General features: G+C 38.3%; 1 protein-coding gene across 1 annotated transcript; it reads left to right on the top strand.

Annotated features, from left to right (window-relative positions):
* The first annotated feature begins 71,079 nt into the window (after positions 1–71,079).
* Positions 71,080–132,379, top strand: FAM241A (family with sequence similarity 241 member A). The gene is made up of 2 exons (XM_003410400.3): positions 71,080–71,265; positions 110,736–132,379. Exons 1-2 carry the CDS (start codon positions 71,095–71,097, stop codon positions 110,979–110,981), a joined length of 417 nt encoding a protein of 138 aa, XP_003410448.1. The 5' UTR covers positions 71,080–71,094; the 3' UTR covers positions 110,982–132,379.
* The last annotated feature ends 11,800 nt before the right edge of the window (positions 132,380–144,179 follow it).

Below are 144,179 nucleotides of genomic sequence, written 5' to 3'. Positions count from 1 at the left end.
AAAACCAATAATATCAGATACCAGCACAATACAAGGTCACAGAACAGAACATCCTGATATCAACTCAAATAGGGAAATCACAAAAACAAATTAAGATTAATTTTAAAAAGAAAAAAACGCTCAAAACAGGGAATCATTGAAGTCAATATGTAAAAGATCACAATAATCAAAAACAAGGACTAAATACAGGTGGCATAGAACTGCCATATGGAGAGGGATACAAGGCGATATAGGACAATACAAGTTAGGTTTTTACTTAGAAAAATAGGGGTAAATATTAAGGTAACCACAAAGAGGTATAACAACTCCCTAACTCAAAATAAAAACCAAGAAAAACGTAACGACTCAGCAAACGTAAAGTCAAATACTATGAAAATGAGGAACACACAATTTACAAAGAAAAATATCTAAGCACAAAAAAGTAAGTGGAAAAATGAAATTGTCAACAACACACATAAAAAGGCATCAAAATGACAGCACTAAACACATACTTATCTATAATTACGCTGAATGTAAATGGACTAAACACACCAATAAAGAGACAGAGAGTCTCAGACTGGATAAAGAAACACGATCCGTCTATATGCGGCCTACAAGAGACACACCTTAGACTTAGAGACACAAACTAAAACTCAAAGGATGGAAAAAAATATATCAAGCAAACAATAAGCAAAAAAAGAGCAGGAGTAGCAATATTAATTTCTGACAAAATAGACTTTAAAGTTAAATCCGCCACAAAGGATAAAGAAGGACACTACACAATGACTAAAGGGACAATTGACCAGGAAGATATAACCATATTAAATATTTATGCACCCAATGACAGGGCTGCAAGATACATAAAACAAATTTTAACAGAACTAAAAAGTGAGATAGACACCTCCACAATTATAGTAGGAGACTTCAACACACCACTTTCGGAGAAGGACAGGACATCCAGTAAGAAGCTCAATAGAGACACGGAAGACTTAATTGCTACAATCAACCAACTTGACCTCATAGACTTATATAGAACACTCCACCCAACTGCTGCAAAGTATACTTTTTTTTCTAGTGCACATGGAACATTCTCTAGAATAGACCACATATTAGGTCATAAAACAAACCTTTGCAGAATCCAAAACATCAAAATATTACAAAGCATCTTCTCAGACCATAAGGCCGTAAAAGTGGAAATCAATAACAGAAAAATTAGGGAAAAGAAATCAAATACTTGGAAACTGAACAATACCCTGCTGAAAAAAGACTGGGTTATAGAAGACATTAACAAGGGAATAAAGAAATTCATAGAATGCAAGGAGAATGAAAACACTTCCTATCAAAACCTCTGGTACACAGCAAAAGCAGTGCTCAGAGGCCAATTTATATCGATAAATGCACACATACAAAAAGAAGAAAGAGCCAAAATCAGAGAACTGTCCCTACAACTTGAACAAATAGAAAGTGAGCAACAAAAGAATCCATCAGGCACCAGAAGAAAACAAATAATAAAAATTAGAGCTGAACTAAATGAATTAGAGAACAGAAAAACAATTGAAAGAATTACCAAAGCCAAAAGCTGGTTCTTCGAAAAAATTAACAAAATTGATAAACCATTGGCCAGACTGACTAAAGAAATACAGGATAGGAAACTAATAACCCAAATAAGAAACAAGATGGGCCACATCACAACAGACCCACCTGAAATTAAAAGAATCATATCAGATTATTACGAAAAATTGTACTCTAACAAATTTGCAAACCTAGAAGAAATGGATGAATTCCTAGAAAAATGCTACCTACCTAAACTAACACAATCAGAAGTAGAACAATTAAATAGACCCATGACAAGAAAAGAGATTGAAAAGGTAATCAAAAAACTCCCAACAAAAAAAAGCCCTGGCCCGGATGGCTTTACTTCAGAGTTCCACCAAACTTTCAGAGAAGAGTTAACACCACTACTACTAAAGGTATTTCAAAGCATAGAAAATGATGGAATACTACCTAACTCATTCTATGAAGCCACCATATCCCTGATACCAAAACCAGGTAAAGACATCACAAAAAAAGAAAATTACAGACCTATATCCCTCATGAACATAGATTTTTTTTTTTATCCCTCATGAACATAGATGCAAAAATCCTCAACAAAATTCTAGCCAATAGAATTCAACAACATATCAAAAAAATAATCCACCACGACCAAGTGGGATTTATACCAGGTATGCAAGGCTGATTTAATATTAGAAAAACCATTAATGTAATCCACCATATAAATAAAACAAAAGACAAAAACCACATGATCTTATCAATTGATGCAGAAAAGGCATTTGACAAAGTCCAACACCCATTTGTGATAAAAACTCTCAGCAAAATAGGAATTGAAGGAAAATTCCTCAACATAATAAAGGGCTATAAAAATTTTTTTTTTTTTTTTTTTTATACAGAGCCAACAGCCAACATCACTCTAAATGGAGAGAGCCTGAAAGCATTTCCCTTGAGAACGGGAACCAGACAAGGATGCCCTTTATCACTGCTCTTATTCAACATTGTGCTAGAGGTCCTAGCCAGAGCAATTAGGCTACACAAAGAAATAAAGGGCATCCGGATTGGCAAGGAGGAAGTAAAAGTATCTCTATTTGCAGATGACATGATCTTATACACAGAAACAGAGCAAAAGTCCAAAGTTAGGTGTTAGCTATATTATTTGTTATTCCATGAACGTGCTTATTAAGGATGGCTGAGGCCCTGTATGGAAACCCTGGTGGCACAGTGGTTAAGTGCTACAGCCGCTAATCAAAGGGTCAGCAGTTCGAATCCTCCAGGCACTCCTTGGAAACTCTATGGGGCAGTTCTACTCTGTCTATAGGGTCGCTATGAGTTGGAATCGACTCGACGGCACTGGGTTTGGTTTTGGTTTTGAGGCCCTGTATAATCCATAGAAAGAGCTGGAGCAGAGAAACTTCTCCCAATGACTCCGCCAAAAGCAACTTGGGAGTTAAATTTTTTGTTTTTAATTACAGAGCTTCAGTGTCAGTGAACAAGAAACAAAGGTCAACAGCCGTTTCCTCTAGAAACTTGCTAGTGATTCGGTATCCGGGAATTGACTCAACTTGTTGGTGGAAATAAACAAATTTTCTTCCCACCACTCTATACACCTGCTGTTATTCTAGCCCCCCTTTCTACCTAATCTCACTTCCCAAAAATGTATTCAATGACTGCCTCCCGTAAGTCCATGTGGCATTTTTCAGAAGGCAGGGATAAATATCATTCTATGAATGCTGAACATTTCTATTTCTTCTATAGGATTTCATTATGATTACAAAGGCAGTCTGTGTACTAGAATAATAAGTAACCTTTGATTGTAAAACTTGGCCTTTTTTCCCTTTCACAGACCACTCCTTGTTCCATGGCACATTACCAATTACTGTACTATTATTTACAAAGCATTCTTAGTCAATATTCATTTGATTCAAAATCGTTATGAAGAATGGACTAAAAGTTCCCGTAATTTCAGCTCTAAGTGTATCCTGCTGTATATAACTTGCTTCAAACAAAGCAGAAAATTTGCACACTTACAATCATATTGCTCTTATTGAATACAAAAAGACTGGGTAATTTCATGTGTTTCTTTAAGAAACACATATATATAATCAAGGAGCATGAGGAATGAATGAAGCCTGTTCTGCAATTAGTATCCAGCTCATATTCATTGGGCTACTTGGAGAATTTTTTAAAAATTCCTTGCCTCAAGCCTATGCCTCTATTCCTTAATTTATGCTGCATACTATCTATATAGAAGTTGCCTAGATAGTCACACTCTACACTATTCATCCCCTCTCTCAGTACCAGTACCTTAGCCATTCACAGCCACACCAAAAAAAAAAAAAAAAAACCCTTCAGAAATGCTGTGAAAGTTTTAGCAAACCCAGCAAACACTAATGTACTCATTGATCCAAAGAAATATTCATTGAATATTTGAATATGTTTCAAGCATTGTGTTAGGTGTGGCTTATATGTTGTTGTCGTTAGGTCTGACTCATAGCGGCCCTATGTACAACAGAACGAAATGCTGCCTGGTCCTGTGCCATTCTCTCAATCACTGCTATGTTTGAGCCCATTGTTGCAGTCACTGTGTCAATCCATCTCATTGAGAGTCTTCCTCTTTTTCTGCTGTGAGAAGTCTAAAGATGCAAGGCTGTGATCAGATTGGTCTGATCATGAACAGCAAAAAGAGAGAGAGGCTGTGATGGACGAGATCTACATTTCCACTGACACCAAGCACATGTGTGATTCTATTAGGACCCAGATGTAGATCCTGGGCCAGGGAGGCAGCCGGGGCTCAAAGGAGTCAAAGGCCTAAAATGGAGGTAGAGACTGCTGGAAGCTCTACAAGTAGATGTAGAGTTGATTCCAATGTGTGTTAGAGTAAGAACTACCCTCCGTAGGGTTTCCAATGGCTGACTTTTCAGAAGTAGATCACCAGGGCTCCTTTCTTCCAAGGCACCTCTGGGAAGACTTGAACCTCTGATCTTTCAGTTAACAGTTACCATTTGCACCACCCAGGGACTCCAGAGTAGCCAGATGTGGAAACATTGCTTGTTTAAAGGAAACTGTAGTCATAGGTCCCCTAGCAGGAGGATCCCCCAGGAACAAAAGTAACCCACGAAAAAAAGAGCCAACGATTTTATATCTGTCACCTTTGACATGCCACCTGTGAAGATAGATATAGGGACTATGTCCCCACCCCTTGAATTTGCGTGGGCACGTGACTCACTTTAACTAATAGAATTCGACCAAAGTTGCATTGTGTGTCTTCAGAGGCTGGTTCAGAAAAGGCAAAGCAACTTCCATTTTGTTGCTAGACACAACAGTATCAGCCAAATAAAACCTTTCTTACCTATTATCTTTCCTCTCTGGAGGGGCAGAAAATCATACCTCAGAGTGAAAAAGGAAGTAGAATTAGGAAATCATGAAGAACCAGAACATGTTCTCTTTCACCATTCCTGGTCAGGCCCAAGCTGTGGAACAAGGGAACCCCAAACTAATCATGTATTCTGAGTTTTGATATTATACTTCACAGGATTTTTTATGTGCTAAAATCAGGTCTTTTTGTAACTGAAGGAACCAGAAAGCTATTAGACCTGACAAATGTTTCATCCAGGGCAGAAAAGAGTAAATCCAAAAGCAGATTTGAAAAGAAAGAATAAAAATTAGTCTGTATACTACAGAGTCCAACTTACTTGATAAAACGGCTACATAAATTGCAACGTGTTTTGAGGTGGAGTTATAGAGTCAATGGAGAATTGGAATTACATAGAAAGTGAAGGCCATCCATTGATGATATCAAGGTTAGCAGAAGTCCTTAGCTAGATCAGAGTTAGGAGTTTATGTGAAATTACACAAGTTTGCTAGTGCGATCATTTGGAATAGTCACAAGAAACTGATGAAAGAAAAGCTGGGTTACACTTGCTCCTTTCTATTTTATACTTTTCCTGTTAAATTTTTTATTTATTTTAATTCTTAGAAGCCCTGTGGATGCTGAGCAGTGTGGGATTAGCTTAAAAATCAAAAATTAGTTTACGCCGCAGGAAGACACACATGGCCAGTATATGAAGAGGCATTAGTAAGCCAAAATAAGCCCCAAATGAGCCTCTCTTCTGCATGCAGTCTGTTTTCTATTTCCTCCCAAATGGTAAACAAGCAGAAGATTGTTTTGCTCTTCTAACGTCTTTTACAATATGTCCGTTAATTTAAATTCCCTTTAAATGACCTTTTTTTTTTTTTTAATGTTCACCAATTCTTTAAGAGAAGAGATTATGTCCCTTCCTTTAGAATCTGGGTAGACAGGTGACTCAGTTTTAATCAACAGAATTCAGCAAAAGTGACATTGTGTGACTTCCAAGGCCAGGCCAGAAAAGGTGATACAGCTCCTACTTTGCTTGTTGAGACACTCATTTTTGGAGTCCTGACTGCCACACAAAGGGGATTACCCTGAAGTCACCATACTTTAACAAAAGCCAGGCCACAAGGAGAGACTACCTGCAGGTGTTTCAGTATACCGTTCTGCTAACATCCCAGCTGACAGACAGCATCCACCACCAGACATGAGAGTGAAGACAATGATGCCAGCTTCCAGCTCCAGATGATTCCTGCTCCAGCACTCCCACTAGCCCCGGCTATCGAGTCTTCCCAGCTGAGGCTGCAAACATTATGAGCAGAGACCAGCCAGTCACAGTATGCTTTGTCCAAATTCCTGATCCACAGAATCTGTGAACACATTAAACACTTATTTTATGCCACTACTTTTGGGGTAATTTGTTACATTGCAATACTAAGTACAATAGATATTTTGCAAAATATTGGCTGGCCTGGATGATTCCTAGAATTCACAAGCTCCCTCAGTCTCTTTATCCAATAGGTCCACTTTTTCCTTATGCATCCAAGCTAGGACCAACAAACAGGGAAGACTCCCAGGTTCCAGGAGCAAATGGAAGTTAGAGGGAGGCAGATTTCACAGGGTCACATGCTCTGTTGTTGGAACTGGATGTTTGAGTATCATCTACAGTAGCCCTAACAAGGGGTCACTGACGTAATTGTCTTACTACCTCCTAAAGCAACCCATTCCATCCTTAACCAACACTGTTAACTCTTTTAGTAAGCTCAAATCCATCTCTTTGTTTAACTTCTACCTATTTATCTTCTTTGGCATCATACAGAACGAATTTAATCCTCCTTATGTATAATGGTCCTTTACATATTCTCAGACAGGTCTATTGTCTCCCCTGAGTATACAAAAGTAACAAAAGAAACACCCTCAGGCTCTTTCAGCTATTTCTTATATGATTTCATTTCATGTCCATTCACCACCATGATTATTCTCCTCCGATTCTGAGTTCATTTGTAACAAAATAAGGAAGAAATTTCCTATAATAACAATTGTCCAGCTATACCATAGACTACCTTACAAGACACTGAGTGTTCTGTCACTGAAAAAAAGCTCAGAAGACACACTCTAGGATATTGTAGAGATTACTAAATCAAAGATTGTATTAGACTGGTTATCATCAATGATGCGTTTCAATTATGTTTTTATTTTATAACATTTTAGACACCTGAGACTCTGTTTATATTTTCTCATGAACTAAATAATAAAACACAGAAAGAGGTACAAATATTATGAATTAAGTTGTGTTCCTCAAAATACATGTTAGAATTCTAACCCCTGGTGATCGTGTTCGGAAGTAGGGTGGGTTCTAAATCTAATCACTTTTGAGTTATCTATTAAAAAAAAAAAAAGCAGATTAGAAACTGTCTTAGTCATCTAGTGCTGCTATAACAGAAATACCACAAGTGGATGGCTTTAACAAAGAGAAATTTATTCTCTCACAGTCTACTAGGTTGCAAGTCCAAATTGAGGGCATCAGGTCCAGGGGGGCAGCTTTCTCTCTGTGTTGGCTCTGGAAGAAGATTTCTTGTCATCAACCTTTCCCTGGTCTGGGAGCATCTCAGCACAGGAACCTCAGGGCCAAAGGGTGTGCTCTGCTCCCAGGACTACTCTCTTGGTGGTATGAAGTTTCCCTGTCTCTCTGCTCACTTCTCTCTTTTCTATCTCAAGAGATTGCCTCAAGACACAATCCAATCTTGTAGATTAAGTCCTGCCTCACAAACACAACTGCCACACATAGAGGCAGGATTTACAACATATGGGAAAATCACACAATACCAGGAATCATGGCCCAGCCAAACTGATACACATATTTTTGGGGGGGACATAATTCAGTCCATGACAGAGACAGAGTTATGTATACATGGGGAAAGACAGAAGACATGTGCGGGTACCAAGGAACCAAGGAATGCCTGGGGTTACCAACAGGGAAGGAATTGGCATGGCTGAAACCCTGATTTGGACTTTTAGCCTCCAGAGCATTAAGAAAATTAATTTCTATTCTTTAAAGCCGCCCACTTGTATTTCTATTACAGCAGCACTAGAAACTAAACACGCAGTAAAAGCTTTGATGATAGTATATTTTAGTAAGGCTTTTACAGAAGAGGTAAACTGAAGAAAAAGAAGTGAGAGCATCTTGAACAAAAAAAAAACAAGACAGTTGTTTGTTATATCATTTCTCTTTACCTTTCCCTTGGACAACCCAGGTCTTTCCTAAATCCTTTTACCACAGATGTTCATAACAACATTTTTACAAAAACAAGTTTTGTGGAATTAGATCTAATTATTTGAATCTTTATATCTATGTTGAAATAAGAGACCTCAGAGGAAGATTTCTTTTCTATGGCTAATCCCGTGATATTTTCACACAAACTTATCTACAGGTCAATCTCTGAAAGACTGTGGTTCCTTTTAGTAAAACATATTTGAACAAAGCTTTTATCTTTGAACGAATAATGAAAAGGTTAAAAGGAAGGTCCCTATGTCTGATCCAATGCACAACTAGGCTGTGAATATTTCTAAGATGTCAAAATTCTTTTTTTTAAATAATTTTTATTCTGCTTTAAGTGAAAACTTACAAATCAAATCAGTCTCTCACATAAAAACTTACATACTCCCGATTACTCTCCCCCTAATGAGACAGCCTGCTCACTCCCTCCACTCTCTCTTTTCCTGTCTGTTTCCCTGGGTTCTAACCCCCTCTACCTCTCATCTACCCTCCAGGCGGGAGACGTCAACATCCTGTCAAGTGTCCTTCTGATCCAAGAAGCTCACTCCTCACCAGCATCACTCTCCAACCCATTGTCCAGTTCAATCCCTGTCTGAAGAGTTGGCTTCAGGAATGGTTCCTGTCCTGGGCCAAAAGAAGGTCTGGGGACCATAATCACCGGGGTCCTTCCAGTCTCAGTCAGACCATTAAGTCTGGTCTTTTTATGAGAATTTGGGGTCTGCATCCCACTGCTCTCCTGCTCCCTCAGGGGTTCTCTGTTGTGTTCCCTGTCAGGGCAGTCATCAGTTGTAGCCGGGCACGGTCTAGTTCTTCTGGTCTCAGGATGATGTAGTCTTTGGTTTATGTGGCCTTTTCTGCCTCTTGGGCTCGTAATTACCTTGTGTCCTTGGTGTTCTTCATTCTCCTTTGATCCAGGTGGGTTGAGACCAATTGATGCATCTTGGATGGCTGCTTGCTAGCATTTAAGACCCCAGACACCTCTTTCCAAGGTAGGATACAGAATGTTTTCTTAACAGATTTTATTATGCCAATTGACTTAAATGTCCCCTGAAATCATGGTCCCCAAACCCCTGCCCCTGCTACACTGGTCTTTGAAGCATTCAGTTTATTCAGGAAACTTCTTTGCTTTGGTTTAGTCCAGTTGTCCTGACCTTGCCTGTATTGTGTGCTGCCTTTCCCTTTACCTAAAGTGGTTCTTATCTACCAACTAATTAGTAAATACAGCTCTCCCACCCTCCCTCCCTCCCCCCTCTCAAAACCACAAAAGAATATTTTCTCCTCAGTTTAAACTATTTCTCAAGTTCTTATAATAGTGGTCTTATACAATATTTGTCCTTTTGCAACTGACTAATTTCACTCAGCATAATGCCTTCCAGCTTCCTCCACGTTATGAAATGTTTCACAGATTCCTCACTGTTCTTTATCGATGAGTAGTATTCCATTGTGTGAATATACCATAATATATTTATCCATTCATCCATTGATGGGCACCTTGGTTGCTTCTAACTTTTGCTATTGTAAACAGTGCTGCAATGAACATGGGTGTGCATATATCTGTTCATGTAAAGGCTCTTCTTTCTCTAGGATATATTCCAAGGAGTAGGATTGCTAGATCCTATGGTAGGTCTATTTCCAGCTTTTTAAGGAAGTGCCAAATCAATTTCCAAAGTGCTTGTACCATTTTACATTCCCACCAGCAGTGTAGAAGTGTTCCAATCTCTCCACAGCCTCTCCAACATTTATTATTTTGTGTTTTTTGGATTAATGCCAGCCTTGCTGGAGTAAGATGTAGTTTTGATCTACATTTCTCTATTGGCTAATGATCGTGAACATTTACTCATGTATCTGTTACCTACCTGAATGTCTTCTTTAGTGAAGTGTCTATTCATATCTTTTGCCCATTTTTTTAATAGGGTTATTTGTCTTTTTGTAGTTGAGTTTTTGCAGTATCATGTAGATTTTAGGAATCAGATGCTGATCAGAAATGTCATAGCTAAAAACTTTTTCCCAGTCTGTAGGTGTCTTTTTACTCTTTTGGCAAAGTCTTTGGATGAGCATGGATGTTTAATTTTTAGGAGCTCCCAGTTATCTAGTTTTTCTTCTGCATTCTTAATAATGTTTTATGTACTGTTTATGCCATGTATTAGGGCTGCTAACATTGTCTCTATTTTTTCTTCCATGATCTTTATCATTTTAGATTTTATATTTAGGTCTTTGATCCATTTTGAGTTAGTTTTTATACAGGGAGTGAGATATGGGTCTTATTTCATTTTTTTTGCAGATGGATACCCAGTTATGCCAGCACCAGTTGTTAAAAAGACTGTCTTTTTCCCATTTAACTGTTTTGGGGCCTTTGTCAAATATCAACTTTTCATATGTGGATGGATTTATGTCTGGATTCTCAATTGTGTTCCATTGGTCTATGTATCTGTTGTTGTACCAGTACCAGGCTGTTTTGACTACTGTGGCGGTATAATAGGTTCTAAAATCAGGTAAAGTAAGCCCTCCCACTTTGTTCTTCTTTTTCAGTAATGCCTTATTTATCCGGGGCCTCTTTCCCTTCCATATGAAGTTGGTGATTTGTTTCTCCATCTCATTAAAGAATGTCACTGGGATTTGGATCAGAATTGTATTAAATGTATAGATCACTTTTGGTAGAATAGACATTTTTATAATGTTAATTCTTCCTATCCATGAGCAAGGTACTTTTTTCCACTTACGTAAGTCTCTTTTAGTTTCTTGCAGAAATGTACTGTAGTTTTCTTTGTATAAGTCTTTTACATCTCTGGTAAGATTTGTTCTTAAGTATTTTATCTTCTTGGGGGCTACTGTAAATGGCATTGATTTGATTTCCTCTTTGATGTTCTTTTTGTTGATGTAGAGGACTCCAACTGATTTTTGTATGTTTACCTTGTATCCTGATACTCTGCTGAACTCTTCTATTAGTTTCAGTAATTTTCTTGAGGATTCCTTACGGTTTTCTGTGTATAAGATCATGTCACCTGCAAATAGAGATACTTTTACATTTTCCTTGCCAATCTGGATGCCCTTTATTTCTTTATCTAGCCTAATTGCTCTGCCTAGGACCTCCAACACAATGTTGAATAAGAGCGGCGATAAAGGGCATCCTTGTCTGGTTCCCAATCTCAATGGGAATGCTTTCAGGCTCTCTCCCTTTAGGGTGATGTTGGCTGTCAGCTTTGTATAAATGCCCTTTATTATGTTGAGATATTTTCCTTCTATTCCTATTTTGTTGACAGTTTTTATCATGAATGTGTATTGAACTTTGTCAAATACCTTTGCTGCATCAGTTGATAAAATCATGTGATTCTTGTCTTTTTTTTTACGTGCTGGATTACATTAATTATTTTTCTAATGTTGAACCGTCCCTGAATACCTGAATCCCACTTGGTCATGGTGAATTATTTTTTTGATATGTTGTTGAATTCGATGGCCTGGAATTTTGTTGAGGATTTTAGGGTTTATGTTCATCAGAGATACAGGTCTATAATTTTCTTTTCTTGTGGTATCTTCACCTGGTTTTGGTATCAGGGATATATGGTGGCTTCATAGAATGAGTTTGGTAGTATTCCGTCCTTTTCTATGCTCTGAAATACCTTTAGTAGTAGTGGTGTTAACTCTTCTCTGAAAGTTTGTTAGAACTCTGCAGTGAAGTCATCCGGGCCAGGGCTTTTTTTTTGTTGGGAATTTTTTGATTACCTTTTCAATCTCTTCTTTTGTTATGGGTGTATTTAGTTGTTCTACCTCTGTTTGAATTACTTTAGGTAGGTACTGTGTTTCTAGGAATTCATCCATTTCTTCTAGGTTTTCCAATTTGTTAAGAGTACAGTTTTTCATAGTAATCTGACATGATTATTTTAATTTCAGTTGAGTCTGTTGTAATATCGCCCATCTCATTTCTTATTTGGGTTATTTGCTTCCTCTCCTGTTTTTCTTTTGTCCGTTTGGCCAGTGGTTTATCAATTCCGTTGATTTTTTCAAAAAACCACCTTTTGGTTTTGTTAATTCTTTCAATTGTTTTTCTGTTTTCTATTTCATTTAGTTCAGCTCTAATTTTTATTATTTGTTTTCTTTAGGTGCCTGTGGGTTTCTTTTGTTGCTCTCTTTCTATTTGTTCAAGTTGTAAGGATAATTCTTTGATTTTGGCCCTTTCTTCTTTTTGGATGTGTGTATTTATTGATATAAATTGGCCTCTGAGCACCGCTCTTGCTGTGTCCCAAAGGTTCTGATAGGAAGTGTTTTCATTCTCATTGGATTCTATGAATTTCTTTATTCCATCCTTAACGTCTTCTATAATCCAGTCTTTTTTGAGCAGGGTGTTGTTCAGTTTCCAAGTGTTTCATTTCTTTTCCCTGCTTTTCCTGTTATTGATTTCCACTTTTATGGTCTTATGGTCAGAGAAGATGTTTGGTAATGTTTCAATGTTTCAGATTTTGCTAAGGCTTGCTTTATGGCCTAATATGTGGTCTATTCTAGAGAATGTTCCATGTGCACTAGAAAAGAAAGTATGTTTGGTTGCTGTTGGGTGGAGTGTTCTGTACATGTCTATGAGGTCAAGTTGATTTATCGTGGCATTTAAATCATCGGTACCCTTACTGAGCTTCTTTCTGGATGTCCTGTCCTTCATCAAAAGTGGTGTGTTGAAGTCTCCTATTATTGTGGAGCTGCTTATGTCACTTTTCAGTGCTGATAGACTTTGTTTTATGTATCTTGCAGCCCTGTCATTGGATGCATGAATATTTAATATGGTTATATGTTCTTAGTGTATTTTCCCTTTAATCATTGTATAGTGTCTTTCCTTATCCTTTATGATAGATTTAAAGTCTATTTTGTCAGAAATTAATATTGCCACTCCTGCTCTGTTTGATTGTTCTTTGCTTGATCTATTTTTTTCCATCCTTTGAGTTTTAGTTTGTTTGTGTCTCTAAGTCTAAGGTGTATCTCGTATAAGCAGCATATAGACGGATCTTGTTTCTTAATCCATTCTGCAACTCTCTCTTTATTGGTGCATTTAGTCCATTTACATTCAGGGTAATTATGGATAGGTGTGAATTCAGTGCTATCATTTTTATGTCTTTCTTGATTGTTGTAGAGACTTTCTTTTTCCCACTTAATTTTATGTGCTGAGTAGATTATCTTTATATATTGTCCTTTCCTCATATTTGTTGTTGTTGATTTTGTTTCTGCCGAGTCTCTATTTTTTTCTTGTATTTTATTTTGATGAGTAGGATAGTTTGTCTCCTTTGTGGTTACCTTATTACTTACCCCTATTTTTCTAAATTTAAACCTAACTTTTATTTCTTTGTATCATCGTATCTTCTTCTCCGTATGGAAGGCATATGATTACATTTCTTAGTCCCTCTTTATTATTCTAATGTTGTCATCTTTTATATAACAACTTCACTGTTATCCTGTTTTGAGTTTTGTTTTGTTTTGTTTTTTCATAATCTTGCTTTGTTTTTTGGGATTTCCCTCTCTGGGTCGACTTCTGGTTGCTTTGCCCAGTGTTCTAGTCTTGGGTTGATACCTGATGTTATTGATTTTCTAACCAAAGAGCTCCCTTTGGTATTTCTTGTAGTTTTGGTTTGGTTTTTACAAATTCCCTAAACTTGTTTTTATCTGGAATTTCTTAATTTCACCTTCATATTTAAGAGACAGTTTTGCTGGATATATGATTCTTGGCAGGCAATTTGTTTCCTTCAATTTTTTTAATATGTCATCCTATTGCCTTCTTGCCTGCATGGTTTCTTCCAAGTAGTCCGAGAATCTCCTTTTTAGGTGACTTTTCGTTTATCTCTAGCTGCTCTTAAAATCCTCTCACTGTCTTTGGTTTTGGCAAGTTTGATTTTAATATGTCTTGGTGACTTTCTTTTCAGATCTACCTTATGTGGAGTTCAATGAGCATCTTGGATAGATATCTTCTCATCTTTCACGATATCAGGGAAGTTTTCTGCCAACAAATCTTCAACAACTTTCTCTGTATTTTCTGTTATCCCTCCCTGTTCTGGTACTCCAATCACTCATAGGTTATTTCTCTTGATAGAGGCCCACATGATTCTTAAGGTTTCTTCAATTTTTTTAATTCTTTTATCTGATTTTTCTTCAAATGTACTAGTGCCAAGTGATTCATCTTCAAGTTCAGAAATTCTAGCTTCTACTTGCTTAATTCTACTCCTCTAACTTTCTATTGAGTTGTCTACTTCTGTAATTTTATGGTTAATCTTCTGAATTTCTGATTGCTGCCTGTCTATGGATTTTTCCAGCCTGTTAAACTTTTCATTATGTTCCTGAATAATCTTTCTAATTTCTTCAATTGCTTTATCTATGTGTTCCTTGGCCTGTTTTGGGTATCGTCTCATTTCCTTCCTGATATCTTGAAAGGTTCTGTATATTAAACTTTCGTATTCTTCATCTGGTAATTCCAGGAATGCACTTCATCTAGAAGATCCCTGGATTCTGTGTTTTGAGAGCCTGTTGAGGTGATCATGGTCTGTTTCTTTATGTGACTTGATATTGACTGTTGCCTCCAAGCCATCTATAAGTTATTGTATTTGTTTATGCTTGCTTACTGTGTCATAGCTTCTTGCTTTGTTTTGTTTGGTATACCCCTGTGGGTTGCTTGAGTGAGCTAGCTTGATTTTTTTTGCCTTTGGAGCTCTGACGTCCTGTCCCAAGATAGCTAGAGCTGTTACCAGGTATATCAGTTTAGGAATCCATTCAGTTTTCTTGTATGAATTCAGCTCAGGTTTCCAGGTAGCCTATCATCAAGGGTGTGGTACAGGTTCTGTCCTACAGTCTTAGAGGGGCAGGGGTGATTGGCATATATACCGGTATCTGATTGCAACAGGGGGTCATGCTCTGACCAAGGCAGGGGGCTGAGAACTGACTCCCGCATTTCTCTGAGGAAAGCACATCCCCATTCCCTAGAGCGTGCAGGTGGGTGTGTTCTGCAGATGGACCATAGGCACCCAAAGTTTTTGGTTGTAAGGACTGGGAGGTACCAGTTATCTTTGGACCCCTGTCGCGGGTGGCTGGGTGACCCGAGTGGAGCTACCAGTCCTTAGGTCCCTTATGTGGGTAGGTGAAGACCTTGTTTAATATGCAAAGCAATGTCAAACGTCAAACACCCACCTCTCCACCGCACAGCTGAAATGGTTGGAGTCTGCCAACAAGGGCCTATTCTCCTGAAATAGGCCCACACAGGTCCATGCAGAAGGGAAAGGTGCTCAAAGTCCATGCAAGGTTGATGCCTGGACAGGAGCTGCTTCTGTCCTGAGCTCCCCCGGTTAGTGGAGCTAGCAAATTATCTTTTCCCCAAAATGCAAATTTTTCCCTTCTCCAAGGCCAGGAGGATGGCTCTAGGTGCTCAACAGTGCCTATCTCAGGCCCAGGGAATTCAGCCGCTGAAGCCAGTTTGCAAGTGGGGGAAGCATTAAATTATACGTGAGAGTGCCGTTCTCCTCAGGTTCCAGAGGTGTGAGTAGGCTGTGTGGCTGGCTGCTTCCTCCCGAGGAAACTGCAGCCAAACTCTAGCACCAGCCCACCACCACCGCTCCGGGAATGGAGCCTGAAGGCTCCCCACAATTCAGGCCCGTTAACTCCTCTCTGCTTCTGAAGGGGCTCTTCCTCCCCCATCCTCTCAGTTCTAAGCTTGCCGTTGAAGCTCAGGGCTCCCAGCTTTTCAGAAATATACTCGTTTCACTTTTTTGGGGGGGTCTTTGTTGTAAAGAGGGCTCGCTGGAAGCGTCTGTCTATTCCACTGTCTTAGCTCCGCCTGTAAGCTGTCCAAATTCTTACTGGTTTCCTAAAAACTGCTGCTGAGCAAGAGAACTCGTTTACAAACTGAAAATTCCTAAGATTCTGTGTGTCTGCATTCAAACTCTCATTCTACTGATAGAGGTAATAAATGAGCCTCAACTATGACACTGGCTATCATAACAGCATATAGAAAACCTCATACCTTGGTGACCAACATTTCAGTCAGAGTCCTATCTTTGTTCTGAAATTTGAGGCACTTTCCAATTTGCATGCTTTTTACTCTTTAAAAAATATTCTGGTTGAGAACAGGGGTAGCAGTGAGAAGAAAGAGTTGCCTAAGGGTAGAGAAAGGGTCTTTATACAACCCCGCCAAAAGTAAATGGCCACTCCTTAACTAAAACTAAATTTAGACTTAAGATAAAAGGTTTAAACAATCAAAACAATCATAAAAGATCCAGAAAAAGATGAGACATTATTTTTTAATCTTGAAAGGAAAAGGCCTTTTAAGCATGACCCAAACACAGAAGCCATAAAACAAAACCGATTAAACTTTCTGCATGGCAACAAAACAAAACAAAACAAAGCCACTGGGAACAGGATTTGAACAGGCCATTCACAGAAATGAAGATGGTGATAAATAAACGTAAGAAAAATACTTCATTTCATTCATAATTTTTTAAATGGAAATCAAAGTGGTGAAGTTAAGTACTTTACCTATCAGGTAAGCATTCCTTTTTTTTTTTTTTTTTTTTTAATTTGATAAAGCCCAGTGTTTTCATGAATGGAGGGAAATAGGCCTTTTCATACACTGTTAATTACACAGCAAATTGTTACACAAATTCTGGAGGGCAATTTGGCAAAATTTATCTTTGAGATTTTCATTAGTGTTGGGAAATTACTGAGTATTATCTATCTGAATATTACTTCTCCGTTATCGCTGTCTTCTTCTGGCACTCTGATTATGTGTATGCTAGCCAAGATCATTCTTTTTAGATGGTTTTTAAAATAGAGTATTGTTATTATCATTTTGCTTGGAGTCCTACTGCTATGAAAAACAAATTTTTTCTTTATTGTGCTTTGGATGGAGGTTTACAGAGCAAATTGGTTTCTCGTTAAACAATGAATACACTTACTGTTTTGTGACATTGGTTGCCAACCCCATGACATGTCAACACTCTCCCTTTCTTGACCTTGAGTTCTCCATTATCAGCTTTTCTGTCCCCTCTTGCCTTCTCGTCCTTGCCACTGGGTTGGTATGTCCTTTTAGTCTCATTTTATGGGCCTGTCTAATCTTTGGCTAAAGGTGAACCTCAGGAGTCACTTCAGTACTGAGTTAAAATGTGTCCAGAGGCCATACTCTCAGGGTTTCTCCAGTCTCTGTCAGACCAGTAAGTCTGGTCTTATTTTGTGAGTTAGAATTTTGTGCTACATTTTTCTCCAGCTTTATCTGAGACTTTCTATTTTGATCCCTATCAGAGCAGTTGGTGGCAATAGCCAGGCACCATCTAATTGTGCTGGACTCAGTCTGGTGGAGGCTGTGGTAGTTGTGGTCCATTGGTCCTTTGAACTAATCTTTCCCTTGTGTCTTTGTATTTCTTCCTTCTTCCTTGCTCCTGATGGGGTGAGACTAGTTGAGTATCTTAGGTGGCTAATTTAAGACCCCAGTGACTACTCACCAAAGTAGAATGTAGAACATTTTCTTTATAAACCGTGTTGTGCCAGTTGAGCTAAATGTCCCCTGAGGCCACGGTCCCAACCCTCAGCCCATCAATTTGGTCCCTCAGGGAGTTTGGATGTGTCTATGAAGCTTCCATGACCTTGCCTCGGTCAAGTTGTGCTGCCTTTCCTAGTAATGTGTGCTATGTACCCTTCACCAAACTTACCACTTACCTATTGTCTAGTTATTGTTTTTCCCTCCCCACCCTTCCTCTCCCTAGTAACCATCAAAGATTGTTTCTTTCTGTATGTAAACCTCTTCATGAGTTTTTTTGTTTTTTTTTTTTTTTTGCTTTAGGTGAAAGTTTACAAATCAAGTCAGTCTCTCATACAAAAAGCTATACACACCTTGCTGTGTACTCCTAGCTGCTCTACTCTTAATGAGACAGCACATTCCTCCTCTCCACGCTGTATTCCCCATGTCCATTCAACCAGCTCCTGTCCTCCTCTTCTTCTCATCTCGCCACGAGACAGGAGTTGCCCACATATTCTCGAGTGTCTACTTGAGCCATGAATCTTACTCCTCACTGGCATCATTGTCTTATATTCCAGGGTAATCCCTGTCTGTAGAGTTGGCTTCAGGAACGGTTCCAATCTTGGGCTATCGAAGGGTCCAGGGACCATGACTGTCAGGGCCCCTCTGGTCTCAGTCAGACCATTAAGCCTGGTCTTTTTATGAGAATTTGAGGTCTGCATCCCACTCTTCTCCTGCTCCATCAGGGATTCTCTCTCAGGGCAGTGATCAGAGGTAGCTGGGCACCACCTAGTTCTTCAGGTCTCAGGCTGAAGGAGTCTCTGGTTTATGGGGCCCTTTCTGTCTCTTGGGCTCATGTTTACCATATGTCTTTGGTGTTCTTCATTCTCGTTCGCTCCAGGTAGGTCGAGACCAATTTATGCATCTTAGATGGCCGCTTGCTAGCGATTAAGACCCCAGACACCTCTCAGCTAAGTGGGATGCAGAACATTTTCTTAATACATTTTATTATGCCAATTGACCTAGATGTTCCCTGAAACCATGGTCTCCAGACCCCTGTCCCTGCTACTCTGGCCTTTGAAGCGTTTGGTTGTATTCAGGAAACTTCTTTGCTTTTGGTTTAATCCAGTTGTACTGATTATCCCTGTATTGTGTGTTGCCCTTCCCTTCACCTAAAAAAAGTATGTCTATTATCTAGTGAATATCCCTCTCCCTCCCTCCCCACCCTCATAATCATCAAAGAATATTTTCTTCTGTGTTTAAACTTTATCTAGAGTTCTTATAATAGTGCTCTCATAAAATATTTGTCCTTCTTCAGCTGACTAATTTCACTCAGCATAATGCCTTCCAGATTCCTTCATGTTATGAAATGTTTCACAGATTCATCGTTGTTCTTTGTGAGTTTTTATAGTAGTGGTCTCACACAGCATTTGTCCTTTGTGATTGATTTATTTCACTCAGCATAATGCCCTCCAGATTCATCTATGTTGAGAGATGTTTTATAGGTTCATCATTGTTCTTTATTGTGTGGTATTTCATTGTGTGTATGTACCATAGTTTATTTATTCATTCATCCATTGATGGGTGCATAGGCTGTTTCCAACTTTTTGCTATTGTGAATAATGTTGCAATTAACAGGGGTGTGCACACGTCTAGGATATATTCCTAGGCGTGGGATTGCTGGATCATATGGTATTTCTATTTCGCAGTCTCTCCAACATTTGTTATTTTCTGTTTTATTATTTTTTTTATTCGTGCCATTAATATTGGGGTGAGATGGTATCTCATTGTAGTTTTGATGTGCATTTCTCTAATGGCTAGCGATTTCGAGCGTTTCCTCATATGTCTGTTAGCCAACTGAATCTCTTCTTTGGTAAAGTGTCTGTTTATATCCTTTGCCCATTTTTTAATTGGATTGTCTTTTTGTTGTAGAGGTATTGAATTTTCCTGTAGATTTTAGGGATTAGACCTTTGCTGGATTTGTCATAGCCCAAAATTTTTCCCCAGTCTATAGGCTCTTCTGGTGAAGTCTTTTGATAAGCATAAATGTTTAATTTTTAGAAGATCCCAGTTATCTAACTTATCTTCTAGTGTTTGTGCATTGTTAGTTATAGTTTATAGCCTGTTTATGCCATGTATTAGGGCCTCTAGCATTGACCTTATTTTTTCTTCTATGATCTTTTAATTTTTCGTTTTATATTTAGTTCTTTGATCCATTTTGAATTAATTTTTGTATGTGATGTGGGGTGTGGGTCCTGTTTCATTTTTTTACAGATGGACCTCCAGTTTTGCCAGTACCATTTGTTTAAAAGATTGTTTTACAGGGTCTCTACAGGGTCTCTATGAGTTGGAATCGACAGCACTGGGTTTGGTTTTTTTGGTTTCCCCATTTGATAGATTTTGGGTTTTGCTGAAGACCTGGTGGCCATAAGCCAAGATAATCTTGAAGAATGAGAACAAACCTGAAAATTCATATTGCCAAACATCAAAAACTTTTATAAAACTATTATAATTAAGACAGTGTGGTAATGCTGCAAGTATAGACAAATTATGGTAGGCAGAATTCTAAAGATGTTACCCCAAGATTCCCAGCCCTTGGTTATTCAATCAATACTAATCTATGTACTACTGTGAGGGGAATTTGCAGGTGTAATTATGGTTACTAATCTGCTAACCTTAAAAAAGGAAGATTATCCTGGATTATTCAGGTAGGCCAATCACATGAACCCTTAAAAGCAAAAGAGGAAGGCAGAAGAGACAGTCTGAGAGATGGAGCAAAAGGGGAAGTCAAAGAGACTCAAAATGTGAGAGGAACTCAACACCCTATTTCTAGAGAAAGGTTGTAGGAAGTATGAGAAGGAAAGTGGCCAGTCTTTAGGGCCAGGATTGATCCTCAGCTGAGAGCTAACAGGGAAATAAAAGTCTCAGTCCTCTAACCACATGGAACTGAATTCAGCCAACAAACTGAATGACCCTGGAAGCAGATTAATCCTCCAGATAGCAGCCCAGTCCTGCCGATATCTTGATTTTGGCCTTGTTAGAGGTTCGAACCCACCAACTGCTCCATTGGAGAAAGATGTGGTGGTCTGCTTCTGTAAAGATTACAGCCTTGGAAACCCAGTGGGGCAGTTCTACTCTGTCCTATAGGGTCACTATGAGTTGGTATTGACTCAATGGCAACCAATTTGTTTTTGCTTTTAAGCTCTAAGCAGGAGTCCCTGGGTGGTGCAAACAATTAAGTGCTCGACTACTAATCAAAAAGTTGGCAGTTTGAACCCACCCAGAGGGGCCTTGGAAGAAAAGCCTAACAATCACTTCCAAAAGGTAACAGCCTATTTTCAAGAGTAGAGTGCAGTTCAACTCTACAACATCATGAGTCAGAACTGTTTTTTTCGTTTGTTTGTTTTAAAACTCTAAGCAAAGAACCCAGTGGAGCCACACTATGTACTCAGGTTTCTGACTTATAGAACTGTGGAAAAAAATAAAAGGGGGAGTGTTGCTTTAAGCCACTAAATTTATGGTAACTTGTAATGGCAGCAAAAGAAAGGTAACACACTTACCAAGGATAGAAAGTCCATTAACAGATTTATACACGTATAGCAAAGGTGACACTGCAAAGCAGTGGAAAATGGTGATCTTTTGAGCAAATAGTGCTACATCAATTTGATTTCTAAAGTTTTACCAAATGTGCTGAGACCTCTATTTCATGCTGTTATGGGTTGAATTATGTCCTTCCAAAATCCTAACCACTGTATCTGTAAATATGACCCTCTTTGGAAATAGGGTTTTCTTTTGTTATGTTAATGAGATCATACAAGCATAGCCTGGGTCCTAAACCTAATCACTTCTGAGTGGTGTCTTATAAAAAGAACAGAATAGACACAGAGGCAAACATGGAGGAAGGCGGATGCCATGTGAAGACCTGCCTATGAGCAAAGGATGCCAGGGATTCCCAGCAGACACTAGGTGAGGAGCCCACAGAAGAAACTGACACAGCTGAGACACTGATTTGGACTTTTAGCCCCCAAACGTGTAAGAAAATAAATTTATGGTCTCTAAAGCTGCCCCCCCAATTTTTTTTTTTTTAAAGCTGCCCATTTGTAACTAGGTAACTAAGGCACACACCATAAACAACATCTATTCCAGGTGATTTGCAGATACTAATGTGAAAGGCATGGGGAAAGTAGATTTTTAGAGGAAAATATTTTTGCAATCTCGAAGCAGCCAAAGATTTCTTAAACAAGACTCAAGAAGTGCTCTTAAGGAAACTTTTGAAACTTCAAATTAGGAACTTTTTTTTCATCAAAAGACAAAAACAAATAAGAGAATAAAAAGACAGTCAGTGGAGTGGGAGAAGACATTCATAATGCATATATCTGACAAAGAACTACTATCCAGAAGATACAAAAAGCCCTTGAAAGTCAATAAGAAAAGGCCAGGCAAGCCCATAGAAAAATGAATAAAAGACTTGAATAGACATTTTACAAAAGAAGATGATAATGGCCAATAAATTTACAAAAATGTGCTCCACTTAATTTGTCAGAAAAATGCAAATAAATCACAATGCGATGCCACTACACACCCACCAGAATAGCTAATACGATAACAAGGATGTGAAGCAGCTACAACTTTCATACACTGCTGGTGGGAATATAAATTAGTATAACTTTTGAAACGTTTTAGCGGTATCTAAAAAAAAAAAATTTTTTTTTTTTTTTACTACAACTGAACACATGCATAGTTTATGACCTGGCAATTCCACTTATAGGTATAACACCAGCAAAAATGTAACCATATGTTTACCAAAAGGCATGTACTAGAATGTTCACAGCAGCACTATATTAGTAATAGTCACAACTTGGAAACTATCCGTTTTGGTTTTTAACTTGTTTCTCAACTCTAAAACTACTGTTCTGTATTCTGCTTTGTAAACCTGAGGTTAAAATTCTGCAAGCCACATTTCTACTTTACCAGATGAATCTGTATTAGCTCCTGTCAATGGGGCCATTTAAAAGGGGCTGGGGGGCTGGAAGAGGGAAAAGGAATTTGATTCCTTTTTCTTTTGCTTTTTGTTTCTGTCTGCATCACCCCAACAATGGTTCTTCACCATGGCATCTGTGGCAGTTGCCGTGTTTTTCCACACTCCCATAACTAGCCCACGCACCCTTCTCAGAGACATCCAGTTCCATCTTCCAAGATATGGAGGCCCTAGTACCAGCTCAGCAGCAACCCGTCTTCAGAGGTCTTGATCCCAATTCTGCAGAACTACTCCTCCAAACTTCTAGGTTCTAATGATTTCAACCTCTTCCCTTTGTCAACCAACCTAACAAGTGTAACCTGAAGTTATTATCTTTGTATTCCCTGAATGTACCCCTTTTACCATTTTAGTCTTCCAATGCCTATTTATATTTAAACCAATTACATGAAATTCTCTTTTTTAAAATAAGTGGTATGTGCATAGTCCATCAAGAGTAGATTGGATAAAGTGTAGTATATTTGGACTATTATACAAAAATGAACATAAATGATCTACTACTATACTCAATGATATGAATGTTGTTGTTATTAGGTGTTGTCTAAGTCATGTAGTGCTGCTATAACAGAAATACCACAAGGATGGCTTTAACAGAGAGAAATTTATTTTCTCACAGTCTAGTAAGCTAGAAGTCCAAATTCAGGGCGTCAGCTCCAGAGGAAGCCTCTCTCTCTCTGTCAGCTTTGGAGGAAGGTCCTTCTCAACAACCTTCTCCTGGACTAGGAGCTTCTTCTCAAAAGAACCTCGGGTACAAAGGATGTGCTCTGTTCCCAGCACTGCTTTCTTAGTGGTATGAGGTCCCCCCTTCTCGCTTGCTTCCCTTTCCTTTTATCTCTTGTAAGATAAAAGGTGGTGCAGGTGACACCCCAGGGAAACTCCCTTTACTTTGGATCAGGGATGTGACCTGAGCAAGTGTTACATCCCACCCTAATCCGCTTTAACTACAGGCAGAGATTATGATTTATAACACACAGGAAAATAACAAAATGGAGGACAACCACACAATACTGGGAATCATGGCCTAACCGAGTTGGCATATATTTTGGGGGGACACAATTCAATCCATGACAGGTGCAGTCGAGTCAGTTCTGACTCATAGGACCCTACGTACAACAGAATGAAACACTGCCTGGTCTTGTGCCATCCTCATCACTGTCTTTATGCTTGAGCCCATTGTTGTAGCCTCTGTATCATTCCATCTCATTGAGGGTTTTCTTCACTTTACTGACCCCATACTTTAACAAGCATGATGTCCTTCTCCAGGGACTGGTTCTTCCTGATAACATGTCCAAAGTATGTGAGATGTAGAGGCACCATCCCTGCCTCTAAGGAGCCTTCTAGGTGTACTTCTTCCAAGACAGATTTGTTCGTTCTTTTGGCAGTCCACGGTATATTCAATTTTCTTTGTGAACACCATAATTCAAAGGCATCAGTTCTTCTTTGATCTTCCTTATTCATTGTCCAGCATTTGCATGCATATGAAGCTGTTGAAAACACCCTGGTCTGGGTCAGGTGCACTGTGGTCCTCAAAGTGACGTCTTTGAATTTAATGCTTTAAAGAGGTCTTTTGCAGCAGATTTGCCATGTGTCTTTTGATTTCTTGACTGCTGCTTCCATGGGCATTGATCGTGGATCCAAGTAAAATTAAATCCTTGACAACTTCAATCTTTTCTCTGTTTATCATGTCATTTATTGGTCCAGTTGTGAGGATTTTTGTTTTCTTTATGTTGAGGGGCAATCCATACTGAAGGTTGTGGGCTTTGATCTTCATCAGTAAGTGCTTCAAATCCTCTTCACTTTCAGCAAGCAAGGTTGTGTCATCTGCATAATGAAGGTTGTTAATGTGTCTTCCTCCAATCCTGATGCCCTGTTCTTCTTCATACAATCCAGTTTCTCACATTATTTGGTCAGCATACAGACTAAGTATGGTAGAAGGATACAACCCTGACACACACCTTTCCAGACTTTAAACCACGCAGTATCCCCTTGCTCTGTCCGAACAACTGCTTCTTTGTCTATGTACAGGTTCCTCATGAGCACAATTAATGATATGAATGAATCTTATAAACAATATTGAATGATAGAAGCCAAACACAAAACTGTGTATACCGTAGGATTCTATTAAGATACAAAAGTTGAAAAAACTAGTGTATGAGGTTTAGAAACTAGGATAGTGGTTACCCATGATGGGGATGGTGGGAGGTTGGTTGGTGGCTTTGAAACACAAGGAGGGCTTCAGCAGTGCTGGGAATGTTCTGTGTCTTGATCTGGGTTTCACAACATAGGTGTGTTCAATTTTCACAGATGAAAATTGGTTGAGCTGTACAATTATAACGTGCTCACTTTTCTGCATGTTTATCATACTTGAATAAGAAGGTTTAAACAAGGATGTAGGTATCAGTTATATGTTAATGTTTGCAGTTGAACTGGATATTGTCAGTAACTTTATGTCCCCCAAATTTTTTATATATTCAATAAAATTGTAGAATCATGAGTTATTTGTATTTTTAGATTAAAATGGTTTAAAATTAAAATATTATACAAAAATAAGCTTAGTACATTTTCTTAACAGTTCCTTTTCTTGTGTCTCATTTTTGTTCCATAGTTTCATTTTTTTTTAAACTGTAGTACACCAATTAAAATATTAGTCATATCTTCATAGCACTAGATTTATTTTTATCCCCATGGTTTTATAAGGATATGTGTAAACATGATGATTCAAGAAATGAATCATAAATTTATTCTTGAAAATCTACCAACTCTTTAAATCTTGTTTCCTATATTCTTCTTAACAGTGTGAGTCCTAACATCTACTTCTAATCTATGGTATGATTTTTACGTGCTTTAATTCTTTTTTTTTTTTTAATTCTAGCTTTTTTATATTCCTTTCCCCCACTCCACTAGCTTGACGGTACTTATTACATCTTCCATCTCCCTGTTGCAATTCACTCTACTGGGGTGGACTGTGCTTTCTGTGCCAATGCCTTCTGTATACCAGCATCTTACTGCAGGCCAGACTTCCCCACAGCATGTCCTGCAGAGTCAATGACAGAATAGCTTTCCCATCCCCACTTCTACTTTCTGGCCTTTCCGTGTCCACTGAGTCCGGCTTTCTCATGAGATAACCAATCAAACCAGTTGCCATCATGTCAACTCCGACTCATGGCAACCTCATGTGTGTCACAGCAGCACTGTGCTGTGTAAGGTTTTCAATGGCTGAATTTTTTTTTTTTTTTTTAGATGTTGATCACTAGGCCTTTCTTCCAAGGTGGACTCAAACTACCAACCTTTCAACTAGCAACCGAGTAAGCGTTTGAACCACCCAGGGATTCCTCTCATGAGGTAAGAAACGTCCAAAAAGGGAATTTTCACAAAGCTGAACATACCATGAAATGAGAGTCCAAGTCAAGACACAAATATTACCAACACATCTCATGAGGTAGTTCACTCAAAGTTTGGATGAGAAATCATTTATTCATTCAATCAATATTTGTATTATATCTACTAAATGTCAGTCACTCTTTCAGACACTGATGCTATCCTGGAAATTCATGAAGCCAAATTTTTTATTCCTGGCTCTACTACTTTCTTGCTATTTGATTTTGAATACATTATTTAATCTTTCTGAGTCTGATTTCCTTGTATGTAAAAAAAAAAAAAAGTGCATAATTATTTAAGAAAAATTACACAAAACCTTATTGAGAAACTATGGGTCAAAGTGGAAAAGACATAGACTTTAACTCAGCACAGTAAACTGAACACATTTCTATTTCTTCTCCTTTCAGAAAAAAAAACCCTAAAAAGATTTTTTTAAAGCTCAGGGAAATTAAAAAGAGATGTAAGTATAAAGAACCAAAAAAGAACAGACAACAGTAGATGAGAAGTATTTCAAACAAATTCAGTGGGAGAGAAGATAGAACAGAGATAACTGATTTAGCGATGTAACCTAAGTGTCTACAGAAAGAAAGGGATACCAGTAAATGTAAACCAGTTTGTCCCCAAGAGGTTCAGGGCTAGAACACACCAGTTCCCATGGAAAATAGGGCGACACTCAAGCTGAGATCAAGAGCTAGCTGAAAGGCTGTGTATTTTATGTGAAGAAGTTGGCAGTCTGGGTCCTCTTCCTGTGTGTGTGACGCAGCATTGATCCTCTGGTGAAATTCATTCCGAGAACACTGGTCTCAGGATCTCAAGACACAATGAGTGGGGATACCCATTGTCATCGAGTGGATTCTGACTCATGCAGGAGAATAGAAGGCTGAAAACAAGGGAGAGGATTAAGGGAAAACCTGAATACTGAATGCTGGGACTCTCAGTCACTTTTTCCTACCTTCCTTTCAGCACAACAGCACCCAGACTTCAACACCAACTCCTTCACATTTACTTCTCCATCCCCAATTCACGTTGTATTTAAATATACTCAGAATGTTATTAAGGGGCATGTGCAGAGATGTTGTACCAATTGGAAAAATTAACAAGAGGTTCTTAGCAAACCTGGCAAATGAAAAGATGAGATAATTATTAATGGCAGGAAAAAAGATTACATGAGAAAGACATGTGGTGTCGTTCACAATATTTGCACAGCCATGCTGATGTAAACACTGTGTATTGATTTGGCCAAAAATGGTCATATAGTACATTAGGAGGCAAAGGAGGGAAAGTAGTGAGACATGGGAGTGTGCTAGTTACGGCCTCTTGACCTTCAACACTCATTCTCACCCTTAGTAGATACACCCTTAATCACAGAGTGTGGAAAGTTAAAAACCGACCACATTTATCAGACAGTCTTGCAGCTACTGTTCTGGATGAAATTTAAGTTCTGTCACTAAGATGCTGTCACTTGAGATTTGGAAGGCAGAAGAGAGGCAAAGGCTATTGCCTTTTGGCTATAAAAAAAAAAATAGTTGCTGGTAAACAAAGGTTGGACCGATAAGAGTGGTGCAGTAGGCTGCCTTCACATTCCCATGTCTATTCAGGACTGCAGGGGTAGGCGCATTAGCACTGGCAATACCAGCAGCACCTTCTTGGTCTCTGTATCAAGGCTACACCGTATCTCATTGAACCCATAGTCGTGTGGTGGTGGGTCTCTACCTCCTTCTCAGTCCCTCCAAAATTTTTTTTTTTCTTTCTAATTCCCTGCACTGAATCACTAGAATGGTTTCCATGTCCAGAGCTGAATACCGCCTGCTACAGGAAGAAAGCTTACGTCCCAAATTACAAGCTGAGAAATAGCCGTAGGGCCACACTATTTAGAAATCTGGCATTAGTTACCAAGTGAATGAACTAGCAAAGTGGGGAGACTGGCATCAGAGAGCAGGCCTAGGAACAGGTAGAAGTGAATATAATATATAAATTATACAACACGTATCCTAAAAGTGTGACCCGGATCTGACTAGCCTCATTGATCTAATATTGTTATAAGTTTAAAGATACCATTACTGTATGGTAGTTTTTAACACATATACATAAGCCAGCTCTCTTCTCTGAAAGCTTTTCTTATGTCAGGTTTATAGCATTAACACAGTCAAAAGAAGAAGTATGCCCAAGCAATTGATAATATATACCTTACTAAACTGACTCATCAGCACCTAGCAACAACATAATTTATTGACCTCTAAAAACAAAACAATTAGTATGTGTGAATGCAAACAAGAAGCCCTGGTGGTACAGTGGTTAAGCCCTTGGCTGCACACCAAAATGTCAGCATTTCGAACCCCCCACCAGCTCCTCAGTTAAAAGACGTGGCAGTCTACTGCTGTAAAAATTACAGCCTTGGAAACCCTAGGGGGCAGTTCTACTCTGTCCTACGGGTCGCTGTGTGTCAGAATCCACTTGACTGCGCACAACAACAAATACAAACCGAACGTTCTGATGCTTTCTTTTTAATAAGCTATATGCAGAGAGTGGAGCCCTGGTGGTGTAGTGGTTAAGAACTCGGCTGCCAACCAAAAGGGCAGCAGTTCAAATCTACCAGTCACTCCTTGAAAACCCTATAGGGCAGTTCTACTCTGTCCAATGGGGTCACTATGAGTCAGAATCAACTCAGTGGCAACAGGTGCTACTCTGCCCCTAATTTCCAAGAATTTTCAGGAAGTTTATGTTTCTATGATCACTTTTGATCCTGACCTCCTGCTTCTACTAAATTAAGAATTTGCTATCACTTGTCAGCTGTGATGGATTCACACATGAAGCTCGGCTCCTTTTCTTTCTTTCTCCATCCCACTCTCCCACCGTAAAAGATACTTATGCACACACTTTTACACAAGCTTGTGAGAGTAGCTGACTTTGTTTAACGATTGGAAAGATAGCGAGAATCTGCTTTGACGAAATATAAACATCTCAAAACCGAAGTTTGGGCTTTTTGTTTTGTTTTTTAATTGTACTTTAGATGCACGTTTACAGAGGAAATTAGTTTCTCATTAAGCAATTAATACACATATTGTTCTGTGACATTGGTTGCCAGCCCCGCGACATTTCAACATTCTCCCCTTCTAGACCTCGGGTTCCCCATTATCAGCTTTCCTGACCCCTCCTGCCTTCTAGTCCTTGCCCCTGGACTGGTGTGTCCCTTTAGTCTCATTTTGTTCTATGAGTTTGACTAATCTTTGGCTGAAGAGTAAACCTCAGGAATGACTTCAGTACTGAGTTAAAATGTGTGCAGGGGCCACACTCTTGGGGTTTCTCCAGTCTCTGTCAGGCCAGTAGGTCTGATCTTTTTTGTGTGTGTGGGTTAGAATTTTGTTCTACATTTTTGTCTAGCTCTGTCTAGGACCCTCTATTGTGATCCCTGTCAGAGCAGTCAGTGGTGGTAGCCAGGCACCACCTAGTTGCACTGGACTCAGTCTGGTGGAGGCTGTGGTAGTTGTGACCCATTAGTCCTTTAGACTAATCTTTCTCTTGTGTCTTTAGTTTTCTTCATTCTCCCTTGCTCGAGAGACAGTGGGACCCGTGGAGTATCTTAGATAGCCACTCAGAAGCTTTCGAGACCCCAGATGCTACTTACCAAAGTAGAATGTAGAACGTATTCTCTATAAACTATGTTACGCCAATTGAGCTGGATGGTACCTGAGACCCTGCTCCCCAGGCCTCAGCCCAGTAATTCAGTCCCTCAGGGAGTTTGGTTGTGTCTTGGAGCTTCCATGACCTAAACCCTGAAGTTTTAAATTCCTGTTCCTAAAACGATTTGTGATCATTTCTGCAACTTGACCTAGAGCCTCCTGCCAGGATGTTCAGGCTTCTGTCTTCTAGGCTCCAACTCCTTTAGGAAAATTTAAAAAGTCCTGATGCAAAAAAAGTCAAGTCTCTCCAACTTTCTTCTTTAAATTCATCTTAGAAGCTCCCCTTACATCTCTGAGAAACCAGTAGGAACTTTGAAATTATGGCTTGTCGAGTCACTCAAAAAGCCCATTTTTAGAACAGAGCGAAACCTTTCTCGCATTTTGGTCAGGATAGGCTGAGGGAACTGAGGTTTTAGTTCTAATTGCATGAAGAATGATTTTCTTATGATCAGAACAATAAAATAATAAAAGGAATGCCAAGAGGAAATTATAATGTTTCATACTTGAAAATATTATGAAAAGAAAAACAGCTGTCTCTCTGGATGGTTTATACTAGGTTATGATTATCTTTCTGCCAAACCAGAAAAACCAAACCCACTGCCATTTGAGTTGATTCCGACTCATAGAGACCCGGTAGGACAGAGTAGAACTGTCCCATAGGGTTTCCAAAGCTGTAAATCTTTACGGAAGCAGACTGCCACATCTTTCTCCTCAAGGAGCTACTGGCAGGTTCCAACCTTTCAGTTAGCAGATGAATTCTCCACTATCGTACCACCAGGGCATCTCTCTGCCACTGTGTGACAAATCCTCATTCGTCGCTTCTCTCAGAAGTGAAGAAGATTAGATAAAGAAACGCAAAACTATCCTTGAGAATAAAGTCCTTCTGGGGTGTGTGTGTGTGTGTGTGTGTTTGTGTGTGCACGTGCATGAGCTCACCTTTCAATGTGCTTTTATTTAATCCCGTTTTTATGTCATTAAAAGTGTTTCTGCTTTGGCAAATTTGCCATTGGCAATGTCTCTCAATTTTCTTTGTGATATTTCTACATAAGCTGTCTCTGGATTATAATGTAACTCTGAAAGGTTTTGCATTTTTTAGGCTAGATTCTGAAATGGAAAAGAAATGCAAATATCTTTTTCTTTAGAAATGGTTATCTATTCAATATTTCTGAACGCACTCTCCTCACTCAAGATTGAAGCCAGCAAATAAAGGAAGCTGAAACTGAAAGATTAGATGCCCTAAATACCTTGTCTTAGTTATCTAGTGCTGCTATAACAGAAATATCACAAGTGGATGGCTTTAACAAAGAGAAATTTATTCTCTCACAGTCTAGTAGGCTAGAAGTCCAAATTCAGAGCACCAGCTCCATGGGAAGGCTTTCTGTCTTTGTGGGCTCTGGGGGAAGGTCCTCGTCATCAACTCTCCCTTGGTCTAGGAGATTCTCAGGCACAGGAACCTCAGACCCAAAGGATGCCCTCTGCTCCCAGCATTGCTTTCTTGATGTTATGAGGTCCCCCATCTCTCTGCTCACTTCTCCCTTTTATTATCTCAAAACCGATTGATTTAAAACACAACCTAATCTTATAGATTGAGTACTGCCTCGGCAACATACCTGCCTCTAATGCTGCCTCATTGACATGACAGAGGTAGGATTTACAGCAGTAGGAAAATCACATCAGATGACAAAATATTGGACAATCACACAATAATGGGAATCATAGCCTAGCCAAGTTAGCACACATTTTGGGGGGACACAATTCAATCCATAACATATCTATGTAGTACTTTTGTTTGTTAATGAGAACGTAAAAGAGTAAATTTGTGACATTCAGGGTTTTTTTTGAACAGATTTATTCAGGTACAATTTATATATCATAGAACTTACTCATTGTAAGTGTACAATAATTTTTAGAAAATTTACATTAGACAACCACTACCACAATCCAGTATTAGCACATTTCCGTGACCCCAAATTTTCCCAATGCCTATTTGCAATCTCTCCTGGATGATTTACACTAGGATTTATTCCTACCCCCAGCCCCAGGCAGGAGTTGATCTGCTTTCTCTCTCTATAAATTGACCTTTTCTTAAAATTTCTTATAATAAAGTCATATAATATGTAGTCTTCTGTGTCTGGCTTTTTTTACAAAATAAAATGTTTTCAAATTTCATTCCTATTGTAGCATTTATCAATAGTTAATTCCTTTTTGTTGCTTGATAGTATTCCATTATCTCCAGGAGCCCTAGTGGCGAACTGGTTAAGTGCTCTGCTGCTAACTGAAAGGTCAGCAGTTCAAACGCACCACCTGCTCCGCGGTAGAAAGATGTGGCAGTCTGCTTCCCTGAAGATCACAGCCTTGGAAACCCTGTGGGGTAGTTCTACTCAGCCTATAGGGTCGCTAAGAGAATTAACTCAACAGCAATGGGGTTTGTTTTGTTTTTTATTCCAGTGCATAGATAGGTAAACCACACTTTATCTCTCCATTAGTTGATGAACATTTGAGTTGTTTCCACTTTTTGGCTGTTTTAAACAATGCAGCTGTGGAAATTCATGTGCAAGTTTTCAGTTCTCTTAAAGGAGTGGAATTGCTGGGTCATATGGTAACTCTATTATTGAAAATAATCAAAGCTTAAAGAAATTGAAACGTGAGGTTTATTCTGAGCAGTTATTCTATGTGTAATAGGGAGACCATTCTGATTTAAAAAAAAAAAATGCAAATGGCTGGAAGTAATCCAGTTACAATGAAGCTAATAAAAAGGAGAGAGAATAGACAATCAACCATTAACTAACTTAACGTGGTTAATTGAACCCCGCCCTCTTCCTTTACTGAGATCAATTGATATCAGGTCACATGGTGGTCTCTGGCCTGGCTGCCAGAAAGATTTGGCCCTCCACGCATCTGCAGCCATGAGATCTTTTGAAATTTAAATTAAGTAAGTCCACTGTCTTTTTTAAATTAAAATACGAGGTGATGGTTTTGTTATTTGCTGCTCTTTGAACAGGAAGGAAAAGTCCATCAGCAAATTTGGGTAAAAAAAAAAAAAAAATGGGCCTGCAAAGCTGCATGAAGGATTAATTTTAGGTCAGGAATTTTTACTATAAATATTTGGTTTCGTGGATAAGAAAAAATGTAAAACTCAAAGTTAAGATGACTGCTATTAGTTTTTATCTTTGATACTGTTTAACATTTTCAGCAACTGCCAAATTGTTTTCCAAAAGGGCAGTACAATTTGAATTCCCATCAGTAATTCATGAGGATTCCAATTTCTCCACAGCTTCACCAAAACTTGGTATTTTCAATCTTTTTGATTATAGCCATTTTAGTGGGTATTTAGTATTCTAATTTGCATTTCCCTAAAGAAATAATGATGTGCATCTTTTCATGAGCTTATTAGCCATTTTTCTATCTTCCTTATGAAATGTCTATTCATATCTTTTGACCATTTTATAATTGGGTAGTTACTTGGTCTTCCCATTTTTGAGTCATAAGAGTTCTTTACATAGTATGGATACAAATATTTTATCAGATTTATTATTTACAAATATGTTCTCCTAGTCTGTGGCAGCAGATGAAACAGTCACATAATAGCCCTCACTGGTCATACTTTATGAAACATTTCATATTTTATTCTGGAAGCTACATTGTAAGCCAAAACCAAACCAAACCCATTGCGTTGAGTTGATTCTGACTCATAGTGACCCTATAGGCCAGAGTACAACTGTCCTATAGGGTTTTCAAGGAGTGGCTAGTGGATTTGAAGGGCTGACTTTTTGGTTAGCGGCCAAGCGCTTAACCACTTCACTACCAAAGCCCCTATATTATAAACAGAATATTGATATATAAGTACATTCTGAGAGTAAAAGACCCAAAAAGGATTATCAGATGGGGAATGGCAAAGGGACTAAGAACATTGTTAGGCGAGAGGAGACAGCTGTGTCTCAAATATTGAAGTATCTGGACTGAACAAAGGGAACTAAGTTTATGTCATGCTCCTGACAAGGAAGATTAGGAACACTGAGTAAAAAGTGCAATGAAGCCAATCTGGATTAAATCCAGAATAAAAGAAAATTCTAATAATTAGAATTGTTCTAGAGTGTAATAGGTTACATTGTGAGGTGGTGAACTCTTATCAGTGAAAGTTTTCTGGCAGAAGTAGATACTCCTCTACCAGGGATGTTGGAGAAACATACTACTGATTTGAATTGATTAGATGGCCTTTAAGATTTCATATCATTTAAATTCTAGAACACGTCCTAAGTAAAATGCTATCAGTAAAACTCTTAATTGGTGCTTCTCAAACTTTAGTGTGCATAAGAATCACCTAGAAAAAATCACCTAGAGAGCTTGTTAAATAATACATTCCAGGGCCTCACCCCCACGGCCCCCTCTCCACTGAGATTCTGATTCAGGAAGTTTGAGGTGGGGCCCAGGAATTTACTTTTCTAACAAGCTCCCAAATGATGCTGATTCTGCTGGTCCAGGGGCCATGCTTTAAATAGCCCTGCAGCTCATAATTATTTATTAGATATTTGTGAAGAGATGAAAGAAAATTAAAAGCCTTTGGCAAGCAAAAAGGAAAATGAAAAGTAGTGTGTACTTGGCATTCATATAGAAAATAAAACAGCGTAATGACTACTTCAAAGGAAAAGAATCCTTCCAAAACATGGGGCACATCTACCCAACAGTATGAAAACATTTGGAAAGAAAATTAGTTGGTACATATGGATGTGGGTGTTAGTTTCTAACCTTTCTAAAGATTCCATCAAAGCCTTTCTTTTAAATATTTGACTAGACAATTCCAAGGAGATGATGCCATTTAAAAATCTCTTTCTCGGGCATTAGGGACCCACTCAGGTTCTCTCTTCTGTTTATCTCTTCTTTAACAACTCTACCCAGACCAGTAACAAAAGGCAGGGTGGAGCTTGTCAGTTGGGAGTAAAGGGCAGATGCTTGGGACAAATAGTACAATACAGTTTGCAAATACCTTTACCAGTGAAGTACAGATCTGAGGCAATCATCTTAAAGATATAAGCTCCCCAATGACAAGTTCAAGGGAAACCCTTATCTATCCTTCAAGGTTCATCTCAAATTGCACTCTCTCATTAAAACTTTCCTGATCCCATCCTCAGACTGGGAACTCAGTTTCAGCTCTCTGAGGACAATACTTATTACATTCCGACTTGTAAAAGTTTTTTGTTCTATCAGTGTAGGCCAATCACACAGTGGGTTAAACAGAGGAAGTTTAATATAAAGAATTAAAAGAATTATCCAGTTTAAAAATAGGCCAAGGATATGAACAGACACTTCACCAAAAAAGGCACTCAGGCAGTTAACAGATACATGAGGAAATGCTCCCAATCATTAGCCACTTTGTTGTTGTTGTTAGGTGCTGTCGAGTCGATTCCAACTCATAGTGACCTCATATACAACAGAAGGAAAGACTGCCTGGTCCTGTGCCATGCTCACAATCTTTGTTATGCTTGAGCCCATTGTTGCAGCCACTGTGGCAATCCATCTCATTAACTCTCTGCTTTACCAAACATGATGTCCTTCTCCAGGGACTGATCCCTCTGATAACATATCCAAATTATGTGAGATGTAGTCTTGCCATCCTTGCTTCTATGGATCATTCTGTTTGTACTTCTTCCTAGACAGATTTGTTAGTTCTTTTGGCAGTCCATGGTATATTCAATATTCTTCACCAACACCACAATTCAAAGGCATCAATTCTTCAGTCTTCCTTATTCATCGTTCAGCTTCTGCATTCATATAAGGCTATTGAAAATACCATGGCTTGGGTCAGGTGCACCTTAGTCCTCAAAGTGATATCTTTGCTTCTCAACACCTTAAAGAGGTCTTTTGCAGCAGATTTGCTCAATGTGATTCTTCTTTTGATTTCTTGACTGTTGCTTCCATGGGTGTTGATTGTGGATCCAAGTAAAATGAAATCCTTGATGACTTCAATCTTTTCTCCACTTATCATGCTGTTGCTTATTGGTCCAGTTATGAGGATTTTTGTTTTCTTTATGTTGAAGTGTAATCCATACTGAAGGCTGTGGTCTTTGATCTTCATCAGTAAGTGCTTCAAGTCCTCTTCACTTTCAGCAAGCAAGCCGTGTCATCTGCATAACACAGGTTGTTAATGAGTCTCCCTCCAATCTTGATGCCCCCTTTTTCTTCATATAAAAAACCAAACCAAACCCATTGCATTGAGTTGGTTCTGACCCATAGCAACCCTGTAGGACAGAATAGTACTGTTCCATAGAGTTTCGAAAAAGTGCCTGGTGGATTTGAACTGCCGACCTTTTGGTTAGCAGCCATAGCTCTTAACCACTACACCACCAACGTTCTTCATATAGTCCAGATTTATTTGCTCAGATTATTTGCTCAACATACAGATTAACTAGGTATGGTGAAAGGATACAACAGTAATGCACAGCTTTCCTGACTTTAAACCAATCAGTATCCCCTTGTTCTGTCTGAACAACTGCCTCTTGATCTATGTACAGGTTTCTCCTGAGCACAATTAAGTGCTCTAGAATTCCCATTCTTCACAATGTTATCCATAATTTGTTATGATCCACACAGTCAAACACCTTTGCATAGTCAATAAACCACAGGTAAACATATTTCTAGTATTCTCTGTTTTCAGCCATGATCCATCTGACATCAGCAATGATATCCCTGGTTCCATGTCCTCTTCTGAATCCAGCCTGAATTTCTGGCTGTGCCCTGTCAATATAGTGCTGCAGCTGCTTTTGAATGATCTTCAGCAAAATTTTACTTGTGTGTGATATTAATGATATTGTTTGATAATTTCCACATTCGGTTGGATCACCTTTCTTGAGAATAGTTGTAAACATGGATCTGTTCCAGTTGGTAGACCAGGTAGCTATCTTCCAAATTTCCTGACATAGACAAGTGAGCATAAATGCAAATCAAAACCACGATGAGAAACAATCTCACCCCAATATTATTGGCACGAATCAAAAAAAAAAAAAAAAAAAAACCCAGAAGATAACAAATGTTGGAGAGGTTGTGGGGAGATTGGAACATTTATGCACTGATGGTGGAAATATAAAATGGTATGACTACTATGGAAAACCATACGGCACCTCCTTAAAAAGTTAGAAATACCATATGATCCAGCAATCCCACTCCTAGGGATATATCCTAGAGAAATAAGAGCCATCACACGAATAGACATAAGCACACCCACGTTCATTGCAGCTTTATAACCTAAGTGCCCATCAACAGAAGAATGAATACATACACACAATGGAACACTATGGAACAATAAAGAACAATGATGAATCCACAAAACATTTCAAAACTTGGATGAATCTGGAAGGAATTATGCTGAGTGAAATAGTCAAGCACTTTAATGGTTATGAAGGAGGGGAAGGGTAGGGAGGGAAAATAACTAAATAGATAGTAGAAAAGTGTTAACTTTGGTGAAGTAAAAGACAACACACAATATAGAGGGAGTCAGCACAACTTGACCAAGGCAAAGTCATAGAAGCTTACTGTTGTTGTTGTTAGGTGCCGTTGACTCAGTTCTGACTCATAGCGACCCTATGCACAACAGAACGAAACACTGCCTGGTCCTGCACCATCCTTACAATAGTTATGCTTGAGCTCATTGCTGCAGCCACTGTGTTAATCCACCTCGTTGAGGGTTTTCCTCTTTTCCACTGACCCTGTACTTTGCCAAGCATGATGTCCTTCTCTAGGAACTGATCCTTCCTGACAACATGTTCAAAGTATGTAAGACCCAGTCTCGCCATCCTTACTTCTAGGGAGCATTCCAGCTGTACTTCTCCCAAGACAGATTTGTTCATTCTTTTGGCAGTCCATGGTATGTTCAATATTCTTTGCCAACAGCACAATTCAAAGGTATCAATTCTTCTTTGGTCTTCCTTATTCACTGTCCAGCTTTCACATGCATATGATGCAATTGAAAATACCATGGCTTGGATCAGGCGCACTTTAGTCTTCAAGGTGATATCCCTGCTTTTAAACACTTTAAAGAGGTCCTTTGCAGCAGATTTACCCAATGCAATGCGTCATTTGATTTCTTGACTGATGCTTCCATGGCTGTTGATTGTGGATCCAAGTAAAATGAAATCTTTGACAACTTCAATCTTTTCTCCTTTTATCATGATGTTGCTCATTGGTCCAGTTGTGAGAAATTTTGTTTTCTTTATAAAAACCCAGTGCCGTCGATTTATTTGCGGTGCAATGCATGCTGAAGGCTATGGTCTTTGATCTTCATTAGTAAGTGCTTCAAGTCCTTTTCACTGTCAACAAGCCAGGTTGGGTCATCTGCATAAAGCAGGTTGTTAATGAGTCTTCCTCCAATCTTGATGCCCCATTCTTCTTCATATAGTCCAGCTTCCAGGATTATTTGCTCATCATACAGGTTGAATAGGTATGATGAAAGGATACAACACTGACATATAGCTTTCCAGACTTTAAACCAATCAGAATCCTTTTATTCTGTCTGAACAACTGCCTCTTGATCTATGTAAAGTTTCCTCATGAGCACAATTAAGTGTTCTGGAATTCCTATTCTTCGCAATGTTATCCATAATTTGCTATGATCCACACAGTTGAATCCATTTGCATAGTCAATAAAACACAAGTAAACATCCTTCCGGCATTCTCTGCTTTCAGCCATGATCCATCTGACATCAGCAATGATATCCCTGGTTCCACGTCCTCTTCTGAAACCAGCCTGAATTTCTGGCAGTTCCCTGTTGATATACTGCTTTAGCCCTTTAGCAAAATTTTGCTTGTGTGTCATATTAATGATATTGTTCTATAATTTCCACATTTGGTTGGATCACCTTTCTTGGGAATAGGCATAAATATGGACCTTTTCCAGTCAGTTGGCCAGGAAGCGGTCTTCCATATTTCTTGGTATTGACAAGTGAGCACCTCCAGCACTGCACCCTTTTGTTGAGAATTCAGTCCTGGGCAGCACAAGCAGTTAAGTGTTGGGCACTAACCTTAAGGTTTGCTGTTCAAGCCCAGCCAGGAGTGCCTTAGAAGAAAGTCTTCGTGACCTGCTTCTAAAAGGTCATAGCCATGAAAAACTGATGGAGCAGAGGTCTACTCTGACATACTCGGAGTCTCTATGAGTTGGAATCCATTTGAGAAGCCTACTAGACACATCCAAACACCTTGAGTGACCAACCAAGTTACTGGGGCTGAAGGCTGGGGACCATTGTCTTGGGGGACATCTAGATCGACTGGCATAACATTTCTTAAAGAAAGTATTCTACATTCTACTTTGGTGATTAGCGTCTGGGGTCTTAAAAGCTTGCAAAGTGCCATCTAATATACATCAATTGGTTCCATCCTGTTCAGAGCAAAGGAGAATGAAAACACAAGGAAAATATCAGTTCAAAGGATGAATGGACCACATGAACCACACAGCCCCCACCTGAGCCCAGAAGAACTACATGGTACCCAGCTACGACCACAAGGATCACAAGAGAAGGTCCCAGACAGAGCATGGGAAAAATGTAGAACAAAATTCAAATTCACAAAAAAAGGACCAGACTTACTGGTTTAACAGAGACTGAGATTATGGCCCCCAGATGCCCTGCTAACTCAGAACTGAAGCCACTCCCAAAGGCTATCTTTTGGTCAAAGATTAAACAAGACAATCAAAACAAATAATAACACATGTGAGGAACATGCTTCCTAGTTCAAACAAGTGTATGAGACCAAATGGGCAACACCTGCCCAAAATCAAAGACAAGAGGGCAGAGAGGAACAGGAAAATTGAACAAATGGGCATGGGGAACCAGGGTGTACATGGAAAGGGGGGGCGTGCTGACATGTGGGGTTTGCAACTAATGTCACAAAACAATTTGTGTATAAATTTTTGAGTGAGAAAATAATTTGTGTTGTAAACTTCTACCTAAAGCACAATAAAATTAAAAAGAAAAACAAAAAAATGAGGCTGCAAGCAAAAATAAAGAATTATTAAACCTGAGAAACAAGTATATAGGAAGCTCTGGGCTGAAGGAGTGTACCCAAGGAAGGGCGAAGTTGGAAAGGAACCTCCTCCCCAAGGCCAGGATTCAGACGCCACTGGAGAAAGAAAGGAGTAGTCCAGCCCACTCAGCAGAGAAGTTCACTGGTTTGGGTTACTGGGCAAGCAGGAAGCAACTTTCTGCAGTGCAGATGGAATTTATCAGCAAGCAGTGCTACAGGCATGGGGAGGAGGTAAGAGGCCAGGCAGCAGGCAAGTTACAAAGGTCTACAGAGGGAGTTAGGGTACTAGCGTGGGCATGGAGTCTTCAGGCCACAAGTTTCTATGTCAAGAGGGCTGCGAGAATGTTATCACCAGCCTAGGCTGGGACTGTAAAGTCACCTAGTGACCATGCACTCTAGATGCCAAACTGAAGCTGAGTTCCACCAGAGGTTGTATACCCCATGGCTGACCCACCATGCAGCAGCCAGAAACAGCAGGGGATACCCCTCTAATGCCCTCTACTAAGAAAGCTTAATATTGTACTAACTGTAAAGGTGAGATGCTTGGAAGAATTCTGTCCATTATCAAAGAGCATATACTGAAAGGTGAATTTGGAGCTAAGAGGCAATAAATTGATAATTGGCATATCTGTGTAATTCCTAGGTTATTGGTTGTTTTAAGATTAAGGACAAGGTTTCATCATTGTAGTCTGGTGCTTAGCTCTTATAATCAACCATTTCTCAATAAATCTTGAGAACTAGCTGTTTTTTTTTTTCTGAAATTGACAAACTTATCCTAAGAATGAATACGGAAGTGCAAGGGACTCAGAATAGCCAAAACAATCTTGAAAAAGAAGAACAAAGTTGTAAGACTCATACTTCCTGATTTCAAAACTTACTACAAAGTTAACAGTAATCAGGAAAGTGTGGTACTGACATAAGGATAGAAACGTAGATTAATGGAGTAGAATTGAGAGTCCAGAAATAAGCCATTACATTTGTAGTCAGTTCATTTTCAACACAGGTACCAAGACAATTCAATGGAGAAAGAATCATCTTTTCAGCAAATGGTGCTGAGACAACTGGATATCCACATGCAAAAGAATGAAGCTGGACCTCAATCTCATACCATATACAAAAATTAACTCAGAATAGATCATAGGTCTAAATGTAAGAACTAAAACTATAAAGCTCTTAGAAGAAAACATAGAAGTAAATCTTTGCAACTTTGGATTAGAAAATGATTTCTTAGATATGACACCGGATATACAAGCAATAGCAACAACAAAAAATAATAATTGATAAGCTGTACTTCATCAAAATTTAAAAAAATAAATAACTTTCATGCTTCAAAGAACATCATCAAGAGAGAGAAAAGACAATCTATAGACTGGGAGAAAATATTTACAAATCACGTATTTGATAAGGAACTTATATCCAGAATACATAATGAACTCTTACAACTCAACAATAATAAAAAACAAATAATCCAATTTTAAAATGGGCAAAGGATTTGAATAGGCATTAACCCAAAGAAAACACACAGATGGCCAATAAGCACATGAAAAGCTGCTCAACATCATTAGCCTAGTAAGCTCCCAATGACCTTGCTGTGTATCAAAGCCACAATGAGATACCATTTTACACTCACTGTGATGGCTATAAGGAGCCCTGGTGGTGCGATGGTTAAGTGCTCGGCTGCTAACTGAAAGGTCAGTGGATCAAACCCACCAGCTGCTCCACTGGAGAAAGATGCGGCAGTCTGCTTCCATAAAGATCATACCTTTGGAAATCCTAGGGGGCAGTTCTACTCTGAACCATAAAACCACTGCCGCTGAGTCAATTCTGACTCATATCGAACCCATAGGGTTTCCAAAGCTGTAAATCTTTATGGAAGCAGCCTGCCATATTTTTCTCCCACAGAGCTGCTAACAGTTTTGAACTGCCACCCTTTCAGTTAGTAGTCAAATACTTTAACTGCTGCACCACCAGGGCTCCTCTGTCCTACAGGATCACTATAAGTCAGAATTGACTCAACGGCAATGAGTTGCGATGGCTATAATTGAAAAGACAATAGCAAGTGTTGGGGAAGATGTGGAAAAATTGGAACCCTCATATATTACTGGTGAGAATTTAAAATGGAGGGGTCACTTTGGAAAACTGTCTGGCAGTTCATCAAAAAGTTAAACATAGGGTTAGCATAAAAAAACAAAAACCTGTTGCTGTCAATTCCCACTCATAGTGACTCTGTAGGACAGAGTAGAACTGCCCTACAGGGTTTCCAGGGAGCAGCTGGTGGATTTGAACTGCCAACTTTTTGTTTAGCAGCGAAGCTGTTAACCACTGCACCACCAGGGCTCATTATAGACATCAAGTGAGCGTGAAATGGTATACGATCCAGTCAATCCATTCCTAGAACTGAAAGAGAATTGAAAATATATGTCCACACATAAACATGTACATGAATGTTCATTGAAGCATTATTCATAATATCCCAAAAGTGGAAACAACTCAAATGTCCATCAACTGATGAATAGAATACAGAATGTGTCTTATATATGTGAGTATATCTATAAAATAAAATACCCATAAAAAGGAATAAAGTATTGATACATGCTACAACGTGGGTAAACTTTTAAAACATTATGCTAATTGAAAGAAGCCAGACACAAAGAGCTACTGTGTAATTATTGTATCATTGTAATCAGATTACCCAATAAGCAAGGTACACACCAGCTTACTTGTGCTTACTTATTAATCTGTAGTGCATAATTTCACCTGGTTTTTCTCACCACACAGGTTGCGTCAAGCCAGTATACTTGCTTACTGGTTAATCCACTCCGATTGTAATGTAATGCAAGGAATCCAGAGTCCCTGGGTAGAGCAAAAGTTTGAGTGCTGGGCTACTAGCCAAAAGGTTGGTGGTTAGAGCCCACCCAGCAGCACCTTGAAAGACAGCCCTGGTGATCTGCTTCCAAAAGGTCACAGCTTTGAAAATCTTACGGAGTTCTATTCTGCACACACGGGGTCACCATGAGTCGGAATCAACTCAATAACACCTTACTACAACAAATGCAATGTAATTATATTGTACGATTCTGTTTATATGAAATGTCCAGAATAGATAAATCCATAGATACAAAAAGTAGATTAGTGGTTGCCAGTGGCTAGGTAGAGGGAGGAATGGGCAATGACTGCTAACAAATATGGGTTTTGTGTGTGTGTGTGTGCGTGTGTGATGCACAACTCTGTGAATATACTAAAAACCACTGAACTGTATACTTTAAAAGGGTGAACTTTATGGTATGTTAATAATATCTCAGCAAAACTGCAATTTGAAATGTTTTAAGTTTTCATTATTTACTTCTATTCTCTTCTTTCCTTTTCAAGTACAGAGTTATATCCAGAAAACCTGTATCAAAAAATAAAAGTTCTCCTTCTTTTCTTGGGACAATTAGGATATAAGAAAATTGGAATGTAATCAGTAGCCTCAAGTTTCATACATTCATATAAACATGTCTAATTATATGTTACCATCATGCTTGGTAAAACAGAGGGTTAACAAAAAAGAGGAAGACCCTCAACAAGATGGATTGACACAGCAGCAGCAACAATGGACTCAAGCATAACAACAATTGTGAGGATGACGCAGGACGGGCAGTGTTTTGTTCTGTTGTACATAGGATCACTATGACTCGGAACTGACTCGACGGCACCTAACAACAATGATGTGAATTTTGAAAACTCATGAAAAACAAGTGAGATAGTAGAGAGGCTAAGAGGCTAAATAATCAATGGAATAGATGATCTGAGCAATTCACCTAATCCCTCCCTGGGCTTCCATTTCCCCAACTGTGAAATGAGAATGTTGGATAAATGATCTCCAGTATCTGCATGTTTCTATCATTCATCCTACAAAAATAGCTTTAAAATCAGATTTTCGAAGACACTGTTTATGAATTAAATAAATAATAAGAAGAATTATTTTCAGACAAAAATATTTCTTATTAAATGTGGGTAGAACTATATATATTGAAATGTTTCAACAAACGGATGCGAGGCTGGAAATGCTCGCTCATCCATGCCGAGAAACTTGGAAGACAGCTACCTGGTCAACTGACTGGAACCAATCCATATTTGTGCCCATTCCAAAGAAAGGTGATCCAATAGAATGTGGAAATTATTGAACAAAATCATTAATGTCATGTGCAAGTAAAATTTTTCTGGAGATAATTCAAAACCAGCTGCGGCAGTACATCAACAGGGAATTGCCAGAAATTGAAGCTGTATACGGAAGAGGATGTGGAATGAGGGTAAATGAATAATTCCTTTAAGGATCAGCACAAAGCTGGTTCCGATGAGGTAAAGGTTAAAGATGTCCCAAATGTCCAGCTTTTGCAAACTGCTGTACCACTCCATCATCTCTAACGTCAACTACTCCCCCACCCCTCAGCATTCTCCATTGTTACCATCATGCTTGGTATGAAATCTTTGGGTTCCGTAATTTGCTGCAACATCTCACAGAACTCATGAACCATATCAAGGAAATGGCTCACATGGTTGTGGAGACTGGCAAGTCCCAAATCTGTGATCACACATGTGCTTTTCCTGACTCATGTAGCAACTGGGCCAACAAACCCAAATCAGCAGGCCAGACGACAGACTGCTGGCTCATAAGGTTGAGGAAATTGATGAAGCAGATTGGACAATAGACTGCTGGCTCACAGGGCTACAGAAGCTGACAAATCCCAGAATCGGCAAACCCAATGGCTGCAGGCCACTGGATCAAGTCTCAAGAATTGGAGGTCACACAATGATGCAGGACCCAGGCGCAGAGAGAGAGAGCTCTGCCAAGCACCCACATGTATACCTTGAATGCTGGCCACACCCCAGGGAAGGCCATAACTTGAGTAAGGGTGGGATTAGAGTCATACCCTCGTGCAAGTCTGTGATTCAAGATATACCCCACACTAATCCTGCCTCATTAACATATATAGGCTAGGATTTACAACATGTAAAATAGAGGATAATGACATCAGATCCCAAAATGGAGGATAATCATATAATACTGAGAATCATGGCCTAGCCAAGTTGACACATAACCTCAGCCATCACAGTTTCTGTATACCTCACTTGCATAGTCCCATTCAGTCATTGTGTGTAAGTCACAAAGCCCATGGCTAGAAGGGCCATATTAAGCAATTCATTGCACCTCAGAGGGATATCATTGCTTATATTAGATGGATCATGGCTGAAAGCAGAAAACACCAGAAAGATGTTTACTTTTGTTTTATTGACTATGCAAAGGCATTCAATTGTGTAGATCATAAGAAATTATGGATAACATCGCAAAGAATGGGAATTCCAGAACACTTTATTGTGCTTATGAGGGACCTGTACATAAATCGAGAGTCAGTTGTTTGAACAGAACAAGTGGATACTGAATGAATCAAAATCAGGAAAGGCTGTGTCAGGATTATATTCTTTCACCATACTTATTCAGTCTGTATGCTGAGCAAATAATCTGAGAAACTGGACTATATGAAGAAGAAAGGGGCATCAGGATTAGAGAAAGACTCATTAACAATCTGTGATATGCAGGCGATACATCCTTGCTTGCTGAAAGCAAAGAAGACTTCAAGCAGTTACTGATGAAGATCAAAGACCACAGCCTTCAGTATGCATTACACTTCAACATAATGAAAACAAAAATCTCCACAACTGGACGCATAAACAACATCAGGATAAATGGAGAAGAGATGGAAGTTGTCAAGGATTTAATTTTACTTGGATCCACAATCAATGCACATGGAAGCAGCAGTCAAGAAATCAAAAGAAGAATCACACTGGGCAAATCTGCTGCAAAAGACCTCTTTAAAGTGTTGAAAAGAAAAGCTGTCACTTTAAAGATAAGGTGTGCTTGACCCAAGCCATGGTATTTTCACCCACCTCAAGTGCAGGTGAAAGCTGGACAGTTAATAAAGAAGACTGAGGAATTGATGCCTTTGAATTATGGTATTGGCGAAGAATATTGAATATACCATGGACTACCAGAAGAATGAATAAATCTCTCTTGGAAGAAGTACAGCAAGAATGCTCCTTAGAAGTAAGGACGGTGAGACTTTGTCTCACATACTTTGGACATGTTATCAGGAGGGACCAGTCCCTGGAGAAGAACATCAAGGCTGATAAAGTAGAGGGTCAGCAAAAAAGAGGAAGACCCTTGAAGAGATGGAGTGACACAGTGGCTGCCACATTAGGCTCAAACATAGCAAGGACTGTGAGGATAGCGCAGGACCAGGCAGTGTTTCCTCCTATTGTACGTAGGGTTGCAATGAGTGGGAAACAACTCTATGGCATCTAGCAACATCGACAACAGAACTACATTATGTTTTTATTTTCTCCTGATAGAGCCTGTGTCTCTTTAAGTATATAATCATAACCCTTGTGTGTGTGTGTTAAAATATTATTATATTTAAATTTCTATATATTCTTTAAAAAGAAATTCTATCCCCCCTTAGCAACTTAGGTTTTCTAGTTCTATCTATACTTGTGCATGCTTTGACTGCATAGATTTCAGTTTTTCACCGGGTAGAGTTAATATACAAGCAGCTGAAAGAAGCATAAGCTCTCTCTGCCAGCCCTCTCAGGGCGCTCTGCTCCCTAGCTACGCAGTTATTTAAAAGTGAGCCATTGATTATACTTTTGTTTTCCTCTCTTATGGTGACTGTTTTCAAAAACTCATGGAACTTGTTTTTGAATACAACAGAGAATAAAGCTCGTCTCCTTCAACTGGTCAGTGTGCCCACTTGAAACACAGCAGATACTGTTCTGCCTGTCTGTATTTGGTTTGAACTATATATTTAGGCTCTTTATCTTAGGGAGCTGAGTGCTTTGTACTCTGAAAGCATGTGCTCTTCTAGTAGCCATTTTAAGAAATCTTTTTTTTTTTTTTTTCCTTTCTCCATAAATGAAGTATGCGGCTAAGAAATAGGTAATAATTTGACTAGTAGCAGGAAGGGAGGAATATCAGTTTAAAAAAATAAGATAAAGTTTCTCAATCCTGCTGTGTCATCCATCTGCTGGCCACAAGGAGAGATCTTTATTGTTGCCCAAGGGGCCCGCCTTCATCACTGGAGAACAAAAACCATGCCTTTCCTCAGCATGCTACTTGACACTCTATGTAATACTAATTTTATTCTATGGTGCATTACATTAGTTAGTTAAATGTCTGCGCCTCTCCCCACCAGAACTGGACTTTCTTGAGGGGAGGATATGTCTAAATGATATTTATATTCCTTGAATAGCCCCTGGAATAATGATTTCATAAAAAGGGTTTTCAATACAGTTGGTTGAATGGAATTCACTTGTGAGGTTACTCATTTGCACCATATGAAAAGGTCGTTTCCTCAGGTCCCAATTGGCAAGCATTCTATTCCCTTGCCCCCTCAAAATTCAGAAGCCATTGTTCAAAGTCATCTTTTTCCCTCCACGTAACTGGATCTCCTATTGGGCACCTTACTTCCAAATATTTTGGTCAGTATTTCATATGGCTCAATGTAATAATTCTCACTAAACAGCATTAAATTTATAGAAATATATTAAATATAAAAACATTTGAAAGCAACCTCCTCCTGCTTTTTACAAATTTGGTAATAAAAAGTGTAACAGGGCAACAAGGGCCAGGAACTTGTGAACGGACCATATGGTGAAGCAATGGTTCTCAGTCTTTTGAGGTACCACAGAATCACTGAGATTCTAACAGAAAATATGGACACACTTCCCAGGAAAATGCTCTCACACACAAACACGCCATTTTTCATATAATTCCAGCAGGTTAATAGATCCGCCCCTCCTCACCAAGCCATCAGTTAGTAACTCTACTTCTAGAGTACTAATCCCAGAAGTTGAAGAAACGGTTGAATTGGCCCAGTCATTCCCCAATTTCAGAATAAGAAAAAAGAACTAGTCTATTCTGAGATCGACCCAGTTCACAATTCACCAGGTGGTTGCTACTCTTCGCCCATACAAACACAAACAGGTATACTTAAACTGAGACATTTCTGAGGGCAAAAGGGGCACTAAATAACAATAATTACACCAAGACAACAAGACAACAGGTGTAAAACAGGACTGTACAGGGCAAACCATGGCATATGGTCACCCTACAATTAAACTATTCTCTTCAAGAATTACAGGCTAGGTTTGGGCCAATTCATTGCTCTCATTTGTTAATGAGGACCCACTTAACAATGGGGATGTTTTTATTCAAACCTTGATGCCATGATAATGCTATAAAATGCTGTGAACACCAGAAATAACGCAACAACCCAAGTTGATGCAATCTGCACAAAGTGGAACAGGTTAGCTGAGAAAGCAGCCTCCCTCACCCAGGAAATTTAGACATTTGGATATTAGAATTTTGGTGGCCAGGGGAAGGTTTTGTGCCTCCCTATATTCCCCTCCCCTAAATATGGAATTCCCGCCCCTTCTACCCAAATACAGAGTTTTTCCCTCATGTTTTATTCTTATATGAACTGCCATTAACAGGACACAAAGCCTTTAAGACTTAATCTGCACTGAGAGAAAATCTTGACAAATATCACTCTGAGGTGAAGTACCTAAAAGGAGAGCCAATTTATAAGAATGAAGGTGACACTGAACGTTGGGTTTCTGAAATTCCTTTGGACAATGGTAATAGAAGAGTTTGTTTTTAAACTCAGGCAAGCTCTGAATAACTAGATAAATTAGCAGGGGAAAGAAAACCGGGAACAGAAGGAAAATCTGAAGGTAACTCTATCTGAAACTAACTATTGTTTTTCTTGTCAGATGCTGTGTCAGAGTAGAGCTGCCTCATAGGGTTTTCTAGGCTGTGATCTATATGGGGGAGCCCTAACGGTGCAGTGGTTAAGAGCTCGTCTGCCAACCAAAAGGTCAGAAGTTCTTATCTACCAGCTGCTCCTATGGGGCAGTTCTACTCTGTCTTATAGGGTCACTATGAGTCAGAATTGACTCGATGGCAACGGGTTTGGTTTGTTGTTGTTGTTTTTAATCTTTACAGAGCAGATCACCAGGTCTTTCTCCCACAGAGCCACTGGGTAGAATCAGCTAGCAGCCAGGCACTTAACCGTCATGCCACCAGGGCTCCTTTAAGCTAACTGTAAAAGTCACTAAATGCACAAGGCATCTTTGAGGTTTATTTGAAATCTTAGCAGACTAGTTACTCTGCGATGCATAAATATACTACCCAAAAAAGTCTAATGCCTCTAAAGCATTCAATTAGTATGAGGTAAAGCATGTCTGGAGCCCTGGTGAGGCAATGGAAAATATGTCTACACCCATGCCATATAAATAAAAGTACCACTAGATTATAAGCCTGATCTTTGGTTAGTTCTTTCCCCCCTGCTTTTTGCTCTTCCTTGTTATATTTAAATCCTTTCACACATTTTCAAACCCCTAGATCCTACTTCAGGTAGTTAGGATTATTATGCCCTTAGTTTGTGGCCAGAATCTAACTGGTACACCAAACTGGATTTTATTTCATGGGGGAAAAATGATCTCCATGTCTAATATAAGGAGAGTTAAAGACAAGATTGATGAAAGAAGCAAGTGGCTACTCTATGCTTATTAAGATGTCTTCTATGCCCATTTGACTTAAAAAGAAAGACTATCTGCTCAAAGTGTCGAAATGCTAAAAACACAAATGGGCTTCATGGTCACTATATTCCACTTTGATGTCTCATCTGGTCGTATAAAGCAGATGAACAGAGAGGACAGTTCATGTAAAGATTTCATGAGATAATGCATGGAAAGTTCTTAGCACAGAACAAGGCACAATTGTCAATAAATGTTAGCCACCCATGTAATCAGATGAGTGGTAATTGAAAAACATATAAAAGTCAATACCATTTCAAAAAATATATGATACACCGAACTAAAAATTGGACAATGGAAGACCATGATATATATATATATATCTATATATGGAAAATGTCATCATTAAATATTTGAAGTTTATTTAACAATGTATCCAGTCTCTATTGTCCAGATGACCACCCCATTTCTCCACTTTCCATAAGGGACTAACATCCACCATCATAAAAAACGATGATCAAATCCATGGATATGTCTTCCCTTTATACTTCAGTTGGAGTTAACGCAGTTAAATTCTAAAGGACTCAGTCCCCTCACCAGTAAATCTGTGGAAGAAATGGTCTCTTAAATGTTCTCAATAGCTTTTTTCAAGCTCTTCCATCCAATGATTTCAATTTGAAAATACAGTTGTTGTTGGTTTTTTTTTTTTAAATCAGAAACGTTTCTACAAAAAAGTTTGACTAAAAATAACTTTCTGCTTAGGAAAAAAGATTTTTAGAATCACAATATTTTTGCACAAGGCAAACTGAATTGAGTAAGATTTTTACCTAATAGCTTATAATCATAGTGCTTAAAACCAAAACCAAACCCATTGCTGTCAATTCGATTCTGACTCATAGTGACCCTATAGTGCTTGGCACATAATAAATACTGTAATCTTGAAAAGTAAGCTAACATTGACTATTTACTGCATGCCAAGCACTATGCTAAGTACAGTACGTATTTTCTCATGTAATCATTACAGTGAGGTGGGTAACTTAGCTCTCTTCTACAGATATGGAAAACAGAAATTAGAAACTTGACTAAGGTTATACTGCTAATTTCTTTGGATGTAGATCACCAGGCCTTTCTTCTGAGGCACATCTGGGTAGACTTGAGCCTCCAACCTTTCAGTTAACAGCCAAGTATATCAACTGTTTGAACCAGCCAAGGACTCCCATTCTACCGATAGCCTCGACATATACAAAAATATCATATTTCATAGACTTTGTAACAATCACTCAATTGCTTATTATCACAAGTGATAATAGTCACTCCCTTGGTTTAAATGGGGGAAAAAACAGTGTATTTAATATTTGTTAGAATGTATTAAAAACACCAAGTCTATCGAGGCCAATTATCTAAGGAATAGTTCAAAATGGAATATGTCCTTGAAAATGAAATAGCTGCAATTGTGAGGGCTATGACTGAAAGAATTCTTCTAAAACCACAACCTAAAAAGTACACTGCATGATACTTAAAACTAGTCACTATGGAAGTTTTTAAATCTATATTATACATACCCAGTACCCAGTGCCCTCGAGTCGATTGCGACTCAGCAAACTAAAAACCAAACCCACTGCCATCTAGTCGATTCCGGTTCATACCGACCCTATAATGTTTCCAAGGCTGTAAATCTTTACTGAAGTAGACTGCCACATCTTACTCCCATTGAGTGGCTGGTGGGTTTGAACTATTGACCTTTTGGTTAGCAGATGACCGCTGTAAGGACTGTACCACCAGGGCTCCTATATTATACATTTATATGTAAAACTGTCACCTGCTTTCAGCATTGAGAAGATACAGTAGTAAAACCTATGGCTATTACTACTATCACCCTATGTTACCTAAAAACTACCTTGGAAAAATCATGAGCCTTTGTGGATTTTTAACCCTAACAAATGATAGGTTTAAATGTTTTAACCATAAAACCTAATGTTTTAAGATAGCATACGAGATTATAATACAGCTTTTCCTGAGATATACAGAAAAGTCTAGCAAAATTTGGAAAAGGTTATTTCATTAAATAACAAAAGTGAACCACTTCACCGACACTCAAATAAAAAGTGCTGAGGACTGTGCCATTGTATACGCTCAGGACTATACTGTAACTAGGTAACAAATGTAAACAATCATAGGGTATCTAACTCAAATTGCCCTCCTGTTCTTACATGAATCAGCCAGTCTTGCTCTGGGACAACGCAGAATGAAGATGTTTCTTCAGAATGTAAATCTTTGAAGACCCTAGAGATACCCATTAACTTATTTTGACATTTTCTCAACTCCAAAACATTTATAACACTGAGAATAAATCAAAGGCAAAACTTGAGGGTTGCTCTAGCACTACCATCCAGAAACTGAAAACCAGCTGGGCACAGGAAAAACAGAGGGAGGTTTCTTCAAAACCACCCACACAGTGGCTGTCTTCCTGCTCTCAGGTCTGCTAGCAGAGTCCAGCTTCCTGCTCAGGCATGAGGAGCATGCAGTGCATATGGAAAACTGAGGAGTCAGCCAAATTCCCACCCACACCAGCTCCTCTCCTCAGCAGTGCTCTGAAAACACGCAGAAACCAACCCGCTCACTGTGATAGCGAGATGAAAGCCAGGACCTGCTCCTCTAGGTGCATTGCAGACTGACCTACAGACCAGTTGAATTAAGTATCAGAGTTTTAAAAAGCAAAAGCTGAAAAGGCTCCTTTCATTAGGATTAGTTTTCCTAAGCATAAATCAAGAAAGGAGCAAAACATACTAAGTAGTCACACAAAGAAAATAGGAGAAAACAATTCATTTCAGAAGAATTCGGGAAAAAAAGAAAGTAAATAACTGAATGATGTAAACAAAAATTAAAACCTCACACCTCCTGGATCATTAGTGAATGCATCATTATGTACGTGGAGTTTTCTGGAGATCTGAGAGTTTATTCTTCTAAGTAATACACATTTAAAACAAATTCAGCCACCTTGCATGCAAATCTTTCTTAAATCTATTACACATTGTTTTGACTTCTTAAACAAGAGTATAACACTTTTCTTAAAGGCTCATGAAAAGAAATCTAGTCACTGATTTACAGACTCCAGCGAAAGAACAGGTGTTATGTTGACTCATAAGAATCACCTGGGAAACCTCATAAAAATACAGAGAAAAGGTCTGGACTCACTAGGGCAGCAGTGAAGCTCAAAACTCAGCTTTTTAAGTCCTTCCCAGGTGATTTTGATTCATAACCAGTTTCAGGAAGTAAGAGTATAAGAGATAGAACACTTGCCTGACCACCAATATTTGTGTAGTGTTCCTTCTGATAGCTGTGCGTGCATTCAACACACATTTACTGAGCATCTAATACGCCCTGGCTCAATGCTGGGCTTTGGCATAATCAAAGATGACTAAAACACGGTCTCAGTCCTCAAGGAGTTCACATTCAAGTTTGTTGTAGTTGTTGCTGTTGTGTGCCTATAGGACAAAGTAGAACAGCCCCCTTAGGGTTTCCTAGACTATAATCTTTATGGAAGCAGATCACCAGGTTTTTTCTCCCAAGGAGCCACCAGTGTGCTCAAACCACAGACCTTTAGACCTTTCGGTTAGCAGCCAAGTGCTTAATAATTGCACCACCAGGGCTCCTTCACATTCAAATACCCCAACCCAAACCCACTGCCATTGAGTCAATTTCAACCAATAGGGTTTCCAAGGCTGTAAATTTCTATGGAAGCAGACTGACACATCTTCGTCCCATGGAGCTGCTGGCAGTTTTGAACCGCCAGTCTTTCAGTTAGCAGTCTTAGCACTTTAACCACTGTGCTGCCAGGACTAACATTCAAATAGGGATGCCAAGTACATAGATACATAATTATGGTGTAGTGAGGTCAATTCAGTAATAAGACAAAATGGAAATCTACTCCTAGACAGTGAAAAACTAACTTAGCCTGGGTTTCCTGGAGGAGATGATATCTGAAGTAAGTCCTAAGGTTGAGAGATTAGCCAAGTGAATTTGGAGAGTGAATGAGAAGGAAAAAGGAGGCAATATTCCAACCACTCCCCTAAATTTTACATGTAGTGTCAAGAGTTGGTGGTAGAAAGCAGGGAAGGGCTGATAATGAGTTTGAAGTTTACGTTGTAGGCAGTGGAAAACTGTTGAAGTATAAAGCCACCATCAGATTTACATTCAGTGAGAAAGCTCTGACTTAATAACTGGAATACATATCCAAGAAGTGTAAGAAATGGAAGGAGACAAGACTTCCGGCCAACATGGTGCCATACACAGAAGCACCATGCCCTCCCTCCACAGCAAAGACCCGAAAAACTAAGTAAAACAGAGACAAACATCAATACTGGAACCTGAAGTGTCAAATGAAGAGATAAAGAATTCAGCCAAGCACCAAATGGAATAAGAAACTGACAGAGAAGAGAGAGCGAGAAGAGACTCGTGCAAACATCCCCTATCAGCTAACAGCACAGATTAGCCATCTTGGACTCCTGTTGGAGATCGGCAGACAGGGAGCATGAAAAAGCAGCTTCAAGGAGATCCCAGAAGGAGACAGAGCACCCAGTAACCAGTGATACATGTTTTCCCACCCCCGTCCTCTCCCTGCTGCTCTACCTCCACATTTCCTGACTGGCAGCGGTGGCTCAGCTGGCCAGGATATGCAGCATTCACGTCACTTGGATTTGCCCCACCCACGTCGGAGATCGGTGGACAGGGAGTACAGGCATGCAGCTTCACAAAGTTCCCAGCAGGAGACAGAGCACCCGGTAACCATTGATATATGCTTTCCTAACCTCCACCCTTCTACCCACCTCCCCGGCCTCCTCTGTTTCCTGCTGGCCACAGATTCTTAACTGGGAGGCAACTGCTTCTGCCCCAGGTGGCTTGGATTCACCCTGTCCACACTGGCTGGCTCCCTGAGTGCCATTTGTCTGTTGCTGATGTTGCTGTTGTCTGATCCTTTTGGTTTCTTCCATGCCTCCAACCGCCTCCCCCTCCTTTCTCTTGAACACCTGGCTCCATGTGCCATCTTTGCTTCTTCTTGAAAGGCTGTGACATGCCACTTGACCAGGGAACCACTCCCCCGGGCTGCGATACCACACTAGTGGGATCCCTGGGTTTTTTTTTTTTTTTTTTTTTTGCTTTGTTTTGTTTTCCTTTATTCTGTTTTGTTTTGTTTGTTTTTGTTTTCTTTTCGCGGTTTGGGAGCCCCTTCTAGCTGGGCTGCACTGCACAGCAGGAACTCTTTCTCCAGTCTGCGCATCTGTGTCAGTGGAATACCTGGGGCATTTCTTTTTTCTTTCTTTTGTCTTTTTTCCTTTCTCTCTTCCTCCATTTTTCACTTCTTGTCTGTCTATACTTACCTTCTTTTCCTGTCTCCTGAACACCTGGCACTGTGTGACATCTATACCTCCTCTAGTCAGGCTATACTGTGCAGCCTGGGAGCCACTCCCCCAGTCTTTGAAGCCACACTGGTGAGAACACTGGGGGCTTTTCTTTCCTTTTTTTCCCCCAAATTTTATCTAGTTAATTTTTTCTTTTTTGCCTTTTTGTTTTTTTCTCCATTTCTTGATTTCTCCTCTCTCTACTCCAATGGCAAGATCTTTTAGCACTCTTTTTTTTTTTTTTGCTTCTGTTTCTCTCTCCTCTTTCACATGCCCATACTAGCTCCACACATCACAACCTCCTCCTCTTTCCTGCCTACCTGCACCATGTGCTGAACATCAAATCCCTAAGCAGCACAGGCACAGCCTACCAGAACCTGCTCAGCACTGATTCCTGGCCCACCCTGTCAGCCCTAGGATGGGCTACAAAAAACCCATCCCAGCCCCTCCCCTTCAGCTGGACCTGCCCTGCTGCACCAAAGCTGAGTGACTGGCCCTACCCATTGGACAAGGAGGTGAAAAGTAGCATGACCACAGATGAGTAAACAACAAAGAACTCACAGCCCGCCTGCTCAGACATAACCAAATAAAAGAAAAAAAGCAGGATGAAACGAACATATCTACAATCAATAAATGAAGAAATTAACTACTGAATGTCCTGAAGACAGCAGACAATATCAAAACATATTAAAAAAAAAAAAAAAGAAAAAGGACAGGATGGTTCCAGTAGGTACCCAAAATAAAACACTAGATGGCTTTCCAGTAGAAGAAAAGGCACTAGAACTACCTGATAAGAAATTCAAATCTCTAACATTCAGAGCTATCCAAGAGTTGAAGCAAAAAGCAGACAAAAATGAAGGAAAAAAATAGACAAATTCAAGGAAAAGGCAGAAAAATTTGTGGAAAATACAGACAAAAAATGGAGGAATTCAGGAAAACAGTATAGGAAAAAAATATTAAAATAAATTCACAACTAGAAATCATACAAAAACAATAAATTAGAAATCCAAAAGATAAACAAGATTTCAGAAATGAACAGTGTCACAGAAGGGCCGAGGAACAGGTTTGAAATGATGGAAGACAGGATCAGCAAAATTGAAGACATACTCTTGAATACAACTCTGTTTGAGGAAAAATTTTTTAAAAAGAATGAAGAAACCCTGAGAATTATGTTGGATACAATCAAAAGCAAAAATTTGCAAGCAATCGGAGTTCAAAATCAGGGGGAGAAAATGGAAAACACAGAGAGGATCACTGAAGAATTGTTGACAGAAAACTCCCCTAATATCATGAAAGATGAGAAGATGGCCATCCAAGAAGCTCAATGAAACTCATATAGGATAGACCCCAAAAGAAAATCACTAAAAAAACAAAAAAAAACAAACCCAGTGCCGTTGAGTCGTTTCCGACTCATAGTGACCCTATAGGACAGAGTAAAACTGTCCTATAGAGTTTCCAAGGAGCGCCCGGCAGGTTCAAACTGCTGACCCTTTGGTTAGCAGCTGTAGCTCTTAACCCACTACGCCACCAGGGTTTTCGAAAATCACTAAGGCATATCATAATCACACTACAACAAAAGACAAAGAAAAAATACTGAGAGCAGCTCAAAAAAAAAAAAAAAGTCACATACAGAGGAGAAACAATAAGACCAAGCTCTGATTATTCAGCGGAAACCATTCAGTCAAGAAGGCAATAGGATGACATATTTAAAACCTTGAAAGAAAAAAAAATGCCAATGAAGAATAATATATCCCGCAAAACTCTCATTCAAATATGATGGTGAAATTAGGACATTTCCAGATAAACAGAAATTAAGGAAATATGTAAAAACTAAGGAAACCATGGTGGCATAGTAGTTAGGCGCTACGGCTGCTAACCATAAAGGCTGGCCGTTCAAATCCACTAGGGGCTCCTTGAAAACCCTATGGGGCAGTTCTACTCCATCCTATTGGGTCGCTATGAGTCAGAATTGACTTGATGGCAATAGGTTTTTTTTTTTTTTTTTTTGATAAAAACCAAACCAAATGTACAACAATTATTAAAGGGAGTCCTTCAGTCTGAGAACAAACAATACCAGACCACGGCCTGAATCTAGTACACAAGATTGTACCAGCCAGATACCAACCTAGGAAATGAACTCTCGAGGACTATCTAAAACAAGAATTACAACGGGGAACCAGAAAGGTTAACCTGTATATGACGATAATGTCAGAAAAATAAAAGAGGGAAAAAACGGTGTAGGTATAGCACTTTCTAATGAAGAGGAAGGCAAGGCAATACTAAGCAATAATAGAGGAAGATAAGCATAAATTTCAAGGTAACCACAAAGAAAGTTAACAAACCTACTCATCAAAATGAAGGGAAAAAAAAGTCTCAATAAAAACAAAATCTACGAAAACATAAGAAATCCACAAACAAAAGGAATTCAGCACAGGACAGTAAGAAGAACAAAGAAAATGTCAACATGACAAAAAAAAAAAAAAAAGCAGTACAAAATGACAGCAATAAACTCACACCTATCAATAATTACAGTGAATGTAAATGGTCTAAACGCACCCATAAAGAAACAGAGAGTGACAGAATGGATTAAAAAAACGGGATCCGTCAATATGCTGTCTACAAGAGACACATCTTGGAAAAAAAGATGTAAATTTATTAAAAATCAAAGGATAGGAAACAATATATCAAGCAAACAGCTACCAAAAAAAGAGCAGGAGTGACAATAATAATCTCAGATAAAATGGACTTTAAAACAAAATCCACTATAAAAGACAAAGAAGGGCACTACATAATGATTAAAGGGATGATCCATCATGAAGACTTAACCATAAAAAACATCTATACACCCAATGACAGGGCTCCAAAATACATAACACAAACTCTAACAGAACTGAAAAGAGAGATAGGCAGTTCCATAATAACAGTAGGAGACTTCAACACACTACTCATAGTAAAGGACAGAACATGTAGAAAGAAACTCAACAAAGATACCAGAAAAGCTAAAGGGCCCAATCAGCTCACATGACCTCATGGACATGTAGAACACTCCACCCAACAGCTGCAAAGTACACATTCTTTTCCAACACACATGGAATATTCTCTAGAGTAGACCACATCTTAGGCCACAGAGCAACCCCCAACAAAATCCAAAACATTGAGATAACACAAAGTATCTTCTCTGACCACAATGCCATCAAAGTAGAAATTAACAACAGGAACAGCAAGGAAAAAAAATCAATTACATGGAAACTGAATAAAACCCTGCTTAAAAACCACTGGGTAATAGAAGAATTCAGCGATGGAATAAAAAAATTCCTAGACTTAAACAAGAATGAAAACACATCATACCAAAACCTTTGGGACACAGCAAAGGTAGTCCTCAGAAGTCAATTTATAGCAGTAGATGCACACACATCAAAAAAGAAGAAAGGGACAAAATCAAAACATTAGCTACACAACTTGAGCAAATGGAGAACAGCAAAAGAAGCCCACAGGCCCAGAAGAAAGGAAATAATAAAGATTGTGGCAGAAATAAATGAAACAGAGAATAGAAAAATCAATAAAACCAAAAGTTGGTTCATTAAAAGGATCAAGAAAATTGACAAACCACTTGCCAAATTGACAAAACAAAAACAAGAGAGTATGCAAATAACCCAAATAAGAAATGAAATGGGGGTCATTACAACACACCCAACTGAAATAAGAAGGATCATAACAGTATTATGAAAAACTATACTCCAAGACATTTGAAAACCTAGAAGAAATGGACAAATTTCTAGAAACACATTACCTATCCAAACTAACACAAAATGAGGTTGAAAATCTGAACAGACCCATAACAAGAGAAGGGATTGGAAAGGTAATTAAAAAAAAAAAAAAAAAAAAAAACTCCCAACAAAAAAAAGCCCTGGCCCAGATGACTTCACAGAAGAATTCTACCAAACATTCAGAGAAGAGCTTACGCCAGTACTACTCAAACTACTTCGGAACATAGAAAAGGAAGCGATACTTCTGAATTCATTCTATGAAGCCAGCATAACCCTGATACCAACACCAGACAAAGACACCACAAAAAAAGAAAATTACAGACCAATATTTCTCATGAGTATAGAGGCAAAAATTCTCAACAGAATTCTAGCCAATAGAATTCAGCATCATATCAAAAAAGTAATATACCACGACCAAGTAGGATTCATAGCGGGTATGCAAGGATGGCTCAACATTAGAAAATCAATCAACATAATCCACCACATAAATAAAAGGAAAGAAGAGAATCACATGACCATGTCAATCAATGCAGAAAAGGCATTCGACAAAGTCCAACACCCATTCATGATAAAAACTCTCAATAAAATAGGTATAGAAGGGAAATTTCTTAACATAATAAAGGGCATCTATGCAAAACCAACAGCTAACATCATTCTTAATAGAGAGAGGCTGAAAACAGGAACAAGACAAGGATGCCTTTTATCGCCATACCTATTTAACATTGTGCTGGAAGTTCTAGCTAGAGCAATAAGGCAAGAAAAAGAAATAAAGGGAACCCAAACTGGTAGTGAAGAAGTTAAATTCTCCCTATTTGCGGATGATATGATACTATACATAGAAAACCCAAAAGACTCCACAAGAAAACTACTGGAACTAATAGAAAGACTCAGCAGAATAGCAGGATACAAGATAAACATAGAAAAATCAGTTGGATTCCTATGCACCAATAAAGAGAACAACAAAAACGAAATCAGGGAAACAATACCATTTATAATAGCCCCTAAAAAAATAAAATACTTGGGAATAAATCTAACCAGAGATGTAAAGGACCTATTCAAAGAAAAGTACAAAACACTATTGCAAGAAACCAAAAGAGATCTAAATAAAGGGAAAAACATACCATGCTCACAGATAGGTAGATTCAACATTGTGAAAATGACAATTTTACCCAAAGCAATTTACAAATACAAGGAAATACCCATCCAAATAACAACAACATTCTTAAAAGAGATGGGAAAACTTATTAACTTTATATGGAAAGGGAAGAAAACCCGGATAAGTAAAGCACTATTTAAGAGGAAGAATAAAATAGGAGGACTTGCACTACCTGACCTCAGAAGCTACTATACAGCTACAGTAGTCAAAACACCCTGGTATGGTACAACGACAGATACATTTACCAATGGAACAGAATTGAGAATCCAGATGTAAATCCATCCACCTATGGTCACCTGATCTTTGACAAGGGCCCTAAGTCCATCAAATGGGGAAAAGACAGTCTTTTTAATCAATGATGCTGGAAAACTGGATGTCCATCTGCAAAAAATGAAACAGGACCCATACTGCACACCATATACAAAAACTAATTCAAAATAGATCAAAGACCTAAATATAAACTCAAAAACCATGAAGTTCATAGAAGAAAAAATAGGATCAATGCAGGAGGCCCTAATACATGGCATTAACAGGATACAAACCACAACCAACAACATAAAAACTTCAGAAGATAAGCTAGATCACTGGGATCTTCTAAAAATTAAACACTTATGCTCATCAAAAGACTTCACCAAAAGAGGAAGAAGAGAACCTACAGGCTGGGAAAAAAAAACTTTGGCTATTACGGATCAGACAAAGGTCTATTCTTTAAAATCTACAAGAAAATCCAACACCTCTACAACAAAAGGACAAATAATCCAACTAAAAAATGGACAAAGGAAATGAATAAACACGTCACCAAAGAAAACATCCAAGCTGCCACATGACACCTGAGGAAACGCTCGTGATCACTAGCCATTAGAGAAATGCAAATCAAAACCACTATGAGATACCATCTCACCCTGGCATTACTGGCATGAATCAAAAGAACAGGAAATAACAAATGTTGGAGAGGCTGCGGGGAGATGGGAGCTCTTATGCACTGCTGGTGGGATTGCAAAACGGCACAACCATTTTGGAAAATGATATGGCACTTCCTTAGGAAGCTGGAAATAGAAACACCATGTGATCCTTCAATCTCACTCCTAGGAATATGTCCTAGAGAAATAAGAGTCAGGCGAATAGACATACGCACACCGATGTTCATTGTAGCATTGTTCACAATAGCAAAAAGGTGGAAACAACCTAGATGCCCATCAACAGACGAATGGAAAAACAAACTGTGGTACACACACACAACGGAGTATTATGTAATGATAAAGAACAATGATAAATCTGTGAAGCATCTCATAACATGGATGAATCTGGAGGGCACTATGCTGAGTGAAATAAGTCAATCATGAAAGGACAAATAGTGTATGAGATCACTACTGTAAAAACTCATGAAAAGGTTTACACACAAAAAGAAAAAATCTTTGTTTTGAGGGAGGGGAGGGGTAGGGATGGAAAAATACTAAATAGACAATAGATAAGTGGTAACTTCAGTGAAGGATAAGACAGTACACGATACTGGGGAAGCCAGCACAACTTGTACAAGGCAAGGTCAGGGAAGCTCCATAGACACATCCAAACTCCCTGAGGGACCAAATTGCTGGGCTGAGGGCTGTGGGGACCATGGCCTCCGACAATATCTAGCTCAATTTGCATAACATAGTTGATAAAGAAAATATTCTACATTCTACTTTGGTAAGTAGTGTCTGGGGTCTTGAAAGCCTGTGAGCAGCCATACTCCACTGGTCTCACCCCTTCAGGAGCAAGGAAGAATGAAGAAAACCAAAGATACAAGAGACAGATTAGTCCAGAGGACTAATGGACCACATCTACCATGGCCTCCACCAGACTGAGTCCAGTATGACTAGATGGTACCCAGCTACCACCACTGGTTACTCTGACAGTGATCACAATAGAGGGTCCTGGACAGAGTTGGAGAAAAATGTACAACAAAATTCTAACTCAAAAACAAAGACCAGACTTGCGGGCCTGAGAGAGACTGGAGAAACCTTGAGAATACGGCCCCTGGGCACCCTTTCAATTCAGTAATGAAGTCACTCCTGAGGTTCACCCATCAGCCAAAGATTGGACAGGCCCATGAAAGAAAACGAGACTAAAGGGGCACACCAGCCCAGGAGCAAGTACTAGAAGGCAAGACGGCACAGGAAAGCTGGTAACAGGGAACCCAGGGTTGAGAAGGGAGAGCGTTGACATGTTGTGGGCTGTTGACTGTCATGGATTAAATTATGTCCACCCAAATTGTGTGTATCAATTGGGCTGGGCCATGATTCCCGGTATTGTGTGATTTTCCTATATGTTGTAAATTTTATGATGGTAGTGAGGGAGAATGGGCATGTGCGGCAGTTGTTAGTTAGGCAGAACTCAACCTACAGGATTAGATTGTGTCTTGAGGCACTCTCTTAAGATATAAAAGACAGAAGGAAGCAGAAAGACACAGTGACCTCATACCACCAAGAAACAGCACCAGGAGCAGAGCGCGTCCTTTGAACCTAGGGTCCCTGCGCCTGAGAAGCTCCTCGACCATGGGAAGATTGAAGACAAGAACCTTCCTCCAGAGCTGACAGAGAGAGAAAGCCCTCCCTTAGAACAGATGCCTTGAATTTGGACTTTTAGCCTACTTTACTGTGAGGAAATAAATTTCTCTTTGTTAAAGCCGTCCACTCATGGTATTTCTCTTATAGCAGCACTAGATGACTCAGACATTAACCAATATCATCAAACAATATGTGTGGAAAAAAAATATGTGTACTAACTGTTTATTGAGAAACTAGTTTGTTCTGTAAACCTTCATCTAAAGTGCAATGAAAAAACAAAATAAAATAAAAAGAGTTAACAAGACCTAAAGCTGGTTCTTTGAAAGGATTAACAAAATCAATAACCCATTGGCCAAAATGACAGAAGAAATGGAAGGAGAAAGATGAATTAGTAGACCCTGGAAGAATTCCAGGCAAGAGATATCAAAGGGCTGATACAAAGGAATGAAAAACAAAATAGAAAGGAGAAGATAAATTTGAGAGAAATGAAGACAGAAAGACAAGGTGACAGATTAGATGGGGTTGGGAGGTGGAAAGAATGGAATGGTTGGGGAAAGAGGAAAAGGAGTCACAGATGATGACCCCCAGACCATCTTAAGCAAGTCACTTGCCCTTTCTAAGCGTCATGAGTAAAATATGGAGCCTAGATGGTCTCTAAGAGAACTTCTAATTTTAAAAGTCTATGAATTATTATGATACTGATTATCGTATTATTCCCTGATGTCCTCAAAGTCTATTAAAATTTGCCCTTATACTGAGCATCTCCAGACTACTACACATTTTAAGTTCATGCACCTGCTTTCTAAAGTATTGCTAAGTCCTCTCTTGATGCTGACTTGTCAGCTGTAATAGCAGCAGCTGACAACAGCAAGCCTCCCCTTCCCAAAATTTGCTATTTCAGATGTATACTGTAGGAGAGGAAGTTGGGTAACTATGTAATTTCCCTCTCCTCTAAACTACATAGCACTTCATTTATTTATTTTTTTTAAGACACTTTCCTCATTCTACACTACATTATTCCTAGTTATGGAAATGCTTTATATTCCCTATTAGATCTTATATTCTCTGTGCCAGTCCCTTCATATAAATCACCCCATACAATGCTTGCATATAAAACTCAAATAATACATAGCTCTTTTTTTTTTTTTGGCAAGGACATTGCTAGAATTATGAATAGGTTATATTTAATCAATGTGATTTTTCCTCACTGTAAACTGAAACTCAGTACTCCATCAGCCAGAATTGGGTTTTTATTGGCTCTGATTGGCCTTTCCCATCTCCGAACCAATTAATGTGGATACGGGAGGGGGAGAAGGTGAAATGCATTTTATTTACCCAGTAAGGGTCATGTGCTCCACAGCTAGACCCGGCGACAGCAGCATCTTCACTGAAAGCACAAACCAAGAGTGGGAAAGAGATGGATCACTAAAAACATCGGGGTATTGTTATCATAACAAGTAGGTACAAATAACAAATGGCACAATCCACAAGTTCTACAATATCTATCCTTAAAGAATAGCTGAAAGAATAATGTTTATCTTATATAAGAAAAGGTTAAGGCAAGACAAAAATTGCTTTTTAAAAAAATAAAGATCAGAGGAAAAAAAAAAGATAAATTTGTTCTCTTGTACTTCAGGAAAGAATGAGAGCCAATAGGCAGAGAAGGAGACAGATTTCAATTCAGTAGATTGAAAGAACTTTCTAACAATTAGAGATATCCAGTAATGGAACAGGTGGCATCATGAAGTAATGAGTTTCCCATAGTTGGAAGCCTTCAAGCAGAAGGGTGACCATCTGTCAGGAATTTTATAGACGGGATCCCTAGAATGGGTGGGAGGTTGCTCTAAACTGCCTCTTAGACTCCTTCCAGCTCTAAGATTCTAAATTATTGAAACCAGCATGAATAAAAGATCCAAACCCATTCAAGAACTAAATTATTCAACAAAAGGTAAGAAAACTTTCAGCTATGAAGCTGAACCAACCTGACTTTGGGAGGCAGCAATCCCATTTTCAAAGAATACAGATAAGATCTTTTCAAATTGTTATTTTTAAATTACAACATTAAAATTAATTTTACAAGGAAACTTGTCACTCATAATTTCATCATCCAAAATAGCATTTTTTAAAATATTCTTCCACACTTGACCTACATGTTTACATAATTTCGCTTTGGTAACACGTGTGCCCTAAGCTGAATGAAGCTAAGCTCTGTATTACTTACTCTTTTTGCCTAGTTCCTGGGACCCACCACTCATCATACAGTTTGTCATACTGTGGTGGCTCAGGTGTTGTAATGCTGGGTGTCGTGAAATATGCCACTGGTATTTCAAATACCAGGTGGGTCAACCATGTTGGACAGGTTTCAGCAGAACTTCCAAACTAAGACAGGATAGGAAGAAGGATCTGGCCATCTATTTCTTAAAAAACCGTCCAGTGGAAACCTATGAATAGCAACAGAACATTGTCTGATGTAGTGCTGAAAGATGAGCCCCTGGGGTTGGAAGGCACTCAAAATACGACTGGGGAAGAGGTGCCTTGTCAAAGTAGAGTCAACCTTAATGACTTGGGTGGAGTCAAGCTTTTGGGACCTTCATTTGCTGATGCGGCATGACTCAAAATGAGAAGAAACAGCTGCAAACATTCATTAATAATCAGAACATGGAATGTACAAAGTACGAATGTAGGAAAATTGGGAGTTGTCAAAAATAAAATGGAATGGATAAATATCGATATCCTAGGCATTACTGAGCTGAAACGGACTAGTATTGGCCATTCTGAATCAGACAATCATATGGTCTATTATACAGGAATGATATACGTCCCATTCATTGTCAAAAATCACATTTCAAAATCCATCCAGAAGTACAATACTATCAGTGATAGGATAATATTCATACACCTACAAGAATGACCAGTTACCAAGACTATTACTCAAATTTATGCACCAACCAATAATGACAAAGATGAAGAAATTAAAGATTTTTTACCAAACTCTGCAGTCTGAAATTGACCAAACATATAATCAAGAGGCATTGATAATTACTGGTTATTGGAATGCCAAAGTTGGAAACAAAGAAGGATCAATAGTTGGAAAACACAGTCTCAGTGGCCAGAGATTGCATGATAGAATTTTGCAAGCCCAATGACTTATTCATTGCAAGTGCCTTTTTTCAACAACATAAATAGTGACTATACATGCAGACCTTGCTGTATAGCATATATAAGAATCAAATCAACTATATCCGTGGAAAGAGACAGCGGAGAAGCTCAGTATCATCAGTCAGAATAATGCCAGGGGCTGACTGTAGAACAGACCATCAATTGCTCATACGCAAGTACAAATCGAAGCTGAAGAAAATTCAAACAAGTTCAGGAGAGCCAAAGTACAAACTGGAGTATGTCCTGCCTGAATTTAGAGACCAGTTCAAGAGTAGATTTGATTCATTGAACACTAATGACTGAAGACCAGATGAGTCATGGGATGACATCAAGGACATCATACATGAAAAAAGCAAAAGGTCATTAAAAAAACAGGAAAGAAAGAAAAGACCAAAATGGGTGTCAAAAGAGACTCTGAAACTTGCTCTTGAACATAGAGTAGAAGTGATGACATAAAACAGCTGAACGGATTTCAAAGGGCGGCTAGAGAAAATGAAGTAAAGTATTATAATGAAATGTGTAAAGACCTGGGGTTAGAAAACCAAAAGGGAATAACATGCTTGGCATTTCTCAAGCTGAAAGAACTGAAGAAAAAATTCAAGCCTTAAGTTGCAATACTGAAGGATTCTATGGGCAAAATATAGAATGATGCAGGAGACAACAAAAGAAGATGGAAGGAATACACAGAGTCACTGTAACAAAAAAGAAGCGGTTGACATTCAATCATTTTAGGGGGTAGCATATGATCAAGAATCTATTATAGTGAAGGAATAAGTCCAAGCCACATTGAAGGCATTGGTGAAAAACAAAGCTCCAGGAATTGACGGAATACCATTTGAGGTATTTCAACAAATGGATGCAACGCTTGAAGCATTCACTTATCTATGCCAAGAAATTTGCAAGACTTCTGCCTGGCCAGTGAACTAGAAGAGGCCCATATTTGTGCCAAAGAAAGGTGATCCAATGGAATGTGTAAATTCTCAAAAAAAAATCATTAATATCACACACAAATAAAATTTTGCTGAAAATAATTCAAAAACAGTTGCAGTAGTACATCAACAGGGAATTGCCAGAAATTCAAGCAGGATTTAGAAGAGGACATTAAACAAGGGATATCATTGTTGATGTCAGATGAATCTTGGCTAAAAGCAGAGAATATCAGGAAGATGTTCACCTGTGTTTTATTGACTACGCAAAGGCATTCAAATGTGGATCATAACAAACTATGGGTAACATTGTGAAGAAAGGGAATTCCAGAACACTTGATTGTGCTCATGCAGAACCTGTACATAGACCAAGAGGCAGCTGTTCGAACAAAACAAGGGAAGACTGCATGGTTTCAGATCAGGAAAGGTGTGCATGAGGGTTGTATCCTTTCACCATACTTATTCAATCTGTATACTGAGCAAATAATCTGAGAAGCTGGACTGTACGAAGAAGAACAGGGCATCAGGATTGGAGGAAGACTCATTAACAACCTGCATTATGCAGATGACACAACCTGGCTTGCTGAAAGTGAAGAGGAGTTGAAGCACTTACTGAGGAAAATCAAAGACCACAGACTTCAGTATGGATTACACTTCAACCTGAAGAAAACAAAAATCCTCACAAGCAACATCATGTAAAAGGAGAAAATAACATTTAAAAAATTGCTAACAGATAAAAAAAAAAACAGATATTAAGTGGCAAATTATAATTGTTTACATTTCCATTTTTCTTCTCTACAAGTGGGTTTGAATGCCTTCCTCTAATTTTTTTTCTTCCCCCTTTAAGTAAAAACACACCTCTCAGTCTACATCGCTACAGTAGAAGGGAACTCAGCATGCACCTGAATGCAAAGAAGTCACAAACCAGAGAATGGGGATACAACAGAGGGGATGCAAATGAATTCCAAAAAAAAAAAAATTTTTTTTTTTTTGGAAGGGCAAATTCTTTCTTCTCCCAATCAGATTCCATTTTTCTGGGAAATACAGAGAACACTGTGTGAGCATTGATTCAGCATCACCCTCATGTAGCTTCCTTAAACCAAAGGAACTCTAAAAGAAACGGGTTCTCTAATAAGTTCCTTTTCCTTTACATGTACATATGTTGTCCAGAAACCACACGGTTTCCTGGAATTTTAGTCAAGATTTCAAACATCTCAAAAATAATTCCCAATACCGAAGGCTTTGCTGAACAAGAGGATAGCTGATAAAAACTTGTATGAGAGGCAAAAAATTAAAGCACAGGAAGTACATAATAAAGTAATACCACAGTATGCTGACATTCACAGTGCAGTGGTAGAATTCTTGCCTTTTATGAGGGAAACCTGGATTGGATTCCCAGCCGCCCCAGTTCTGTCAGTGGAGGCTTACATGTTGCTATGAGGCTAAATAGGTTTCAGTGGGGCGTTCAGACTAAGATGGACTAAGAAGAAAGGCCTGGTGTTGTGCATGGAGTTACCATGAGTTGGGGGCCAACTTGACAGCAACTAACAATAACAACAATGTGTCAAAAATCAAAGCGGAAATTAAGTTTGAGATAGCTTCCACAAATAACTGCATTTGTTTTTCTAAGTTTATTCTACTAAGTAAGTACTGATCACTCTGATTTATTCATTTTTCCTCACCGGAAAGATGTACAAATAAAATAAGAGTAGAAGCACATTAAAAATAAGATATAACGGCATAAAAGTGAGTGATTAAAAGTCCTTGTTCCCACAGCAACTACGTGAGTGTATTTGTTCCACAGGCCCCACCTTACACATGCATCTGTTTCTTGCCATTTACTAAATCTGAGGAAACAGAAGGTAAACACACTATTAAATTTACTACTAAATTACATACAATTTGAGGCCAGCATGTTACAGTTGTCTAGGCAATAACAATCCTACATTTCCCATGGGAAACTGAAGTAATTTCTTTATGTGTATATTACTCATATTATACATGAGGGTAAAAGAGCCTTCTTCTCCCACAAGGTGTGCTTGAAAGTGTGATATCTGTGACATAATCTGAACAATGTCTTTTGTGTACAATGCTGTTATTAGATATCTTTAAAAGAGATGTTTCTCTGGGTCCCAGGAAAGACCAAAGTCTCTATGAACAAAAGAATAACAGTTTAAAGAAAATCTTGTCTGTTAAATCAAAGGCAGACAATACTGAGAAGAACAAAAAGGTCTGAGTCAGTTCTAGGTGGGGGCCAGAAGATTCTAGCTACCCTTTGGTGAGAGTTCTTGGCCTTTTCCACGACACACAGACTAGAATTAATCCGTTGCCATCAAGTCAATTCCCACTAATAGTGACTTTATAGGACAGAGTAGCACTGCCCCATAAGGTTTCCAAGGAGCGGCTGGTGGATTTGAACTGCTGTCTTTTTAGTTAGCAGCTGAAGCTCTTAACCACTGCACCATCAGGGCTCCAGACTAGAATTGGAAGGGCATTAAAATGAAAGCTTCATGAGAGTAAGGACCTAGAAACCAAAAAATCCATTCTCGACAAGTCGTTTCCAAATCATAGCAACCCTATAGGACAGAGTAGAACTGCCCCATACAGTTTCCAAGGAGAGGCTAGTGGATTCAAATCACTGACCTTTTGGTTAGCAGCCGAGCTCTTAATCACTGTGCTACCAGAGCTCTGAAGGACCTAGAGCTGGGCCTAATACCTAGTGGAGTTCAATAAATACCTGCTAAATGAATGAATACACTTCTCAAAGAATCAGAAGAAGTTGAACATATAATAGGCCAAACAGTAGATTCTAGACTGAAGGACTTCTGGAAGACTTTTTCCCCAAGCTGAACAAAACTAAGCTGTGTATTACCCTTTTTTACCTGCCTACCTCTACATATTCTGTGCCTGCTGAGTCCTTACATATACAAGGAGTTTCTGTTCACTCTTTAGCCTTATTGAAGCGTGCATAGCTGCTTGACTTATCAAGTCAACAGATACGAGTCAAAAGAGAGAGAACTGCAAAAAAAAGTGCCATAAGTTCCACAGCATTGACAATAAATGGCTGACGCTGTTTGTCACTGTATATAATTCTAAAGTTAAAATAATAATAAGGTCATTTTTCAGTAGAAACACTACGAACACTCAAAGCAAAATTCAGGCATGAAAATGTCATTAGAAGAAAACAATAAGGGCCATCATGGAACGTTTCTGGTTCCCATGGTGGCATTTGTAGCTCACACACTTGGCTGCTAATGGAAAGGTTGGAGATTTGAGTCCACCCAGAAGCACCTCAGAAGGCCTGGTGATCTACTTCTGAAATAATATCAGCCACTGAAAACTCTATAGAGCACAGTTCTACTCTCACACACACAGGGTTGCCATGAGTTAGAATTGACTCCATGGCAGATGGTATATATTTAATGTTAAATACATTCCTCTAAGGTTTTGGGGTGGCACAAATGGTTAAGTGCTTGACTACTATGCTAAAAAAGGTTGGTGGTTCAAACCCACCCAGAAGCACTTGGAAGACAGGCCTGGTGATCTGCTTTCGAAAGGTCGCAGCCTTGAAAACCTTATGGAGCAGTTCTCTGCCCAACTGGGATTGCCAGGAATCAGAATTGGCTATACAGCAACCAACAACAACAAGGGCTTTAGAGTCTTTTAAGAAAGAAAATAAGCCAGATTTATTTTCTTCCTAATTTGTGATATCCAAAGACATATTTTCTAGTCCTTTTGACTGTCCTGACTACCAAAAACAGGAAATAGATATTTAAAATAACTGAGTTACTGCTGATTTTATCTCATTCTCTCAGCTTGATGAAATTTTAATAGACGATTCCAAGTAACTTATTGTTCTCCATACCCAGGCATATTTACTTACCATTGGCGGACAGCCCGGTACTTTATCAATACAATAGTCCATCATTTTCTCAATGCACAGAGAAGACATAAAGAAAAAATTGATGTTTTATTTAAAGGTACCTCGATTTCTCTTTAACAAAATGGGTGGGAGTAATAAGAAAAAAAGTATTATAAGTTAGCTGTATCCTTTACCATCCACTGAGAGAGACATATATTTACCCATTTGTTCACCCAGAGGTGCCTTGGAAGAAAGGCCTGATGAGCTACTTCTGAAAAATCAACCGCTGAAAACTCTATGCAGCATACTTTTACTCTGACGCACTCGTAGGGTCACCATGAGTCAGAAGATACTGGACAGCAACCGGTTTGGTTTGGCTTGGTTTTATACAACCATACACAAAGGCAGATACACCACCAAATGCCCCTAAGCCTCCAGCAACCAACACACACCAGAAAAGCACTCAACAGACACAAAGACACAGGCCTTCAGAGAGATACCTGAAAGGAGCAAAAGAGAAATGTGTATTCCTTGCAAACAACAGAGAGCTACTGGAAGGACAGGCAGTCAGCAGCACACCCAAGCACACATTCCAAGGCCAAGCAACAACAGAGGAACCCCGCTGGAGTGTGACTGTGTGTGTGTGTGTCCTTCTCTCTCACACAGGCACTTACATACACAAACGTCCTTTCTCAGTCTCTCTCACGCGCACCTCCCGCCCCGCCCTGTTGGCTCCGCCCCCTCTAGCCCCGCCCCCGCGTGGGCTCCGCCCCGGCGGCCCGGGCGGGGTGAGCCGGTGACAGAAGGGACCCGACCGGGCTGGCACTTCTGGCTCCCAGGCCGGTGGGGCGGGCTCTGCGAGCGCCTGTCCGCGGCGGGCGCGGCCGATCCTAGGGCGGCCCTCGGGCGGCGGTCGCTGCCTCGCGCGTCGCAACTCGGCCCTCCGGCGTCCGTGCCCGGCGGCGGCAGTTGGCAGCGGGATGTGTTCGGCCGGGCAGCTGCTGCGGGGCGGCGATGGAGGCGGCGGCGGCGGCGGGGAACGCGACGAGGACGGGAACGCGCTGGCGAAGCGAGCGGCGGCGGGGAGCGAGCCGGAGCCCGGGGCGAGCCCGCGGCGGCAAGAGCGGCTCCCAAAGGAGGATCACGACCAGGTGAGCCCGGGGAGGGGCGGCGGAGGGAAGTGGCCCGGCCCCGGCCCGGAGCCCCAGCCGGCGGCGGAGGGTAGTGGCCCGGCTGGCCGGCCGCGCCTCGGCTCTGCCCCTCTTGGGGCGCTTGTCGCCGCGGCGCTCGGGGAAGCCGCCCGGAGGAGCGATTAGACGGCGCGTCCGGGCCGGGCTGCAGGTGGCGCGCGTGCGAAGGGAAGTTCCGCCCCGGGGTCCGGCAGCTCGCGGTGACAGACGGCCCTGCTACGCCGTCGGGCAGGCGATTCTCGCTCGGGTCGGCGTTCCAGGCTCTGTGGAAATGCCTCCCCATAACGGTCACCTACGGGAAAACCTTACATATAAAACTTCAGGTTCAAATCCGTATCCCTGTGCCGTGTTTTAGGGGACGTGCTGCTCCCCTCGCCCTCCATCTTGCGTTTCTGAACACACACCCAGACCTGCGGGAGTGAATAAATAGCGTGTCTGTAAGGTGTGGGTGCCTTTCTCTAGACGGTGCAGTCGGTGCCTGAAGGCATGTGTAGGAGCGAGTGTTACAACAGACAGAGACTCTCTGAGCAAGGTCTTCACATGGTGGAAAGAAAGGAGATCTAAATTTGAGTTAAAAGGTGGAAACGTTTGCGAGAAATTATCAAAGGGAAAGAGTATAAGAGACCAGCCATGCTAAGGGAAAAGAGAAGCTGACTAATTTTTGAAATTCCCTGAATTTGATCTCACTAAGTAAAGTGTGACAGTGGGCATTCCAACACATTAAATGTGTACAATATCAGGCAAGAAGTTTAATGAAAGAAAGTGAAGCGCGTGGGCAGGAGAAATTGAGTTACATGTGGGATGAATTTTCACCAGCAAATACAGTAATTAGACCTTCAAAAATTCCTGAGATAAGTCAGCCTTCATAATGCATTAAGGAGGAGTAATTCAAATGATTATTTGCCTTTACTAGAGCCTGTACTGCTGGGATAATCAGTTGATACCTGTCTCCTCTCATCATCCTTCTTTCTCCGTTTGCCCTTTTTGTCACATTTCACAACCTTGAGTCTCATCGCTAAATGCATTAACAGATAAAGCATAACTTCTATTATTTCAATAATATAATTTCAACATATAATTATGTTACTTAGGAAACTGAAGGAGTGAATTTTTCATCCATGTGATAATTTAAGAGATGGTGACTGAAGCAAATAATTGGTAGCTAGGAGATCTTTCTGATTCCCTTCCTGGTGGTTTTCCTGTGTTAACTGTACCATGACTCAGTAGTTAAAGGACTTGGTTTCCTTTTACCTTGCTTGCTCAACTGGAAAAGTGAAGAAAACACCCCACAGGAACTCACCTGGGAGAGGGGGGTGAAGTTTCCAAAGTAAATTTTCAAATGATTGTGAGGGGTTGTCTTAGGCTTCACATACGTGTGTGTGTGTGTGTGTGTGTGTGTGTAAACCCATTGCTGTAGAGTCAATATTGACTCATAGCCACCCTGTAGGACAGAGTAGAACTGCCTGGTAGGGTTTCCAAGGAGTAGCTGGTGGATTCCAGCTGCTGACATTTAGGTAAGCAGCTGAGCATTTAATCACTGCGCCACCAGGGCTCCACATATATGTATATATATGTAGAGAGAGAGAGAGTTATTTCAAGGAAATGGCTCACACAGTTGTGATGGCTGGCAAATCCCAAATCCCTGGGTCAGGCTGGAGTTTTCTCCTGACTCATATGGTTGCAGGGCTGACGAACTCAAAATCAGCAGGTTGGATGGCAGGCTGCTGGCTCATGGAGCTGCAGGAGCTGGCAAATCCCAAAATCTGCTTGTCAGGTGACAGGCTGCTGGCTCACATCCCAAGAACTGGAGGTCAGATGATAATGAGTCAGATGTGGGATCAAGGCAGAGAGAGAGTGAAAAAGACTGGGAGAGATCCATAGATATTGGATGCAGGCCACACCCCCAAGGAAACGCCTCTTACATCAGATCACAAAATGGAGGATACTTACATAATACTGAGAATCATGGCCTAGCCAAGTGGGCGCATAATATTAACCATCACAGGAATCAGGTAAAATACTTCATTTAAACTTCTGTGGATTTTGTACCATCAATAGCTCTGGACTTCCAAAATTGTTTCATACAAAGAAAAAGAGCAAAACGAAAAAGAAGGAAACATGTATGCTATTAAAAAAGATATCAATTTGCATACCCACTTCTTTCTCTTTCATTGTGTGTTGTAAAAATTCATTTTCCTGTTCTCTTTTGAAAATGTTATTGCTTTTACTTTATTTCATGACCTATTTATGTACTCTAAGCTTTTTTTTTTTTTGGTTTTGGGTTTTAAGCTTACATCCACAATAATTAAAATTTATGTTTTAATTAGATATGCTATATTTCTTCTTACATCAGCACCAAAGAACTTCTTATGAATAAGCCAAAAACAAGCAAAAATTTGGTCCAACCCAACCCATTGGTGTGAGAAGCAAATTTTCATGATAAATCAGCTCTTGGGGATGCTATCACAAAGATTTCTTTTGTAGCCTTTTTTCTGGGTTCTGCAAGTGAAATTTTTAATTTTTGTATACTGCCTTGCAATGATGATTGAGATAACTTTCCAAAAACCAAAACCAAACCCACTGCCGTCGAGTCGATTCCGACTCATAGATAACTTTATAGGTATAAAAATATTTGAGGAAAAGGTAAATGAAATTAACAACTATCAAACATAGGCCAAGGAGTCATTTAGTTTTTTCCTAAGGTTGATGGGGCTGCGGGTGTTGTTCACTTATTTGTTTTGTTGATTATTTTAAGGACATAGAGATTCCAAATTACAATGGATACAAATGGATTATTTTTGAAAAATTGGTTTGTAGGTTGGTTATTTAGAACTTAGAGTAAAATTTCCCATAGAAACAAGATAAACAGAAACAGAACCAAAACTAATTAGCTGGAAATGAGGCAGAGGCCATCTTCCTGCTGTTCTTTCTGCTTAATATTCTCATTCGGTGTTCCAGAACCTTAGTAGCCTGGTGCATGTGGAGAGGGACTTGTGGCAGCAGGGGCCTCTTCACATCTTGATCAGGGCTATGGTGGTGTGCTCTTGAACTCAGTAACTCCGGGAGCTTTTGCCCCTCTAGCTCTTTCAATGATTTTGTAAACATTTTATTTTATTTGTATTAAACCCCTTTCTCTTTCAGTTTCCATCACAGAGAGTTTTTTCCCTGCCCCATATGTTGATTAAGGAGGTTTCTGCCTGGGCTTTTCCCCAAGCTAAACGCTTCCGTACATACATCCTTGCCTTATCACTGATTTCCATCCCCGTCTGAAAGATTCCTGTCCTTCCCTCAACCTGGAAGGCTCTTGCATTAGCTTAGAGTGCCTTATCAAAATGTATCCATTTTTTAGTATTTATTTCATATAATACTGAAATATTGATATTAATAGAGGTATTTTATTAATAACTAAGGTATTATAGCCATACTACTCCATCTAAGAGAAAACAAGTTCCTCTGTCCTTCTTTCTAGGTAGGATGATTGATGAAGGAGGCCTGGTTAAAATCAAGTAGCCTAGGGAAGGAAGGGTCAAACCCACTAGATTAAAGAACCATTTCTGGTTTGAAGTCGGGCCTTTAAGAGAGATGAGCAGGGAGAAAAGCAACTGTAGGGAACACCCAAGGAACTGAAGGAGCAAGGCATAACTATCCCACATGCATGTTGATAATCATGTGTATGAGAGGTGATCCCATTGTGTCCAGGACTGGGAGAGCCATTGTGGGTTTATGTAAGAGATTCTCTGCCCTACTGACCAGCTGGGAGACTAAATACCAGTCCTGTTACTACATGACTATAATGGAATGGCACCTGCTTAGGTGTGGCATAGTGTACAGTTCACAACCTGGGTAACTTAAGATGGCCCTACTTACCTAGAGTTTGGGAGGTCCCCATTATCCTTAGGTTGACTTTGGCTTTATGTTCTTTATTATTATAAAATTAATACATACTTTGGAAAATAAAGAAATTGAGAAAGATGTAAAGAAGAAAACAGTAGCATTTGAAATCCCATTCCAGGTAATATGTTGGTATCAAATATATGATATTACTATATTCATATATCTATCCCTGTGTGTGTGTGTATATAGATGTGTACATTTATACTTTTGACATATTTAACACAAATAGAATTTAGCATTTTGTTTTATCTCCTAACATATTGTTGATTTTCTCTTTGCTACCAAAAATTCTTTATAAAACTATTTTTAGGGCTGCCTAACGGTCCAGTCCCCTAACACTGCACATGTAAGTTGTTTCCAACTTTCTTTTATAAATAATGTAATGAAAATCTTTACTTGTAAATCTTTGTCCACAGTCCTACCTTGGAATAGAGTCCTAGAAGTGGAAGAACTAGGTCTTCAAGAGGCCTCTTGAAAATCCTAAAGAATTGCATTTAAGAAAGGTTTTATCAGTATACACTTGCAGCACTGATGTGTAAGAGTGCTGATTGGAAACCAGCCATGCCAACTTTGAACAGTATAATTATAGGTTAATCTTTGCCAGTTTAGTAGAAAAAATTATGTCTTGTTATTATAAGATATTGCTAGAGAAGTTTACTAAACCATTCGTATATTTATTGGGCATTTGTATTTCTTTTTAATCAGTTCTTTGACCATTTTTAGCATATTAATGTTTTTCTTAATAATTTGAAAGAATATTAAATTATAAAGACATTAATCCCTTATTTCAAATTGATTTTAAATGTTTCCATTTGCTATTTACATTATTATTTTGTTTGTGATATTTTTTATTTAGAAATTATTTATTTTTATGTGGTAAATATATAGGTAATAAAACATTTGCCAAGAAATGCTTTAACTTTTTATTTGCCAATGGAATTTCTTTTTTTGGTAATTTCATACACCCACAAAACACACACATGTACCTACACATACTTATATGTTTGTTTAGAAAAGTCTTTCTAATCCTACAGTCAAATATCTACCTATATTTTCTTGTATATGTGTTTTTATGCTTTTCTTTTTGAATCTTATGTGTTAATCTCTTTTGAATGATTTGTTGGATTGTATGAAATTGGGAGCTAATTTTTTTTTTTTTCTAATCATTGAATAATCCATGTTCTCCCTTGCTTCATGATACTTTATTGTAGTTATAACCCTGGTGGCACAGTGATTAAGACCTCAGCTACTAACCAAAAGGTTGGCAGGTGAATCCATCAGCTGTTCCTAGGAAACTCTATGAGACAGTTTTACTCTTTTCCCGTAGGGTCACTATGAGTTGGAATCGACTTGACAGTGATGGGTTTGGTTTTATGGTTTGTGGTAGTTATATATACTAAGGTCTATATTAAACTTTTATACCTTTGTTAGTATTGTAGAAGGGATTTCTTTTTTTTCCCCTCACATCATGTTTTCCTCTTGTTGATTTCTTGCTATTGGGTTTTATACATGTAGTTTTTAACTGGCTACCTTTCTGAATTATTTTATTAATTTTAACATTAATACCTCTTAGACTTAATTCTTTTGCATATTCTTGTAAATAATCATCCTGTCTATAGATAGAAACTCTGATGGTACCAGTGGTTAAGAGCTATAGCTGCTAACCCAAAGGTTGGCAGTTCAAATCCATCAGACGCACCTTCGAAACCCTATAGGGTAGTTTTACTGTGTTGTCTAGGGTCCCTATGAGGCAGAATCTACTCAACGGCAATGGGTTTGGTGGTTTTGGTCTATAGATAAGAATAATTTTGCTTACTTTCAAATGGTAATGCTTCAGTTCATAATTCATACCTTTTATAATGCCTGGAACTTTCAGAACAATACCTAGCTCATAGATATTTGTTAAGTAAATAAGTGAAGGAACCTCTATAAAAGCATTTACATAAGTATGTTTCGTGAGGTGAGCTTGGAAAAAGAAACAGGAGGGACGGAGGGTTCTATGCTTACTTTTTGATCTATCATTAGACAGATGATTAACAGCACAGATTCTAGATTCAGAATTCCTAAGTTTAAATCCTGACTCTGACATTTACTAACTGTAAATGGGCAAGTTCATTAACCTCTCTGAGCTTCAGTTTCTTCATCTGTATAATAGGAATAATAATTGTATCAATTTCATAAAACTGTTGGGAGGATTACATGAGTTAATGATATACGTAAGGTGTTTAGAGCAATTGCCAGCACATATTATGCATATAAGTATTACCTGTGATCAAACAGTCCAACTTATTTTTCAACTAGACTCCTAACTGAAAAGAATTGTGAGAAATGTAATTTTTAAGTTTTCCAGCCTCTGCAGTTAGAGATGTACCCTAGGCCATAAGTGGAATAGAACTGTGCTTGTCAACTTTAATGCGCGTACCAGTCATCTCAGCATCTTGTTAAATGCAGATTCTGATTCAGTTGGTCTGAGGTTGGGCCTGGGATTTTACATCTCTAACCAGCCTCTGAGTGATACTGATACTGTGCCCATGAACTACACTTAGATTGGCAAGGGAATAGAGGATAAGCAAGCCAATTCACTGTATTCACCATACTTGTTGTTTAACCTAGTATCAGTAATATATACAAGGAAGTTATTCACCTGTTTCCCCAAAAGTGTATATTTGAACTCTTCGTAAGGCACGAGGAAGCCAACACTTTTCCCCCAGGCCAAATGATTTGTACTACAACCTGCAACTAACTAGTACTACAGCAGGCCAGAATCCAAGTCTCCCAACTCCCAAACCAGTGTTCGTTCCATATATACAAAGAACCCTCCCACATGATGTGAGAACAGAGACTTTGACAAAAGATATTCATTTAAATCCACCTCCTTTTTAAAAGCAGGTTGCAGGCAATCCTATACTTGAGTTTAGGTGAATTCAGCCCTCAACTTAATCTCGTTTTGTTCCTAAAGATACTCCAGTTACTAGAATAACTAGGAGGATAATTTTGACCATGGTAAGCATTTTTTGTTCTTTTTTTTTTTATCATTATCAGGAGTGGAATCTCTAAATCAGTGCTTCTCAGCTGGGAGCAATTTTGCCCCCCAGGTGACATTTGGAAGAGTCTGGAGATATTTTTATAATCAAGATGGCAGAGGTCTTCCTGATGGGCAGAGAGGCCAGGGATGCAGCCAAACATCTTAGAAATGCACAGAACAGTCTTCCACAACAATGAATTATCCAATTCAAAATGTCAATAGCAACAAAGTTGAGAAACCCTGATCTGAATATATAAGGGTTACAGTGATTTGAGTTGTCAAGATAATTACTCTGCTAATAGATACTCCAATGGATAGGTTAAAAAATGTTTATTTTCATGATGCATACATTCCAAACAGGTAATTCCCAACAGATCTTTTCTGTGTCACTTCTTCAACAACTCCTCATTTGTGACTTTCTCTATTTCACTCTCCCTCTCCCATTCCTTTTCTGTCCCTCTTTGCTACTAATCTCCTTTCTATTGCTTCCTTTTGTCTGTCTCATTACTCCATTTTCTTTTATTCTTTTATCTCCACCACTTCTCCATCCATCCCCTCCCCACTTTCCATTTTTCTCTCCTTTTCAGAAGCTGAGCATTATAGAAAAATGAAAAGTTTTGGAATATGGCAATTCTAAGTTTGAGTCCTGAATTTACGTTATTAGCCCTGTGATCCTAATTACTTAATCCCTCAAAAACTCAATTTCGTCTTTGTAATGGATATAAGACTACTCCCCTCTTAAAGTTCTTATGAGGATTCAGTGAAGTATATAAGTATATAAAATGCATAGCACAATAAATACTAGCTACTTGTTCCTCCCTCACCTTCTCTCTTTGTCATCTTTTTCTCTTATTCCCTTCTGCTTTTTCCTCTCAACTAACCACATTATAGAACTATGTTTTTAGTACAGGTAGGTTTCAGATTTACTGAATATTATTTATTTATTGAATGAAGTATTAACAGTTCATAATCTAAACATCGGGTAAATTAAGTGTTTTATATTTATCTAAGACAAAGGTGAATTCCCAACCTAAATTATATTGCTTTTTGTGTATTCAGTTTTTTTGTTTTGTTTTTCTCTTATGGTCATTAACCGTTAGTAGGAAAAAGAGTGCCTACCTGCCTTTGTAGACGTTATTCTCAATTTTCTATTCAAAAGAAGTGGTATATTAAAAAAAAAAAAAAGAATTAAGGTTAGAGGGAAAAAACTAAAAGTACCATGACATCAGCCTTGCCATGAGAGACAGAAGTGGAAACTCTGTATCTCTATCCCCATCTTCCTGAGCCTTAGCCACAGTACCTTCAGTTTTGCTAGTCTCTGGAGTTACAGTCTTATCTTGTAGTAGCAGCCACATGTCTTCAAAAACCTTAAGGGTCCCTACTAGTTGTGTTTTGACTCATTAAGCATGTGTATTTTTTTATGTGTGGGGGATGGGGGAGTGCTTAAAGGAATTGATAAGACATTCTAAGAGAAGTTTCATTTGAGCAGAGAAACTCAATTTCCAACGGACTTGATGCAAAAGATACGTTCTAGCTTCTGATCTAATTTTTTTCCCCCATATCCAGTGGTGGGGGGTTGTTTTGCTTTTTTCATTTAGTCTCATTCTTAACTGTGCCTTTTCTTGGCATGGAAAGAGGAAATGGTTGACTTTTTTTTGTTGTTGCTCTTTTCTTATGGCAACAACTGTAGCTTATCAGAGTTCTGATCAAAAAGAAAGCATGGTGCAAATGTTTTGAACTTCATGGACAATGAAAAATAAATTTATTATTAATATTTAATATCTAAACATAATGTTTAAAAAATTAAACAAATTTCCATTTATGCTTTTCACTGTATTTCCTTTGATAGCTTTGTTTCTAATATGTGTTTGAGATTTTTTTACATTTCCTCTCCAACTAATCAAAAAAATTGATTTTTATTTTTTATTCTCCTGATCAAAATTTTACTTGCATGTATACACCCTATCTGCGGGGACAAGAAATTTAAGTTTAATGTCTTGTGAATCGCAAATCCGTGACTGTGCTTGAATTAATGTTTCCTCTTCTGTAGTTTTCGGAGGTAAACACATAGCAAAAGTGAAATTGTCACGGGCTTATAAGTTGAGAATTGAGAGGGAAAGTCATTTTTAAGGGAAAGATGTTTGATTTGGGCTACTTTCAATAGGTAAGCTTTTCCGGCTACTTGTAGTACCATCTAGCAAACTATCCTGCATAAACAAAAAAAACCAAACCCAGTGCCGTCAAGTCGATTAAGACTCATAGCGAACCTATAGGACAGAGTTGAACTGCCGATACGGTTTCCAAGGAGCAACCGGCGGATTCCAACTGCTGACCTCCTGGTTAGGAGCTGTGGCACTTAACCACTACGCCACCAGGGTAATCCTGCATATGCAACTTGATAATGTCACCAGAGACTTAATTTTTTTTAAGTAGATTTTAGGAAAAGTACAAATAGAGCATTTTTTTAACCTGCAGTTTAATCATATTTTTCACTTTATGGCCTACTCTTATCTATCATTAGTTCAGACAAAGCACTTCTCTTATTTATTTTTTTCTTCATATACCCATTTCCTTCCCCTACACTAGACAAATGTTTTAATATATTTGCTAGATAGCCCTGAAGTTGTGTGTATCTCTTTAAATACTTGGGGAGGGGAGAAGGGCTGTGTATGTTTGCAGTTGTAATTTATGGTTTTTTAAATAATGATCATTACTGATTAAAATGAAAACAAATTTTAGTATTTTTCAATTTATAGCCATTTCAAAATTAATTCATGAACATTTGATTTTATCTATCCACCCAAAAAGCTTTTTCTTCCTTTATTGGCTCTGCATAATTTAGTGGGAGTCAAGTGTTCAAGACAATGCTATAACTTTGCATTTAGTTGTAAATGATAAGCAAGTTATAAGTCATATAATTCTACAATGTTGCAGTTAGGTAAAGCTTTATATAGTTAGTAAATTTATATATATGACATACAATTTTTGTATATTTTGCAGGAAGTGAAAATTGCAGCCAAGTTACATTTTGTTCTTGTTAGGTGCTGTCAAGTGGGCTCCAACTTGTCTCAGTTGTCTAGTGTTGCTATAACAGAAACAGCACAAGTGGATGGCTTTAACAAGCAGAAATGTATTCTCTCACAGTTTAGGAGGCTAGAAGTCCAAATTCAGGGCGACAGCTCCAGAAGAATGATTTCTGTGTCAGCTCTAGAGGAAGGTCCTTGTTATCAATGGCCCCTGGGTGTAGGAGTTTCTCAGCGCAGGGACCCAGGGTCCAGAGGACATGCTGTGCTCCTGACTCTTCTTTCTGGTGAGAGGAGGTCCCTCTCTCTCTGCTGGCTTCTCTCTTTTATATCTCAAAAGAGATTGACTCAAGATACAACCTAATCATGTAGGTTGAGTCCTGCTTTGTTAACATCATAGAGGTTAGGATTTACAACACATAGGATAACTACATCAGATCACAAAATGCAGGACAACGCCACAGTGCTGGAAATCATGGCCTAGCCAAGTTGGCACACATTTTTGTGGGACACAATTCAACCTATAACATGACTCATAGTGACCCTATGTACAACAGAACGAAACACTGCCCAGTCCTGGGCCATCCCAGTCATTGCTATGTTTGAACCCATTGTTGCAGTCACTGCGTCAGTCTGTCTCATTGAGGGTCTTCCTCTTTTCTGCTGACCTTCTACTTTACCAAGCATGATGTCCTTCTCAGGGGGCTGCTCCTGCCTTGTAACATGTCCAAAGTACATGAGATAAAGTCTTGCCATCCTCCTTTCTAGGGAGCATTCTGACTGTACTTCTTCCAAAACAGATTTGTTTGTTCTTCTGATAGTCCATAGTATATTCAGTATTCTTTGCCAACACCATTATTCAAAGGTATCAATTCTTCGTAGGTCTTCCTTATTCATTGTCCAGCTTTCACATGCATTTGGGGTTACTGAAAATATCATGGCTTGGGTTGGGCGCACCTTAGTCCTCAAAGTCACATCTTTGCTTTTTAACACTTTAAAGAAGTCTTTTGCAGCAGATTGGCCCGCTGTGATATGTCATTTGATTTCTTGACTGCCGTTTCCAAGGGCATTGATTGTGGATCCGAGTAAAATGTAATCCTTGACAACTTCAGTCTTTTCTACTTTTATCATGATGTTGCTTATTGGTCCAGTTGTGAGGATTTTTGGTTTTTTTATGTTGAGGTGTAATCCATACTGAAGGCTGTAGTCTTTGATCTTTATCAGTAAGTGCTTCGAGTCCTCTTCGCTTTCAGCAAGCAAGGTTATGTCATCTGCATATCACAGGTTGTTAATGAATTATGAGTTATAGTGTTGGCAAAGAATATTGAATATACCATGGACTGCCAGAAGAACAAACAATTCTGTCTTGGAAGAAGTACAGCCAGAGTATTCCTTGAAAGCGAGGATGGCAAGACTTCTTCTCGCGTACTTTGGACAAGTTATCAGAAGGGACAAGTCCCTGGAGAAGGACATCATGCTTGATAAGGTAGAGGGTTGGTGAAAAAGAGGAATACCCTCGACAAGTTGAATTGACACAGTGGCTGCAACAATTAGCTCACACACAGCAACGATTATGAGGATGGCAGTGGATCGGGCAGTGATTCATTCTGTCGCACCATAGGGCACTATGAGTCAGAACTGACTCAAGGAACCTAACAACAACAACAACAAAGTTAGGAGTATAAATTGGTGCAGTGCTTCTGGTGGGCAATCTGGTATCAGTCAAATTCACGAAGTACATACTATTATTACTCCTACGTTAAAGATGAAAAAACTGCAGCACAGGGAGGTAAAATAACATACTGAAAGTATCACAGCTAGTAAGTTGCAGAGTTGAGCTTCAACTCTATGCTTAAAGCCCAAGCTCTTAACCACCAAGCCAGTGTTGGGCCATGAAATCAATTTAGTGGATTGTGGATAGGTTAGGATAGGACAGGATAGAATAGAAATTGTCAGAGTGATCCCACATAGTATGAGTGCCATTTTGTGGAACTTTAGTTTGTATGTACTGGGTTGGGATATAAAATATATCTCTTATTGTGGATCAAAGTGCAAATCACTGCACTAACACAGCCAGCTTATTTCTATCTCAGGACCTCAGCCTGGAACTCCTTCCTCCAGACCTTTCCTTGGCAGATCTTTATGTCATTGCCTTAACTGTTACCTTCTCAAAGATCTCAACTCTGACTGCTTTATAGAAGGAACAACCCCACCCTGTCTTCTTCTATTCCATTACCCTCTTTTCTTTTCCATACCTTATATCACTATTTGAAATCACCTCATTTATTCGTTTGTTAACATGTTTGTTTTCTGTTCTCCATTCCTCTCCCATTCTCTTCCCCACCCCCCCCCCCCACACACACACAACATAACCTCCATGAGAGCAGAGATCACATCATATGGCAAGTGCTTCAGGAAATTATTTCGGCATCTCTGAGCTAGTATAAAACTTCTCTGAGCTTCTATCGAAACTCCTCTCTAAAAAGACACTGCTAGTAAAAATCTGAATTTATATCTTTGCTGAAGCAATATGGCTTACCAGGAGAAATTACCACGACAAAAGTGAGCTTTGAGGAGGGAAAAACTTGGTCATTGTGTATAGTAGGAGCATACTGTCTTGTTAGAATCAACAGAAAAGAAACTGGTGGTGTTCGTTGTGCACTGAGCTAAAGACCACCGTAAGGTTTGTAAGAATTTAGACAAAGATTAGATTACTTTTATGCTGTATTTAAAAACCACTGCAATATAAGGAAGATGAAAGGCTAACAAACATAGGAACTTAGAATGTTACCTGGTATTAATTAATGTGCTTGATCTAAATTTGCGTTTTTTTTTTTTTTTTTTTTCCTGAACTGAACATAGAAAAGATAGTAAATGAAGCCCAGAGCTAGCTTAAGTTAAAATTCAGACCAGCCATTTCAATAATGGCCATGCTAAAGGATACTTTTTAAAAAAGGAGGCGGTGGGGGGGGTAAAATCATAGCTCTCATTAAATATAAAGTGAACGTTAAAGATATTGTTTATCTCACTATTAATGAAGGAACCAGGTAAATGTTACACATGTTCAAAGGAGAAATCAAAGAACCAAATATATGTACAGAGAGAGAGAGTAAAGAAAATGTTGAGATGAATTTACAAATAGACATGGAACTGGATTTTTCTGTGACGGGGAGGGAGGTGAATTTAACTGCCACTGGAACAGAATTTGTTTACATGTCTATCTGTAAGAATTAGTTTGCATTGCTAGCTATCTATAATTTACAGATTTGTAGAGCAGCTCGAAGGTCATGAAGACTAAACAGTGTTCTAAACAATGCATAGTTTTTCATTGGAGATACTCAGTTATCTTTTTTGCTTATACTGAATGAGGATATTGAGGGTACCTCATCTCTCCCTTTACAGTGTTGTGCTCTAGAAAATATTAATTCTGTTCTGATCTTCTCCCATGGAAATACTGAATGCATACATTTAGTGTACATGTAAAAATGCATAGTTTATACACATGTAAAAAAGCATGGCTTGATTTCCTTTTCTTAGTTCTTTCTGTTGAGGTATATAACTAAAATTAACCTGATGCTAATATGACTGCTGAAAAACAAATTTTGATGAGAACAAGATTGCTGCTCCAGGGATTCCATATCTATGTCAAGTTTTTATTTAGCATACAAATCCCAGTTGGTTGTTCATGTGATCCTAGCATATTTTTCCACGTGTTGAGTGGTCATTGGTTTCAGAGACAACTTTTGGGTTGTCTACTGAAGAGTTTCACAGGAGTGAAACAGATGTAGTTTAAGCTTTTAAATTTAAAGCAGGGCAAGCATGAATGATTTCTTCATAGAGAATTAACCATTTAGCATGACCATCACTGACAGCAATAAAATTACCCAATGTAAAACACTTGAGAATAAATTTGTGAAGAAAAAAATTAAAGTACCAAACTTCTTCCTTTGTTATTTGCTATGTAGAATTTATTTAACAGTAATATAATTAAAAAAATGCATAATGACTCTACCATTTCTAGATGATAATATTTTTCCCTTGAAATTTAAATGATTAGTTGTTTGGTTATCAATGTCCTTGGGTACTCTGTACTTGGCTGTTTTAAGACACTAGTTGCGCTGACAACCTGTCTATGTAATGAAGGTATTTTCTTTCTCCACTTACATCACACTGAATGTCAATTGCTTTAATAACTGATTGTAGTCATTATATTACAGACTTTTTTTGTACTTATTATTTGTTTGTTTCTTATCTTTCTGGCTAGCATATAGTTACCAGATAGCTTTTTAATCCATTCATTCAAAAAATATATTCAGCTCCTATTTTCCAGTTTTTTTTTTTTTTTGTTCTAGGTACCAGGTATACAAACGAACATAAATCTCTCCCTTCATAAGTCTTGCAGGTCTGTAGATAAGAATTATTTTGCATTACTATCAGTAGTAGGGAGAAAGGAACAATGAATAAATGAACAAGTACATCAGTGCTATGGAGAAAAATAAAAGCAGGGAAGGGGGATAATGGGTGTGGGATGGGGCTGCTATTTTAAATTAGGTGGTAACAGAAGGGCTCACAGAGGTGATATCTGAGCAGACACCTAAAGGAAGTGAGAATTACTCATTTGACAGTGCCCCTCCTTTTGCTTTGACTCCCCGAGAGAGCATAGCCGAACCTGAAGTTCAGTCTTAGTAATCGTGATAACTTATATCTCTCCTGAACCTAGATTCTCAGTTTTTCTCACCCATCCCCCCCTTTCCATTCTCTGTTTCTTATTATCATTTTATTCGTTTGTTCCTTTGCGGAAAGATGAGAGGAAAAGGTCAATTAATTACGGACTTACCTCAGTTCGCAATTTTTTTAAGTGAATTTCTTAAGGAGAATTAGGTATTGTATCTTATAATGAGTTTGTTTAAAGATTTTGCTTTCTTCTTTATTTTTAATACCTGGCTCAGTTCCTTTGCACTAAGAGATTTTGAGGTTTGATTACCTGATATGAGGGGGCGAGGACAAGAAGTATAGATGTAAGTTACCTGTAGCAAAGTGCATTTTCAAAAAAGGCATTTTCTGATAAACTACAGAGTCCTGGGGGGGTGCAAATGGTTAGCATACTCAACTGCTAACCAAAAGGTTATAGGTTCAAGTCCACTCAGAGGTGCTTTGGAAGAAAGGCCTGGTAACCTCCTTCTAAAAATTCGAGCCATTAAAAGCTTTATGGAATACAGTTGTACTCTCACACGCGGGACTGCCATGAATTAGAATCTAAGTTTATTGGAAAAAGCTCAGAATTTGTAGTCAGAAGATTCCTGGTTCAAATCCTGGTTGGTTGTCTGACTCTCAAGAAGTCACTTGACCTCTAAAGCCTAATGGCACCTATTCTAAAGAGTTTTTGTGAGAAGCTAATGCTTGGAATATATGTGTTTAACAAGTTTATTGAACAAAAGGCTAATAAGCAAGTGAAGTTAGAAAAAAAAACTTTTTTATTTAAAAATGGGAAAATCAAATTAAAACTACAGAATTTTTTTCTGAAAGATGAAAAATATTTCACTAATTTTCTGTTAGCCAAGGTGTGATTAAAAATTGAGTCTTCAGCATATAAACCATATAAGCATTAATTAAATCATCATTGTTATTAGCTGCTGCCAAGTCGGCCCCTGACTCATGGCAAATCCATGCACAATGGAATTGGACTGTTGTTACGCATAGGGTCTTCACTGGCTGAGTTTCAGAAGTAGATTACCAGGTCTTTCTTCCTAGTCTGACTTAGTCTGGAAGTTCCACTGTTCAGCATCGTAACAACACGCAAGCCTCTAATGACAGACTAGCGGTGGTTGCACTTAAGGTGCATTGGCTGGGAATCCAGCCTGGTTCTCCCATATGGAAGGTGAAAATTATGCTACTGAACTACCACTTCCCTCAATTAAATCATTAGATGAAATCTCCATCAGGAAAGAATATAAAGTAAGAAGAGAAGATGGCCTACAAATAAGCCCCTGAGGAGTTCTAACACATAAACTCAGAAGGAACAAACCAGCAAAGGTAAACCAAAGAGGATGAAGGAGGTGAGGACATTTAGAATGACTCTTAGGCTTCATTCAGACTTGCACTGCTGGGCTACTATTCATTCAAGTAGGGGACCCTAGATGAAGACCCAAATGTAGGACAAATAGTTTTGAGTTTAATATTAGGCATGTTGAGTTTGAAGCTCCTTTAAGACATTCACGTAGAAATGTTGAATATGCAGTTGAGCACACAAATCTGGAATCAGAAGTTACCTGAGCGGAGAATACTCAGAAGAGTAAGAAGAAAACTGTGAATCTTTTATAAAAGTACTCATCTTTTTTTTTTTTTTTTAGTAAAGAAGAGTGCAGCAGTGTTTTAATGTGGCGATTTGGGTACATATCTTTCCCCATATATTAAGCAGCTTAATAGCAGAGAATATGGATCATTTATTTTGTATATCTCACAGTACTTACTTTGCTTCTGGTAGGAATTTAATTATTTGTTGAACTAAATTGGCTGAAGGGTTTTGCTTATTTGTTTTGATTTTTTTTTTTTTAACAAGACAGCATATTCTGTGAGTCAAGTTTTGTGAATTATCGGAGCTAGAGTTCAGTAATCAAAGATTAATGATACTCAGGGAGAACATGGGAGACATCAAGAAACCAGAGTGTGGTTTCCTGAAAGTAAGCAGCTATCAGTCTGGTAAGTCACAAAGGCCTGCAGGCTTACCACAAATAAGGCACGACGCATCTTGCATAAAGTACAGGTGCAAAACTTTCTGAGACGAGAAGATCATAACTTTGGAATGTAACTACAAGTTTTATCATATAAGCTGAAAACTTCTGGTCTTTCTCACTACATCATCCTGCACCTAAAATTAAAACAACTAATAATCTTCATTATAAAATATGGCTGCTTCGTATAGATAGACTGCTTTTCAAAGAATTTCTTCCATAAAAAATGTCATAAACATATAGTTTTCTTTACCTAAAGACTAGAGTACTGCAGATTGTTTAGTGCCATAAATAAATATTGAAAAATAATTAAACTTTTCCCCTCACTTAGTCCAAGTGATGGATTGATAACTTAATAGGCATTTCATTTAATAAGAATTGCACCTGTTAACCCATCGCCGTCAAGTCGGTTCACACTCATAGTAACTTATAGGACAGAGTAAACTGCCCCATATGGTTTCCAAGGCTGTAAATCTTTATGGAAGCAGATTGCCAGATCTTTATCCTGCAGAGCACTTGGTGGGTTTGAACTGCACCTTTTGTTTAGCAAGTGAGCACTTAACCGCTGAGTCACCAGGGCTCTTTAAGAATTGCACCAAAAACCAAAACACCAAACCCATTGCCTTCAGGTCAGTTCCAACACAACAATGGTTATTTCAGAGCTACAAAGAAAAGAATCAGGCAAGTCACTAGGTTTGACAAAAAGTGCAGCATACAAAACAAGAAGCTCTTAGAATGCAAGGCATAATAGACAACTCCCCAGCATCGTTATATGAATGGCATTTTCATAGCTTTTTGAAAAATTGTCAGATGCGTAAGTACTGTTAACTTCTTTAGGAGACAAATTCTATTACAGATCTGAGTAAGAAATTAATAATGAGAAGTTAATTTTAAAGACAACTTAATTCTAACAAGGATGGTTCATATATTTGTGTGGGTCCATTAGACATACCAACTCCGTGGGTAGCACAAGTGGTTTGCCATTGAGTCGATCACAACTCATAGGGACCCTACAGGACAGAGTAGAACTGCCCTATAGGGTCTTCAAGGGTATAACCTTTACGGAAGCAGACTGCCACATCTTTCTCCCGCGGAGTGGCTGGTGGGTTCAAACTGCTAACCTTTTTGTTAGCAGCCAAGCACTTAACCACTGAACCACCAGTCTTTAGCATTTGACTACTAACCTAAAAATGGAGCAAAAATGGGCTAAATATGCAACCATTTATATGAGCAGCTAAAACTCATAATGCTTCTTCCTCAATAATTTTGATGTGTTTGTCTTCCTTCCTTCCTGTGCGATACTGCATCCAGTTGGTGTTTCCCAAATATGGTACTCCTGCCCTTCATAAGAAGGTAACAAGTTCTTTTTCAAAAAAGTCTTCCTTGTGAGAGGCAGAGTGGGATGGTGGAGAAGATGAAGTAGAGCAAAATCTCAGTTACTTTTTGGAAGAAGAATTTTTAGTGACTCAAAATCCCTCCAAAACTGACGCCCAACCTGCTTCTTTCTATCATTGTTCTTCCTCCTTCTTATTGTCACTTCATAATAATATTCAATCAAAAATTCTGTTATCAGTAAAGGTAACCTTTCCATGGTCATTTTGCACATGCTAATTTATTGTTCTTCTCAGTCATTATTAAACATATACTACTAAGGCAAGAAATTTCATGAAAAAAATGTGGTGGTTTTCTTGCTAAAGAAGATACATTTTCTCTCTTAATTAGAGGTGGTTGGGAGGAAAAATCTGCTTCTGAAGTATTCTGTGTGCTTAGTCCTTATACCAACTTCTGTTGCTTTCCTTTTCTTCTGGAAGGACAGGAGTGGGATTAAGAGTTAGAGGTTGATTTTGGTGTTTATTTTTAAGAAAATTTTAAAATCCTGGCCAAATAGTAAGAATCACTATTGAGATGAGGTACTATACTGTACAGAAGGCCAAATGTAAACACCACAAAACCATTTTTAAATAATTTATTTTTGTTTAATATAAATGAATCAAAGCAAGTTTAACTGTTTGAACTGCTGTCAAATACTGATATATTAAAGTAAATAGAATGTGAATAATCATAAGATTGAGTTTATAATTATAAGAAAGCAGGTAGTATAGGATTTTAGAACATGGGCTTCAGAGACAGATTGCCTAAATGTGTGTCTACTTCACCAGTTACTATATGATTTTAACTAGATTATGTAATCTTTCTTGCTCAATTTCCTTATTTCAGGATAATAATGATTCTTATTTCATGGAGTTGTTTTGAAGATAGCAGTACTTAAAACAATACTAGACACATAACAGATATTTAATAAATGTTAGCTATTGTTTTTATTAATAAACCCTGTTGCCATCAGGTCAACTCTGACGCATAGCAACCTTACAGGACGGAGTAGAACTGCCGTGTAGGGTTTCCAAGGAGCACCTGGTGGATTCAGACTGCGGACCATTTAGTTGGCAGCTGAGCTCTTAACCACTGCACCACCAGGGCTCCTTTATTAATAAATGTGTTGTGAAATTGGTTAAAGACTTAATTTAAACATTATTTAGTTCTTGTTTTCAAGGCTTACACATTTCAGAACATCCCTATATAAAGCCAGACTTTGAGATGAAGAGGAATAAAAAAAACAAGAAATGAGTCTTTGCACATGACTGAATGCTGAAGTAAAGATGTTTTTGATAACCACACACTCAGTTTGTGGTACATCAGTGCTTTAAGCACCTATCCTGTTATATAACAAGACAAAAGCAGTTAAACATTTTTAAGAACAGCATCTAACAGGCAAATATTTGAAACGATTGCACTAATTTTTTTTTTGCCAATTCTTCTGATAAAATTTTTTTACCAGATCAACTCCTTTTTTGACCTAAATGCCAAGCATTTTGAACTATTAAACACTTGTCACATTATACTCTGAAATAAACTAATTTGTATATAAATCTTAACCTCCGTATTAGACTGTTAGCTTCTTGAAGTTAAGGATGTAGTCTTATTTATCTAATACATTATAGGCATCAGGAAAAAAAATGTTTATTGAATTGGTTCTATAAAGTGAAAATGATTCTACAGTAAAATAATCACAAGTGTTATGTTGAATATTAATGATAGCATAAGGTAGTTTTCTTTTGTTTTTATGTGTATTAGTATGTTTGTCTTTATTTTCTTCCTCCTGGACTGCCAGTTATTTCATGTGGGGAGTAAAAAAGAGAAGATAATTTTAAGGCTCACAGAGCATTCTTGATTTACTTCTAACAACATTCATGCGTCAGTTAAGAATTTTTCTAGAGGACTGTAAATATTGGTAGAAAATACTTTGATTATGCTAAAAAGTGTTTTAAAGAACATATTTGAGTGTGATATTTAATATAGTAAAAGCAACTAAGGGAAAAACAGGACTATTCTGAGATTAGAATTTCCAGTTAACTTGCCTTACCAGAAAACCAAACCCTTTGCTGTGGAATCGATTCCGACTCATAGCAACCCTGTAGAACAGAGTAGAGCTGCCCCATATGCTTTCAGAGGAGTTCCTGGTGAATTTGAACTGCCTGCCTTTTGGTTAGCAGTAGTAGCTTTTAACCACTGTCCACCAGGGCTCCAAACTTGCCTTAACCAAAAAAAACCAAACCAGTTACCATCGAGTCAATTCTGACTCATAGCGACCCTATACGATAGAATAGATCTGCCCCATATGGTTTCCAAGGAGTGCCTGGTGGATTCGAACCACTGACCTTTTGGTTAGCAGCCAAAGCTGTTAACCACTATGTTACCAGGGTTTCCTAAACTTGCCTTAGTCTTAATGAAAAACATGAGTTAATTACCAGCTAAAATACTTGGTAGGCTGTCCTGAGCAAAGAAGGGAAATTGCCTACTTAATGGTGGGTGTGAGAGGACGAGGAAGGAGAAAATGGAAGCCATTGTTTTTTATTAATTTAAACTTTAAGTATAAATAAAGTTATATTTATTTATATAAATCCACATATATTTATAAAATATATTTATATTGATATGTAAGGTTTTTTTTTTCCTATGTTAGAAGAACTATCTGATTAAATACGTCCTCAAAAGTTGAATGGTACCCAGAATTTGACCACCACAGGACATATAAAGAATAAAAAACACTCTTTAAAATGTTTAAAGTTTCAGGACTGATTCAGAAAACTAGCAAATCATAAGGGTAAAGGACTCCCCAGACCTGCCTGAGAGTACTGACTTTATTTGGAAAAGAGAGTGGAGAACTCCATGCCTAAAATGGTGTTGAAAACAATACAGATCTTAGTGGAGTGCAATTAAGTGGAGGCTGGTAGCTCTGTGAAAGATGTGGCAGTGTGTTTCTGTAAAGATTTACAGCCTTAGAAACCCTATGGGGCAGTTCTACTCTGTCTTATAGGGTTACTATGAGTTGGAATCGACTTGATGGCCATGGGTTTTTTTGTTTGTTTTTGTTTTTTGGTTAATAGCTCCATGATACATCAAAATAACAGAGCAGACAGAAGTTTGAAAAGGAGAACCAGGGCAAGAGTCACCCAAGAAGATCACAGTCAGCTCTGAAGATTAGGAAGGCAATGTGCATGTGCTAGGCTGCACCCACTCAGGAGCTACTATAGCAGGATATGGGGCAGACTTGAAAGCATCCCTCAAACTTCACACAGAGCAGTCAACACAGGGCAAAATCCTCACTGGACAAGGGGCTTAAACACACAGCCTCTGACCAAACACTGATTGAACAATAAGTTACTGTGACACAGGGTCAACTCCTAAGACGCTAGGCTTAAAAACAATATCGTAGTCGTCCCTAGCAGTTTGAAAAACTGTCTACAAGCCCAAGGCACCCTCTTAGGAGCAATCAGAATGGGAACCTCCTGGATTAACATAAGACAAAAATGTAAACTTCCTGAACTGTGATGGCAGTCTCCATGCTATAGATACATCTAATGGTAAAGGGTAAAAATCTAACTGGCTAAGGGGACTTAAGCCAATAAGTGGCTTATGCTAACCCAGGGCAGGCTAGAGGATGAAAACAAGGGGGGTGGGGGCAGGAAATATGAATAGGAATATCAGAAGCTGCACACTACAGGAAAATAGACTTTGCATGATTAGTTTAGCTGAGTTACTGAACAAAAAAACAATCAAGCAAACAGCAATACTAACAACAACAACCCTCTGGGGAGGGGGGAGGAATCAGTATTTAGTGTTGCTACAATATATTATTTCAAATGTTCAGTTATCAACAAAAATTTATGAAACATGCTTAATATTGGACCCACACAAAAAAAACAGGCAATAAGAACTGCTTTTGAAGGGGTCAGATGCTGGACTTAGCAGACAAAGACTTCAAAATTGGTATTATAAATGTGTTCAAAGAATTAAAACAATGCTTAAAAGAATGAAAGGAAATATGATAACAGTGTTTCATTAAGTAGAGAATATCAATAGAGAGAAATTTTTTAAAGGAAATTCTAGAGTTGAAAAGTACAATAAACAAAATGAAAATTCACTAGAGGGATTCAGTAGTAGCTTTGAGCTGGCAGAAGAAAAAAATTGTAAACTTGAAAATAAATTGATAGAGATTATGCAATCTGAAGAACAGAAAAAAAAAATGAACAGAGCTTTAGAGAAATGTGGGACACAATTAAGCACACCAACATACAAATAATGTGGTAACAGTAGGAGTGGGTAGAGAAGGGGGCAGAAAAAATAACCTAATATATAATAACTGAAAAATTCCCAAACTTAATGAAAAACATTAATGTACATATCAAAGAAATTCAATGAACTCTGAGAAGGATAAATGCAAAGAGAGCCTCACCAGACATATCATAGTCAAAATATTGGAAGACAAAGAAAATTTGAAAAGCAGCAAGAGAGAAGCGTCATCACATACAAAGGAGCCCAATAAAATTAACAGCTGACTTCTCATCAGAAACATTGGAGGCCAGAACACATTGGGATGGTATATTCAAGGGGCTGGAAGTAAAAACCTATCATCCAAGAAGTTTATATCCAGTAAAATTATCTTTCAAAAATAAAGGTGAAATAAAGAAATTCTCAGATAAATAAAAACTGAATTTTTTTCTTTTTTTGGCCAGTAGACCTATCTATTAACAACTATTAAAGGAAGTTCTTCAAGATGACATAAGACGATAATTTGAATTCGCACAAAGAAACAAAAACAAAGAGCTGTGGTAAAGATAATTATATAGATAATTATAAAAGACAGTATAATTGCATATATGATCATCTCTTGACTGATTTAAAGGCAATTACATAGAATAATATGTATATAATTGTGTTCTTAAGCCTATAACAAACTGGAATGTAACATGTTTGACACAAAGGAAGCAGGAGAGAATAAAGTTGTGTTGGAATAAGAAAATGATTCCAAATGGTAACTCAAATTCACAGAAGGAATGAAGAGAGCCAGGAAGGGTAAATAAGAATGTAGTATTATAATTATATAGATATATGCTTTTTCTTCTTTCTTTTCTCAGCTTCTTTACAAAACATAAGATTATATAAAGTAACAATTTTAACAGTATATTTTTGGGTTTGTAATATGTAAAGACATAGATTTGTATAACAGTAATAGCACAACCAAGGAAAAGTGGGTGGAGGTACATAGAGGTAAAGTTTCTACATTTCTACATTTCACAAATTAATTTAGTGTAAATCTTGAGATAGATTCTGATAAGTAGTATATACACACAAAATGGAGGAATAGAGCTATATGGGAGTAAAGTTTCCATATTCTGGAACTACTTTAATATAAATCTGAGGTATATTTTTATAAATTAAGGTGTATATTTTCAGCCCAAGAGCAACCACTAAGAAAACAACTAAAAAATTTAGTTAAAAAATTACGTCAGGATTACATTTGTGGCACTAGAAAATATTCACCTAATACAAAAGAAACTAATATAAGAGGAATACAAGAACAAAAAAGACATAAGACATATAGAAAGCAAAATGGCAGATATAAGTCCAGCCAAATCAATAAGAACATTAAATATGAATGGATTAAACAATCACAAGGCAGAGATTTTCATATTGGGTTTTAAAAAAAAAGAGAATCCAGCTATATGTTGTCTATAGGAGACATACTTTAGATTCAAAGATACAAGTAGGTTGAAAGTAAAAGGATAGGAAAAGATATGCCATACAAATATCAACCATAAAAAGTTGTAACGGCTATAGTAATAACAGACAAAATAGATTTGAAAACAAAAACTATTACTAGAGATAAAGACAGACATTTCATAATGGTAAAAAGGTCAGTCTATCAGGAAGATATAATGATTACAAACATACGGGTACCTATCAAGAAAACCACAAAATACATCCAAAACATCAGCAAAAACTTAGGAGAACTGAAGAGAGAAATAAACAAATTAACAGTAATAAAAAACTTTTAATAATAGAACAACTAGGCAGAAGAGTAACAAAGAAATAGAAGACTTGAACAACTCTATAAACCAACTGGAACTAGCAGTCATCTATACAACACTCATCAACAGAAGAATACGCATCCTTCTCAAGTGCACATAGAACACTCTCCACGATAGACCATATGCTAGGTCATAAATCAAGCCTTAATAAATTTAACAGGACTGAACTCAAAAACCCATTGCCGTCGAGTCAATTCTGACTCATACTGACCCTATAGACAGAGTAGAACCGCCCCATAGAGTTTCCAAGGCTATAAACCTTTATAGAAACAGACTGTCACATCTTTCTCCCACAGAGTGCCTCGTGAGTTTGAACCAGCAATGTTTTAGTTAGCAACTGAGTGCCTAACAATTGTGCCACCAGGGCTGCTCATAAAAGGACTGAAATCATACAAAACATGTTCTATGACCATAATGAAAATAAATTAGAAATTCATAACAGAAAGAAATTTGGAGGATTCAAAATATATGGAAATTAAATATCACATTCAAATAATCAGTGGGTCAAAGAAGAAATCACAAGGGAAATTAGAAAATACTTTGAGATGAATGAAAACAAGCACAATATAGTAAAATGTATGGGATGCAGAAATTTATACCTGCAAAGGCTTGTATTAAAAAGAAAGAGAAATCTCACATCAACAACCTAAATTTCTACTTAAAAAACTAGAAGAAGAAGCACAAACTAAACCCAAAGCGAGCAGAAAAAAAGAAATAATAAAGACTAAAATGGAAATAAATAAAATAGAGAATAGGAGTACTATAGGAGAAGCCAACAAAACCTAAAGTTGATTCTTTAAAAAGATCAACAAAATTGGTAAACCTCTCGCTAGACTGGCCAAGGGAAAAAAGACAAAGAAGAAAGAAGACTTAAAGTACTGAAATCAGAAATGAAAGGGCAGGTATCACTACCAACCCTATAGACGTAAAAAGAAATTACCAGGGAATACTATAAACAAGTACGTGCCAACAAATTAGAAAACTTAGATAAAATGGACAATTTCCTAAGAAGGCACAAATTACTAAAACTCAGTCAAGAAGAAATAGAAAATCCGGATAGATCTTTAACAAGTAAAGAGATTGAATTAGTAATTTTAGAACTTCCCACAAAGAAAAGCCCAGGGCAGATGGCATCACTGGTAAATTCTATCAAGCATTTGAAGAAGAATTAGTACCGATTCTTCACAAAGTCTTATAAAAAATGAAGAGGAGCGAGCACTTCCCGAGTTATTCTATGAAGCCGGTATTATCCGGACACCAAAACCAGACAGACATCACAAGAGAACTAAAGACCAGTATACCTTAGAGATGCATAAATCCTCAATAAAATACTAGTAAACTGAATACAGCAACATATAAAAACATATACAGCATGATCAAGCAGGATTTTTCCCAAGAATACATGGTTGATTTAACATCCAAAAATCAATCAATGTAAAACACCATATTAATAGGTAAAGGACAAATACCATATCATGATCACAGTAGACATTAAGAAAGCATTTGACAAAATACAACACACTTTCACGATAAAAAATGCTCAAACTAGAAGGGAACTTTCTCAACCTGATAAAGGGCGTCTATGAAAAGCCCACAACTAAACATCATGCGTAATGTGAAAGACTGAAAGTGTTCTCCCTGTAATCGGAAGACAAAGTTGCCCTTTCTTGTCACATCTACTCAACATTGTACTGGAGATTCTAACCAGGTCAGTTAGGCAAGAGAGGTTGGACTCTCATTACAGCAGAAATAAGTATATTTTAAAAACAGATATTCCTGGTCAACTTTGTAAGCCTCCCTGGACATTTCATCTCTGCTACCACTATTGCACCTTGGCCATTGAAGAGTGCAAGCCTCCTGGAGCCAACTAAATAACAAATTCAGAAGTCAAGTCTCTGCTGAGTAGGAAACATGTAGACCTCAGCCCACCCTTAAAAGAAATTCTCACAATTTTGTTAGTGTCTGCAAAACTTGCAGCTGCCGTTCATCAACTGGCTAGTTTGAGCATGTGAAACTCTAATTCAAGAGCTAGTATGTGAGAAGTCAGCTTGTAGGATATGTGCCTTCATCAAGATGTGGGCAAAGTCTAGGATAGATGTTGCCTGCATTGAGGCTGCAAAAAACATGGTGAAACAGTGTGTTGGGATTAGAGTGGTCATTTTCTGGAAACATTCAGTTATGTAGGGATGTGTTAAGAAGGAAGATTATATACCAGTGAAAGAATAAGGTGGAGTAGAAGAACAATATATCCCTGTGTTTTGTTTGTTTTGTTTGTTTTTATCTTCTGTTGAAATACTGCCCTCACAGTTGCTTATGACTAGGAACCAGGACTACGTCCCTGCTTATGCAATCCCACTGACAAGGACAAAGATCAAGATTTAGAACAAAAGACAAAGTGTATGTGTATGAGTATGTCTATAAATGTATTGGGGGAGGGGCATACATGCTAAAATAAGCCTCTTAAACCACTACAGTGCACAATCTTGCCGAATGCTATGGTTAATGCAATAATGAAAACATTATTCTGGAGGTTAGTATTTTAACTAGTTTATAAAGCACTTTTTAATAGTGTTCTTCATATATTAATTTCCTTGGCATTCAGTAATTGGCTCCCACTCACGTAGAAGAGTTCTCCTACATTTAAGAGGCTCTCCTTGCCCTGGCCCCCAAATTTTCTATTTTATCCAAAAACTCAGGTTTGGGCTTTATAAATGGTCATCTCATACTTTATAAGCTACAAACAACCTTTTACATGCTGAGTTTAAAATGGGAATATTACATAACTAATATGGTGTCATGGTTGTGGAGTCAGTCCAAAATTCAGTCTTGGCTCATCAATGCATTATCTGTACTTGAAAAGTAACATAATATTTGTAAGTCTTAGACTCCTCCTAATATACCTACCTCATAGGATTGTTTTGAGTTCTAAATAAGATAACATAGGAAATAAAGATAGTAGATGTTTAATACAATGTTTATTAGCATTAAGTTTAATGGGAAGTATGAGCAGAGCAGGGGGACTTGACTGGAATAGAGCTCATTTTATGAAACAGTAAGAAAGTAGGCTGAATTAGTAGAATGGTGACATGGGTTACCTTGTAAATCCTTGTAGTCTAAATAGAAGTACCTAAAATGTGGCAGGCACTAAGAATACAGCAGTTAAAGAGGAAAAACAAGATTTGGGTTTTTTTTTTTACAGGCCAGTGAGGAAAATTGACATAAAAGAAATAATCACACAAGCAAAACATAAAATTCATCTGTGATCAGTATAGCTGTGTGGTGTGTCAAGAGCATTTAATAAGAATTCCAGCAAGGAGATCAAGATAAGCTGTCTTGAGATTTGAAGAATGAATAGAAGTTGGGATTAAAAGAAAAAGATAGGACATACTAGGCAAAGGGAATGACTTGTAAAAAGTTCTTGGTCAGGAAAAAGCAGATGAGCATGAGGGACTAAAATTACAACATGGAGGCTAAAGCAGAGAAAGCAGGGGAGGGAACAAGGTGTAAGATGAGGCTGAGTGAGACAGGAATGTAGAATCATATTGAAAGAAATGGATAGATTTGGGAGATATTTAGGATTTAGGTGTAAAAATCAACAGGTCTCTTTGATAAATTGGGTATAGGAATGAGGAAAAAGATGTTATACATCATCCCTAGTGTTCTGGCTAGTAGAAATTACGATAGATTTCATTCCTGAGATTCTGTTCATTGAATGAAGACCAGGTTTGAAGAGCGAAATCATGGGTTTGGCCGTGAGTGTGTTGAACATTGAGGTACATTCAAGATATCTAACTATAAATGTCAAGAAGACAGTTAAATATTTGGGTCTAGAGTGCAGAAGAAAAGTCTCGGCTGGAGAAAATATTTAAATCATTGATTTATTGGTGGTAATTGAAACTGTCGGGTTTGGATGAGCTTATTTGGAGAGAGTATAGAGTGAAAAGAGATGAGAGCTTAGGACGAAAGGTTGAGGACCAATATTTAATAGCTGGGTGGAGAGTGGTGAAGACACAGAAGAGACTGAGAAGGAGCAGCCAGAGGGATAAAAACAGAACCAGAAGGATGTGCTATCATAAAATTCAAAAGAAGAGAAAAAGTATCACCAGTAGTGAGTGCTTCTTAGCAGTGGAGTAAAATGAGGACTGGAAAATGTCTATTTAATTTTTTGATGTGGTGGTTTATCCATAACCTTATCAAGAGCTGTTTTGGTTGTATAAATGGAGACTGAAGCCAGACTGGGGTAGGTTGAGATATGAATGGAGCCTTGATGGCACAGTGGTTAAAGCATTCAGCTGCTAACCAAAAGGTTGGCAGTTCAAACCCACCAGCCGCTCTGAGGGAGAAAGATATGGCAGCCTGCTTCCATAAAGATTTACAGCCTTGAAAACCCTACGGGACAGTTCCGTTCTGTCCTATGGAGTCACCAGGGGTCGGAATCAACTCTGTGGCAGTGGGTTTGGTTTTTTTGTTTGAGATATGAATGGAAGATTGGGGGACAGTTTTTCCTAGGTGTTTAAGCTATCTAGTGCTGCTATAACAGAAATACCACAAATGGATGCCTTTTATTTTCTCACAGTTTAGGAAACTGGAAGTTTGAATTCAGGGTACCAGCTCTAAAGGAAGGCGCTCTCTCTCTCTTTCCACCCGTAGGGTAAATTCCTTGTCTCTTTTCAGCTTCTGTTTCTTGATTCATTGGCAATCTTCATGTGGCCTGACATCTATCTTCCCCCATTTCTGCTCGCTTCTCTGTGCCTAATCTCTTCGTTTATATCTCAAAGGTAATTGGATTAAGACACATTACATTAATATATGTCTGATTACCATAACAAAGAAAACCCATTCACAAATGAGATTATAACTACAGGTATACCCAAAAAAAAAAAAAAAAAAACCTGTTGAATTAATTCCGGCTCATATAATCTGTAGGACAGAGTAGAACTGCCCCATAGGGTTTCTGAGGTTGTAATCTTTACAGAAGCAGACTGCCTCATCTTTCTCCCATGGGGCAGCTTGTGGGTTTGACCACTGACCTTTCAGTTAGCAGCTGAGTGCTTAACCACTGTGTCACCAGGGCTCCACCACAGGTATATAACAAAAAAAAAAACCAACCCTGTTGCCATCGAGTCAGTTCCAACTCATAGCAACCCTACAGGACAAAGCAGAACTGCCCCCTAAGGTTTTCACGGAGTGGCTGGTGATTTAACTGCTGACCTTTTGATTAGCAGCCGAGCTCTACCACAGGCATAGGGATTAGGTTTTACAACACATATTTTTGGGCGGGGGGGCACAACTCAGTCTGTAAAAATGGGTCCTTCACACCTCTGCATATCCTGTTACAAAAGGCAGTAAGAGCTCTTGTTCAGTACTGTTTTTTCAGGGATGTTCTTAAGCTAACAGCCTTGGAATGAGGAGATAGTATCTCCCTCTAGAGTGGAGAGCAGATTTGTTTGCTGTCCATTATAATAAAGGTAATGTCTCCCTGGTGGCAGAGTGGTTGAGAGCATGGCTGCTCACCAAAAAGTCAGCAGTTCAAATCCACCAGCTGCTCCTTGGAAACCCTATGGGGCAGTTCCACCCTGTCCTATAAGGTCACTATGAATCAGAATCAACTCAACAGCATAGGTTTTGGTTTGGTTTTAGGACAAAAATTGGGCAGGTTTGTTTGTAGCCCATTATAAAAGATTAAACCAAAACCAAACCCGTTGCCATCAAGTCGATTCCGACTCATACCGATCCCATGGGACAGAGTAGAACTGCCCCATACGGTTTCCAAGGAATGCCTGGTGGATTCAAACTGCTGACCTTTTGGTTAGCAGCCGTAGCTCTTAACCAGTACGCCACCAGAGTTCCCTAAACTCAATGTTCCTCAGCTGTGACACAAGTCCACTGCATGCAGTGTCAATCTGGGTCATTCTGTCACCCCCATAGGACTTAGGGGGTAAGAGAAGCCAACATGAACATAAAACTCATGCTGATTGTTGTGGCATGAATAATAAGGTCCTTTATGTCTGACCTATGTGTCTTGTGTCTTCTGCCAGCATTCATGAAACTGTGGCAGGCTAACTTGTTAACTGGCAGGTAGGATAAAATCTCAGTCCCTTCACCGTTCTTGAAAAAGACGAAGAAATGGAAATAAAGAGAGATCATTGTTCCAAACAGTTTGGTTATGAAGGGGAAGAAAGACAAAGCCAAACTAGTGAAGGATGGAGGGTAGACAGGGTGCTGTCTTAAAGGGGAAAAGATTTAAATATGTTTATTTATTAATAGAAGGATCCATTTGAGAGAGAGAGAGATTGAACATATGAGAGAGAAGGGATAATGGAAAAGGAATAATGTAAGGCAGGAAGGGATGGGATCCTAAACAGGCAGAAGAATTGAATAGAGGAGGAGGAACAGTGGCTCCTTTATCTGTAACAAAATGGAATGTGGGGAAGATAAACACAGACTTAGGTGCTTGGTACATTTATATCACAAAGTTAAAGAAGTTCTTTTCTGACCACTTCTCTTTTCCCTGAGAAATAGGAGGCCAGGTTATTTCCTTGGGGGGAGGAGGAGAGAGAGAGGAAGAGTTGTTTGAAAAAAAAGTCTAGAGGTTTAAAATAGCCTTTGTGGAGAGCAGAAAAAAAAGCTGAGTAGGGAAATGAAGTAGGAATGTGGGGTCTTTGAAGACCTGTTTGCAGATGAGATCATAAACTGGAGCAATACTAACATGCCCGATGGTGTGACTTTCTCTAGCACCAATACTCAGTACTCCAGTACTCAGGTATAGGCAGAAAAAATAGTTAGGTTCTGTAAGATTAGGGTTTGCCGATAAGGCAAAGGAGTTTATGGTTTTACTGAAATTCTGGACCACAGAACTCAAAATGAATGAGGAAAATGTAAAAAGGAGAGGGCTAATGGTGCGGGAGAAATTAGATATCAGTGAAGTACAGACTCAGTGAAGTTGAAGAACAATGGGAGTACAGCTAACCAACCCCAGTGAAAGAAAAAAAAAGTGTCCTTTTTTCAGTAGTGCTACAAACATCTTGGTAGAGCTTTCGTTGGCTTGTCTGGGGTTTACATGCTCATTCCTTAATTAATCATTATGCCTAAGGAAATGAAATGTTCTGATTAGCCAGACCTGGAACTGGAAAGAGGATACCTTCACCCAAAACACATGCACTAAGAGTAGGTGAGGGCTGGTGTCTCCAAAGTTAAATCATGGTGCCACTAACAGAAGAACATGGAATAAGTACCCAAGCCCATTGCCATCGAGTCAATTCTGACTCATAGTGACCCTGTAGGAATAAGTGCTAGGCAGGCCAAAACAGCAGATTTTCAACACTGCACATGTAATACCATGAACTAATACGACATATAATACTGGATCAGAGAAAACATTTGAAAGTCGGTCTTAAATTGTTCACTCAGGAAAAGTCTGTTTCTAGAATGTAGCTTATGTTCTTCTAAAAGTGAATAGACAGAGGTTCTACCATACTAATGTGCATAGGTTGCTTCATGGGTAAGGATGTTCCATAGAAAACATCCCACCTCAATTTCTATGTAATTAAGTTGTCATAACACTTGAAGAAAAGCACTACTGAATTTAATTATCATGAGAAAGAGAATTGTCAAAGTATTAATTATCTCAGGCAGCATGGTACAGTAGAAAGAATACAAGTGAAAATCACAAGACATAAATTCTGCCAAAAACAATAATAATAATAGCTACCATATACTGAATGCTTATTATGTATGTTCTAAAAGTTTTTTATTCATTATCTTATATTTTTTTTTGATCACAACAACTCTATGAGTTAATTAGTATGCCCTTTATATAGATGGGAAAACTGAAGTTTAAATGGTTAGGTAATTTGCTATTTGTCACCCATCTAATATGTAACATTTAAATCTGTTCTACTGGTTTCCAAAGCCAGTGATTTTTGTTAATAAGCTGTGTGACTTGTTGTTAGATGCCATCAAGTCTGTTCCGACTCAGAGCGACCGTATGTACAACAAAACAAAACACTGCCCAGTCCTGTGCCACCCTCACAATCATTGTGAAGCTTGAGCCCACTGTTGCAGCCACTGTGTCAGTCTATTTCGTTGAGTGTGTGACTCACCCTCTTTATTTCTTGTTTCTAAAATAAGACACTTTGATTTAGTAATTATCTTTAAGGATCTTTCTCTCAAAAACCCTATCATTATTTAAGGTTCACCTTTATTCTCTCATCTGTTAATTTTAGGTATCTTTTAAGAAAGATTTTGAACCAGTTAGAACCCTCCTTTTATGTGTATCTTTAACCACAGACAAAAAAGAATAATATACTATTTTGGTGGAAGCACTTTTCAATGAACATGTCATAGTACTATCTCTGTAATCACGAAGGAAACTGCATTTAATAAATGGTCTTCCTATGAGGCCTCACGTTCAAAGAATAACATTGGCAAAGACACAAAATGACTAATGTTACAACAGGGAAAAATGTGCCATCTGCATTTCTGCACTGCTGTACCTTGTGTGAAGTGTTACGTGTGTTTGCCTTTTTGCGATTCTGTCAAGCGTATTTGCTTGTACTTACTTGCTTGTAGTCTTTTTTTTTCTTCCATATTTGAATCTAAATTCTAATCATGACTAAAAGGGCTATTAAACTTAAATTTAAACTTCTGTTTAAATTTAAGTTTAATCTTGTATGAAAATTTAAACCTCAGTTTTTCTGCTTGATAAACTCAATTTTAAGTATGCTATAAACTATGAGGAAACCCTGGTGGCGTAGTGGTTAAGTGCTAAGGCTGGTAACCAAAGGGTCGGCAGTTCGAATCCACCAGGTGCTCCTTAGAAACTCTATGGGGCAGTTCTACTCTGTCCTATCGGGTTGCTATGAGTCGGAATTGACTCGATGGCACTGGGTTTGGCTTTTGGTTTTTATAAACTATGAGAAAAGATGTGAAACAAAAAAATACTGATGTTCATTTACAATGTTAAATATGTGCATTCCGTGTTAAGTGAAAAGTGTTTCCGTAACTTTTCTTTTTTTAAAGATTATATTTGTAAAACTTTCTCTGAAAACTGAGCAGCATTAGACATGTTAGCTATTAATAATGTAACAATAACAGGAGGGAGTAGAGTATGGGGAATAATGGTGTGGGCTCTAGAGTAGGAATGTCTGGATTCATATCACAGCCAAATATAACTAAGTATAAATCATTGGCCAGACCTTTAACACCTTCAAAACATAGTTTCCTTATCTGTAAATGAGGAATATAACAATGACACCCTTACAGAGAGTTGGAAAGATCCAACAAGATAATGCATGTAAAGCACGGTGCCTGGCACATAATAGCCACTCAGTGTAAGCTTTCATACTATACTATTTAGTGATACTACCACTACTGCTGTTACTCTGAAAATTACAGACGCCTGAGAATTAGACATCTAGGACTTATCTGTTCATATTAGTCTTTGCTCTTAAAATGCAATGGTTAAGGAATTGAGCTGAGCATACAAATTTTAGCTAGTATCTACCATATCCTATAATCTAGTCTGGAATATATTTACATAAATATTTGTGGCACAGCGATTAAGAGCTCGGCTGCTAACCAAAAGGTTGGCAGTTCAAATCCACCAGCTGCTCCTTGGCACCCCTATGGGACAGTTTTCCTCTGGCTTGTAGGGTCACTATGAGTCAAAATGGACTCAACAGCAACGGTTTTTTTGTTTTGGTTTGGTTTTTAACAAATTCATAACTGTGATTAGTTTTTAGCATCACAGCAACATATAAGCCCCCACAGTATGACAAATAAAAACAAAAGTAATACTCCCCCACCACATATCCACATCCTAACCCACAGAACCTGTGAATATGTTACCATACATGGTAAAAGGGAGTTTGTAGATGTGATTAAGTTTAAGGACCTTAAAATGGGGAGATTATCTGGGTGGACTAAACTTAATCACATGGGTTTTTCAAAGCAGAGAATCTTTCCCTGTTGTGATCAGAGGAAAATATAACTATGCAAGAATGGTCAGAGAGATGCAACATTGCTGGCTTTGAAGACAGGGGGAGGGGACCAGGAGCCAAAGAATGCAGGCAGCCTCTAGAAGCTAGCAAAGGCAAGGAAATAGATTCTGCTCTAGAGCCTCAAGAAAGAAACAGCCCTGCCAATAGGACTTCTAACCCACAGAACTGTAAGATAATAATTTGTGCTGGCAACAGGAAACTAATACAAATACAATAAATTCCCTTTACTACAGTAAAATCTGTTAAAGCCAGAACCTGTGTAAGGCAGAAACCTGTCACAGAAGGAAAATTCAAACATTTTACACTAATAGAGAACAGTAGAAAAGTGGTAAGACTGCACCCTATCAAAGGCAGAAAACTTATGAGATCTAGAAAACCAAGGCAGTTCCATCAAGTTCCAGCTCTCACAGATTTCATTGTATAGAGTAATATATTTTTATACAAATAACGCTCACCTTCTGTGTTGGTTCACCAGCCGCACCCCCCACCCCAAGGTACTTTCCTAAGCGCACTATGCTAATTTTTTTTTTACAACAACATGTGGAAGAGGATTGTCATGGTGGAGCTTGTGAAGGTGCCTTGTGGGGGGGAAGGTACTGCCAGCAAACAAATGGAGAAGGCATGTGTTGTTTGCGTAAAAATACGGTATATGTGGAGAAATGGTAGATCAGGATTCTTCTCCAAAGTTGTCCCGGAAGAGTTTAGGAAGAGCTTTTCTGAAAGACCCGGCAAAAGTCATTGTTTTAAAGTGAATGACATGCCCTATCTAAAACCAGCGTCTGATAAAGCAGATGGGATCGCCTTTAGACCTGTCATCCCAGGAGCTGTAGGTAGGATCAGCTTCACCTGAGAAATGTGGGCTGGATTAAAGTTCTAATAGGAAAGAGGAAGGAGCCCCTGAGCAAAGCAAACAGTTAAGCACTGAGATACTGACAAAAGGTTGCAGGTTCAAATCCACCCAGAAGTGCCTTGTAGAAGAAAGGCCTGGCAATGTACTTCTAAAAGATCACAGCCACTGAAAACCCTATGGAGCACATGGGGTTGCCATGAATCAGAATCAAATGGATGGCAACTGCTTGGTTGATGGGAGAGAGAAAAGAGGGGTATGCCTGCGAAATAATATCCACGATAGAAGTTCTGCTAATCCCATGAAATCTTTACATTATTTTGAGATTACTATAAATTTTTTTTATAAGAAATGATAGGTGTCCCTGTGTGGCGCAAATGGTTAAGGACTGGACTAAGCAAAAATTTGGTAATTTAAATCCACCCAAAGGCACCTCAGAAGTAAGGCCTGGCAGTCTGCTTCTGAAAGGTCACAGCCTTGAAAAGCCCTGTGGAACGCAGTTCTACGCTGCACACACGTGGTCACCGTGAGTCTGAATTGACTCGATGGCAACTAACAACCACAACATAATAATAAATGATACATTGGAAAATAAAGACCATCTTTTGTTTGGCAAGAAGTGAGCAAGTTAGGAAAATCTTTCAAGATATTGTTCAAATGTTTGTCAGAAAAACACATGATAAATTCTTTCCATTTATTCCACAAATATTTGTTGATCCCCTATTGTGTAGTGCAATTCCCAGGACATAGCTTCTGTATATATTAGAAGATACCAGTAGTCAGCAAAAATAGATCTTACCCATACTCTCGTGGAGCTTACAGTATAGGCCAAGAAAAAGACATTGACCAAATCATCACATACACAAAAAAATTCGAATTCATTGAAAGAGCATTATGTGGGCTGTGAAAGTGAGCTAAAGCTTGAGCTGAGACTGAATGAAGAGTAGGTGTTAACGAAGTAAAGAAAAGAGAATAAAGTGTTCTAGGGAGAGAAAACAACAGGCGCAAATAAATCTCTGAGAGCATGGCCTATCGAGAAGCTGAAAGAAGCACTGTGTGGCTGGAGCAGAAAAAGACAGAGGGAGGCTGATGCCAGGATGAGGCCAGAGACCCAGATGGAAGCCAGACCAAGCGAGCCCTCATAAAGCACATTAAACGTTTTGGCCTTGATCCTAAATGCTGGGTGGAGGGGACGTGATTGGATTTGCAATTTGAAGGATCACTGTGGCTACTGTGTGGTAAATAGCCTATATAGGGAGCTAAGGAATTTGTTTTAGGATTATAGCGGTAGATGCAATAGTGTATAACACTGATAAAGAGGGATGGGGCGTTAGTAGTTCTGCGGTAGAATTCTCACTTTCCGTGTGGGAGACTGGGGTTCGATTCTGGCCAATGCACCTCATGCGCATCCGTCAGTGGAGGCTTATATGTTGCTGTGATGCTGAACAGGTTTCAGGGTCGCTTCTAGATCACCTAGGAAGAAAGGCCTGGTGATCTGCTTCCAGGGTCAGCCAGAGAAAACCTTACGGATCACAATGATCTGATCCACATCCGATCATGGGGATGGTGCAGAACTGGGCAGGTTTTGTTCCACTGCGCTTTGGGTCACCATGAGTCAGGGGCCAACTCAAAGGCAGCTAACAACAACAGGATAAAGAAGATATGGTGATGAGCTGGATATGGGAGGTGGACAAGAAGGAGGAGTCAAGAGTGCCTCATGCTTCTGACTTTTGAATATGGCATGTGAATAATGGTGCTATTTACTGAGCTAGACAACACTGAAAGAACCATTTCCTCACAAATCATCCAAGCAGCTGAAATTTTATTGTAAGAATTTTTTTTGATTATCGAATCGGGTGCTCATTTGGCATCTGCATGAGACAGACCACACAGTTCTTCTATTTGTGGTGGTTTTATGGCATTACATTCTGCCTAACCATACCTAACCACACCTACTACTCAAGTCATAATGTGTTTCTTAATACAATTTTCCCAATTTCAGTATATTGTAATGCAATAATTTTACTTAATTATCCTAACCTGTCAATCTTCTAAACTTTTTAAATAATTTTAAAAATGCAGCAGTGGAAAGAAGGGAGGGAGCAGACTCATCTATTATCTCAACTACTATACTTACAGTGGAGCTCTCGTGGCACAGTGGTTAAGAGCTATGGCTGCTAACCAAAAGGTTGGCAGTTTTAATCCACCATCCATTCCCTGGAAACCCTATAGGGCAGTTCTACTCTGTCATATAGGGTCACTATGAGTCAGGATTGACTCAGTGGTTTTGTTTTTTTGGTACGTAGAGTGGTATGCTGGTGCTGGTTCCTACCACACTCCAAAAAACTTGAGGATTCTTTTGAGTTCGGTTGTTAAATGTTCTTGTTGTCCTTACTTGCTTTGGAGTGAGCTGCGACTTATGGCGACCTTATATATGACAGAACGAAACAATCTTCATAATCATTGATATATTTGAGTCTGTTGTAGCTGTTGTTAAATGTTACCCATTGCTGTCGAGTCGATTCCAACTCATAGTGACCCTTTAGGGTGAAGTAGAACTGCCCCATAGGGTTTTAAGGCTGTAAGTCTTTACAGAAGCAGACTGCCACATCTTTATCCTGTGGAGCAGCTGGTGGATTTGAACCAATGACCTTTCGATGAGCAGCCGAGCATTTCAATTGCTGTGCCACCAGGGCTCCTTATGTTAAATGTTAGTAGCTTGAAATTGGTGGAAATACAGTATACAAATTGCCAAAAACTGCAGAATTGACAAATGCTACAAGTCAGAGCTTCCCCACCCCTTGCAAAGCCTACTGTTAAACGTTTACCAGCATACCACTGTCCAAACCCGCTGAAGTAGTGGCATTCTGCATAGAGAAAATACCTTAATGAGATCGATTATAATCTCACTGCTGTAAGAATGTCTGCCCATTTACTTCTCCATGTTCTTAAGTGTCTTTCCTTTAGGTTAATTTTTCTTATCCAGTCCTTCCTGGATATCTTTGATGTTTCCACAGAACTTCATTTGTGAAGATATGTCACTTTTAGGCATTCTTTTAAGAATTTTTTTACTTTTTCCTCTCCTTTATATTTCCCAGATTAAGAAGTATTGCAGTAAGTCTGGCTGATAGATAGGGATTTATTGTATTATTTTCTCCAATTTTGTGTATGCACAAAACTTTTCATAATTATAAAAAGAAGAAGCAAGTTGTAGCTTGTCCAAACCAGTCCTCACTGGGTACCCCAGTTGCATTTGCAATTCCATTATGATCCCTAAGATCTGAGATGATGTGATCATCGCTGTCCCCTCACTTGTCCTGTAGGAGTTACCTAATCCCCTATTTAGATTTAAGTGTTGCAACACCAACTTCTCCCCCTGAAAAACCCACAAGCAGTTTGTAGAATTAAATCATCTTCCCAAGAATTTAAATCTTCAAAGAGGACCACATCAGCTTAGGGTTCTTTCCTTTCAACTGAAACCACAAAAATACTGAAAAAATAAGTCTTAAAAAAAAAAATTCAGTAACAACAACATAAAACCCCAAAGTACAAAGAGTGCATAGATTAAAAGAAATCTGGAACAGTGAAGAAAAAAGAAGAAAAACTTAAAGAAAAAAAAAAAGAGGTCAGAAATAATATCAACAATGCTGGACATTGGAGGAATAGGGAGGGATGAGGGACAGAAGAATTACCAGTTAATCAAGGACTCAGGTTCTATCTATGGAAAAGAAAGGCTTAATATCAGACAAGAACAAGTTTTTTTTTTGTTTTTTTTTTTTTAATGTAGCGTATTTTCATGGAACACATAAAAGTTTGAGAAACTGAGAAACATAGAATTGACCCCATCCCAGCACATCAGTGAAGGAAAAAATAATTTAGAAATCAAATATAAAAAGAGGAATGATTTACAAATTCACAGCAACCCTATAGTACAGAGTAGAACTGCCCCATTGGGTTTCTAAGGCTGTAATCTTCATGGAAGCACCCTGCCGTATCTTTCTCCCTCAGGATGAGGTGGGTTCAAACTCCCAACCTTTCAGTTAGCCGCGGAGCTCTTAATCACTGTGCCACCAGGGCTCCTTTGTAGAACAGAAGGGTGGTAGAAAAGGTTGTTATGAAATTTTGTCAGTGAACCTGACAAGAGAAATACAAACCTCATCACTCTTCGTTCCAGGAAATTAGAAAATGAATGAAAATGAATCATCTACTTCCTTCATCTTATAAATTCGTGCTCTAGTAGTTAAGATTCCAGTCTATCTTGATTCCACAGAAATCAGTGTTTTTCATGTTCTTGGAAGGTGAGCACAGACACAATTGTTTGAAATGTCAATCAAGTTAGCAAGTATTTATTGAATGAATATCAAAATTATGCCCAGTATTTTGGGAGGTAAAAAAGAAATATGAATTAGTCATTATTTCTTAAATACCTTCACATAGTTCTCATTTTATGTTGATGTTTTGTATTGTTTTCTTTTCAAAGGATATTAAAGAATCACAAAACCACAGTGGCGAGCCTGTTGTGGATGACTACAAAAAGATGGGAACGCTTTTTGGCGAACTGAACAAAAGTCTTATCAACATGGGCTTCACGAGGTTGTATTTTGGAGAACGAATTGTGGAACCAGTAATAGTCATTTTCTTTTGGATTATGCTGTGGTTCCTTGGCATACAAGCCCTCGGACTAGTTGCTGTTCTTTGCCTTGTCATTATTTATGTGCAACAGTAAAACATGGCCGAATGAACTGCTGTTTGACGTTTGGTAGCCGTATTATGTAACTGATGAATTTATATATTTCACTGTATGAAAGTTAAAATTTTTTACCTTGTTTTAAATTGTGGGTTGGCTATTTTTTAATTAAACTTGTAAATGGATGTTGTCTAAAATTAAACTTTAACTCTTGATTACTATAGGGTTGACTATACAACTTGTAGCTTATTGAGAACTCTGGTTTCGTTACGATGGTATGTGTCCACTTTAGACACCTCTACTCCCACCCCAAATCTTAAATAACATCACCAAAAAGCAAGCAAGGAAAATAAAGGAAATGGAATTTAAATCAGTGAATATAAATTCTTATAGAAATCTCTAAAAAAATTATAAAAGAATGAAACAAGGAACTAAAAAAAAGTTTTCATTGGAGAACTGCTCTCCACTCACCCCCACTCTACCAAATAACTTCATATTATTTCAGAAATGCTTGGGTTTCCATTGTCCCTGCTCTATCCAAAACAATGCAAGTGGTAATTACCATACACTACCTTAATATTCCAATGAAAGTCAGTGAAGCTAGCCTGTTTTCTAAAGATTGAAAAAATATATATATATTTATTATTATTGCTGGGGAAATTTCCCAAGTTAAATGTAACTTTTTTATAAGGTAACACTTGGGCCTGGAATCACTTCAGTATACCATTTTAGGTTTTAGAGAATTTTGGTGCTACTTACTTCTTGTGAATTTTTTAATTCTCATGAGCCAGGTCCATAATTGGTTGCACTCTATGGTAATGCTATATTTTCTTATACCTAGCAAGCTGCATATTTTTTCCTAGAGAAACATTTTCAGTGTATTTTTTCCAGAAATTTACAATTTTATACTTCTTTTATAACAATTATTCTAAAATTTAAAACAATGTATTCCTATCTTGGCATGAATTTTTTTCCCAAAAATTGATTTATTTTATGGCTGAAATATTTTCTTATTCTTTTTTAAAAAATTAGCTCTTTTTTTTTTTAAAAAAAAACCTGTATTGGAAAATATAGTATTACAGTATAAAATCAAATGCTTAGATTTGGAATTTCACAGTCAATTTTAATAATATTACTTTAAAGCTAGAGCCAAGTAAGGAACTGGCTAGCCATATTACTAATGTGTCTCAATTCAGCACTTTGGGATCTTATATTGAAATAACGATTTTTTTAAAAAATACATTTTAAAAGTGAAAAACGGTCTACTTGATATTTGGGATTTTGTTAGAGAACCTAAAATCTTTACGTTTTCCTCTCAAAGATTCTGTATAGATGAAGGAGATGTAGCTAAGATAATGCAGTTAAATAGAGGAAAATGGGACAAAGGAGCATTCTATCTTTTGTAGCATGTTTATTATAGAGTGCTTATTATTCTACTGTGTAACATTTTTACCCAATTCTGTTTAAAAATTTTATTCTCTGAGTTCTCAGTGTCTTCTCGCTCTAAAGCACAAAATTAGTGAAAAACGTTAGACTTCAGTTTCTGGAATCAGATAATTCTAAACACAAATGCCAGCCAGAGGACACTAAAAAGTATTGTGTGTTTGTATAAATACAGGCCCTTTTAAAATTTGGCTTTTAAAAAAGAAAAGACTTTGTGTTATATCATTGTGTTTTTATTGCGTTTGCAATATTTTTCTAGTATTATGTACTCAGCCTAAGTGCAAGTTGTTTGAAAAGGTGTTTTCATTTGTGCATAGTAGAGTTGCAAGATTTTTAATGGAAGAGTGATGAGAATTTGTGTATCTGCATAAAATATTAATAAGTACATTCTTTTCTTAAGCTACCTAGAATTTTAATTTCCCTTTGGAATGCAAAAAGATATAGTGTGCATATTAACAACTAGGATTCCACCAGTGCCTAGTGTTGAAAATAGTTTTAAAGTAAGCTTTAACGGTAATTACTTAGTAAGCCATCAATACTATGTGTCTGCACACTCTGTTTAGGGTATGTGTTAAATTATATGAGGAAATGAGATATTTTGCTGCTATTCTTTCTGCACTGGTTAGTGCAGTGTACCATTAAATCATTGGCTTTGCTAGGGAAAAAACAAACTTTGCCTATTTGATGGAGATAAATTATTTCCTTTTACAAAATATATTAGAATGTAAATTATACTCATATCCTGAAACAGAAAGAAACCGGTAATTTCTTTGGTTCATGATATAAGGAATTGGATTGAAAATGATTCTCAGTCATTTCAATCTCAGATACAAGCCAATTTTAGACAATGTTATTAATTACAAGTATATAGAAGTTACAACACTAAGATTAAAAAAATTTTTTTTTTTTTTACTAATGGATACATCACCCATACTGTCAGCCCTCAATTAGAAGAAAAAGGATCAAGATCTACAAATTGACTACACATGGAATAAATCTGTTTTCCTTAAAGTAGAAACTCAATATTTTATAGAATTCAGTCCTCTCATATCTTAAACTGTCATATGCAGAGTATTTTCCTGTTCCCAACTACCATTCAGATCATTCTCAGTCCAGTAGTGTGCTGGAGTCAGTTTTCACTGGCTTGTAAGAACTAATTATACAGGTAGTCCTGGATTTACGACGTATTCCACTTACGACGAGCCGCACTTACGATCATTTGTTTTTTGTTTTTTGTGGTACATTTTATCCTTAGTACCATGTACTACATACGATGTTAAATATATCTGTAAATTTATATATAATGTTCCAACCCCCAAAGATCATGTTTATAAAGATACTGATAATAAAAGGCAATAATAATGAAAACTTAAAAAAAGAAATGAGATATTCAACTTACATCAGAACTGACTTACGACAGAGTCACAGAACAGAACCCCATCATAAGTTGGAGGCTACCTGTATTCATCTTTTCCCCCTATTCTGCCTTCAGTGAAATCAAGTTCTTAGTCTGAAATTGGCTATGGTGGGAGAATTTACACTACAGAAAATGGCCAATAGTACTAATTAAGGTTTATATTGCCAAACATTTACCAGTACACCACTATTTAACCACCCTAGAGGCCATGTTCCCATTTCTACTCATACAAAAAGAGAAGGGAAGAAAAGAAAACACTTTGTTTAATAAAGGGAGGCAGACGAGGTGAATCCCCATTCACCCATCAAAACTGCATTTCAACCTTTTTCATGTGGGGATTATGAGCCATGGTTGTCTTCTGACCATCATGTCTCTGTTTACTCACGTGTTTTGATCAGAGACTCTCTGCCTGTCACTGAGCTGCAAATCCATTCAAGACTGCCCAGAGGATCAGGAAATGAGAAACTGTTAAAGAATCATGGGGTGGGGGGCCAAATTACAGCTTAAGTAAACCCAAAAAGTAAATGTCTGTTTTAATGTAGAAAGCTTAATAGTGAATACTAAGTATCTAACAATCAAGGGCTAATTATTTGGTATGTAGACTATGTCCTAACTTATTTATTTTACAAATGTTTATTGATTTCAGGTTATTTAAAATTGACTTTTATTACCAATTTATGGCTTTACAAGGTGAAAGGAGAACAGAAGAATTCAAATAAGGCTATTTTATACCTGTTAGTATCTCTTAATTTTTTTTTTTTTTTTTTTTAGTATCTCTAGAAAAAACTTGGACAGGGAGAATATAAAATAATATACAAATTATGCTTGAAGATTCTTGGCAGACCTGGGATCTGTTGTAATTCCTATTTCTCTGGGCAACTCTCAGTTTGGGGTGTTCCTTGAGCTTCAGTTCAACAGCCTAGCCTGTTCTCTCATCTCTTCGCATATCACCTTGGACCATGTCATCACTCCCATGGCTTTAGTCACCATTTGCATACTAACAAGTACCCAATCTGCATTTCCAGCTCAGAGCACTGTACACAGTACATTCAATTGCTTGCCCAACATTTGCACTTTGATGTGCCATAGTACCTCAAATTCAGCATGTCCAAAAAGGAATTCAGCATCCTTCTCCCAAACCTTTCTTCTTTCTATGTGCCACATTTCAGCAAATGACACAGTCTTCTCCCCAGATGATCAAGCAGGAATTGTAGGTGACATCCTTGACTCTTATCTGTCCTGCCAAACAAAAAAACCAAATCTGTTGCCATTGAGTCAATTCCAACTCATGGTGACCTCATGTGTTACACAGCCGAACTGCTCCATAGGGTTTTCTTGGCTATAAGGCACATCACCAGGCCTTTCTTCCGTGGTGCTGCTGAGTGGATTCAAACCGCCAACTAGTAAGGTTAGTAAAAATAAAAAACCAAACCCATTTCCGTGGAGTCGATTCCGACTCATAGCAACCCTATAGGACAGAGTAGAATTGGCCCATAGGAGCGCCTGGTAGATTTGACCAGGCAGCCGTAGCTCTTAACCACTGTGCCGCCAGGGTTAGTACTGGAGTGCAAACTATTCGCACCATCCACTGCCCACATATAATCAACCACCAAGTCCTGTCTATTTTACTTCCTAAAAATTTCTCTAATCATTCCACTTCTTTCCATCCCAATAATCACAAAATTGGTTCAAACTACTATCATCTCACCTGGTTTGCTATCTCAGTGTTCTCCCTGCCTTCATTTGCCACATTATAGTCAGAGTGATCCTTCTAAAATATGACTCCAGTCTCCTCAACCTAAATCTTTTTAATGGCTTCCTGTTGCTATTATGGTCAGGTCCTTGTTCCTTAATATGTTTTACAAGGCCTCATCTTTCTATACTATTATACTCCCTTTCCAACGCTCAGCTATACTGAACTTTTTTTTTTTTTTCAGTTCATTGAAAAAGACATGCTTTCTCACTTCCATACCTCTCTACACGCTTTACCTTCTTTCTTCCACCCCTCACCACCAGACTGACCAACACCTGCACAGGCTTAAAGCCTCAACTTAGACATCGTGTCCTCCAGGAAAACTTCTGACACTTTTAAATCCAGTTTTGGTGCCTTGTGCTTTCTAAGAATCTTATACTTCTCTATCAGTATTTCCCACGCTTTATTGTTGGCTTCTTCCATTAGGCAATAGGCTCTACAAGGGCAGAGAACATGTCTATCTCATTCCTAATTGCATTATGAGTGTCTAACACATACTAGGTGTCTTAGTTTTCTAGTGTCTCTATAACAGAAATAGCACAAGTGGGTGGCTTTAACGAACGGAAATTTATTTTCTCACAGTTTAAGAGGCTAGAAGTCTGAATTCAGGGTGCTGACTCTAGGGGAAAGGTTTGTCTTTCTGTGGGCTCTGGAGGAGGGTCCTTGTCTCTTCAGCTTGTGCTTCTTGGTTACTTGGAGATTTCCACGTGTCTTGGCATCTATCTTACCCCATCTCCTTACTCCTTTGCTTCTTTAATCTCTTTTATATCTCAAAAGAGATTCACTCAAGACATACCCTGTACTAATCCTGTCTCAGTAACATAACAAAGACAACCATTCCCAAACGGGATTGTAACCACAGGCATTAGAATTTACAACTTATATTTTTGGAGGACACAATCCATAACACTAGGTGCTCAAAGTATTTGTCAAGTGAGTAAATAAACTTCATTTACCCAAGCTCTCCTTCTACTGTATGAGCAAAGAAAATCTAGAGCTGCTCGCACTTTGGATTTCTTTGACTCCAAAATTATTGTGTATAAAGAGAACGGATTTATATATGTTTTCATTTGTAAAGCTTATTCACTTTTAATGGAAGAATACTTCTATTATTTATATACACATACAGTATTGCTACTATACACTTACTGTTTTTTAGAATAAAATGTATTTTCAGTGTTGTCCTTCTGCTTCTCCAGAATACATACATATTTTACAATACATATGATCACAGATACTACCTAAATTTCATATTTTCTAGTATTTCTCAAAAGACCTTTGTCTATTAAATTTTAATTAAAAAAAAAAAAAACTCTGATGTTTTGAGTAAGAGTCCACAAGAATCTAAACTTGGTCTTTGAGTCCAGAATAAATTCACTACTAGAATGTCCTAGTAGTCCAAACCATATATGTTAAATAATATGTGTATAAAGTACTTTGTTATTCTTTCTAATAAAAAAAAAGTGGTTTTACAGTTCTACTTTCTGAGTCTCTCTTCTGATTCCCTATATTATGTTCTACTTATCAGTTAATTGCTGCCACATCAAGCTTGGAAATTGCTAAGGCAACAAAACACCAGAATAGAGCTTGTCTGTTTTCCTCATTCCTTATTGCTGGAGCAGGAAGCCAAAGCTGATGTGTATGGCTTCCCAGGCAATACAGTAGGAAAACTGCGGTCAAGATCAACCCCCACCTCCAAGCTGTATTTCTTCATCCTGTTGCCTTGACCATAGTGGAAGTTGTTGAATGAGCTCTGCAGAGGCTGTGAAGATCCAGAACATAGTCAATTTTATATTTATTAAATTTGAGTTGTCATCCTTTCAGCAATTAAAGTTTTATCATTTAACCTTTCAGCAACTTAATTAGTTGGAATTTTCCTTGCCAGTTTTCCAAAGCACCCTAGAACACAGTGACTTTTATCATAAGACTATGGACCTTTCTGTTATTGGTTCTCTGTATTATAAGAGGCCAGTTGATTTATACTTTTTAATGTGAGATTTTTAAAAACAGAAGAATGAAATTTCTATATATAATATGTATATTGATACCATGGTTGATTTAAGACATGATAATGAGAATTATTTTTCTGGGATGGGTAGATGTATAAAAACTCTATCTACTTTTGAGAGTATGTGCCATCTACTGAATGCCCTCTTGTCTGTTATGATTGCTTTTGTTATATGTTTCCCTGGTTTTAAGTGTATAATATTAAAAATATTCATGACTTTAGTGTTTAATGTATTTTCTATTTTAAAAGGCACATGAGTATATGTGTAAATGCAACATAAAATAAAAGCTAAGAAGAAACAACTACAAAAGGAAAATATACTCCCTGGATGTTGGTTTGGAATGATTAACTTAAATAAATTGGTTTTACACAAACCCTGATGATGATTTTTCATATAAAGTGAAGCATTTGTTTAATTGTTAGACCAATGACTTTCAAAGGCTTTAAGTTTGGTTTGGTTTAAGGGAACTCTTACAAGAATATCCACTATATGTAAACAATTGATTTTGCGGCAAGTTGAGTTCACTGGGAATCAGACTTTGAGCCTGCAGGAAGTTTATTAGGAGTGCTCTGGGCTCCAAACCTGTGAGGAAAGTCAAGGAAGCAGGACTGGGCAGGAGTTACTCAGTACAGTCAGAGCTAGGCCTCAGCTGACTCTTCGGGATCACTGAAGCTGGAATGGCCCTTCAGGGTTGACCTGTGTTGGGACAAGGCAGTTCTCTTCAGCCAAGAACAATTCTCAGAGACAACTGGCAGTTGGGGGTTGTCATCTAGCAGCACTCTCAGCATGTATCAGTAAATCCTTCCATTCTCCTGAAGACTTCATTCTTCTTTCACCTCACCCTCCATGGCTCCTGACACTTCCAAAAATCCCACTCTTCAGAGTACAGTGTAAAAATGATTAACTTAAGCCATAAACTCATTGGTCAAGATGGATTAAAAAAAAAAAAAAAAAATTGAAGGGCACAGCATTTAGCCTGTTGTGTTGTTCAGTTTCTCTTGTGAGATTCAGGTCTGCAATTATGGTAAAGCTTTAAGTGACTAAACAGTAGCCAATTAGGGTCCAACAAAGGCTTGGAAGTATTAGGACAGATGAACAAATGATTGACACAAAAGCCCATTGTTTAACACTCGGAGTAGGAAATACATGAGATTTTGTGTATATAAACCGCTTAGACCAACATTTAAGTTAATAAGTCCCTCAGATGGAACCTCACAAAACATTAGTACAAACTATTACCAGGATGTGTCTTAGGAGCTGGGTTGTTTCAAGCTTAGATGTAAATAAGACTCTCCAGAACTCTGATTTATGCTTTCTGACTCCTTTCCCAAGTTCCCAAAAGCACTTTTAATCATTACTCAGACTTTTGAAGCATGTGTGAAATAAGATTTTCAATGGCAAGAGCAATACTCACTTATAAAGAAAAAATATCTTCCCCTTCCTCTTCCCCAACACACTACTACAACTGATTTACGACTTGGACATTTGGCCCTAATCATAATTTTCCTATTTATTTTTAGCACAAAGGGTCTCAACAGCCAGATTTGGTAATTCAGTAGGCTCTTGAGAAGAGCTTTCTCCAAGCTTGGCTCAGAATGATTTTGGGCCCCTAAGAGTAATTTTAGCTGCTATTTTTATCTCTCAAATCTTAGGAGTGGGCAAGATCAAGCAAGACAGTGGCCCCAAGCCAATTATGTACCAGAACTATAACAGTGTTTAGGCATGATTTCCCTCTTTGGTTACAGGAACATATTAGAATAATGTTCAAACAAAATTCCAGATAAGAAGTTCTCTTTATGTCAAACCTGAATTTAAGACTTGGTTCTATATTATTTCCTATGTTTTATTTACTAACTCTGTAATATGTACCAATCATACTACATCTCTTTAAACTTCAATTCCCTCATCTGTAAAGTGGGGTAATTGTTGTGACTGAATAAACTATCAAACATCTTAGCACAGTGCCTTGCACATTGCAAGTTTCCATAAAAGCTAGCCATTATTATTAAACATTTACATATAAGAAAAGAGAGGACGTCCTTCACTATCCATGGAAAACTCATATATTTGGAGCCATAAAAGCTCTGATTATTTTATTGTTGGCAAAAGATAGGTAAATAGAATGAAATTCTATTACAGTGTTCTGTTCTCAATACTTTGTGATTGAAATCTTTATGAATTCTCTATATTAATTTTAACTATTAGTTCTTCTTCAACTAAAATGGTCGTAACAATAAGGAATGAAGATCCCAAAGAGTTGATTAACCGAAACAAAACGTGCTTTCTTTAAACATCTACTCACCACAATCCCATGCATTTTCTGTTGCCTCTATGCATGAGTAAACTTCAGTTTACTTAGGTCTTCTTTTCCCACATATTAGCATTGCACACAAAATTATGGATGGATTTCAAAATTTACAAAATGAAATCCTGAAATACTTAGTTTTACTCCATTGCCTAGACCAAGAGTATGATGATATGTTTATAGAATCACATGCAGTATCTTGCTTTGATTCCAAAGTGAAATATCAAACTAATTCATTGGTCTATATTATGTTTTAAATACACATTTTAAAATGTTTGACCAAGATATATATAATCATAACCAGTGTAACCCCTACTCAAAATGTATACCCTATATCAGCACCCTCATAAAAAAATCTAGTACATCCAAATATACATGGATACATTCTGTAAACAGGTAGGTGGTATAATCCAAAAAAGCTGATTAATATGCAGTATTTTAAAAAGTGGAAACCCTGGTGGCCTAGTGGTTAAGAGCTACAGCTGCTAACCAAAAGGTCGGCAGTTCAAATCCACCAGGCACTCCTTGGAAACCCTATGAGGCCGTTTTAATCTGTCCTGTAGGGTCACTATGCATTGGAATCAACTCGATGGCAGTGGGTTTGGTTTCTTTGGTTTCATTTTAAAAAGTATTATTAATATGTTCATAGAGCCTTATCTTTTTAGTGTGTAAAAACATGCTGAGAAGCATATTATGAAATTAATTAGTCTTTAACAAGTTTCAATTATTTTGTTCCATCCTGGGCTCCTCTTTCTTGTTTCATGTTCTTTCAAGTAATTCTTTCTACATGAGAAGTGAAAGTTTCTCAGATCAGATGTTTAAGGATATGAATATTTTATGATAAACTACAGCATATCTTTAGTGCCCTCTCTAAATGCTTTTCAAAACTGGTTCTCCCACATTTTCCTTAACTGTCCGTTTATGTCTGCAGATATTTTTATAAGATGCTCAAATAGAGTTAATGTTGGCCAAATATAGTTTTCCTCAGTTGGAAGAATCAAAGTTTTTTTTGTTTCATGTTTTAGCAAACATTTCTGGAGCTCCATACCTGGCTACCTGATCTTCACAATCACCTGTCTCTCATGAAAATGCACTGTGCTTTTCCTTCCCTTACCAGGTCCCTGACAGGCAAGTAGATGATAAAGGCGTCTTTCCACCAAACTGCCATGCAAAATCCCTAGGCTAACAAAGAAGACATTATTTTTACAATGCCAAAAAGATTTAGAAACTAAACGACATGGATTTTAATACGGATTTTAAATTACAGGCACCTTACTGACACTCTACTGATGCTAAATGGTGCTGCTCAGCTCCACCAAATCAAGTAAGACAAACTGCTAATGCAACTCCTTACAGATGACTCATTTCTCTTCTACAGTGACTGTCAGAAATGATCATATCAGGGAAAGGATAATAGTGAGTCCTCAAAGGATATCCAAACTTCGTATTTTGTGTCTACAGTTACCATCTAATCAGAGAGCAAGATTATTGTACCACCTCCCCAACTCCTCTATTTTTTCCTGATGCTTACTGCTCTTCTACTTGTATGCTCGGCCTTTTTCCTAGTAGAACTGTGTTTATCAATGCAAACTTATCTTCGGTGAAGGCCCAGAGAATGGACTAAGACAATGATTTCTGAAGTAGATTTGGAACCAACGATCATGTAGGTGTTGTTACCTACCATCTAGTTGGCCCTTAGCTCATGGTAACCCCTGTGTTGCAGAGTAGAACTGCTCCACAGGGTTTCTTTGGCTGTAATCTTTACAGAAGCAGTTCACCAGGCCTCTCTTCTGTGGAACCACTGGGTGGTTTTGAACTGCCAACCTTTAGGTTGTGCCACCCAGGCTCCTATAGCAAGACTGAAATGAAACTTTGTGAGACACCATCTGTTGCCAACTTTTTTCTTTAAATGCAGAACAAGTGACATCAGTATGAATTCATGTTTGCCTTAATATAAAGACATGGATAAATATAGAAGTAATTATAAATATGTGTGTATACACGGATTGGTATATACAGATGTATTTCCACCTTCAGTCTACTGAGAGGGCCTAGAAGCAACAACACTCACTAGCAACCAACCAACACACCTGTACCCAGATCTTTGTTTCTAATACTATTCTATAATTTTAAAAGGAACCAAGAATCCCTGGGGGGATGGATGATTCCAGGGCTGGGCAGGAATACACAAGAGTGGCCTGGAACATCTTATAGTGCCAGAAGGCAAGGAAGTGCTCAAAACAAACATCACATGATGCTGTGGTACAGGAGCCAATGGAAAGAGCTCCAAGGGACCAAATCTGTAACTATTTGAACAACAAAGTATATAAGATAGCATCGGATTGTAACTCAAAGTATAAAATTAATATCTGTGAGTCTATCCTAGTCTAATAGACATATCTCCTGTACAGAAGTATTCCAAATAATTTATGTAGGCCCTGCCCCCTCAAGGAGATAGCCCCTAACCATCCATCCCTAAATGCGGTCTGTGCATAGCGACTTCCTTACAAAGAGGACAGTATGGAAGGTGGGGAGGGGCAGTAACTTTACAGTGGAGAAGCTTGACAAATACCACCTCAGCCAGGATATCAAGCTTAACTTCATCAGTGAAAGGTCATGTTGACAGCATATACCCTTGATAGGATGTGATGAGAATGTCACTTTATCTCTGGGTCTTCTTTGCAAGAACCCATAAGTCCATTCTAGTCATGAGAAAAACATCAGAAAAACCCAAATTAAGGGTCATTCTGCAAAATGTCTGATCAGGACTCCTCAAAATTGTCAAGGTCATCAAAATGAGAAAAGACTGACAAACTGTCACCAACCAGTGGAGGCTAAGGAGACAAGATTAAATATAATGTGGTATCCTGACTGGGATCCTGGGACAGAAAAAGGGCATTAGGTAAAAACAGGAATTCTGAATAAAATATGGACTTTAATTAATAAAAATGTATCAATATTGGTACTATCTTTGCAATTTCTCTAAAACTCTTCTAAAATCAAAAGTTTATTAAAAAAATAACCTTAGCAAATTCCACTTGGATCCTTAGTTGTGTCAATTACTACACATTATCCCCTTTACTATAAATGTAATTTGTGTTATCTGACAGTTTTTTTAATATCTTCTCTATTTTTGCCTTGTTCTTCTATGTTATTTTATATCAGCAACATAAAATTCACATTAACTCATTCTCCTTTGAAAAATTATTGATCTGTAACTTTCCATGTGAGCACTTGATTAATGTTTACTAACTTTTCAGAGGAGGGGGAAAGACTAGGAATCTGAATTCCTAATACAAAGCGATTAGCTCATACCCAAGAGAGTCATTTCTCAAGTTTTACATATACTTTTATGTCAGTGGTTCCTGCTGGCTGTGGGGTCTTCAGCCTATCTATGAATACTAGGAAGCTCTCAGGATGCCTGCAAAATTTCTTGGAAGTAGGGGAGATATGACTGACAGAGTCTGCTGGCTCAGAGGTCCTGAAGAGCCTCACCACCATTGAGTGTTCTGATCTGCTTAGGACAGACCAAATTGGAACACAGTCTCCTACGCCCACCAACCCCCAAACACAACAGACTTGGTCTCAGAGCCAGCCTACCCATAAGAGAGTTCCCAGCTAGAACCATCTTAAAAAGACTTTCCAGGTTGATGTCAATGTGGCTCTGTGGCTTTAGAGGACCCTGGAGCAGAAGCATGTAGGGAAGGCCCTACAACTGAGCAATATCCCTTTGCATTCATACCTAACCATGGGGCATCTTCAATATACCCACATATCATTTAGCAGCCCTTCTCAGGAAGAAATAATAGGTGTTGCATACTCTCTGGAGTGTAAGGCTTTACAAGGTTTGATAGCTACTTGTGACAGCAACACCTGTTTTCTTCTCATTAAAAGATCTCCTGTTTCATGAGATTTTAAAAACATGTCTTCCTCAGTATCTCTCGTATAGTCTCTATCATTTTTTTTGAAGGTTATGGAGAATGTCTGTACATTTAACAGTTGACATAATAGACAAAAAAGAATTGCACTTGCAGCCTATTCTTGATGTCTGCTTGATGGGCAGTGTTTCGTTCTTTTGTACATAGGGTCGCTATGAGTCAGAACAGACTTGACGGCATCTAACAACAACAGCTCTCCAGGAATCACAGTGGGCCTTGGTTTCCCTATTCGTAAATGCCAATTGAATCGAACTCACTAGGAGGTAAAATATATTATCGAATGATGTTTATAAAACATTTTGACCTGGGCTAAATATATATACTTATATTTATTATGAATATTTGTTATATTTTTAATTTTACATACATTCATTTTACAGTAGACATAGTAAAGTGTTTACAATGGTAATCTCTGAGTGGGGAACATATTTTTTTCTTATTTTATCATTTTTGCTTATCAGTATTTTTTTCTGCAATGCAGTACATATAGATATTGTACTAGAACAATAAAAGGTGGTTGTTTTTAATCAATGCTAAATTCAGTGCATTAAATTTCTGTACCTACTACTTGCTCCCTACCTGGCAGAAAAGTGTTCTGTTTTTATTTTTAAAAGGCTAATCTAGTAAATGAAATATAAAAGAGCTTCAAAAATACATAGTAAGAATGTTAGTAAGCTGAGTTTCTACTAATAAATAAAATGCTTCTCAAGACTTCCCATGAGAGGTTGGCCTTCAAGATGGAAATTTCCAAACTATTTTCATTTCCTCCCATAAAAACTGCATGAGTGGTCAGGCCTGGTCACAGGTGGGGAAGCTTGGTGATGCCTGAATTACAAGAAGGATAATGAAGGCCCAGATGCTGAGGTGTTTTCTTTAGATGCACCTGGGTCTGTGGGGGCCTGAAGTGCTCCAAAGGCAATGTCATAATTGGTTGTTAGGAAAATGAGCTTAATGTCACGGAAAGGTCAGTGCTAACAATGAAAACTATTTAAACTGAGAACTTCTTATCCCTACCAGTTACCTTGAATCTAATCTTTATTATAGTTATTTGTTCAACTGTTTGCATACCAGGGATCAATAATGAAAAATTTTCAGAAAGTTCTCTACCTCTGCAGCTCTTCACTGCGAACATAACAGAAAGCTAGGGTGGAGAGGAATAATTCCAAACCAGAGCCACAAAGTTCCTTCCGAAGCTCATTTGGGTCATCTGCTGAAGCAGCCATGTCTTTTCCCTCAAATTGACAAAAATGCCTATTTTAGTCTCACTGACCAAATAAACAGTGGGGCCAAATTCTTATTTCTTAAATCTTAATTCTTCCCTCTGTGATAACTCAACACACCTTGCAGACCAACTCAACTGGGCTTTGCCACATTCTGGGTAGCCAGGGAGCTGAATGTAGTGACTGAGACTAAATAATTTGGCCCACCTCTCAAGTGATTTACTCAAGTCTCAGGCTATTGTCTATTCTTTAAGCCCCATCACTGCTTTCCTCATTATCTTTCATGTAAACTGGTGTAGCACTTACTTAAACGCTGCAAAAATAAAAAATAAGTTTAAAAACAGATTTTAAGGTTTTTATTGCTTTTTTACACTGTTTTCCCAAAACAACAGTCAAAGCACAAACTTCTTACCTATTTGTTAGTCAGACATTTGCAACAGGGAGGAGAAGCCTTCGGGAAGCAGTTTGTGACTTGGCATTTGTTTTCTGTACTGGATTTTGTTTTGTTTCATTGTTTATTTTTGGGGCAACTTTTAGAGGTCTGCTTTTTTTCTGTTGAATCACTCAATCCACATACTTATCAAACACCTACTATCTGTGCAGGGGAGCCCTGGTGGCACGGCGGTTAACCATTCAGCTGCTAACCAAAATGCTGGCAATTCAAATCCACTAGCCACTCCTTGGAAACCCAATGGGGCAGTTCTACTCCATCCTGCAGGGTTGCTATGAGTTGGAATCTACTCAGCAACAGTGGGTTTGTTTTGTTTGTTTGTTTATCTGTACAGGAAAGAGTCCCTTGGTGTTGGCTGCTAACTGAAAGGTTGGGGGTTCTGGTCCCCCCAAGGATGCTTTGGAAGAAAGGTCTGGTGATCTACTTCAAAAAAAAATCAGCTATTGAAAACCCTATGGAGCACAGTTCTACTCTGACACACATGAATTGACATGAGTTGGGATCAACTTGATGGCAACTGGTTTGGTTATCTGTACAGGCATTGCAGGCTACAAGAAATACAAGCTAGCTGAAGAAATTGGAAATAAATGTGAAAATGTTAATAGTAGCAACAAGAGATAAAAGTGGGTTATAATACCCATTTAGTAGTTAGGAATGATAAATTTAGACTACTTTTCCATATTAAATGATAACATTTGAGCATCAGGTTGTATAGAATTATGCATTAGAGAAATTCTGATTTTAATGGATGTTTTTATCTACCTGTGACCACATTCTGTTTCTTTCTATAGGAAAATAAAATACATCCTGAGGACATCCAAGATGGCAATTCACACCACTCTATAGTGTTCCTCCTTCCTCTCCACCATGACAGCCTACAGGCTCCCTCTGAGCTAGCTGTACTTTCCTTGAGCACACAAGGAAGAGAGCCATAGGAAAGTCACTGAGAGCAATTTCAGGTCATCTGTACCCCTGGCATTTGCACAACCATCTCTACTGGTCCCACATCATTGTGGCAAGAGGGCCAACTATGAAAATGGCATCTCCCAGAATTCAAGCCAGGAGTGGACTACTTCAATCCTTGGGCCTCCACTTTACATGGGGGAGATGGTCTTACCAACTTTGTACAGGAAACTTTGAGGGAAGGGCTTAGCAACAGAAGATCATCGCTTTCCTCCCCCAAGTAAATCATTGATTCCCATGAGGAACATTTACTTCTCATCTGTTTTGGATTGAATCGTGCCCCGCAAAAATGTGTTGTAATTCTTGACCTTTATGTCTGTGGTTCACTTGATATCCCGTCAGATTCTGTAGCCTTGCTTTTCACCAATGCCTTTAGCACAAATTGGCCTTCTTTCTTCAATGTCATCAAAGCTCGATCATAAGCTACTTTCTAAAATAGTTGAATGTTGACCAATTCTTTTTGGTACAGTGACTCTGTGTATTTCTTCCATATTCTTTTGGAATACCAGTTGAGATGTTTCAACAAATGGATGCAGCACTAGAGGTGCTCACTCATCTGTGCCAATAAGTTTATAAGGCAGCTACCTGGCCAACCTACTGGAAGAGATCCATATTTGTGCCCATTCCAAAGAAAGGTGATGAAACAGAATGTGGAAACTAATCACTATTACCACACACAAGTAAAATTTTGCTGAAGATAATTAAAAAATGGTTGCAGCAGTACATCCACAGAGAACTGCTAGAAAGTCAAGCCAGATTCAGAAGAGGACATGGAATGAGGGATATCATTGTTGATGTCAGATGGATCTTGGCTGAAAGCAGAGAATACCAGAAAGATGTTTACCTGTGTTTTATTGACTATGCAAAGGCATTCGACTCTGTGAATCGTAACAAATCATGGATAACATTACAAAGAATGGGGATCCCAGAACACTTAATTGTGTTCAAGTAGAACCTGTACATAGACCAAGAGTCAGTCGTTTGAACAAAACAAGGGGATATTGCATGGTTTAAAATCAGGAAAGGAGTACATCAGGGTTGTATCTTTTCACAATGCTTATTCAATCTGTATGCTGAGCAAATAATCTCAGAAGCTGGACCATATGAAGAAGAACATGGCATCAGGATTGGAGGAAGACTCATTAACAACCTGTGACATGCGGATGACACAGCCTTGCTTGCTGAAAATCAAGAAGACTTGAAACACTTACTGATGAAGATCAAAGACTTCAGTATGGATTACACCTCAACATAAAACCAAAAAAAAAAAAAAAAAAATCCAGTGCCATCGAGTCGATTCTGACTCATAGCGACCCTATAGGACAGAGTAGAACTGCCCCATAGAGTTTCCAAGGAGCACCTGGTAGATTTTAACTGCCGGGATGCTTTGGTTAGCAGCTGTAGCACTTAACCACTATGTCACCAGGGTTTCCACCTCAACATAAAGAAAACAAAAGTCCTCGCAACTGGACCAATAAGCAACGTCACGATAAATGGAGAAAAGATTGAAGGTGTCAAGGATTTCATTTTACTTGCATCCACAATCAATGCCCATGAAAGCAGTAATCAGTAAATCAAACGATATATTGCATTGGACAAATCTGCTGCAAAAGACCTCTTTAAAGTGTTTAAAAGCAAAGATATCGCTTTGAGGACTAAGGTGTGCCTGACCTAAGCCATAGTATTTTCAATCTCCTCAATGCATGAGAAAGCTGGACAACGAATGAAGGAAGACTGAAGAAGAATTGATGCCTTTGAATTATGGTGTTGGTGAAGAATATTGAATATAATCATGGACTGCCAGAAGAATAAACAAATCTGCCTTGGAAGAAGTACGCCAAAGTGCTCCTTGGAAGTGAGGATGGCAGAACTTCAATTCACTTACTTTGGACATGTTATCAGAAGGCTGGAGAAGGACACCATGCTGAGCAGAGGGTCAGTGAAAAAGAGGAAGCCCCAATGAGATAGATTGACACAAAGGCTGCAACAATGGGCTCAGGCATAGCAACGATTGTAAGGATGGTACAGGACCAGACAGTGTTTCGTTCTGTTGTACATAGGGTCGCTATGAGTCGGACTACATAACATAACAATGACATGCCTGTAGTTTTAATCCCATTTGGGAGTGGGTTGTCTTTGTTATGTTAATGAGGCAGGATTAGCGTAAAAGATATTAAACAAGCGAGAGAAGCAGAGATAGAGCAAGACAGATGCCAAGACGCAAAAAGATCATCCATGAGCAAAAGCTCAAAAAATACAAGGACCTTCTTCCAGAGCCAATAGAGAGAGAAAGCCTTCCTCTAGAGCCAGCGCCCTAAATTCAGACTTCTAGACACCTTAACCGTGAGAAAACAAATTTCTGCCTGTCAAAGCCATCCACTTGGGGTATTTCTGTTACACTAGAACTAGATAACTAAGACATCATCTAAGTGCTACCATGTCCCCCTCTGCTTAGTAGAAAATAGCAACCAAGTCTCTTACCAGAACACTTCTCGTCCCACAGTAGCATAGGCAGAACAGCACAAGGCCTTACCCCCCTAGGTTGTCCAAAGACAGAGGCTCTAGAAGCTGGATGAACTTCTGAGATCCCTTTGCTAAGAGTTGCAACTTTCCTCCTTGATGGCACTAGCCTTGGTCTCTCCCCCTACTACTGAAAGTCAGAGTTTTGGCTGTTCTCCCAGGCACTTCTGGAACTAAGAACCTGGGGCTGTGGGAGGAGATTCTATTGCTCTCCTCACTTGGACTGGGAGACTCAGGGTGCACAGCATCTGCATTTGGTTATTGTGTGAGCCCAGAACCACTCAGATTCAGAGATCTGCATAAATCAGGGCAGAGCGTGGACTCTAGAACAAAACAGACCCAGGTTTAAATCTTAGCCTCTCTAGTTCCTAATTTCTAACCTCTCATCTTAGTTTTCTCAACTACGCATAATACCTTTTTGAAATATTCTGAGGACTACAGGTAATGAGCCTGGCTTATTATAAATGCCCAATACCAGAAAAAAAAAAAAAAAAACCTGTTGCCATCAAGTCAATTCTAACTCATAGTGACCCTACAGGACAGAGCAGAATTGCCCTGTAGAGATTCCAAGGAGCACCTGGTGGATTCGAACTGCCGACCTTTTAGTTAGCAGCCATAGCCCTCAATTACCTCACCGCTACCCACTACCCATTGCTGTTAAGTCGATTCTGACTCACAGCGACCCTATAGGACAGGGTAGAACTGCCCCATAAAGTTTCCAAGGAGCAGCTGGTGGATTTGAACTAGTGACCTTTTGGTTAGCAACCATAGCTCTTAACCACTCCACCACAAGGGTTTCCACTACGCCACTAGGATTTCCTAAATGCCTAATAAAAGATGGCTATTATTTTCAGTCCTTGTTTTATTTGCTTATGTCTCTATATTTTTTTTATATATTTACATTTGATGTTTTCTAGCACCTTCCAGCTCAGCAGGATGGGGCTGGGCCCTTACCAATCAGTTCTGACTTAATTTTGTCAGGGAGGGAGATTAAGAGTATATTCTTCCATTTCAGAGTCACAGACACAAGAATTCCAGTGGGGCATTATCGCGTGCTACATGCTAGTGAGCCATCAAAGACAGGCAAAGGAACACAGTGAACTGGAATTTGTCTTCAGTGCTCTTCTGCCAATCCATGTCTTTAACTTAGTCTTTTGCCTTGCTTTGACATTAATCATCATGCCTCTCTCCCCTAGAGATTTTTCTTTCTCGTCCTATGGGTCTTTTTAAAATCACAGCCTTACAAGTTAAAACGGGCTTTGGAGACTATCGAGTCTAGCTGTGTCATTTCAAAAGTGAGAAAACTTAAGTTTCAGATTACCAAAATAACTCACCCAAGTGAACTGAGTTCCTTCATGCCAGCCTCGGGATTAGCACCCAAGTCACAAGGTTCTAGTCACATGCTTTTTTCATGCCTCCTTGCTGCCTCCATCTTACAGCTGAAGTAAAACCACCAAAGGGAAAAATGTCTACAACTCAGTGGTATACTTTGGGAGTTTAATTTCTTTTTTAATATACAGGACAAAGATGATAGATATGTTAAATATTTCTTTAGGTGTAATAATTAAGATGATATTTTGTTAATAGCTTACCAATATACAATTATTAAAATTGCAATAAGCATTTAAATGCAGTAAGTCTTTTTAAAATCCAGAGAGTAAACAACTCAGTAATTCATGCAAGAAATTTGATTTTCTCTGACACCATCCCAGACGATCAGATATTACAGAACAAAACCAAAGTAAGTAAAACTGTCACAATGAGATTGATTTTGTGGGTAAAAATCCTCCTCTTTTGAAAGAATGAAATGATAATTTTTTTTTTTTAAAGGAAAGAAAGGAAATAGAAAATGCTTACTTATTTCAGGATCTAAAATACTTCTTCAGAAAGATTCCACAGTGAAGTATCAGCAACATATTCCAAAAAGCCAGATTTATTATTAATTCAACCAAAAGACAGAAACATCCCCAGTTTTTTTCTATATATTTGTAGGATATATATTAAAATAGTGAAATTGTTAAAGCTTATGCCCCCCAGAAAATGTTAACAGTATTTCACAGTGAGGAAAATGATGTTCGTCCATTTTCAGCTAAGGCCCAGTGAAGAAATTACTCATTCTGCCAAAAGAAACAGAGTTGAAAATACCTTCTCCAGTCCCCACAGAGGTCCAAAATAGTGCACTCAGAACAAAACTTAAGGGAGCCGTGAAAGTTAAGACATTCCTTTGTATAAGAACTAGGGACATTTTACAGAGCATATTGTAGAAGCAAACTTTCTTAGGAATCTCATTTATAAAAACTCAATACCTAAGTAAATTTGGGATATATGCAAACAGACAGATAACTCTGCAAAATATTAGACAAAGAATAGGATCAACAGAAGTGGAGCTGCACAAAAAGAAAAAGAAATCATATTGGACCAGAAAAGGAACCATTGTCTTGAACCATCCGAGATTTAAGATTGTTGCCGTTACCTTAAAGAGGAGGAATTTAAAGTGAATATAAATGGTGTGAGTGTGTGTGTGTGTAATAGCTCTTAAAGATTATACCAGAGGTTAGTAATAGAGGTTGCTTCTGGATAGGAAAAATAGAAGACAGAGGAGAAAGAAAGACTTGCATTTCACTGTATACCATTTTGTACTTTGCGATTTTGTTCTATTCGTTTGTATTATCTGGTTAAAAAAACAAAGTAAATATTTTTAAAATGTGTATAACAACATCTAAAAGGATTCATACCAAAATGGTAATAGTGGTTATTTCTGAAAAGTAGCGAGAATGGCTGATTTTTTCTTTTTGTATTTTCAATTTTTTACAACAAATGTTATTAATTTTATAAACAGGAAAACGTACATTTAAAATTCTTCTGTAAAAACACAGAAAAACAATGAATAACTGTACTTGTTTGAATGGTACCTCCTCTCCCCCAAGTTCCAGCCAGAACTTCAGAGTGCAACTTTATTTGGAAATAGGGGCTTTGCGGATGTAATTAGTTAAGGATCTCCGATAAAACCATGCAGGAATTTGGGTAAGCACTAAATCTAATACCTGGTGTCCCTATAAGAAGAGAGAACACGGAGATGTGCACAGACACAGTAGAGGCAGAGACACAGAGAAGGCAGTGAAGACAGAGGCAGAGATCGGAGTTACGCTGCCACAATCCGAGGATAGCCAACAACCACCAGAGGATCAGAGGAAGGAATGGGACAGCTTCTCCCTCTGAACCTCCAAGAGGAAGCAATCCTGCCCATGCCTTAATTTCAGACTCCATGGGTTAGCCTCCATAACTGTGAGATAATAGATCTCTGTGGTTTTAAGACACTCAGTGTGTGGTACTCTGTTACAGCAGCCCTCAGAAACTAACATAATATCCAATGAGCCAAACGAAATAAAATAAGTGATCTCAGTTTACCCATTGTATAGTATTAGTTGTTGCATATAATTTTACTTAAGTTAACAACATAGAAAACTGAGTATAATTTTCATTACATAGTATTCAGATATTTCCGACCATTATCTTTTGTTGTTTGCAAAATTCCACAATTTAAGGAACTCTTCAAGCACCTGTGAAGTACAAGACTGGATAAGCAACACTCCTGACATGCTTGATATAATGAATTTCTTGTATTACATACTCAAGACTGTCCCTAGAGAAGTGAATACAGCTAAGATCAGTTGTTGTTGTTAGATGCCGTCAAGTCAGTTCTGACTCGTAACCACCCTATAGAACAGAGCAGAACTGCTCCGATAGAGTTCCCACGGAGCGTTGGTGGATTTGAACTGCCAGCTTTTTGGTTAGCAGCCAAGCTCTCAACTACCAGGAGCAATATACAAATGATAATTTCAAACACAATTTATCTTATAAAATTTTTATACCTAATAAGGTTTTGGATTGATAGATGGCATGAGATAGTTTATAAAATTTTCATTATGACATTTCTCCAAAGAAGATATCCAAATGGACAATAAGCAGATGGAAAAATGCTCAACATCGTTAGTCACCAGGGAAGTACAAATATCAGAGTCACAATGAGGTACTACCTCATACACGGTAGGATAGTTGGCAATAATGTGGAGAAATTGGAACTCTTTAACATTGTTGGTGGGAATGTAAAATGGCACAGCTGCTTTGGAAACAGGTTGGCGGCTCCTCAAAAAATTCAACATAGACCCATCAGTTCCACTTTTACAACTATACTCAAAAGAAATGTAAATATACCTCCACACAAAAACTTGTACATGATGTTCATAGCAGCATTATTCATAGTAACCAAAAAGTGGAAACAACCCGAACGTCCACCAGCTGATGAATGAGTGAACAAAATGTCATATATCCATATAACCATACAATGGAATATTACATAGCCCTGGTGGCACAGTGGTTAAAAGCTTGGCTGCTTTTAAGACCCCAGGCACTATGCAACAAACTAGGAGGCAGAACAGAAGCGCTAAACACAATATTAGGTCAATTAGCTAGGATGTGCCATGAAACCATGACCCTAAACCTCCAAGCCAAGAAACCAAATCCCAGGAGGTGTTTGTTTTTACATAGGCAGCCTCAGCAGCTGCTCTTTTGTTGTTGCTGTTGTTTTAAATATATCTATTACACATTTTCCAATTCAACTTTTAAAAAGTATACAGCTTATTGATACTAGTTATATTAATCAGCTATGCAATCCTTACCCTTAAAAAAAAAAAAAATTTGAATTTTCCATCAGTGCTCCATAAGCAATAGCATTCGTTTTCCCCCTTCCGCCTGGCCCTGGTGTACATTAATAAACTTTGGTCTCTATACTTTGCCTGTTCTTGTCTTTTTATATAAGTGAGGTCATATAATATTTGTTCTTTTCTGGTTAACTTTTTTCACACAGCATAATGTCTTCAAGTTCCATCCATGTTGTAACATATATCAGGACTTCTTTTCTCCTAGTGGCTGAGTAGTATTCCACTGTATGTATTTACATTTTGTTTGGCCATTCATCCATTGATGAGCATTTAGGTTGTTTCCATCTTTTGGTTATTGTAAGTAGTACTGCAATGAATATTGATCTACATATGTCTATTTGCGGTGCTGCTTTCAAGTCCCTTGAATATATTCCTAGTTTTATGGAATTTCTGGGTCATACTCAATTAAAATTTTTAAAATTTCATTATGAGCTGTATACTGAAGGTCAGGGTACCAATCTGGTCAAGGTTCTTGGCCCATGAACATCAGAGTGATGGGGGCTGATTCTTTGGTAGACCATAGTGTTACCATTGCTCATTTAATAGCATATTAAAACCAATAAAATGCAGGCTATATGTAAAATCTGTGCAGGGATATGCTAATTCTTAAATTTTACTTTGGAATCCATCACCAAAGAAAGGTAACATGACACAAAAATAAAAGCAAATTTGCTTTTTCACAGACTTTTATTTTAATAGCATGATAAAAATACTTCTGTTTATATTTAGAATTTTTATTATCAAGCGTGAATTAAAACACAGTGAAAACTGACAACATGGCCTAAAATATCAAATTAGATTCCTTACAGCAAGTGAGCAAGTGTTGCGCATCTTATATCAATATGACCACGTTCTGACTTGTAATACACCTAAATGTATATTCTTTTATATTTACACACAGATTAAGCAAACTGTATTTTAATTACTAAACATTACTGAGTGATTTTAAAATTAGAACTTTTTTAATGTTGAAAATATACTGTAGTTATTAAATTTCTATATATTATTGACATTTCATTGAAAGCATAAATCCTCTTGTTTTTTCTCTTATATTAGCAAATAACCAAGTAATTTATCTAATTATTTGGTTATTTGCTAATCTAATACGGTAACAGGAATAAAATTACTAATAACAATTCTCAAACCCTCATTTTTGTCTTCCTCTCCAAAACACATAGAGTACTCATAGTCTTATTTTAAAGTGTTAATTAAAATTTTATTTATTTAGAATTTCAGTAGGAAATTTTCATACCAATAAAGTAGACTTTGTCTTATAACCTCGAGTTAGTTATCCACTGCTGCATAACAAAGTTACTCAAATCACAGTGACTTAAAACAACAAACATTTATTATCTCACACTTCCTGTGGGTCAAGAATGTAAGAGCAGCTTAGTTGTGTGGCTCTAGTTCAGAAGTTTTCATGAAGCTGTTGTCAAAATATTAGCTGGAGCAGCAGTCATCTGAAGGCTTGACTGAGGCTAGAGGACCCACTTTTATGATGGCTCAAATAAGTGGATGTCGGCTATTGGCCTCGGTTCCTCCCTGTACATAGAGCTGCTTGATGTGTCCTTGCAATATGTCATCTGGCTTCCCTCAGAGCCAGTGATCCAAGAGAGAGAGAGCACAAGGCTTTTTATGACCTCATCTTGGAAGTTATGCATCATTGCATCCAACCTAGTCTATTCATTACAGGTGATTCGCTAAGTTCAGCCTTAGAGAGGAATTAGGCCCCACCTTTAAAAGGGAGGAATGTAAAAGTATTTGGACACTATTTAAATCAACAAAAACACTTTTCAAATTCAGTTGGTCAGCATGAATGCAGTTAATGCATTAAAAACAAATCTCATGTGGAGGCGGAGCCAAGATGGTGGAATAGACAGATGCTACCAGCGACCCCTCTTTAAACCAAAGACCTGAAAAAAAGAGTGAAACGAGTATATTTATGACAAGCTAGGAGCCCTAAGCATCAAAGTCAAGCTTACAAAACGAACAAAGGGGCACGGGGAGGAAGAGACAGTTGAGAATCAGAGAGGAGTTACCGGACCTGGGAGCCATCAGGCCAAACTGACAAAAGAAAAACAGGAGAGGGAGCAAATAACCCGAATAAGAAACGAGATGGGTGATATTACAACCGACCCAACTGAGATTAAAAGAATCATATCAGGTTACTATGAAAAATTGTACTCTAACAAATTTGAAACCCTAGAAGAAACCTAGAAAACACCTAGGAAGTGTTTTCGTTCTCATTGGATTCTATGAATTTCTTTATTCCTAGAAACACGCTAGCTACCTAAACTAACACCAACAGAGGTAAAACAACGAAATAGACCCATAACAAAAGAAGAGATTGAAAAGGTAATCAAATACTCCCAAGAAGGGAGGAAGGGTAGGAGAGGGTTATTTACTGATTAGTTAGCAGATAAGAACTACTTTAGGTAAAGGGAAGGACAATACTCAACACACGGAAGGTCAGCTCAACTGGACTGGACCAAAAGCAAAGAAGTTTCTGGGATAAACTGAATGCTTCAAAGGTCAACGGAGCAAGGGCGGGGGTTTGGGGACTATGGCTTAAGGGGACTTCTAAGTCAATTGGCAAAATAATTCTATTATGAAAACATTCTGCATCCCACTTTGTAATGTGGCGTCTGGGGTCTTAAATGCTAACAAGCAGCCATCTAAGATGCATCAATTGGTCTCAACCCACCAGGATCAAACGAGAATGAAGGACACCAAGGTCACACGATAACTTCGAGCCCAAGAGACAGAAAGGGCCACATGAACCAGAGACTTACAACATCCTGAGACCAGAAGAACTAGATGGTGCCCTGCTACAACCGATGACTGCCCTGACAGGGAGCACAACAGAGAACCTCTGAGGGAGCAGATCAGTGGGATGCAGACCCCAAATTCTCATAAAAAGACCAGACTTAATGGTCTAACTGAGACTAGAGGAATCCCGGTGGTCATGGTCCCCAAACCTTCTGTTAGCTCAGGACAGGAACCATTCCCGAAGACAACTCATCACAAAATGGAAGGGACTGGACAATGGGTTGGAGAGAGATGCTGACGAAGAGTGAGCTCCTTGTATCAGATGGACACTTGAGACTGTGTTGGCATCTCCTGTCTGGAGGGGAGATAGGAGGTTAGAAACTGGCAAAATTGTCACAAAAGGAGAGACTGGAAGGGCGGACTCATTAGGGGGAGAGTAAGTGGGCGTATGGAGTAAGGTGTATATAAACTTATATGTGACAGACTGACGATTTGTAAACGTTCACTTAAAGCTCAATAAAAATTATTTAAAAAAAAAAAAAAACTCCCAAGGAAAAAAAAAGCCCTGGCCTGGACAGCTTCACTGCAGAGTTCTAACAAACTTTCAGAGAAGAGTTAACACCACCACTACTAAAGGTATTTCAGAGCATAGAAAAGGATAGAATACTACCAAACTCATTCTAGGAAGCCACCATATCCCTGATACCAAAACCAGGTAAAGACAAGACAAAAAAAGAAAATTACAGACCTATACCCCTCATGAATACAGATGCAAAAATCCTCAACAAAATTCTAGCCAATAGAATTCAACAATATATCAAAAAAATAATTCGCCATGACGAAGTGGGGTTCCTACCAGGTATGCAGGGATGGTTCAACATTAGAAAAATAATATAATTCATCACATAAATAAAACAAAAGACAATAACATGATTTTATCAATCAATGCAGAAAAGGCTTTGGACAAAGTTCAGCACTCATTCATGATAAAAACTCCCAATAAAATAGGAATAGAAGGAAAATTCCTCAACATATTAAAGGGCATTTATACAAAGCCAACAGCCAATATCACCCTACATTGAGAGAGCCTGAAAGCATTCCCCTTGAGACTGGGAACCAGACAAGGATGCCCTTTATCACCGCTCTTATTCAACATTGTGCTAGAGGTCCTAGCCAGAGCAATTAGGCTAGATAAAGAAGTAAAAGGCATCCAGATTGGCAAGGAAAAAGTAAAATTGTCTCTATTTGCAGATGACATGATCTTATACACAGAAAACCCTAAGGGATCCTGAAGAAAACTATTGACACTAATAGAAGAGTTCAGCAGAGTATCAGGATACAAGATAAACATACAAAGATCAGTTGGATTCCTCTACACCAAAAAAAGAACACTGAAGAGGAAATCACCAAATCAATACCATTTACAGTAACTCCTAAGAAGATAAAATACTTAGGAATAAATCTTACCAGAGATGTAAAAGACTTATACAAAGAAAACTGCAAGAAACCGAAAGAGACCTACATAAGTAGAAAAACATATCTTGCTCATGGATAGGAAGACTTAACATAGTAAAAATGTCTATTCTAACAAAAGCGATCTATATGTTTAATGCAATTCCAATCCAAATTCCAACAACATTCTTTAATGAGATGGAGAAGCAAATCACTAACTTCGTATGGAAGGGAAAGAGGCCCCGGATAAGTGAGGCATGCCGAAAAAGAAGAACAAAGTGGGAGGCCTTACTTTACCTGATTTTAGAACCTATTATACCACCACAGTAGTCAAAACAGCCTGGTACTGGTACAACAACAGATACATAGACCAATGGAACAGAATTGAGAATCCAGACATAAATCCATCCACATATGAGCAGTTGATATTTGACAAAGGCCCCAAAGCAGATAAATGGGGAAAAGACAGTCTTTTTAACAAATGGTGCCAGCATAACTGGGTTTCCACCTGCAAAAAAATGAAACAAGACCCATACCTCACTCTATGCACAAAAACGAGCTCAAAATGCATCAAACACCTAAATCTAAAAGGATAAAGATCATGGAAGAAAAAATAGAGACAACATTAGGAGCCCTAATACATGGCATAAACAGTATACAAAACATTACTAACAATGCAGAAGAAAAACTAGGTAACTGGGAGTTCCTAAAAATCAAACACCTTTGCTCAACCAAAGACTTCACCAAAAGAGTAAAAAGACTACCTACGGACAGGGAAAAAGTTTTTAGCTATGACATTTCCGATCAGCACCTGATCTCTAAAATCTAGATGATATTGCAAAAACTCAACTGCAAAAAGACAAATAACCCAATTAAAAAATGGGCAAAAGATATGAACAGACACTTCACTGAAGAAGACATTCAGGTAGCTAACAGATACATGAGGAGATGCTCACGATTATTAGCCATTAGATAAATGCAAATCAAAACTACAATGAGATTTCATCTCACTCCGACAAGGTTGGCATTAATCCAAATAACACAAAACAATAAATGCTGGAGAGGCTCTGGAGAGACTGGAACACTTATACACTGCTGGAGGGAAAGTAAAATGGTACAACCACTTTGGAAATCGATTTGGCGCTTGCTCAAAAAGCTAGAAATAGAACTACCATACGATCCAGCAATCCCACTCCTTGGAATATATCCTAGAAAAATAAGAGCCTTTACAAGAACAGGTATATTCGCACCCATGTTTATTGCAGCACTGTTTACAATAGCAAAAAGATGGAAGCAACCAAGGTGCCCATCAACGGATGAGTGGATAAATAAATTAGGGTATGTTTACACAATGGAATACTATGCATTGATAAAGAAAAGTGATGAATCTGTGAAACATTTCATAACATGGAGGAACCTGGAAGACATTATGCTGAGTGAAATTAGTCAGTTGCAAAAGGACAAATATTGTATAAGACCACTATTATAAGAACTCAAGAAATAGTTTAAACAGAGAAGAAAATATTCTTTGATGGTTATGAGAGGGGAGATGTAGGGTGGTTGGAAGGGGGGTATTCGCTAATTAGACAGTAGATAAAAACTACTTTAGGTGACGGGAAAGACAACACACAATACAGGCAAGGTCAGCACAACTGGACTAAACCAAAAGCAAAGAAGTTTCCTGAATAAACTGAATGCTTCAAAGGCCAGCGTAGCAGGGGCAAGAGTTTGGGGACCATGGTTTCAGGGGACTTCTAAGTCAAATGACATAATAAAACCTATTAAGAAAACATTCTGTATCCCACCTTGGAAAGAGGTGTCTGGGGTCTTAAACGGTAGCAAGCGGCCATCTAAGATGCATCAATTGGTCTCATCCCACCTGGATCAAAGGAGAATGAAGAACACCAAGGACACAAGGTAATTACGAGCCCAAGAGACAGAAAGGGCCACATAAACCAGAGACTACATCATCCTGACACCCCAAGAGCTAGATGGTGCCCGGCTACAACCGATGACTGCCCTGACAGGGAACACAACAGAGAACCCCTGAGGGAGCAGAAGAGCAGTGGGATGCAGACCCCAAAGTCTCGTGAGAAGATCAGACTTAATGGTCTGACTGAGACTAGAAGGACCCCAGTGGTCATGGCCCCCAGACCTTCTATTGGCCCAGGGCAGGGACGATTCTCATAAGTTCATTCTTCAAAAAGGGATTGGGCTGGACAATGGGTTGGAGAGGGATGCTGGTGAGGAGTGAGCTTCTTGAATCAGGTGGACACTTGATACTATTTTGGTATCTCCTCCCTGGAGGGGAGATGAGAGGGTAGGAGGGTTAGAAGCTGGCGAAATGGACATGAAAAGAGAGAGTAGAGGGAAGGAGCAGGCTGTCTCATTAGGGGGAGAGCAATTGGGAGTATGTAGCAAGGTGTACATAAGTTTTTTGTGTGAGAGACTGTCTTGATTTGTAAGCTCTCACTTAAAACACAATAAAAAATAATAAAAAAAAAAGATTACAGTCTAAAAAACCCTATGGGGCAGTTGTACTCTGTCACATGGGGTCACTATGAGTTGTAATTAACCCAATGGCATCTTGCCTAGCAATGTTGTTGTTTCTTTTTTTACGGAAGCTCTAATTAATTTTTTTTATGTTTTAAAAACAGCAAAGTAATACATGCTTGCTGTAAGAAGTGAATTAATAATGAAGATTTATTAAAAACTCAACCCCCAAGTGAAATCTTTGTATCACCATCCTCTGACTCCTCTACCCTTACAAAATAATGTTAACAGTCTGCTATATATCCATCCAGTTTCTCCTTGCTTATATATGCATAATGGTGTTCATTTATACAAATAAACTGTTTTTATTTCATTGAAATTAATTATACTGTCCATATTATTGTAGGGGTTTTTCATTTAATAGTATGTCATGAACTGAAGCCACTCCCAAAGTCCACCTTTCAGTCAAAGATTAGACCGGCCTATGCAACAAACGATAAAACATGTGAAGAATGTGCTTCTTAGTTCAATCAAGTATAGGAGACCTAATGGGCAACCCCAGCCCAAAAGCAAAGACAAGACGGCAGGAAGAGACAGGAAACCTGGACGAATGGACACGGAGAACCTAGGGTGTTAAGAAAAAGGGGGAGAGTGCTGACACATTGCAGGGATTGCAACCAGTGTCACAAAACAATTTGTGTACAAAATTTTGAATGAGAAACTAATTTGTGCTGTAAGATTTCACCTAAAACATAATTTAAAAATATATATATCATAAGCTTTTCTATTAAAAAAAAAAAAGTCATAGGTACTGCACGTGGCTCCAACTTGACTAATTTTGAAAGTTAAAAAAAAATTTTTTTTTTTTTTTATGATACTGTGCTAGTTCTTTTGTTTGGATTTTTTTGTCCCTTTCATATTTCACTTCTGTAAGAAAAAAAAAATCAAGGATTAAGAATGAAGCAATGTGACAGAGACCATTATTTCTCATCAAATATCCATGTGCTTCTGTATATATCATAGCCTTCCCTACAGTTAGTTTGGGATTATATGTGTAACAGGTTCTAGACAATAAATGTAATCAGAAGTGATGAATGTCACATTTATGTTGAGATAGGTAAGAGATGAGTTGCCTTTTCCATCCCTGTCTTTCCTGCCCACGGCAACCTTGAACAAAACCTGTTACAGCCGGCGAAGCTACAGGAAGGAAGCAGGCATCCTAATCTTTACTAGACAGTGCTGTGAGAGAGAAGTTAATTGTTTATTGTGTTAAACCGCTAAGATGTGTGGATTACTTTTCTATCCAGCATAGCATAGCATAGGATAGAGTGTCTAATTCACACCACCAAAAGCCAAAACCCAAACCAGCTGCTGCGCAGTCGATTTCTACTCATGGCAACCCCTTGTGTTTCAGAGTAAAATTGTGCTCCATAGCGTTTTCAATGGTTGTGATCTTTCAGAATTAGATTTCTAGGCCTTTCTTTCAAGGCACCACTGAGCGGATTCAAACTGCCAACCTTGAGGTTAGTAGCCACGTGCTTAACCATTTGCTCTACCCAGCAACTCCTCATACCAATATACTTTTGCTTAAATATTTTAAAGTACAACTCTCTTATGTCCTACACAAATGTTTTTATCCTTACTGGAAATTAAGATATTTCATTTTAAAAATAAAGAATAGCAAAAGACACTAGAATATTTTGAACCCAGTCAATGGAGACAAACACTGGAACCCAGGTTGTTGTTGTGTGCTGTCGAGTTGATTCTGAATCACAGGGATTCTGCAGGGCTGAGTAGAACTGTCCCATAACCTTGGACAGTTTCCTAGGCTGAAATCTTTACAGGAGCAGATCTCCAGGTCTTTTCTCCCACAGAATGGCTAGTGGGTTCGAACCACCAATCTTTCAGTCAGCAGCCTAGTGCTTAACTATTGTGCCATCAGTGCTCAGGTAGAACAATTGTAGAACAAAAGAAGAATGTCCTTCAGGATAAAGAAACCTTGAGGAAGAATTAATGATGGAACTCAACCTCAGAAAAAAATAGAAAGAGAAATGGCAAAATAATTTCATAATCTTATGTTGAATTCACTCTAAACTGATACTTCTTAAAGCTGAATCTAAGACTTAATTCATAGAAGAAAGAAGGAGAAAAAAATCAGTTAAATAATCCTATTCCCAATCTTTGGAGGTTAAAATCTAAGATAAATAATGTTATACATGTGACGGAAGACCTAGAACTATTCACATACTAAATAATTTGAATTCCTAAATCCAATCACTATCTTTTAGACATGCATCTTTTGGTGTGGCAGAAGATAGACTGAATAAAGGAGGTGAAGAGGATGGTATTGTTCAAAAGAAGAAGTGCAAGAATTGGAAATTAGAAAAGCTAAGATCAAAAGAAAAGCAAGGAAGCCTAGGAAATTGGTGAGAGAAGAGGGGGACGTTTATTTTAAATAAAGAAAAAACCAAGACCACTGCTGTCCAGTCGATTCCGACTCATAGAGACCCTATAGGACCGAGTAGAACTGCCCCATAGAGTTTCCAAGGAGCACCTGGCGGATTTGAACTGCCGACCTCTTGGTTAGCAGCCGTAGCACGTAACCACTACGCCGCCAGGGTTTCCAAATAAAGAAAAACAAGTACTAATAATGAATTCAGTACTATTCAAAACTTTTAAAAGGCCCAGTGGATTTATCGTTTTTTTTTTTTTTTTTTTTTTTTGCCTGCAGGTGGCAGCTCCTGCTAAATATATAATTTGAATGTTCCTGGGTATTTTTGAGCTATCATTAAGCAAGAAATCCTAAAAAAAAAATCAAAATTGTACTTCAGCCACTTGTCAAAATAATACTAACCTGTAATCTGTTGCTGTCGAGTCAATTCCGACTCATAGCGAACCTACATGACAGAGTAGAGCCGCCCCCTAGGGTCTCCAAGGGGCAGCTGGTGGATTCAATCTGCCAACCTTTTGGTTAGCAGCCAAGGAATTTTTCAAAATGGCTTTACTACAAGAAAAATGTAAAAGAAATAGTTCCCAAAGATACAATATAAACAAAATAACAAAAATAATATGTGGGTATTTTTTTCTAATATAGCAATTACCAGTTACTTCTTGAGCTTCTTGGACTTGTGTCTTGTTTTGCTTTGTTTTTGTGAGTTTTTAATTGTTATTGGTATACTGTAGTCTAGATCATAAAGGGCAGGAGTGGGTGAATGGGACACCTGTTAAAAAATCCATTGCTGTCTAGTCTTTTCTGACTCATAGCAACCCTACAGGGCAGAGTAGAACTTCCCCACAGGGTTTCCAAGAAGGCGCTGGTAGATTCCAGTTGTCAACCTTTTGGTTAGCTGCCTTAGCTCTTAACCACTGTACCACCAGGGCTCCGAATGGGACACAGTACTATGTAATTATATAAACATTTTTAAACATACACAAAGACCACTGTGCATCTTTTCAAGGATTCATGTATCTCTAAATAAGCATCAGAAGGGCGTATTAAGAGCACATACAACCGTCACTAATTCTAGTGGCTATGGAGGAGAGGCAATGGGGTTAAGAATAGAGGACGAAAGAAGAAAAATTATAAATGTAGAACAAAAGAGAGGACCTTGCATGGATCAGTGTTAACAGTGAATCATTAACTCCAGAGAATTAATTCTGTGCATCAGTCCTGGTGCTTAAAGATTTTTAGTGCCCGTCACAGATTTGTTTGAGATAGGAGAAAATTTGAAGCAAGCTTCCAATTTTTATTTTACTTTTATTTAACTAACAATAATAACTCCC

This window comes from Loxodonta africana, chromosome 5 (assembly GCF_030014295.1).
Source record: "Loxodonta africana isolate mLoxAfr1 chromosome 5, mLoxAfr1.hap2, whole genome shotgun sequence".
In the NCBI taxonomy this organism is placed as follows: Eukaryota; Metazoa; Chordata; class Mammalia; order Proboscidea; family Elephantidae; genus Loxodonta; species Loxodonta africana.
The sequence above is the reverse complement of the archived record's forward strand: the minus strand, read 5'-3'. Positions and strand labels throughout refer to the sequence as shown.

Bases quoted from the DNA above. Each gene is read 5' to 3' on its own strand.
- FAM241A (XM_003410400.3), top strand. From the start codon at position 71,095: ATGTGTTCGGCCGGGCAGCTGCTGCGGGGCGGCGATGGAGGCGGCGGC. The intron at 71,266-110,735 runs GTGAGCCCGGGG...TTCTTTTCAAAG, and splicing joins CAAAGGAGGATCACGACCAG to GATATTAAAGAATCACAAAA.